Source organism: Neovison vison, chromosome 7, assembly GCF_020171115.1.
Source record: "Neovison vison isolate M4711 chromosome 7, ASM_NN_V1, whole genome shotgun sequence".
NCBI lineage: Eukaryota > Metazoa > Chordata > Mammalia > Carnivora > Mustelidae > Neogale > Neogale vison.
The window spans coordinates 27220823-27357367 of record NC_058097.1 but is presented as its reverse complement, the minus strand read 5'-3'; the positions used below and the strand labels follow the sequence as shown (position 1 = coordinate 27357367).

The following is a 136545-nucleotide window of genomic DNA, read 5'->3' as shown; positions in this document are numbered from 1 at the left end:
CTTTTCAATTACTTGTCAACATTCCGAAAACTTTCAGTTATGTAAAATACATTTAACTTTGCCAATAATTTTAGATAATACTGGATTCTTCCCCAAAAGACTATCATAAAACTATGCTTTAAAACATTAAAAAAAAAAAAACAACTTAATCCAAGAGGACATAAAACTGAACTATGTAGCCTGTGATTGCGTGTTTCAAATCCTGGAAGTTAAACGTGTGAAGAATTTGAAGACCAGGTTCAGGACCCAGGTCTGCTCCGAGGCAGGTGGCTTCAACGTCCTACCTATGTTTAATGAAACCACCAGGAGCAAAGTGACAAACAGGAAGAGCTCCGGGAGAGACACAAGAGAGATCTCTTTTTCCGAGGAAGCCCTCTAACGGTGACTGGCCAGTGCGTAAGGTCCTCCTCTTCTCTAAGGACCAAATCCACAGGCTTTGGCATCACCTCATTCACTTGCCCAAGGAATTCAAACCCTAACTCAAAAGCCTGCTGCTCAGCCCCCGTGTCTGGGGTGGGGGGCCGTGAACTCCAGAGCCGGGGACGGACACGCAGCGGCGCTCATGAGCTGCTGGAACCCCAGCGTTACGGGTAAGAAAGCCAGCTTTGCGTCAGGGCTCAGCAGGCTGTCCCAGATGGACTGAAACACGGCAGGCTTCCACCTCCCACTCTAGCACCCTGGCCTTTCCTCTCCTCCGCTCCACCCAGCAAACCAAGAGTCACTTCAAGATGCCCTGCCGCCCTGGGGCTCCGGGAGCCTGGGGCTGTGGCCTTAGGGTGCCTCCCCACCGAGAGCAGCGGTCTGACCATCGAAAGTACCCAGCGGTGAAGTCGGGTACTTCCGTGGGCCGCCCACTGCCCACGGCTCTTCGGGAGCCCAGCCCCCGCCCTGCCTGCCAGAGCTGGAGCTCAGGACACCAGCGGGCACGATCCAGGAATCGGAGCTGCTGGCTGCGGGGGGCCTGGCCGCCCTCTTCCTCTCGGTCATCCCACCCACCCCCCTCAGAAGCCCAGTCAACGCCAGAAGGGATCAAGCCTCGAATTAAAATGCGCAGTGTTTCTAAAGGGAAGAGAAATGTCACATAGAAAGTATTACAAAAAAGGATTAAGTTTGTCAGCTGTCCAAACACTATTAAGACCACATGCTTTATACAGCGGCAGCGGGGCCGAGCCCCTCCTCGGACAGCGGGCAGAACCGGGGCCAGGCCCGGGCGGTGGCGCTGCTGGAGGCGACGGGGGTAGGGGTGGCAGCCGAGCGCTAGGAGATCTGCTGCTTCTGGAGCCTCCGTTCGGCGGCCGCGGCCAGCATCCTCCGACGCAGGGTCACAGGGTCGGAGGTCGTGCCTTCTGACGACAGGCAGCTCTCGGAGGCTGAGTCGACTTCAGAACTTCTGTTCAGGAAACGCCTACAAAAGCCAAAGGACTTGCGTGAGATGGGATGGAAGCTCTGGAACATGGACTTGTGAAACGCACAGGCCGTGTCTTTGTCTGTAATTCCCCCATTTCCCAGACAGCGCCGTGAGGCAGTCACTCGGCAGCAGCCCGTGAAGAAGACACCTGTCCCCAGACGGGAGAAGCTCTGTGCCACAGGGACGAGGCCCGCCCAGGGCTCTTCAGCCCTTCCTGCTGCACAGACCACCCGTAGGGCCACCAGAGCGGCCAGGAGGGCGGGCCTGGGAGTGGACACCACTCTCTGGGCCTGTTTTTTCAGCTCTACTTCTAGCCCGTAAGTGCAATGACAGTGCTCCCTCCGAGAGGGCAGTGAATCTGACTCATCAGCACAAAGGGCTTAGGTCACACAAGCACACATGTGCTCCAAAAAAAGAGTGGCCGAAGCTGTCCACGGGAGACGACCAGCCACTGGAGGTTACCAGTTAGGCCCAGACTCTTCGGTTTTCCAAGATGTTTGGAATCAGAATGTTTCTAATGGTTTTTCAATGTTGGCCCTCTGTTTAAAAAGGCACAGTGGGGGCCTGATACAAGGGCCTTTGGGCCACCAGGTTGTGACCGGAGATTTAGATGAGCGAGAGCCGGAGATCAACTCACTTGCGAGCCTGCTGCAGGAGGTCATCCTTCCGCTGGACCAGCATGCGCTGCCTCTCGTCCGCAGACTTGGAGAAGCGGCTCCCCCGGGCCTCAAAGTCTTCCCCCTCGCTGGGCTCCACCTCCACCTCGCTGAAATCCAAGGCCTCCTCCAGCCGAGGACCGAGGTCTAGCGGCACACGCTCAGTCTGGGCACAGAGGAAGCGAGGGACCACTGTGACCCCAGGCCACCCTCCTAAGAGCAGATTCCCCACCTAACCCAAGTGCCCCAGTGTTCTTCTGGACCCACGGGGAGGCACGCTGCCAACTGGGGAACCAGCAGCATATGCAGAATGGCCGACAGGGGCTCCTGAAGGACCAGCTGCTATACAGGCTTGGGCCCCACTAGGAACAGCACCTGACTCAAGCTAAATGTTGGGAATTAGTGAAATTGTTGTACAGGATTATCAGTATGGAAAAACAGAGGCACCTTGAAATTGTACTGTCAGAAAGTAATAAAGTTAACTCTCAGTCTGCATTCTGGGAAGGTTCTGTTCAGCTCTACAAGTCACTCTCACACTTACACAAGTATTATTGCATTTACTACACAAATTTTATACCTTCACTGGACTCTGAAAACAGAGTCAGGCAGATTAAAAGGGATAAATTCTAAGGATCTTTTTTTAAACAGCTATAAATCACACGATTCCTTGTGTAACAGGATAACAGCTCGGTTTGGGCTCAAGTTCTGAACATGAAGACAACGCCCAGGCTCCCCCCCAACACTTGGGCTGTGCTCCTGCCACTAGACTGACCCAAGCAGCCCAGGGTCAGCCCAGCACCCAGCCCTAGGCGACAAGAGTTGAGGTGGAAGAGGCTGAGAGACTGGCCTATTTGTAAGACTTCCTCTGTGTGGCACTCATCTGTCATGCACGGTCACCCTTCCCTGCTTTCAGCCTAGTAAGTGAGGGGACTTTAAGAAAGCCATATGTCCAGACCAACACTCCCTACAGTTTGGGGCCCTGGGAACTGGTGGTGACTAACACACCTGCGGAATCTCGAGACCAAGAAACTTGCTTGTGGCAGATTAAAAATGTCTCTGAGGGGAGCAAGTTCAAATTGCATTGACCCTAAGGCCCTGTTGTGTGTGTCCTGGGAGATGGCTGTGGGTACTGCAGAAGGGGACCAGCCTGAGGTTGTTGAAACAGACTTTGCCCACAGGACCACGTGGAGGGTGGTACGGGCTCCACAGAGGTCGGGGCGCGATCCCAGAGAGCCGGCCCAGGCTGGGGTTTCCGGTGCTAGATGGGGCAGGGGGTCTGTAACAACTGTGAAAGATATATACACACACACACACACACACACACACACACACAGGGGTCATGTGGCCAGACCCAACCCGCCCTTCTCTACACACACACACAGACAGACAGACACAGACACACACACTACACACACAAACACTGGGGTCACGTGGCCAGACCCAACCCGCCCTCCTCTTGAGCCTGACTCCGGAGGAGCTAGAAAGAGCAGCTGGTGAGTGGAGGAGGAGATGAAGGAAGGAAACAGACGCCCACCCCCAGCCCTGCAGCTTCCGAGCCAGCCTGAGCTCAGGCAGGGGAGAGCCTCTGCATTCAGTACCGGCACAGTTCATGCCGCGCCTGGGCTACGTCGAGGTCTTTGCTAAGAGACCGTTATCCGAGGACTTCTTACTTCTTGAGAATGACTGAAACCACTACATACCATGTTCCTTGTGAAATAAGTCATTTTCCTTCACTGTGCAAGAAAAAATTCAGACACTTTCATGTTAACTGTAAAAACAGAGGTGGGGAGCTGGGACAGAAAATGAGAGTGCTCTCCTCCCAAGGGGCCCCCAGCCAGCCCAGCACTCAGATCTAGGCGGGACCAGCTGCCTAAAAACCTACAAATGCAAACCTGAATCCCTTCTTCAAAAGCCAGGCGCCATTTTACAAATGCTGCCCAATCCAAACATGGATTTGTGTTTGAAAAATTTAACTCAGCAGTGGATTTTGAAAAAGTCTTAGTCTTATGGTTTCCAATTTGCAGGGAAAAGCATGCAAAGTGAAAACAGCTTCCAAGTCAGATATTAGAACAGCTGCTTCAAGAAGCACCCCAAGAGACACTGGAGGATGAGGCGACTCCAGGGTCGGACCCGAGCCCCGTGAGTGGGAAGCCTCACATCGCAGACACACAATGACCGGGTGGTTTGGGAGTTTTCCCAGTCTATTGAAGTTTCTGGAAAAGCGTGATCACCGATTAGGCAAAATGGAAGTAGAGATGAAGGGTGTAAGCCAGAGCCCAAAGGGCTGAAAGTGTGCAGAGAGGCGCGCCTCTGCCCTGGAAACCAGACAGAGGAGCTGCCTGCGGACAGGGCAGCCACCCGAGTCCCCCAATTGCGCATCTAGGCAGAGCTAGCTCCCAGGACAACCATGCACCTCCCACCTCCACACCACGCAGAGGGTCTCGTTTGCTTGAAGTACATGGAAGCACCTGGAAATGCTGAGATGGGCAAGTGAGGTGTGCGGGAGAAGACCTCAACAGTCTCCGTCTGGGTTCAGATGTCCAATCCCCCTATGTCCTGCCTATACCCAGCTTTCCTCTGCCCCTCCTAGTGCTCAAGCTCAAGGCGGCAGAGCTGGCCTGGGGATAGCATGACTCTCTTCTCCTCCAGGTCCTGAGGATAATGCCCAGGGAGCGGGCTGCAGGCCCCGGATAGAAATGCAGGTCATGCTGAGGACACCGATCAGTTTGTTAACCTGAAATCCTGGGATGCTGTGGCACAGGGCCTTCTCTGCCACCCCGGCCCAAGGCTTCATGAACATGAGAGGCAGGACTGAAGACCACTGCCAGGCACGGGAATGCACACTCTCTCTCCCCAGGGTGCAGGCCTTACCTGCACAGAAGCTTCTCCCTCCTCCTGGTCTCCATTTGGCCTATCCACAGGACTGTTCAATGCCGGCCTGATGCCATCTGAGCGCTGTAAGGCAAACAGCAGCACAGACAGTCTGGAGCTGCTCGGGGCTTACGGAACAGGGCCAGGGAGAACCCGGGGTACGGAGAGAGCTTGGGTCCCCAGCACTGTCTGGGCTTTGACAAAGTCTGCGGCAGCAATGAAGCTGCCACTGACAGCAAAAATAAGGCAAGGGAGCCCGAGGCCTGTGCTCCAGATATCACCTGGCTCCCATTCCGTCTTCCCTCAGGAACAGTGACCACACAACGGGAACACACCAACAGCAGGTAACACTGACTGAGCACTTGCGGAAACCCGACAGGACCATCTCATTGATCTTAACACCCTGTGAAGCAGGGTGTTGTTCCTCTCATTTGCAGCCAGTCTGAGATCCTGGCCGAGGCCACAGATGCACTGGAGCCCTGTCCAACTCCCTGGAAGGTTCTGCCACCTCAGTGCCGGCTGGCCAGGCTTCGTATCACTGCTAAGAACTTGCTCTGCCTGCACAAGGTCACTGTGCACCCCACCCCCTCAAGTGGCCCGCAGCCAGCAGTTGATGGGAAGTAACATCCAAACGGCCCCACTCCCCACCCTCCGGAGGCCTCCTGTGGGATCAAGCTCTAGTCATCCGGGACACTAAGCTGCTCTAACAAGCCCTTACTGGCTGCCTCCCCCCACCCCCACCCACCTCATTGCCCCACCTGCTGCCTGTGTCCTAGAACCTTCCCAAATGACCCACTGGCACTAGAACCCTTGTCCCAGGGTCTACTGCTGGATAATCCAAAGTCAACAGCCAGGTCAAACAGGGAAGGACCGATAAGCCACGTCTAACATCAGCCCATTTGACTCCAAACTCCAGGCTTGTTCTCTCTCAAAAGATTCTCAAGTTTTAGGATTTTGTTAACAGATTTCCATATATTCTTATGCACAAAGTTGAATGATTTCTTGTTAAATGACTCCCTGGTCATGTACTGATCCCCTGGGCCTGCCAGGGAGCTTGCTTCAGAACGTTAATACTTCGGTCAAATCACTGTGTCTTACATCTGAAACTAATACAACATTGTCCACCACCCTTCAATAATAAAATTTAAGTAAAGAAATAAGTAAAACGTTACTACCCCTTGTACTCAAAGAGGTTATATAATGGGCCAGGAAATCTGTCCTTGTTAAAGCAGCATCACAGAGCTGTCACACCTGATGGAAAAATCACACCAATGTGCCCAGCCAACCAGGGACGGAGGGCATTGCCTCCTACAGCCAGGGGCAGCCAACAGCAGCCTGCAGGCCAAATTCTCCCCTCCACCTATTTTTGTAAATGTTTCCTAGAAACCAGTCAGGCACCCACACTCACATACTGCCCATGGCTGCTACCATGGCAGAGCGGAGACATTACAACAGGGACCCGGCGCACGAAGCCTACAATATTTCTATCTGCCCTTTACGAAAAAGGGTGCCAATCCATCCGAGAGGAACCGATGCCATGACGACCTACAGGGCCAGGCAAAGTGGGCAGACTTGCGGTGTCCACCTGTACAAAACACTTTCCCCAATACATTTGTCTTTGTCTTCCTCCGAGCCCCTGGGGTGGGTCTGTCCTCAGTTAAGATGTGCAAAGTTAGGAAATTCATCAATCATGATTGATACTCAATTAAGGAACTAAAAAGTTAATCTACAGGATTAAATCTTTGTGAAGACAGAATCTATTTTGCACTAACCTGTGTGGGAAAAGGGACTTGAATCCGTCCTTCTAAAATGTTGTCTGTGGTTATTTCCACCGAGCGGGTCAGCTGGAGGTCCTGCAGCACGAGATGGTATGGAACCTGGGGAAACATTTCTTGAATCTGATGGGCCTGGAGGAACACAAACACAGCGGCCATGAGACATTCACTCTTGAGAGTTACTGCTCGGGGCTGTGGTGTACAGCGAGCTCTGCACACTGAACCTGGCATCTGGCCTTGAACACACGAGCAAGAGGCCTCTCTATTCTGCACGTCCCGTCAACCTCACTGCTTCTGGCGTTTTTCCAGGATGCCAAACAGGTAACATGGGACAGCATCACTTTCAAGATAAAAAGAACACGGAAATCCAGCTGGATCCCAAAACAGGCAACTTGAATATTCCAGTTTTAAAGTGTTCATTTTAAAGGTCAGTGTAACTGGGGTTGGGGGAAAAAAAAAAAAAAAAAGCATCCTCCTTAAAGAACCCCACCAATAAGGAACAAACTTCTGATACACGGCCACATGGACAAAATTCAAATGCCTTAGGGTAAGTGAAAGCGCCTGACTCATAAGGCTATTACTACAGAATTCCATTTCTATAGCATTCTAGAATAGGCAAAATCAAACGGACACAAGACAGATAGGTGGTTGCCAGAGGCTGGGGGTGGGGAGAGAAAGTGATGACAAAGGGGCATGATGTCATCTGGGGCAGGGGAGATGGAACCATTCTCTGTCTTGAGGATGATGACAGCCACACAATTGTAGGAGTTACAAGATCCACAGAATCAGATACTACAAAAGGTCAATCTACCATACATAAATTATACTACAACCGGGAAAAAGAACATTAAAAAGAATGTAAACTTGGAACATGAGAGCTGTAGGTTTCAGACCGCAGTTAAGAAACATCAGCAAGTCCACGCTGGGCTGAGTGGCAGTCGGGGTGGAGGGAAGACAGCACAGGTCTCCGGCCCACCACCACCCACGCTCACATCAAACGGGTCCAGACTTTGTTTTTTTCATGTATGTGTATTTGTTTTATAATGCTTATATTCATGGTTTTGTTTGTGGAAAAGCCCAACAATCGGGCACCTGGGTGGCTCAGTGGGTTAAGCCGCTGCCTTCAGCTCAGGTCATGATCTCAGGGTCCTGGGATCGAGTCCCGCATCGGGCTCTCTGCTCGGCAGGGAGCCTGCTTCCTCCTCTCTCTTTCTCTCTCTGCCTGCCTCTATGCCTGCTTGTGATCTCTCTCTGTCAAATAAATAAATAAAAATCTTTAAAAAAAAAAAAAAAAAAAGCCCAACAATCAAAAGGAAAAAAAAGCAGGAATAATGGGATTGCTTTAGAGGCACAAGGAAGTCTGCTTACAGGGGCACGGCGTTCTAGCTAGTAGAGGGGAAGGCATCCAACATCAGGGCCTCGAAAGCCAAGATCAGGGTGCTTAGTGTCTCGCTGGGGCACAAGGACAAGACAAGCAGAGTCCTGCCGCAGGCCCTATGTCCCCCACACACCTGAAACCCTGAAGGGTTTACAGGAATGAGAGCTGAGCATTTTTTCCTCCAGGTTGAATCAAAGCTAAATGGAGAGGAGTCCATAAAAACCTCGACAATCAGATAACATTCTTCTCTAAAACAGCTTTCCCTTCATTTCCCAAATAAAAACATGCCCGAGATTCATTTTACTAGACCAAAGCTCTTCTTCCAGAAAATCCAGTGAGTTCAATATTGGATCTTTATAAAAAATGTATGGGGCCAGTACACTTGGGGTGCTAAAAATAGGCTATTCCAATCCATCATGGAGCTGGAAGAAGAACAGCCAGAGCCTCTCTGAGAAGTCTAAACACCCCAGCCTAGCCTTAGAGGTTCACGTGCCCAGGATTCTGATTTTCTTAGGGAGCAAGTGAGGTGATCCACCTGCAGAGCTCCGACAGCTGCCGGGGCCCGAAGTCCACTCGAAGAGCCAGACACGAGCCAGCGGGAGGCCGCACCAGGCTGCCACACTGCAGACCACGTGCGCCCGTTATGACGTCACGCACGCACTGCTGATGTGGCTGAGCAAAGGAGTACTGGTGAGCCTTAAAAACAAAAGAAGTTCTGGCCCCTGCTACAACGTGGATGAACCGTGGCAAGTAAAACAGGCCAGCCACGAAATGACAAACATGATCCCACAGCTGTTCCTGGGACAGGGGCTTGGGTGCACGTGACTTCACTGGCTCCTTCTCCACAGCTTCTGAAACCTGTGTATAAATGGCCTGTTCAAAAACCTTAAAAAAAAAAACTTAGAAAACCAAAACTTCCCTGATGCCATAATCCTCTCAAGCCACCACCTCTATGCCACTGCTTCTCCAGCTCCCACGCGTTTCCAGTCCGCTACGAGTATCCAAGCCCACAGGCCTCGGAGACCACCTGCTCCTCAGCGAGGGCCAGACTCTGCCGTGGCATCTCCGCTGGGACGGCTCCTGCCCAGCCTGAGGGGCTGCCGAGGACCCGGCCCCAGTCCTGCTCCCACGTGGCTCGGTGCACGGCCCCCCACCTGCCCCACGGCGGCACTGAAACCCACTGCGATGGCTTCCGCCCTCCGCTCCCCTCACCTGCCACCCCTCCACCCAAAGCACGGTACCGTCGAGGCCTGTCAGTTCATCTCCTGACAAGTGTCGTCACGCGACCCACCGACAGCCTGGTCCAACCACCACCCTCTCACCTGCACTGCTGCTGCATCCCACCTGGGCTCACGGCTTCCCCTCGGCACCCCAGAATCCAGTTTCCCAGAAGCAAATCATTCTGTTAAATGTCCGTCCGTTGGGGGAGGAAAGAGGCCTTGAATAACCTTCTAATACTTCCAAGATAAAACCTAAAGTGGAGGGGTACCTGGGTGCTCAGGTAGTGAAGCCTCTGCCTTCGGCTCAGGTCATGATCTCAGGGTCCCGGGATTGAGTATCCACATCAGGCTCCCTGCTCAGTGAGGAGCCTGCTTTTCCCTCTGCCTCTACCCCTCTCCCCCACTTATGCACACTCTCTCTAATAAATAAAATCTTTAAAAAAAAAATTTAAACCGGACTGTGGCCTACTAAGCCCTGCCTGGCCTGGATCTGCAAGTTCAGTTCTCGCCACAGTCCTGGTCCCCGACTTGCTAGGTTCCAGCCACCTCTCTGCCCGCAGTGCTTTCTCAGCTCCCAGCATCCACACCCATGGTTTCTACTGCCTGTTTCCCAAATGCCTCCTTCTCATCCTTCAGTTTCAGTTGAGGTATTGCCCCTGGGAGAGAAGTCCTTGGCTGCCTCCCCCTAACACAGCCGTCACGGCCCCTACCCTGCCACATCGCCGGCCTGACTCCCTGCAGGGCCTCACCGCATTGGCAGTGAGCTCCCTTGTTTCTGTGTGTAATCAGGCGTCCGGGCTAGACTCTTTGCCCCTGGGAGCGGGGCCCACAGCCGCCTTGTTATCCGGCAGGGGCTGTGCAACTGTTTACAGGGACAGGAACAGGCTTCCAGGACAGCTTTGTCGAATAAAGTCGTGAAGAGAAAAAGACATGAATGAACAATGAACCAGGGACACTCTGAAGCACTGACCAGGCTTACCAAGGGCAGCCGGAGGCCCTATCTCAGCAGGACCGGGGTAGGGAGCATTTTCAGACTCCTGCATTTACTATCAATTGCAATGATGAACATATTGCTCTAACTCTACAGAACAAAAATACACACCACATGATAAAGCTTTAGAAAAACACAAAGAATATCTGGAGACTACTCTTGAGCCAGCAGCATGCGTGCCTTCAGATCTCAAAGTATACTCGTGTACCTCCACAGACATGTGTGTGCTTATGTATTTGGGGAAAGAAGGAGGCAAGGGGTCAGGAAAACACATTTTGTAGGCCCAATACAGCTTTTAATAAAAGACCCATCATTCTCTCTAGTCACTGAATCTCCAAATACTTCTGGCTAAAATCCAGGAGAGCCCCCAGATTGGCCTAGAGCATGACGAAGTGAGTGTGGCAGGGCTCAGAAAAGGATAAATTATCTGCCACGCAATGGAACTGAAAGCTGGTTTAGGGGCACCTGGGTGGCTCTGTGGGTTAAAGCCTCTGCCTTCGGCTCAGGTCATGATCCAGGGTCCTGGGATTGAGCCCCGCATTGGGCTCTCTGCTCAATGGGGAGCCTGCTTCCTCCTCTCTCCCTCTCTCTGCCTGCCTCTCTGCCTACTTGTGATCTCTGTCAAATAAATAAAATCTTAAAAAAAAAAAAAAAAAAAAAAGAAGAAGAAGAAGAAAGAAAAGAAAATGAAAGCCGGTTTCCAAAGCAGTTCCAAGTCTGAAAACACAGGAATTTAAGTGGTCCCAGTGAATACAGAAGATGCCCCTGAGAATCCTGCTACTCCGCCAAGGGGAGCCTGCGCACCTCGCACACCGTCAACCCCTCTTCAGTGGGTCACCATCCTGGCGTGCTCAGGGCCCCTTACCATTGCGTTCAGCTGTGAGTTGCTGGCCTGCGTAATGCCTAGAATGTTGGTGGTATGCATCACCTCGACGGAAAAACTCGGCAGCCAACTGGCGATCCGGGACCCTAAGACAAACGAGAAGCCAGCACAAATTAGAGATGCCTTTCCCTGTGTTGTCTACTTTGGTGTCGGCCACTCCGGGCCACCAGATGGTTCCACTGAGGCCTTACTACAGGCCAGGCCTTTTGCTCCGAGCGTCCCCTGTGGATGAGCTCATGTCTAAAGCCCCACATGGTACACATGGTACCGTCATCTGCTGGGATCCCCATTTTACTTAGTGGGATCCCAGTGCCCATGGCATTTTGCCCCCACAGCACTCAGAAGTTAGATAACTTGCCCAAGTTCATACAATTTAATTATGGGGGTCAGGATTTGGAATCAGTCAGGTTCCAGAACACTTCACCACCAGGCTCTCCCGCTTTCCCGTGGCTCTTGGTCCACACGTCAATCTGCTCATGGCCTGGCAAATAAGGGAGCTTTTTCAAGGTTCTACAATCGCTACAAAGAGGGGTTTGTGCTCTTCTCTTTCACACTATACACATTTACTACTTATGTGGACATGTCACTTTCACAACGACGTTCAAGAAGTATTTTCTATTTAATCATCTGATTTGAAGATCCTGATTTTCTGATATAATTCAAAATTCTTTTCAGAGTGTCCCACAGGCTTGTGGACTCAAAGTAAGAAGAAGTCTGCTGCTTCTGCCATTTCCCTAAGAAAAGGGGATCCAAAGATAAAACACCACCAGGGAGCCGGGGTGGCTCAGTCGGTTGGGCATCTGACTCTGAGTTTCGGCTCAGGTCATGACCTCTGGGTCGTGAGACTGGGCCCCGTGTTGGGCTCTGTGCTCCACACAGCGTCTGCCCAAGATTCTCTTCTTCTCTCTCCTACTGCTCCCCCACTCACTCTCTCTCAAGTAAAAATCTTTACAATAACAACAAAACACCACGAAGTATTGGCTGTGAAGCAACTTGCTGTCAAAGCCACACATTTAGGGGTTATTTCTGTCTCTTTCCCAAAGAGGCACTAAGGCCTGGAATATAAAACAGGCTAAATGGGTCTCAAGGCCTTGCCCAACAAAAAACTGGGTAATTATTTCATGTACTTACCAGAGAGAAACAAAGCTGACTTTTCTGTTTTGACTAAGTTTTTAGTAATAATTCGTAAAGTAACAGACTACACAGCCGGGCCCCATGTGTACGATCTGCCCGCGCCGTTCCGAGGTCACACCCGATAGAGGCCTTAACTGAGCCAACAAAGCAGCCGCCTCTAAGCCCTCGAGCGGCCTCGGCCCAGCCAGCCGAGTGGCCTCACCTCCTGCTCTCAGAGACCAGACTCTGCTCTCCTTGATCCTCCTCTCTGAGGTCTCCCCAACACACCATGGCTCCCGCCACGCCCCACCCTTGGAAACTCAAATCCCAGTTCTGAACAGCACAGCTCCCAACAAAATTCCAGGAACATCGGTTTCACGGTAACAAATAGGAACTCACAGAACTCAGTGGTATCAAAAATGGAGGAGAATCCACAACAGCTTATCGCAACGTGGATTAAGGGAAGATGGTCAACCAGCCCGATGTGGAGCCCATGGCTTCAGAATTTTAAATGTAGTTTTTACTACAACTCCTTTCAACACTGCCAAGAGGTAGAACACCCATATTTTATGGGTGAGGAAAAGCTTCTGGCTCAGACTCCACTTCTGGTCCTCACTGCAAAGGCTGCCCCGCGATCCTGCATTATACGCTCACACACTGCACTGACGCAACCAATCATTAGCACCGGTAAACCAGTAAACTGATTAAGCGCGTGCCTCACAGGCATGACTGAGTCAGTACTCGGACCACCTCCTCCTCCCCACCCCCACCCACACATTTGCAGAAAATCCAGCAAATGCCTGGCACAGAGTAACTCCCCAAGGCTATCCGCACCCACTGAACACTTTCAATTAAGAGGGAAATATTTCTAGTAAATTGGCCTACGCAGGGCAATTTATAATTAAAACAGCATCCTCTTAGGGGAGAAAGCCCCTCGGGTACAGCTTTAGAGGTTGAAACTAACCATCAAAGTGGAAGAAGTGATTGTGTTGGTTTAGGCGAGGTCGGCCTTCGGCGGCTGCCACAGGCACCAAATTCTCATCCAAGTTGTCTCCTTGCTGGTCCTCCCGGACCCGGTTACTGTCGGCAATATTGAGAGACATTCTGCATGTTGGGCAGGAGGTGTCTTGTTCTAGCCAGGAACGAAGGCAGGAGCTACCAAAAAGTCCAGAATAAGATACTCTTAGCATATTTTGTGAGAATTCACCAGAAGCACTCTGAATGTAGCAAATGTGTTGCGATTTTTTGCTTCTATTTACCGATAGTGAGATTTAAATATAGAGAAATGTTTGCTGACATTACCTTTTCACTGATATACTTCTAAGCATGTTCTGCTGTGAACATTAATTCGTCAACATACATGGTCACCCGGTCACCACCGGCTCCTGGTCATGACCCTTCACAAATAAGACCCCATCACATGGCCGCCATCTTCCTTTCCAACTCCATTCAACTATTTCAGAATCCATGTGGCTGAATCACCCTGGCCTCCTGTGAATCTGAATCTTCTACAGAATTTGATCAGTGCTCTCAACTCTACTTCAGCTACCCACGAACATGGTCATAACCTTGGCTTTCTCTTCAAACTCTTGACTTCAAACACCTCACTCTAACCAAAGCTCCTCTCCCTCCAGCTTACCCTGGGCCCCTTATCTGCTGAAAGCACCCTCCCACAATGACACCACTTTCTTATTAAGTATCACAACCCCTCATGCCCTCACTCTCCTCTTTACCTCGCTTACCTCCAACCACTCCTGTACCCCCACCACCTCAGCTTCTCCAACCTTCTACTATTTGTACTCTGCTTTCCCAACGAGGCTGGACACTTCTTTCGCCCTCTCTCTCAGGAAATGACAATGTCCTAACTATGCTAGAGCCAATAACTATTTGGGCTGTCCATTAATGGGAAGTGAACTAACAAAACCAAGGTTGGATGAAATATCTCTAAGGTTCCTTCCTATTTTATAATCATACATTAACTTTCTTCTAAGATTTCAAGAAGGCTTCCCATCCCATAACATGTTATCTTTTCTCTAAGAATTCAAGGAGGGACTGAATAAAAAAGTGCTCACCTCCTCTGTGTCTTTTTTTTTTTTTAAGATTTTATTTATTTATTTGACAGAGAGAGATCACAAGTACACAGAGAGGCAGGCAGAGAGAGGGGGAAACAGGCTCCCTGCTGAGCAGAGAGCCCGATGCGGGACTCAATCCCAGGACCCTGAGATCATGACCTGAGCTGAAGGCAGCGGCTTAACCCACTGAGCCACCCAGGCGCCCTCCTCTGTGTCTTCTTAGTATCTGGAGACATGGGCACATATCACGTTAGGAAGGAGAGCCTCACCCCAAAGCAATGACCCCCAAAACCTCTGGCAACCTGTCAGTACTTAGGTATCAAAATCGTCGCCAAGGCCAGGATGGAGCTACTTCTTACCATCTGTGCACCAGAGGAGTTTATAACAATAATGTGACCAAAACACGAGTGTCTACAGCCAATTCTATCACATTTGAATAAAGTTCCCGTTTGTGACCATTTAGTCAAATAAATGATTATATTTTTTAAAAGCTCACTTCCCTTCCTCATAAGGGAAGTCGATGATTAATTAATTAATTAAAGTCTGTTTCCCTAATAAACACCCTTAAATCACACCACCAGTAAAATTAGCTTTGTGTGGGACTACAGAAGTATGTTAAGATCCTAGGCACCCTCCAATAATGCTACACTGTGACACACTTTCCATCAGCAAACCTAATTTTATTTTGTATTCTGCAAAACCTTCCCACATCAAATATAATAGCCTGAAAATTTCAAGGTGAGAACCACCAGATACAGTGACCTTAGAAATCAAATGCTAGAGTTCCCCAGCCAAAGAAACCAAACCTCAGAGAAAAACGGGTATTTTTCTCTGTGACTATACTCATACCCTATTGAAAGAGTATTTCTCCCCTTTCTAAGTATGACACTTCAATGTAATAAAATAGTCACTGGATTCTGAAATCTTCTAAAGACATCTTCTATGAAAACAAATTATCTAGCTACACAATCTCCTGGCATCTAGACATTTAGTTTTATCATAAATTAAAATGCATTTACCCTTAATTACTGGAGTGTTAAGTCCTGACAGCCAGCTTTTCTCTTTGCAGTACAAGTGCCTGCATTTTTCGATAGCCAAGGCACTCACCTCTAAGATGACTCTCTCAGATAAACACACTGCCAGCCACAGGACTAAATGAGGAGCCAGCAGCCCCCTTAGTTTGTTTCAGAGATCTTGGTTGATTTCGGTAACTGACCAAGTAAGGTAGTTACTAAACTATATTTTCTCTTCCTGTGCTTTAAACTCCTATTCTTACATTTTAAACATTTTTTTAAAGATTTATTTATTTTAGAGAGAGGGAATGGGTGAGTGGGGGGGTGGAGAGCAAAGGGAGATGGAGAGAAGCAGCCTCCCTGCTGAGCTCAGCGCCCCGACACAGGGCTCGATCCCACAACTCTGAGAACAGGACCCAAGCAAAATCCCAAGTCAGATGCTTAACTGACTGAGCCACCCAAGTGCCCTCTATTCTTATGTTTTATTTATTTTATTTTTTTTGAAGATTTTTATTTATTTATTTGACAGAGAGATCACAAGTAGGCAGAGAGAGAGGCAGAGAGAGAAGGGGGAGCAGGCTCCCCGCTGAGCAGAGAGTCTGATGCAGGACTCGATCCCAGGACCCCGAGATCATGATCTGAGCCAAAGGCAGAGGCTTTAACCTACTGAATCACCCAGGCACCCCTATTCTTACGTTTTAAATTCACCAACAGTGAGCCCACAAAACCCTGGGCTTCCATCCTCCAACCTAATAAAAGCAGAACCCGAGGCCCATGCTTTCATCCTACTGATAACCTCACTGTGCAGCCCCAGGTGTTCCATGTGCTGTCCAAGACCTGGGATGTAGAAACCCTTTTTCCCCAAACTTTCTTGATGGTTATTGCTAATGGTATCTTGCAGTCTGCAAATAATAAGAACTACAAGGGCCAGTGCAGCTCCAATACTGATTACTGATAAGCTGAGACCCGCACAAGACAACTATCATCCCACAATCCTGTTCCCATTTTATTAACCAAAGCTTCAGTATAAGGCAAACCAAGACGTCCTATTCATGTTTGAAAACATTCTCCTGAAAGAAGTCAGTCACAAAAGGTAGGATTCCTTTTATATGAACTGTCCGGAACAGGCAAATTCATAGGCAGAAAGCAGATTAGTGGTTGCCTGGTGATGGAGGAGGAGGAAATGGGGACTCATGAGTGTGCGGGGTCATGCTGTGATGATGAAATTGTTTCGAAACTACCAAGAAGTGGTAGCCGCACAACACTGAATGCCCTAAATGCCACTGAACTGTAGACTTTAAGACGGTTCATTGTTAGGTGAATTTTGCCTTCATCAAAGAAGGAAATTGTAAACTTAATCTAATCATGTACTTTATTTGGAGAAATGCTGCGTGAATTCTCTGGTCTTCCAACCTCAACCAGCGCTATATGTGCAGCTACCCAACTGCACAGCCAGGAGAATCCCTGATTTCTCTTCTAGACCTCATTCCCAGAGCCAATTCAGCACCATGCACCATGCGCCTCCATTCCTCCGATCTGCCCATGTCTCCCTAAGCTCCTTCCAGCACGTAGCCCAAGCTACTCTCAACACACGCCTGAATCACTGCAGCCCTTATTAACCAGTCCTCCTGATCTTCTCAAGCTGCAAATCTGATCCCCAACGCCTCCTATGGCCCTTCAATGACTTCTCACTTTTTCCACCGGCCCTCAAGCCCCTGCAGGTCTAGCTCCTGCCTGCTTCAGCAAACGCCACTCCCTTCGTAGGTTCTAAGTCCTGGTTACACCAGTTCTCTTCCAGTTCCTTCCACACACCCCATTCCCTCCTGTTAGAAAATCACTCCCCTTTTGCTGACTCAACTCCCACTCATCACCCGGAGTCACTCCTCCAGGCTTGAGTCAGATTCCTTTGCTGCAAGTTCTCAGGAACCACGTTCCTTTCCTTTGGAGTACTTAGCTCCATTTATACGTACATGTTCAGAAATGTGCCTGGCTGATTTCTGTTCCTCTCCTCCATTAAGCTACAAGCAGCAGGAAAGCAAAGACCGTATCTGCGGTTTCTGTTTTAGCCCCAGACCCCAACAGAACACCCAATATAAAAGAAATTTAATCAACATATGTGTTCTCCATAAATGGACCCACAACTATATGGTCAACTAATCTTCGACAAAGCAGGAAAAGAATATCCAGTGGAAAAGAAGACAGTCTCTTCAACAAACGGTGTTGGGAAAACTGGACAGCAATATACAAAAGAATGAAACTGGACCACTTTCTTACACCATACACAAAAATAAATCCAAAAATGGATGAAAGACGGAAATGTAAGACAGGAAACCATCAAAATCCTAGAGAACAGAGACAGCAGCCTCTTTCACCTCGGCTATAGTAACTTCTTCCTGAAACATCACTGGAGGCAAGGGAAACAAAAGCAAAAATGAACCACTGGGCCTTCATCAAGATACAGTGCTTCTGCACAGCTAAGGAAATAATAACGAAACTAAAAGGCAGCCTATGCGGGTGCCTGGGTGGCTCAGTGGGTTAAGCCTCTGCCTTAGGCTCAGGTCATGATCTCAGGGTCCTGGGATTGAGCCCCACATCAGGCTCTCTGCTCAGCGGGGAACCTGCTTCCCCCTCTCTTTCTGCCTGCCTCTCTCCCTACTTGTGATCTCTCTCTCTCTGTCAAATAAATAAATAAAACTTTAATAAAAAAAATTTTTTTTTAAATAAAAGGCAGCCAACAGAATGGGAGAAGATATTTGTAAATGACGTATCTGATAAAGGGTTAGTACCAAAGTCTATTAAGAACTTATCAAACTCAACACCTAAAAAAAAAGTAACCCAGTTAAGAAATGGGCAGAAGATATGAACCGACATTTTTCCAAAGAAGACATCCAGATGGCTAAAACACACATGAAAAGATTCTCAACATCACTCACCATCAGAGAAATGAATATCAAAACCACACTGAGATACCACCCGATAACCTGTGAGAATGGCTAAAATTAACAACACAAGGAACAACAGATGGTGGCGAGGATGTGGAGGAAGGGGCAACCCTCTTGCACTGTCGGTGGGAACACAAACTGGTGCAGCCACTCCGGAGCGCAGTTTGGAAGTTCTTCAAAAAGTTCAAAACAGAACTATTATACAATCCAGTAACTGAATTACTACCCAAAGGATACAAAAACACAGATCTGAAGGGGCACATGCGGCCCAATGTTTACAGCGGCACTATCAACAAGAGCCCAGACTATGGAGTGAGCCCAAATGTCTATCGGCTGATGAACGGATAAAGAAGATGTGGTATATATATGTAATGGAATATACTCAGCCATCCAAAATGAAATCTTGCCATTTGCAATGATGTGGATGGAACTATTACACTAAGTGAAATAAGTCAGAGAAAGAGAAATACCATATGATCTCACTCATGTGGAGCTTGAGAAAGAAAACATGAACATATGGGAGGGGGGAAAAGAAAAAAAGGAGAGAGAAACGAACCATAAGAGACTCTTAACAACAGAAAACAAACTGAGGGCTGATGGAGGAAGGCAGCGGGCGGGGGGGGGGGACATTAAGGAGGGCACTTGTGATGAGCACTGGGTGTTGTATGTAAGTGATGAGTAACTGAATTCTACTCCTGAAACCAATATGGCACTGTCTATTAACTAAAATTTAAATTGAAAAGAAATTTTAAAAATTAACATTAAAATAAAATATACGTGTTTAGCTACTGATGCTCAAGCTTCAAAGCCCTTCTAATATTAAGAAAAGGAGAAGAAAATTGTAGAAGAAAAACAATTGGGGAATATAAAATGAGAAGAGGAAGATTAAAGATATAAAGATGAAAATTTTCTCAATGTGCAAAAATGATCACAGATGCAAAAGACCAAAAAAAGCTCAGAGGTATCTCATCATCAAAAAAACATCCAATCCAGGGTGCCTGGGTGGCTCAGTTAGTTAAGCATCTGACTTCAGCTCAGGTCATGATCTGAGGGTCCTAGAATCAAGTGTCTGTTTCTCCCTCTCCTTCTGCCCCTCCCCCTGCTCATGCTCTCTCTCTCAAATTAAAAAAAAAAAATCTTAAAAAAAAAAATTTCTGAAAATGCTGTTTTGGTCTCCCTGATAACATCATCAGTTTTTCTGGACTGTTCAGCGGCCCTGGTCCAATCCCCAACTCAACCCACCTCCCTGGCATGTTGCTTTTCTGTTGCTTTTGTGCATGTGCAAAACAGAAAATTATAGTGTCTTGTCCCAGTGAGTGCATAAACTGTTTGAAAGCAAGGATTCCCCCCATCCCCTTCTTATCTTGCAGGCATATCTGTACTACTTCAGGATTTAACTTGACAAGGAATATGAAGACAGCAGACCCAGAAATGAAGATGGCAGGTTGTGAGTGGGGAACGGTCCTGCCATATAGAGAAGAGGCTGAGGGATTTGGAGGAGGACAGCCCAAAGCTTCCCACAGTACTCCCTGCCAGCCCTACAGCCGGACTGAGGTATTATCCCCCATCCCTTGCTAGGAGTGGTCTGCAGCATGGGCCCAAAAAGCACTCTCACGCCCTGGACAGAACACCAGTCCCTACTTGTGGAAAAGATGTCCACAGGGCAGTTTCCTCGCGGCCTGCATGGAGTCCCAGCAGATGGCACAGTCGTCATTGTTGACAGCCAGCTCCTCGGGAGTTGCAACTGCAAACCTATAAAAGAGACGCAACCAGCAGACCCCTCTGTCAATTCCCCACACGTACACTGGGTGCCCCGTCGCAAACTTTGCCCTCTGACAGCAGTTACAAAGGAAACTGGTTCAAACATTTCCAACCACCAGAAACATTACACCTGCTCTCTCTTCGTAGCCCATCAAAGAGTTAGAAATGTATACACAGAAACGAACTCTGTCTTAACAACAGCTGTTAGTTCCTTCAACGTAACACATTAGCTAAAAATGACTTGAGGGAACATTTTTGGGCGAACCAGAGGAGTTAAGACCCATCCCTGGAGAGCCAAACTGTTCCCCCAGACACTTAAAGGGTACCCATTCATCTCACAGCAGCAGGTTGGCAAGAAAGTCCCTCCTTTGGCGGGCTTAAGAGTGTGTATGTGTGTAAACATGCATGGGGAAGGAATAAGTGAGACCTACTTCATAAAACAGATCACAGAAGCCCAAGAAAGCTTCCACTTAAGGACAATGATGATAAAAATAATGGCATAATAAGAACTATCTACAATTTATTGAGCAGCTGTTACATACCCACCCTGTTCTAAGCATGTAACCTGCATTACCCCACTGACTCCTCCCAGCAGTTCCAGGACAAAGGCTCTGCTATCATCCCTAGAGCGGAAGCAACTGAGGCACAGAGATCTCACTAAGGTGCCACCAAATCACAAAGTAAAGCCTCATGTAGGATTCACACCAGGATTCACACCAGGCAGTCCATCTCCAGAGCTTCCACTTATCCTCTTTGCCCTGCTGTTAACAGCGAACAAGAGTGGCTCTCGGGTCACTGGGATCGGTTATTATGGAAGGTCTACAATGAGTCCATTTGGGCAACGCCAGCGTGTGCTCGCTCACCTGGCCTCCATGTTGCCAACCACACGCAAGTAGTTCTTGTGCCGGCGGATTCGACGCTGCACTTCGTGGAACAGGTAACGCAGCTGCATGAAGATGACCAGGCTGGCCATGGATAACCAGATGTTGCCAAATAACTTCACAGGAAGGAGGAAAAATCAAACACACAACAAAAATGAATGGAGGGCCACTGGGTGGCTCAGTGGGTTAAGCCTCTGCCTTCGGCCCAGGTCATGATCTCAGGGTCCTGGGATCGAGCCCCAAGTCAGGCTCTCTGCTCAGCTGTGAGCCTTCTTCCTCCCCTCTCCCTGCCTGCCTCTCTGCCTACTTGTGATCTCTCTCTGTCAAATAAATAAAATCTTAAAAAAAAAAAATGAATGGAAACTTGCTAGTGACAAAGGTGAGGTAGGCAACAGAAGCTCTCATCGGTGGTAAGGGCGAGCTGGAATGAGATTTCACCAAGCAAGTGCAAGTATTTCATCTCACTGCCATGACCAATGTACACACTCTTCGGCCTCGACACTCCAACACCACCTATATTTTCTCAGGAATTAATCAGAAATTTAAAAACTTTTTATACACAAAAATATCCGTCCATGCAATTATAAAAAAGAAAACCAGGAAATGAGCAAAATGCCCCGTAGGGAAACAGTCCAGTTGCAAATTCATATAATGTAACAGTATATAGTCATTAGTTATATTTATTATAAAATGAAGTTATATATTAATATTACACTATATTTATGTATAACATTTTTAAAAGATTGATTATATGGGAAAATATCCAAGTGAAAAAAGCCAGATAAAACTATCTTAAAAAGCTAGCATGTGACAAAAAATTACGTAAAGATGTGAAAATAGCAAACAACTGAATACAATCTAAATATCCACTATGAGGGTTGGTTAATTAAATCATCATATATCTATATAATGGAATTCTTATCCTGAAGGCATTATAACGGTTCAGAACTGTGGCTAACACAGGACAATACAGATAACACATCAGCTTAAAAAAAAAAAAAAAGGCAAAACTAAACTGTATGTCGAAAATACAATCTCAATTTATGACTGTATGTATTTGAATATAAAAAGCAGCAATAAATACAATAAAATGTTGTTATCCCTGGGCATTTAGGAGAGCTTTTTAAACAAAAGCTAATTTTTTTTTTAGGATTTTACTTATTTGACAGAGACAGATCACAAGTAGGCAGAGAGGCAGGCAAAGAGAGAGAGGGGGAAGCAGGCTCCCCGCTGAGCAGAGAGCCCGACTCGGGGATCGATCCCAGGACCCTGAGATCATGACCTGGGCTGAAGGCAGAGGCTTAATCCACTACCCCCTACAAAATAATGGCTACGTATCAGCAGGCACAGAAACTAGGCGGGGCATACGGAATCCCCTTAATTTCATGGTAGAAGAATGACCAGTGTATGGGTCAGCGGAGTTCACAGAGTGTCGGAGGACAACAAACTCCTCCTCAAGTTGGGCTCCAGCCGAAGCACACACCATTATTCTACACCCAGCCGCAAAAAGACAGAGGGACACAGCTGCGTCTGTTTTGAGAGATTTTACGCAGCTTACCCATAAACGTTTCATTTCTCATGGACTAACCAGGATTCCTGATTCTAAAACACTTAGCTCTCTGTTCGAGCTCCTTCTGCAGAAGCTTACCAACATGTGAATATGGTGCATGAGGTCCAGGGACAAGAGAGTGAGCTCCATGACAAAATCTGTGTAATAGACATAGGTTCCTTTTCCTTCCCACGTCCCTTCATGGTTGAGGTCCCAGAGGTGAATTACATAGCTGCAGTGAACAGAGAAAAATCATTCTAGCAATTTACTATTACAGCTTAATCTGGATTAAACATGATGCACTACAGTCACATTTTTATGGATTTTATATATGTGACACTTAAAACCGACTTTATGAGTAGACCTAATCGCCTCCCTCCCAAATTTCTACTCACCGTAAAATCACATGAGCAGTCCTCACTGTCACGAGAAGAGACTATAAAGAAAGATGCAGTTCTTCTTTAGTAAAATTTGGAATTGCTCAGGCCAAACTTAACTTTTACAAAAAGATAAAAGGCAAGCATTTCTCAGTTCAACTAAAACACAGGTTATTCAAGAGGGGGGGACGGTGGTAGGGGGACGGTGGTGGGGGGACGGGATGAATGCATTCAGAAGGTACAAACTTCCAGTCACAAGATAAATCAGGACTGAGGATGTCACATCCAACGTAATGACTAGAGTTAACACTGCTGTGGCACACCTGAAAGCTGTGGAGAGGGCAGATCCTGCAAGTTCTCATCACAAGAAAACCCCTTTCTTTCTTTTTCTGTATCTCTACTGAGATGGATGGATGTTAAGGAAGCTTACTGTGATAATCACTTCACAATCTATGTCAGTTATTCGTTAGGCTGTATACCTTAAACTTACACAATGCCGTGTGTCAACTGTATCACAACAAAACTGAAAGCAAAAAAGGAAGGTTGTTCAAGCTTACCAACTATTTTTGATCTGCTTCAAATTTCCATGGGATGGTTTCATGACCTAGAAACCAACTTTCATTGAGCCTTTTTCTATTAACATTGACTGATCACACCTGACCATCTCCTGGGGCTGCCTTCTACAATCTTGAGGTTCATTCTAGTAGTTTGATGATCACTTCTATTTTATACAGCAGAAAGTCCCCATCATTGATTATCTCAAAGGGTGTTTGAATACTTGGTGATCCCATACCCAAAGTATAGCTCAGGTCCCCCAATCCAAGACCTGCTCTCTACATAATGGTTTGTCCACCCCCCTTGCCCACACAAAAGCAAAAAGAATGAAGAATAAACTAAGACCTTCATGGTATTTTGTACTATAGAAATTGATATTTTAAAAAACTCCTCTTAAAATACCAGACTAGAACTATTACATTGTTTGAGAATTGAAAATCCCAATTTATAAACGGAAAATATTTTACATAGAGAAACACTATAAATATAAAAATATGATTATGCTTAAAATATATAATCTGGGGCGCCTGGGTGGCTCAGTGGGTTAAGCTGCTGCCTTTGGCTCATGTCATGATCTCAGGGTCCTGGGAACGAGTCCCGCATCGGGCTCTCTGATCAGCAGAGAGCCTGCTTCCTCCTCTCTCTCTCTGCCTGCCTCTCTGCCTACTTGTGATCTCTGTCAAATAAATAAATTAAATATTTAAAAAAATAATAATAAAATAAAATATATAATCTGTAACATTATTATCTTAAAACAATCAACAGTAATGAGCTAAAATTAAAATATGTATGTAGTATGATCCAATAGGCCTAATTTAAGTATCTTTATTTATACCTTTTCCAAAATTTGGCTTAATATTAATAAAAGTAAAAAGCAGGAAAGCCAGACTATCATGCAAATGGTGATTTATTATAAAATATATCTAAAGCACACTAATAAAAAAAATCCGTGCAAAAAAATTTTTAAGATTTTTTCAAAAGAGATATACAGACAGTAATCAGTTTGAACTGCAAATGTCTTACTAAGTACTTAAATGTTCCTTTCCTAATTTTACTTACACTACTACAACTTATTCTGAAATCAATGCTATTAGGCAAAATTTCAAAAAAAAAATTAAATTTTAAAAAATAACCTCTTATCCCCAACGTGGGGCTCAAACTCACGACCCCCAGATCAAGAGTCACACACTCAACTGACCCAGCCAGGCACCCCAATAAATTTTAATCCTCTTCTAATAAATTCCCAAATAGTAGTTCAAATTTCATGTTTTGATATTAACTAATTAACTTTAATAATCTATTATCTTTTTCACTTAAGAGTAGCAATTATGGTAAAGATAAAAAATATTTTGCCTTTGGCTGGAGGAAAAAAGCAAAGATAGCAATTGAATATAAGGACATACAAAAATTTTTATTTCTATTGAATGAAAATTAGTATTTTCAGAAAGGTTTAAAAAGAAAATTTTAAATACACATGAATATCTCGGATTAGTCTTCCAAAATAAAGACTAGAACTTACATATTTATATTATCCTATACAATCTTAATTTATACCTATCTAAAAAACCCAATTTTTGGATTGTGCCATTGTTCAATCTGAACCTTAAATAATTCACTGTACCCTCTAACCAGTTTCCCCATTTATGAACAGGAATAATCAAATGAGTCAAAACACATCAGATACTAAGAGCAACCCTCAGCGTATAGTAAGCACTACACAAATGTTGGCAAAAATAATTACCTTTACCATGTTGCAGCAAGGATTACAGGAAATCATACATGTTCCCCTTCAATACCAGTACCCAAAAGCAAGGAATTCAAAATATGCTTGTTAAAACAAAAGACCGACTCTCTCTCAGTCACCGCATGCGTGAATTGCAAATCTATAGGAGCATGATCAGAACGAAAGCCCGCGTCCACATCTCACCTCCGCTGCCATGAAAGCCAGTGTGTGCATCCCATGGGTGTAGCCTGTGACACAACAGACGACTGCTAATCCACAGCAAGAAAGCAGCATTGCGATCAACAGAGACAGAACTCGCCCGTGGCTACTCATGGGTGTGGTGGGAGAAAATGAAAGCTGAAATGTACAAAACAGGACAAGGAAGTTCATTCTTCTTCACGGCAGTGTTAAGCTTCCCTAAGAAACTCGAGGTTAGTCTTGGTGTCTGTGCTCAGGAACCCGGGCTTAGCGGCACTGCCCAATGCCAAGCACAGACCAGCACCCCACCGCCGGATGGTTAAGACTGTCCAAGCAGGGACGCCTGGGTGGCGCAGTTGGTTGGACGACTGCCTCTGGCTCAGGGCGTGATCCTGGAGTCCCGGGATCGAGTCCCACATCAGGCTCCCAGCTCCATGGGGAGTCTGCTTCGCTCTCTGACCTTCTCCTCGCTCATTCTCTCTCTCACTGTCTCTCTCTCTCAAATAAATAAAATAAAATCTTTAAAAAAAAAAAAAAAAAAAAAAGACTGTCCAAGCAACCTAAACACGAGCACGAGCTAATTACTTAGAGATCTTTATCACTTATTTTACAGACTATGAACAACATACACCATATTTTCATCTCAAATTCTCAAGGATCCTCCGCCTACCAGTGGGATGATAAGCCTCTCTCCAAGCAATTTTCCAAACGTATGCAGTTCTCTCAACACTCAACAGCACTCCAGACCGCACCATGTTCTGTTGTTTCTTTCTCAATCCTGCTCTCCCCCTCCTCCGGAAAATTCACTTGGAGCGTATTCCTACCGTGTTTAGGGCTGGGACAGAGGAAATGTCATCCAGGTGCGGAGCGCCCCCTATCACAATGTCCCGATGACAGTATACAAGGAGAGGCAAGGGCAGGGGCGGGGGGGGGGGGGGCAGAGGCCCAAGGGCTGGGAAGTCTGAGCTGGATGGTGGAAGTAACAAACCCCTTTAGGGAGGTTGGACAAGTATCAAACCCGTTAGGGAGGTTGGACACTAGTGCTCTTGACCCCTAGATGGCTTTTGGACTGAGATGAACTCACACAGAGGTGCAGGGACCTCCTGTCCCCGAGGACCAGGTGAAACAAGGAGTAAATGAGGCCCCGGAGCGGTGTAACTGAGCGGTGTCTGGGGGCACTGAAGAGCGAGATGTCACACACACCCCCCCCCCAACAACTCTGATCTGAAGCGGAGACGCAGATCTCATACCCAGACAGAGAAGGATTCACTTCTCTCAGGACCCAGGGAGGCAAGAGGGCTAATTCAGCCCTTGCCCACGGAAACAATGTAAAACAATCTAAGCTAGTCCAAAAGAAGGCTCCAAGAATCAGAGGGGGAAAAATGGAAGGAGACTGGAACAGAAAGTACCTGGAAGACAGCAGCTTTTATTCCGTTTATACACTAAGCTTTCCTCGTGCTGTGATGGAACAGTTTGTGAGAGTGAACTGACCCCACTAGGGCTGTAACACAGTCTGCTAGTGCGGGGGTGGAGGGGGGACCTCAGGAGGAGACACTGATCCTGCATTCTTTGGCTGCTGCAGGAAATGCCTCAAGAAACAGGCGGTGGCTACCTGATCTAGGAGCCTTGCCCTGGAGACCTACCCAGTACGTGCCCGTTATGGCTCCTTCATCTTACACAACTCAAACCTGGCAAACGTGTGACTAAGCAAGCAAAGAGCTCTGGCTGAAAACTCACATATTCAAATCGGTCCTTGCAGAGCTGTACCATCAGATGTAGAAATACAAGTCCAGCAAACCAGAGGCACCACATGACCACCTCTTCCACCGTCTGCACATTCAGCACACCAAAAATGAAAATGAACTTGTAGAAAATAAAATTCCAGAACTTGTCTTTGAGGTGCTGAAAAGACAAATATTTATAAAGGTTAGTACTATTTCATCTAACCTATTTAAGAGATGTTAACACGATAAAAACTGGCTGCCCTGGAGAAAATATATCCTATATTCAGCTTTCTAACATTTGTTCACAAGACAGCAGAAGGTAAAAAAAAATAAAAAATAAACTCTCCAAAGAATAAAGGTAAGGCCCCTAGAAAGTCATGTGTAGACTCTGGGTTATAACCCTCGGTCAGTTATAAAGTTTTAGCCATCAAAAGGAGAGTGACATTCGTCTAGTACCCTGCATATTAAGAATAATACAAATACTGCCAACACAAAATTTTTAAAATGGTGAAAATTACAAGTATCATTTTTAATACTTCTCTTTGGATTCATAAACAATAGAAAAGATTAGGCTTGTTCTTTTTAAACATCCTTCAGATTAACAAATACCATATGTTCATTCACCAGTCTATACTTGGTAAGAAAAGTCAAACAAAAATGATGCCTTAGCATTTTTACGCATTTCTCTTTTCTTCTTCGTAATGTGCAGAACCTTAATTTTGCACACTGCTTTATTTCACTTCTCATATTGTGAGAACCTGACCAGTTGTCAGTGAATAATCCATGAATATACCATTTTAGTGGTTATAGATGGACAATGCATTTGTTTTCGGAAAATGTTGTAATGAATACCTTGGCCAGAGTTTCTATTTCTTCAGCATTATGGAATCAAAGGTTATGAATGTTTTTACGGTTTCTAATAAGTACCACCCACCTGGTTTCCAAATAAGTTGGATAAATGTATTCTCCCAGGGGTGGAGGAAGAGTACTCTGTCTATATGGAGCACATCGGTTTTTAAAATCAAGGTCAAGGAGGGGAGTCTAGCCCCTAAAACACACTACTGAGCCATCTGTGGGAAGGGTGGGAACTGAGCAAAGAGGTAAGAATGAAACAGGACTCCTAAGTACATTCTCAGAAATTGTTCTGAACCGTAAGAGATGTCTCACAAATTCAAACAAAACAGAAAAAAAAAACCAAAACTGAATAGAAACAGAAATAACTGAACCTAAATGTGTAACAAATGAAGGACTACTGAAAGATAAGATTATTATTTTGGGCACTTCTACACATTATACTGACTGTACATCGTTTGCACACAGAACAAAGGGAGCTAAGAACCTTTGGTGAACGCCTGCCTCCAGATCTAGGACAGGTGAAGTACAAGATGAAGGCAGGACATCTTGTGCTTAGGTTTTGAACCTTCAGCCCACCATGTATTTGCTATGCGACTGGCGATGAGTCACTTAACGTTCCCGTGCTTCGGTCTCCCCACCTACAAGGTGGGCCTCCTGAGCCTGGTGTACCCTCCCAGAACCACTGGGGAGACCGACTAGGCTCCTATACATACGGTGCTGGGACATGCACCATAGCAGGCATGACGTGCCCGAAAAAAGAAAATTCCTTGCTCTAAACCTCCATGGAAGAGTCTCTTTTTTTATCCCGCTTTCGGCACTCATTGTCTCTGCCTCCAGCGAGACTTTATTTCTTGAACTTCCCTGAATCACCCACAGAGCAAACCCATGTCAATTCTGCAGAGTTCTAGCTCAAACTAGTGTTTGATAAATGCCGCCGGATGACATGCATCAGAAAAAAAGTCATCATGGTGGCGAGCACAGCAGAATGTCTAGAGAGCTGTGAATCACCGTGGTGGAGAGCTGAAGCGAAGGTATCGCTGTGTCTCAGCGATACTCAAATAACAAGCTTTAAATAAATAAGTAAGATAAAGATGTGATCTGGACCGAAAAACTCGCAAAGTAGAATCACAGATGTGCCCGTTACCTCTAGAGATGGTAAAAATCTCTGCAATGCTCCAGGGTAATATGTTCTGAAAATTTTGAGCGGATACTTACAATTTCAGGAAAATGAAACCAGTAGATGGAGGCCCACTGATGCCAGATCAGTCCACCCGCGAGGAGATGGCTTGCCTAGCCTGACCAATGTCTGGCCTGCAAGCCAGAAGATTTTCTTCACAAAGAAAGAAGCATCAAAAGGGGCTTTTGATTCCTACCCCAAAAACGACCTCCCATGGATGCTACACCTGGGAGACATGTGGAATTGGTATTTTGGAGAAAGTGCTGAATATTCACCAGCGAAAACTCTCTGGGAGAACAAACAGTCCTGCTCGTAACAGTCCTGCATCCAAGGGCTCAAGTGCACACTAACCTCGGTTAAACTCAGAACTAGGACCTCAGCTGATCTGGTAACAGGGGGCCTGGGTAGAAAGGGTAGGTAAGGAGCGAGGCCAATAGAAGTTCAAGGTAGCAGGTCCCTGTGTCTCATCGCTGAGATAAGAAAAAGTGAAATCTAGTTCTGTTTGTATGTTGTCGTTTTAAGGCCAGTTCTAAATTCTTATTTGTAGACACACCATTCTACATTCTACGCTAAAATCCTTGGGTGCCTGCCAGTCTGTACAGCATGTTTGTGGCACCTTCATTAAAAGCATGTCCTGCTCATATACATGTACCTTCTGGGAGTAATGTCCCAATGTCAGACTATGCCACCTGAAACAGAACAAGTCACCTAATCTTCTGCTTGTGGAAGGATGAATCTTAATTTACTTGTCCAAAGGGAGAAATTTAAATCTCTCAGTAATTCCTTTGGAAAAGAACCTATATTCTAAAGAGGGATGTTCATTATTATTCAAACTAAAACTAAAACAAACGTCTGCTTCCTTAAAAACTGCACTCATGAGAGTCATGGGGAAAAGAGCTACAAGCAGCAAGCAGGACTGGGACAACTTGGCTACACTGAACATGAACTGTGGATTCCAGAAAGCATTTTATCAATGCTAAATTTCCTGATTTTGAGCATTGTGCTACGGTTACCTAAGAAAATGTCCTTGCTCTTGGGAAATACATACTGAAGTATTTGGAGGGACAGGGGTATGATGTCCACAATTTATTCTCAAATGGGTCAGAAAAAATACGTATAATATAAAGAAAAGACAAATGTGAAAGCACATGGGACAGAATGCTGACAACGGCGAATCTGGGTAAGGGGCGCACGGACGCTCTTCAGAGTAGTCGCGCAATCCTTCTGTAAGTTTAAAATTATATCAAACACAAAGTAAAAAAAAAAAAAATCTGGTCACTAGAATCCATCCTAAGGTTAGACTTACCTGCCTCTCACTCACTCGAAGAGGGCCAAACACGATACACTGGATTAGCTTAGCCACCAACATCAAAACACAGCATGCGGTATTCACTAGAACCTGTATACAAACCAAAGAAAGAAAGTTTATTTCCTCCTGTTGAAAAATTATTCCTAATAATTTTGTATTAGGAATTCAACAATCACTTCTAAGGACTGGACCTCCACAGTTTCCTGCCATTACAAGATAAGGAATATTTGAAGGCACACACTTTTATGAGTGGTGGTGGCAGAGACGAGGAGTGGGAAGGAGAGGCACCGGCTCACCAGTTAATCACAGAGCCCTGACCCAGTATGTACCATCCAGCGGGCCACCTTCCCCTTCAGCCTTGACTGCACTGTACAAAAGGTGCAGAACTGTATGTACCTTGTAAGCCATAGGTATCTCTTAGGTGTATCATTTCCTACATTAAGATTTTGGGAGCCTTGAAGAAAGCTCTTCTAGAAGTTGAGGTTATCATGAACTAAAACCCAGCACCCAAACATCCTACTCTGCCCTGCCAAACAAATAGCAGATGAGCAGGAGAGTGCTGATGGTCCCCAAAATGCCACAAGACCCTGTACATATATAGGGATATGTGTATATACACATATGTACTACAATGGGACAATCTACCAGCCAAAAGATAAATGTTCTCGGTGCTCAGTGCTGGCCTTCAAGGAACGGATCCGGGGCATCAGAGGGGAATGGAACTGAGGAACCAGGAAGAAGGAAGAAGCAAACTGGCAGGGCTGTCTGAGAACCGGAAGGCCACCAGGAGCCACTACTACAAAACCAAGGCCTTCTTCAATAGGAGATGGGAAATCTTCTCTTTCCTTAGATAATTAAGAGATGGATATCCCCACACTTAAACAACAAATCTAATGCTCACAAAATGAAAGAGTGGGCTGCCCTTGACCAAGAAGCTAGTGGGACACATCTTACCACTGATACTCAAATGGTTTTTTAAAACTCTGCATGACCCCAAAAGCCAAAAGGACTTTGATAAAGACAGTAAACATGACTTGTATTGAGAACACATGGAAATGAACCCCAACTCAATGTAAAGACTGCTTCAAGTTTTGATTCACTAACTTTACAGGAAGATGGCCATAATCTTCTTCCCGGGTCCTTCCTCCCTCTATTTTTAAAAGAAGCAAATGATACTGTGGAAGGGGAAAAAAAAAAAAAGACCAAAAAAGTAATATAAGGAAACAAGTTCCTTCAGATCTAGGTCTTCAGGTCCCTCTCAGGACCTCGCATCATCCACCCCTTCGGGAGAACACACACAATGGCAGCCCCGATTCCTTACAAAAAGATTAAATTACGTTTAGTCCTATTCTGCCTAATGGGACAAGGAAATACGTGATATAGTCTTAAAGAATTAAAAAAAAAATAGTTTGGCTGAAACTGCTCTGGTCATTAATTAAACCTGCAAATAATCAGGAAAAATCCAAATCAGTTACCCAAAACATCCTATATCCCTAATTTGTGACTCCCTGGTTGAACAGCCCTATACAAAACCGCCCAAAAAACAGCTTAGAAAACTCATTTTTAAGGAGATGAAATAGATGTGCAGGTTTCTTTTCATTGTGTTCGAAACCAGCCAATGGGAACTTTAGTCATGCTAATTAAGAAAAACTTCATCAAACAAAACTACAACCACAATCCTTCATGTCACATCTCCTATCTGAGCAGTTTTAGGTATTTTTTGTTTGTTTGTTTTGTTTTGTTTTGCTTTTTTGGTTTTTTTAAAGTAAACTCTACCCCCAACGTGGGGCTGGACGTCACGACCCTAGATCAAGAGTTGCATGTTCTATCGACTCAGCCTGCCAGGTGCCCCTGAACGGAATTTTTTAAGTCAGCCAAACATCCCCTGGTCTAATTACAACACAGTTTAAAAAAAGAATTCTTGCTGGTTTTGCATGTAGTAGCATAGGAAATAAAGAAAGTCCGCACATTGAGAATTACTTGTTCAAGGCATGTGGGAGGTTAAGAGAAGTGGGGGAGCTCTAGACCCTGCAAAGAGCTTTTAGAATCTACAGGACACAGACCTTGATAAGCATCTAAGAACACACCTCGCAGGCTCCAGCGACAGCAATCAATGCCAGGAGAAGAAAGTAAACTTGGGTGGCTTAAACATTGCTCTATCCAAAAGCACATTCTCATATATCTTGGATTACAAAACAAAAAGTAGAGTATTATTTACTATTTCTCAGTTACATTTCTTAAAGTTCAAAAATACAGACTTCATATGAAAGCTAGAGCTACACAGAATTGGAACCAAAATTGCAACTAAAAATGATTTTAAGATGATGAACAAAGTGTTTTTAAAAACACCTTAACGATTATTAATAGCTATTCTATGTCTATTTATAGAAAAATGACTTAATATATGATAAATTCTCACCTTTAAAACTGATTAAAGCCTTGAAAAATTACAAATATGGAAATAACATAATTGTAGCATTCCTCACTTAAAAGCAAATCCCATCAACTACACTTCAGCGTAGTGTACAGGCAAAAAATTGCCTGTACAAAAAAAATCTTAAAAATGGGGGCCGCGTGGGTGGCTCAGTCAGTTAAACATCTGCCTTCATGAAGCTCAGGTCAGGATCCAAGGATCCTGGGACAGCGCCGGGCATCAGGCTCCCTGCTCAGCAGGAAGCCTGCTTCTCCCACTCCCTCTGCCTGCCGCTCCCTCTGCTTCTGCTCTGTCAAAAAATTTAAAAAATCTTTAGAAAAAAAATTTTTTATCACGGTCCTACGTGTGAACGTTTGCTAAATTTCACACTGTATGAAACCATTTGTTCCTGGACTTCCGAATAGGACAGAAAGCGAAATAAATGGATAAGTGGTGTTTTCTACCTGAAATATTTCATTCTAAAAAATTAACTAAATAAATACATCAAAGCAAATCCCAACCAGTAATATTCTTACAGAAACCACACGTTAGCCCAGATATAAATCCACCTTCTCACCTCCAATAATCAAAACGAGGCTCACCTCTAGCACACCTAGTCTGAACCACACATTATCCACATAGACCACACCAAAAGTGCTAACTTCGCTTTATCTGTTCTATGCAACTAGCTAGTTTTTCCTTGCAGGCAGAACCCAGACTGAACGTGAAGATGAGGGGTTCATCACCGGAGCCCTGTTCACCAAGAGCAGAAAAATGGAGAACAATTAAATGTCCATCAGAGAGGCAAGTTCAATAAACTGCCAGCCAGCCATTCGGTGGAATACAATGAAGCCAGGATAACTAACTCAGCAGCTCTCTACTAGCATTGTATGGAACCTTCAAGATAACTCGTTCACTGTTAAAAAGCAAGGTGTAGAAATGCCATTACCATGCTACCCTGTATGTAAAAGAGAAAGCATATGCATATGTACACACAGATTCATCTGTATCATCATAGATGGGAACAGTGTCAAGGACTTGACCAACCTGGATGTTTCTTGGTCTTCTACTTCTACTAATTACAAGAAAGTGGTACTGGGGGTGGGGCGCCTGGGTGGCTCAGTCGGTGAAGCGTCTGCCTTTAGTTCAGGTCATGATGCTGGGGTCCTGGGATGGAGACCTGCATTGGCCCCCTGCTCAGCAGCGGAGCCTCCTTCTCTCTCTCCCTCTGCCCCTGTTTGTGTGTGTGCTCTCTCGCTCTCTCGCTTGTTCGCTCTGTCTCTCAAATAAATAAATAAAATCTTAAAAAAAAAAAAAGAAAGAAAGAAAAAAGGTGGTAATGGCCACTTTTGGCAAAGAGAAGCAGAAGACATACTTTTCACTGTACCTCACTGAGACTTCTGCACCATGACCATGCATTATTTAATTTTTTAAATTAATTTTTCTTTCTTTCTTTTTTTTAGATTTTATTTATTTGGCAGAAAGAGAGATCACAAGTAGGCAGAGAGGCAGGCACAGGGAGAGGGGGAAGCAGAGAGCCTGATGTGGGGCTCGATCCCAGGACCTTGAGATCATGACCTGAGCCGAAGGCAGAGGCTTAGCCCACTGGGCCACCCAGGCACCCCTTTAATTAATTCTTCTAAAGTTTGGAGTCTATTAAACTTTCTGACCAGTTCTGAAGTTCCACATTTATTTTTCTCACCATCGTGGGAGACGGGTAACTAGCAATCCAAACTGGGTGGCCTCAGTGATCTTGTTACATGGTGTTCCTACTGTACTAAAATGCTTCAGAAGTTTCTCTTATCTGTGCCAATGTAAAAACCTTAAATACTATTTTTAAAATCTCAGGAAACATCTTTCTTTTGTGTTAGCCTACAAAAAGAAAAAAAAAAAGTTTTGTTTGTTCTGAGCAGCCTATAACAAAAAACATCAGATAGTACTGACCCCAAGGAACTCCTACTTAATCAGGCTTAAAGTAATTCCCTTTAAGTCCCCATAAGAAAATTTCCCTCCCAGAATGGGTCTACTGTGCTACTTGGGAACAACAGAAACTAAATTATAAGACAGTTTGGCTTGAAAGGAAAAGAGAATAGAGTAGATAACTCTCTGAAACAGCTTAGCCACGTTTTTCAGTGTGTAACCCTAGAGGTATTTTTGGTCCTGTAACACGCTGGCCACCAATGGGGTGTGATTTATGAGCTTGTAATGAAAGCTGGTTAAAGTACCAGGAACTCTCTCAAGAACAGAATCAATATGGTTATTTCTTAGTCTCCTACTTAACACCAGCACTAACCACCACCTCCCCCACACACCATTGTCTCTTCCCTGGAAGAACAACTAGAACACCTTATCTCTCTGCAGGCTCCCTGTGACAAGTATAAAATGACATAATGGGGCACTTGGGGGTGCTCTCGGTTGAGCGACCAACTCTTAGTTTCAGCTCTAGAAATGATCTCAGGGTTGTGAGACTGAGCCCTGGTCAGGCTCCATGCTCAGAGAGCTTAGACTCTCTTTCCCTCTCCCTCTGCTGCACCACCCCTCCCTCCCAGCATTCATGCTCTCTCTCTCAAATAAATGAATAAATCTTAAAAAAATAAATAAATAAACACAATAAAATGCAAAAATGCATACTCCTCCTTATTACATTGATGACAGTGTTCCTCTTTTCACAATATCAGGGATCCTTCCTATATTTTTCAGTTGTTTATCTAGGCTTATATCCTCTTATTCAGAAGTGTTCCCTTTTTCCTTAGCAGCCCAACTTTTTTTTTTTTAATTTTTAAAAATTTTTTTAAGATTTATTTGACAGACAGAGATCACAAGTAGGCAGAGAGGAAGGCAGACAGACAGAGAGGAGAAAGCAGGCTCCCCGCAGAGCGGAGAGCCTGATGTGGGACTTGATCCCGGGACTCTGGGATCATGACCTGAGCCGAAGACAGAGGCTTTAACCCACTGAGCCACCCAGTTGCCCCTGCCCCAACATTTCTAAAGCTAATATTTTTCTCTAAACTTCACTGGAATAGTCAACTCATAAAGACTCAAACCTAGTACATTACTTTTAATCCCGAAGTTTCATAATTACATGAAGATGGGCTCTTTAAAACAGGAGTCAGCAACGTTTTCTCTAATGGGCTATCAGATAATAAATGTTTTAGGCTTAACAGGCCACACTCACCATCAAATAATCTTCCCCTTAAAAGAAAAATTGAAAAATAAAAAAACCATCATTAGCTAAATGGACTGTACAAAACAGGCCAGGCCAAACAGGCCACCAGTTTGCCCACCCCTGCTCTAAATGGTCAGTTGTTCACTTTCCTCCATTTTCGTCCCCCGCCCCCGAGATGTGTATTTAAATTACTTGATTTGCATATAACTATGTCAGAACCTTAATACTTATATTCTCATTTCTCCATTTTACCATGTCCTGATCTTACAATTTTAGAAGCAAATCTGAAAAAAAGGAAAATAAAAAAAAACAAGAAAGGAGACAGTAATGAAAATAATATGAATAAAGGAGTAGAAAAGCCAAACACTCCTGTACAATTCAAAACAATACGGAATAGAGGGGCACCTGGGTGGCTCAGTGGGTTAAGCCTCTGCCTTCAGCTCAGGTCATGATCTCGGGGTCCTGGGATTGAGCCCCGAATCGGGCTCTCTGCTAGGCAGGGAGCCTGCTTCCTCCTCTCTCTCTCTCTCTCTCTCTCTGCTTGCCTCTCTGCCTACTTGTGATCTCTTTTTGTCAAACAAATAAAATCTTAAAAAAAAAAAAACATACAATACAGAATGGATCAAGAGGTACTTTAACCAAAGGGTCACCTGAAAACTGTAAAATAAAATTAGGTAAAAAACCTAATCTCGAATGAAACTTTAGAATGAAAGTTCTAGAAAGACATGAAGAAACAAGTGATCACATCAAACCTTGGCATTTGCTAGTGTGAGAACACTGGAGGCTCCCCTTGAACCTATTCTCAACACCCACACGGGGGGTGGGGGGCGCAACTGGAGAGACCTCTTTGGGGGAGGTCTTAAATCACAACATCTCCTGGCCTCTTGCCACCCTCACCACTGCTGCCACAGGTCACCCTGGAGAAAACTGTTTCATCATGACAGCCCCTCTCTCCTTCCCTTCTCACTTTAACCCTATGGCCCACAAAATAATGTCCATACTCCTTAGAAGGGCTGGCAAGGTTTACATAATCTGACCCTCACCCCACATCCTATGCTCCCTAATCCAGTTCTCAACCATTAGTAAAAAAATCACCTGGGGGCTCCTGGGTGGCTCAGTGGGTTAAGCCTCTGCCTTCGGCTCAGGTCATGATCTCAGGGTCCTGGGATCAAGTCCCGTATTGGGCTCTCTGCTTGGCAGGGAGCCTGCTTCCTCCTCTCTCTCTCTGCCTGCCTCTCTGCCTACTTGTGATCTCGCTCTGTCAAATAAATAAATAAAATCTTAAAAAAAAAAAAATTACCTGGGACATTTATCAAAATGAAGACTCCAAGGCTCTGCCTTTCCCCTTGAAGTGATCCCTGGATACTATCTGAGAAACTACATTTTTCAAGTACCAGGTTGCCATTTTGAGAAATATACCCCACTCTTAATCATAGGACTCAAGGGAGTTGTAATTTAAGAGCCCAGTTTATGAGCCGTTCAGCACAGGCCCTGTACTACCTTTCATATACCATCTGAGCTTCATACTTTGTTTTCTCTCCTTAAAATACACCATGCAGCTTGCTGAGATCCTTCTTCCCTCCCAAGGCTGGGTTCAAATATCATCTTCCAAGCATACTTCCCCTAGGCATCATTTTCTCTTTCCTCCAGACGCTGCCATATTTTTTTTATGGATCTATTAGGACTTACCGAATTTTGCTTTATTTGTCTATGGACTGTTTCGAGCGTGAGGGAAAGGGTTCACAGCTATGCCCTCCAGATTGCCCCAAATGGTACCTCTGAAAGGTTCTGAATTGAGTTTGTTAATCAAAACCTCCTGTTGGGCACCTGGCTGGTTCGGTGGCTTAAAGCCTCTGCCTTTGGCTCGGATCATGATCTCAGGGGCCTAAGATCAAGCCCGGCATCAGGCTCTCTGCTCAGCAGGGAGCCTGCTTCCCTCCCCTCCACCTCTGCCTGCCTCTGCCTACTTGTGATCTCTGTCTGTCAAATAAATAAATAAAATTTAAAAAAGAAAACCCTCCTGAGATGCTATCAGACATGTATTAATTTAAATTGTGCTCTACAAAGATAAGTTTTAGAGATTCCAGTATACCAAACAACAGCTAGGAGGATTGCAAACTGGCAGAAAGATCAGTTTTTGATTTGTCTTGCTTGGTTTTTAAAAAACTGAATCTGAATGTCTTTGGGCAGGGTGCCAAAGGGATCCATTCTGACCAATGTCCCACCAGATATCACTCGATCATGCTCTCTGTCAGCCTAAGGAAGCAGGCTTTGGAGACGGTGGCTCCTGCTCAGCTACTAGAGCAGAAACTACGCCATGGGCGAAGAGGAAAGCTTCCAGAGCACAGGTGGAGGGTCTGAGAAACCCAAGGCAGGCCAGCATGAAAGCTGGAAAACCAGCAGGAAAACAATTAAGATTAACTGAAAAAGGAAAACAACCATCAACAGATCAGGAAGAAAAGAGAAACCTGCTTTAGGTAAGACCTCTAATGAAAAGGCTGTGGGGGGGGGATGGAAATTTTCTCAAAATAAATAATTTTCATAGGATAATCAACAGGCTTTATGCAGTGTTTTATGAAGAGGTGTTAACCTGGAATTTGAACACGAGTTTGGTAAGAACAAAAACAAAAAACTCTTAGGGGGAAAAAAAGACACTAAATAACACTAGTAGTTCTATAGTAGTTCCAACTCAAAGGCTTATTTAGGTCTCGTACTTATGTATCAAAGAATACATTATAATCTAAACATTTGGCAGAAACATTCTTCACATCACTTTAAGTTGTTTACCTCCTAACTCAAATGAAAAAATAGATTGGAAATTAAGACAAAAGAGAGGTGACATGAGTTCTTTCTCTTCTCCCTTCTTTCCTACTGTTTACACAGTACCAAAGTCAAGTACACAGCAGTGAAAGAATAAAACTTCACCCCTCACTGTCTTCTAATAATCTCTTCATCAGAAGGACCAGAAGACTTAATCCACAGCCCACCGAGTTCATAAATCCCACAGCTTCCTGATGAAACACAGTGGGATTAATTAGAACAAATGAGTTGTGTATCATTCTCTATCCTTGGAATATTAATCTTAGTCATTTACAGCCTACTCTTAACCCCAAATGGGAACTGTAGGAGAAGACAAGCCCCAAGACACCCTAGTTAGCCCAAGTGACAGACCTAAATCCTGGAGCAACTTTTCTGATCATTCTGTGTCTGCGTGTGCACGCACGTGTGCATGTACACGCCTGGCATTCAAGGCCAAGGTGGAAGCAAAGTTCTTCCAAAATACCGTTGATCTGCCCAGCTTGAAATTATCTGTCCTAACAAGCGAAACCAGCCTGTATGCCTTGTAGATGCTGCTTATCTTGCACTGGCAGACAAACCGAAAACGCTGTTTTAAAATGGATCACTAAAAGGAGAAACTCCTGAGTGAAAACGATGGGCCAGCTCTCGACTGCGAATGTTTTACTGCCTTCAGACATCAAAGGAAACTGTCATGAATCACCAGGTAAAGGCAGCAGGGAAAAGCACGGGTTGTATGTGTGTTTGACCCAAACAGGACAACCATATACTTAAGGGCAGAAAGAAAAGAAAAGTTAGGGGAGAGAGCCAGTCTCCTCACACAAATGTCCCAACACACCCAGATGCGTAAAATTCTCCTTTGGCCAACACAAGATTCATCTCTGCCCCCTCCTCTTCACTGGCAGCCCATTACTAACATTCCCGTGCGGACCGAGCCGGAAAAGCCTTTCAACTTCCCTCCACAATTCCGTGAACCGCCGGGGTAACCGACTCCCGGAGGTCCTCGAGTTTCCCTCCCGGGGTCCCTCGGGCACCCAACCCCCCCCCCACCCCCTCGACTCTTCCCCTCCCCGGGCCCGGCCGCGTGCCCTCCGCGCCTCGGGGAGCCCCTTCCTCAAGCCACCCCCGCTGTCGGCCCAGCTGCTCTCTCGGCGTCCCCCGGGCCACCCCGGCCCCTCAGCCTTCTGTCCGTCCGCAAGCTCCCCGGCGGACCCCGCCCCCCCAGGTCCCGCAGCCGCCGGCCCCGGGGAGGCGACCCCGGCCCAGCCACGCCCCCCGCACATAATGGGTGACATGGCGGCCCCCGCCTCCCGCCAGCTCCCCCGCGGCGGCCGGGGCAGCCTCGCTCACCCACACGAACAGGCTGTCCGAGAGCAAGTACTGGGCCACGTCGCGGGCCCGGGGGCCGCCGGCACTAGGCCGGGCAGGCACGTCCGGCTCCGTCTGCACCGGGGCCGTTGGCGGCTCCGGATCCCCGGGCCCGGCCTCGGGCTGGCTGAGGGCGCGGTAGGCGCTGACGATGGTGCCGAGCAGGGCCAGGCCGCTGAGGCCCGTGTAGGTGCGGAGGCTGGGCCAGGGGAATCGCTCCAGGAAGAGCAGCGGCATGGCGGCAGCGGCGGCCTCCAGGCCCCAGGCCTCCCCGCGCTGCGGCCAGGCTCCCGCGGCGGCCTCGCGAACGGCGCCCTCGGGCTCTGGCGTCGCCGCCGCCGCCGCCGCCGCCGCCGCCGCGCCGGGCCGGGCCGGGCCGCTCCTGGCCGCTCGCGCCGCTCCGCCCCGCGCCGCTCCCGCTGCTGCCCCTGCCGGCGCGGAAGAGCCTCGGCGGGCTCGGGGCGGGCCGCCGCCCCCAGCGGGGAGCGGGCGGGACGGGCGCGGGGGCGCGGCCTCCGTCTCCCGCCCCCAGCAGTCGCGCCGCCGCCTGGCGGGCGAAGGCCCCGGCCGCAGGCTCTGGGACCCGGCACCTAGCATGACCGTCGGCGGACAGCCCAGATCCGCGGGGCCCGCGGGCGCACAGGGCGCCGGGCGGGTCGAGCAAAAGCGTCACTCGGACCCGACGGCGCTGGCGGGCGGTTGAGCCCAGGCAGCGTGGCGATGCCCGCAGGGAGCGGGGACCCGGACACTGGACCCTTGGTTTCCTTAACCCGCCCCCATCGCAGTTTAACCAAGTTAGTGCCCCTGAGCACCCCGTGGGGCCTAGCAGCTTCCCAGGTGGTCCAAAGACATGCTGCTTAGGGAGTAATTAATAGAGACTTGACCCTCCGATAAAGAATATTAATCAACAGTCTTTTTTCTCGCCACTAGGGTTATCTTAAGTTTCTGTTGTTTACTAGTAGCCTCGAGCAGAGTCTAAAATAGACTTAATTTAACAGTAAATGAGTATGTGTTCTTCCATACACCAGGTAGGTATATGAAACAGTGCAGCTTCTTTGGAAAGTTCCTCAAAAAGTTAAAGACACGGGTAACCATCTGACCCAGCGTTCCACTCTCTGGCATATATCCAAGAAAAATGAAAACAGAACTCTACACGAAATTTGTACACAAATGTTGGTAACAGCATTATTCATAATAGTCAAGGGTGGAAACAAGCTAATGGCCCTCACGTGACAGATGGCTAAGTAAGGTGTAATGGATACAATGGACTGCATGGAGATGAGTCAGTACTGACACATGCTCCCACAGAGGAACCTTGAACATGCTAAGTGAAAGCAGCCAGACACAAAAGGCTGCACATTATGGTTCCCTTTACATGAAATATCCAGAATGGGCAAATAGATATATGGACCTAGAAAGCAAAATAATGGTGCTTGTGGGGGCGGGGATAAGATAGAGCAGGGATGAGGGAACTGGAGGATAAAGGCAAAATATGGATTTTTTTTTTTTAATTGTGCTGTTGGCTCTGAAAACTCTGAATGTACTAAAAATCATTTCAATGTACACTTCAATAAAGATGTGACCCAAAAAAAGTGCTACCAAAAAATTGTTTTGAGCTTAGGGGTCTTATTCCTCATTGTTTCTCCAAGGCCTAGAATTGTGCCTGCTCCAGAGTAGGTACTCAGTATTTGTTGAATCTTAAAAAATTTTCAAAAGAACTAAACCATTTTTTAGTCTCTTTCACGTCTGATATTCTAGTTCTAAAAGTCTATTGATGGGGCACCTGGGTGGCTCAGTGAGTTAAGCCTCTGTCTTTGGCTCGGGTCAGGATCCCAGGGTCCTGGGATTGAGCCCCGCATCTGGCTCTCTGCTCTGCCGGGAGCCTGCTTCCTCCTCTCTCTTGGCCTGCCTCTCTGCCTACTTGTGATCTCTGTCAAATAAATAAAATCTTTTAAAAAAATAATAAAAGCCTATTAATTAGAAAACAAAGATCTTTCAAAGTTACTACCATCCACTTTGGAATTGTTAGAAACATCCTATTCAAGGGCCTGTGATCGAACAATTTGGCTGGCGGGGATGGGGGTGGCATGCAGGGAAGCGTTACTTATACATAAACTTTAAGAATGCTCCACAACCAGCATGGAGCCCAACAAGGGGTTAGAACTCACAACCCGGAGACTGAGGCCTGAGCTGAGATCAAGAGTTGGATGCTTAACTAAGCCACCCACGCACCCCTCTGAAGGTTTTGTTTTTGTTTTTGTTTTTTTAGCATGGTCAGATCCCACCTTCTAAAATCAGTGTTTCTGGTTCTTTGCACTGTATCCATGAGAGGACCCGGGGAGGAAGCAAGACACAGGAATGAATACTTGTTAAGTATACGGATTATGTTTCTCAGTTGAGTCCTAAGGCCTAGTGTGGCAGGAAGGCAACCACACCAGACCTTAAGGGGTTGGTCCAGCTTAGACAAGAGAAATATCTGTAGAGCACGGCAGAAGCTAGAGCTCTCTGCACTCCCACCCTCATTTCAGACTACCATTTATGCTTTCAGGATTCCTTGGAGACTTTGAGTTGGCCCCACAGTCTCCCAATAATGACTGAGAAACTGAATTTTCTGCCTCCTTACAGAATGGTGGCTCTGATTTGGCTTGATGTAAAGGAAATATTTTATCAATTCAGATAAAACGGCTTGTGTAGATTAAGAGTCACACCTAATTACTATACTGCTATTCACTTTTTAAATACCCGAAATCCTTTCATATTCATGATTTCATTTGATTTTCACTATTCTTTGAGAAAGGCGGAGATTAGTTTGTTGAAGATTCTCAACATCCTAGAAACTGAAACTACCTTATCTAAACAATAACCTTAAGTGTACTCCCACAGGACTCTGGTGTTTCATTAGCTGGACCAGTGTGTTCCATTACTCAATCTAGCAGAGGGGGAAACAATAACCAACTCAAGTTGTAGGGGGAAAGTCAGTTAATGGGTATACTTCAATTTTTAGCTTTTCTTTAATAATTTTTCATGGCTTTTGGGTTCCTGCAATATACAAGCAGTAAAATTTTCAGAGAAACTTTACAATAACTTTATCAGGTTTGGTTCAACTTTTGTTCTGATATAAAACCTTGAGACTGTGATCTTATGACACGGGTGTTCTCATCTTTTGGGTACACTGTTTCTATTTAAGAGGCTGAAATTATATTACACAGTATTACATAAGCAGCAAGCACAGTGTCAAAGAACATGACTTCCAGGCAAATCTGAGGGGAGGAAAAAAACTAAAGGAACCAACACGGAGATTTATAGATGAGGAAACTGAGTCCCCCAATGATACAACACAGTAAAATTGTGTGGCAACTACTAATCCCAGTCTTTGGGTTCCAAATCCAGTGACCGCTTCACAATGCAGGAAACTAGATCTGCCTAAGATGACAGCTAACATACAATGGGGGCGTGCCAGAGAGGGCAACATCAGTGTCCCAGTTCTTCAGACCCTTGTTATTCTGTCAAGTTGTCTCTTACCTAATGGCCCCTGGCCAACAACACTGAAAAAGAACTGAGCAGGATTTCTAATGGCACACTAAGGTTAGTAGCCACACACAAATCAGAGAATGTCATTCTGTTTTATTTTTTTTTAATTGAAATGAACAATAAAATAAAATTTTAAAAGAACAGTGACCATTTTAGTCAAACTTTTACTTTACAAATATAAAAATATAACCAAAACTTCAGTTTCCTTTATACATTTTCTGTAAGTGTAATGCCATAAAAATTCTCAAAGCCAAACCATAAATGATGCTAGTACACTATGATGTAAACACAATAACCGAAAGTTTTAAGTTTTTAAATGCGCTGATCTTTCCCTCAACAGAGAACATTGTATGTCCCCAATTCTTCTCCAGTCCTATGGTACAACCCATCACTAAGATATAAATTACACCTGAACTGGCTTAAGACTCACTTAGGTTGTAGTCAGTTTTTTTTTCTTTCCTTCACAAAGCTTGATAAATACGAGCTAATATTAAAATGTGTCTTGTGGCTCAAGTCAAATTACAGTATTGTGTTTTTCATCACATCTGAACAACAAAGGCAAACTACTTGAAATGAGTCTAGTTTAACCCAAAGAATAAATGATGCAAAACAAGTGGAATAATTATAGGAAATCAAACCCTTGCTAAGGAAGCAGACTTGTAGTACCGTCAAAAACCACTAAGACGTCTCTGGCGAAGCAACATAAAAACTGCACGCCCTCTGAAGCAGTCTTAGTGAACAGCACATACTGTCCGAACGCTATGAACCAGTAAAAACAATAAGTCTGAGGAACTCTGAGGTGGAAAGCTACTCCAAGCATTTCATCTCAAGTGTATGAGCAAGTACTTAAAAAATAAAGTCATTAAAAACCTGAGACCTTAAGAGTCATATCATTTAAGAAAGGAAATTTAAGTTGCTTGCTTGCTGGCATGTTGAATTTAGAGGACCTCTACCTCTCACTTTAGTTCAGCATGGAAGAAAACAGACTGGTAATTTGACAATGTTTTTATATGCCAATAAATGCTAATGTAATGGAACCCGTAATAAAATAAAATAAAATAACTGAACCTTGTAAGCTAAGGCAGTGATAAAAAATAAGAAATCTCCCTGATCTGCTGTTAAAAGTATAAATTCATAAACAGTTATCATAATGCCATTTTAAGTATCATCTGCTTATTAAAAAATCATAATAGTCTTCATCATTTAGGAAAAAACAAATTTCACTTTTCTTCAAAGGGATGTCAATTCTAAATATGACTGAAAACATATGAGTAAAACTTCTACTCACCAACCTACTAAATATTTTCTATGGCATTTAGTAGATTTATAGAGAATATGCACTACTTAGATTACTCAGGGAAAATAACATGACATATATTGTACTTATACAATGCAAAAGAGGACTCTTATTACTAAACAAACCTGGAATACAGGAAGCATTCAAAAATACAAATCAGTCCATCAAGAGCTCATTTAAAAATTATTCAGTATTTAATATACAGAGAATTGGAATGCACAATTTAAGACTTAGTTTTTAAAGTATGTTAAGAATTTACACAAAAAGAGCTTAATGGTAAACATTCCCTTGTACCTTCTTCTAATGTTGTAGAATATATCATATTTAAATTTTCCTAGTTCTACTATTTCCATCAGGAGATCTAAAACATGAGAGTATTAAGATACAACTGCAGCTGACCAATTCAAAGACAGTTTAAAAATTTTGTGTTTGTGTGTTGCCAATTTTACATTCAAAACTAGATCTTTTTATATTCTAAGTTAGTAACCAAGCCAGCTTAAATCAAAGGTTTTTCTCACCTAGGCCCCAACATATAGATGACTGACTCAAGCACTTATACTGTGAAGTAGTGATCAGGAAATAATTTCTAGGTCAAAGCTTATGTTACAAAGGACATGGGTAGCCTCAAATCAGATCTCTTCAAATAATACAGCATTTTATAATAACACCAAGAAAAAGTCCACCACTTTCCACCTTCCCCAAGTGGCAAGCACTAGCACATCTGAAATGTGGTTACTACAGCCTTTCTCTTGGATGCCAGAAGCAACCACAGAAGGTGGGCTGGATCAAGCTGTTTTCATCTCTGCCTTCCCCAATTTTGATAAGGCTCAGCTAGTCAGTGAACTCACCAGTAAAATTATGGTAAGTTACAAATGTGCTGATATAAATCACAGGGGTAGAACTATTAGTGCCTGAGGGAAGAGGACTCTACACAGTATCGGTCGCTTTTTCAAAGGAATTCATGAATTATTTCTGGTCCTGTTGCTCACCTACTACTAAGCATGAGCACGACCACAGTCACTACTTGACACAACCTTGTAAAGGCTTCATGGGACCTCAGCTAAATAAACTAGAATTTTTATTGATACAGTTGTTCTTGGTCTGATTTTCTCAAGTCTAAATAGGGAAGAATTTATAATATACCTTTCAACTCACCCAAAATTCAGGAGAAAAGGCCTGTGATTGGTTATCATAAAGATGTAACAACTAATCAAAAGTTCACTCTATCTCTTATAAACTACAGCAATCTCTCTTCTTTAAGTAGCTGCATCTTACAAGATGTCCTGTTCATTAAGCCTGCAGTCGTCACACTTGTTGTAAGGCATGCACAACATACTTGGACCATTAAGCAATGACACAGCCTGCACACTCCTTTGCCCTAAGAATCGTTTTTTATTCCCCAAAACCTGTTCCTAATTTAGCAGTTGTTATTTTAAGGAACTTTAAACTGGTATTTTTCCCGTAGGCTGACAAAATCTATCCCCTATCCTGTCTTTAGATTTCAGTAGATTCAAGTTACCCCAAAATATTTTTGACAAGGCTTGTCATTGCTAAAAACAAATTTTCATTTCTATAGATATGAACGGAAATAACTTTGTAATCCAAGAGTCAAAACCTAACAGACCCATTTTTAAAAACTTCCTTCACAGATCACCATTTTACCACGGCCCTAAGAATAACTAAAACACATAATTTCACAACAACACAAATAATACACCCATTATACGAAGGGAAAAAGTCTCAGTCAGCTCTCAATAGGTCTCTTTTTATACCAATTCCCATGAGTTTCCCTAATCTAGCCAATTTTAATGGCTTCCCATATGTTCAAGGTCTGTTGCTTGTGAACAAAGGTCTGAATATATCAGTATGAAATGTACCAGTTAGTAACATACTGGGAGTACAACTCAAAGTGTATTATTTGGTTCAGGAATTACACCTCAGGACTCCATCAAGCAATCTAGTTCCCAAAAGTAACAGAAGTTCCTCATCACAAAAATCTAGAACATAGTCTTGGAATATATTCCCCAAAATGGTATCAGAACAAGGGTCCCACATACTCAACTAACCTAAACCTGCCATTGTCTCAACATCACCACCCTAGGAGCAGGGGAAAAAAACAGTCCTCACCTGTAAGAATTTTACAAGTTTAATATGAAAATTAAAAAAAGAAAAAAAAAATACAAATAGAAAGAAGTTCATATTCTTTAATGTTGTACAAAAAAGTATGAGTAGAACCAAAAGTAAATTAAACATTATCACATTTGTTTACACCACCATCTAGTTCTTCATATTAACTTTACTATTCAAACAACAGAAAGTAGGCAGCAATTTAGGGATTGGGAAAGAGATAAAACCCAAAAAAAAAAACTTTTCTACCATATTTATTCTACACTGCGTATAGCTGTGCTCACAGAGACGGCTTCTTTTACTTCTCCACTGTGCAGGAATTCAGTTGTATATAAAATTGAACCTGAATTTTAGAAAGAACAATATCTTTATTAAAAACAGCATTATTTACAAAGTTTTTTTTATCTTAGATGATAAAGAAATTTGGACATTTCTACCCTCCCTTGACATTTTTGGCATTTCTACACCAATACATCCTTTTATCTGACCTATCTCATCTTACACATTAAATAATAGTGTTGCTAAATCCTCACAACTAAAAAAAAAGAAAAATTTAAGAGTGTACATTTGATTAATTATCCACTAAAAAGTTCCTTGAGAGAAGGAAAACTTTTTAACTTATTGTATTATGCCACTCAGCACAGTTCCTGATACCGGACAAGCAGTGTTCAAATAAATGAATTATATGACTCTTTTTCGTATCTCACACTTCAACTTTAACTCAACAGCAGACCAAAGAAGAGATGCAAAAGATAAAAGTTTGACTAGTATAACAAAATGGGAAGAACCAATTTCATACTCAATAAGGTTTCAGAGAAGGCCAAAATCACTATTAGAACTGTTTTTGAACTAATATTTATTAAGCATTTACCAGGCGCCTGGCACTGTTGTAAGCACTTTACATGCATTTTTTCACTTGCTCCTCATAATTCTATGAAGTGGGGACTACAACCCTGATTTACAGGTGAAGAAATAAGCAAATAGGTATAATCATTTGTCCAAGGTCATGCTGCCAGGAAGTTATTAAAGGTGGAATTCAAATCCAAACACTGCCCACAGATATCTATATATTCTTAGCCACTACATTGCCCTGTGTTCTATCTATAGAAGACTCTAAGAACGTCAACCAGTACAAGTCAATTTTTTTAAAAACACCTTTCTTATACCTGTCTCTACCAAAAACAAACTAAACAAGAAAACTAAACTCCATGTATGTAAAAATTCAGGAATTAATCCCTCATATCCCAGTCGACCTAAATACAGCACATTTCAAAGAAAGAGAACATCTTACACAAAGATGTAATTCTCCACATTTTCATACAGGTAATTCCTCTCAATTTTATTATACTGTGCTGACTGCCATTTTATCATCTCCTCTTTGAATGAAGACTTCAAACTTAACAGTAACAAAAATATCAGATGTGGAGAAGAACATCCACCCAAATACCAGAATGTCCTGCTGCAACTTGGGAGTCTGGGGATACTTTTAGTCAGTCATACTTAATCTGTGGCTTGTGCATGAGCCAAGAAACCATCTACAGTCTTAGTTTCCTTAAAGACCAAAATTCTTAACTATCCTTTGTCAAACAGCTCAGAATATCTTAAATCTGGCAATTTAGATGAACCAGCCACAAAATGTTCAACTTTCCATACCTGCTCAGAAGCTGAGGGAGACTAGAAATAATGGGTCCATATCCTGGTGCATTGTCATACAATTCAAACAATGGTGCAGCTACAAGCTTGTAATTTTTAGGGACTGCAAACAAAGCTAAAATAAAACAAAATAAAATAAAATAAAACAAAACAGTATACATTTTCTATAAATTCTTAGACAGTCACTGCTTACAATTCATTTATAAAGTAATCACCCATTTTGTATTTGAGAAACTCCTGAGGAAAAAGGTAATTCCCCTTAACACATTTTGGTTGTTATCTTTTTTTTCTTTTTTTAAAGGTTTTACTTACTCATTTGACAGAATGAGAGGGGGAGGGAGAGAGAGAGAGAGAGAGCACAAGCAGGGGGAGTGGCAGGCAGAGGGAGAGGAAGAACCAGGCGCCCTGCTGAGCAAGAAGCCTGATGCAGGGCTCAATCTCAGGCTGGGATCATGACCAAGCCGAAGGCAGACGCTTAATCAACTGAGCCACCCAAGCACTCCATTTTGGTTGTATCTTTCAAGAAAAGTTCATAGTCAGTGTTATTAATAAGCACAAGGACATTATAAGTGCTGGCCCTGGAAACAAAGGGAGAAGAGCCGAGCCTTCGGGTTTATAATTTATTTTGAATTCCATTTTAAGACTATGATAAGAAATATTTGTTAAAATGTACAACAGGCCTAAAGGTGGCATTTAAAAAATTAATTCCTCTGTCTCCTAAAAGTTTCAGTTTATCACAATGAGAATATCAGTACCAAAAGCTAAAGAGTTATTTTAAAACCCTACTATCAGGTATTTAGGCTCTCATTAAGTTTACTCTTCCCCCTCTAGCATGACTGGCACATCTATGTGAAGAACTAGTTAATTCTGGGGCACCTGGGTGGCTTAGTCAGTTAACTGTCTGACTCTTGATTTCAGCTCAGGCTGCTGTGATCAGTGTGGAGTCCACCTGAGAGTCTCTTTCTTTTCTTTTTTTTTTTTTTTTTTTTAAGATTTTATTTATTTATTTGTCAGAGAGAGAGGAAGAGAGCGAGCACAGGCAGACAGAGAGGCAGGCAGAGGCAGAGGGAGAAGCAGGCTCCCTGCTGAGCAAGGAGCCCGATGTGGGACTCGATCCCAGGACGCTGGGATCATGACCTGAGCCGAAGGCAGCTGCTTAACCCACTGAGCCACCCAGGCGTCCCTGAGAGTCTCTTTCTCTCTCTCTGCTGCTCCTCCTGCTTATGCTCACACTCACGCTCTCTCAAATAAATAAGTAAGATCTTTAAAAAATAAACAAAATAAAATCTTTTTTAAAAAAGTGGTTAATTCTGTATATACATAGTATATGTTTTTATTTTCATAATAAATTCAAAGTTCAAGGAACTTGGAGAAAACTCAGAAGTATTCTTGAAATTACTCTACACAAGTTTTCAGATGTTTGCATTCAAAAGCAGAATAACTTACCTTTCTCTTGAAGTTGAACCAAAAACAACTTCTTATGTTCCTTAGGTTTTGTAATATGTGCAGGAATATACGGGTACTAAAATCACAAAAGAGAATAATTTGTATTTGCCAAGACCTTCCTCACACCTCCGTGCCTTTATTTATCGACTTCTTCCATTTCAGACGTTAAGATCAAGTTATCAACCCTGAGACCAAGTTCCTCACAATCCCAACACAATTTTAACATGTATGCTGTTTTCATTTCTTTCTCTCTCTGTTTCTTTCCCAATACAGCATAAACTGCTGGAAGAAAGAGAACTCTTTCTAGTCTTCCCTTTACCAGAACCTGGTACCTAACAGATGTTCTAAAAGATAAATGCTTGATAAATACAACTTAACGAGTAGTAAACCATTTAGCCATTCAATCAATTTTAGGTATAGTCACAGGATTTGGAGCTTGAGGAACTTACAACCCAAAGAAGTTTACTATATTAGAAGTCTAAATATGCCCTTTGAAGTATCTGACAAGACAGTGCTCCAACAACAATCACACACACACACACACACACACACACCCCGACACACACTTTAAGAACACCAGCCTGGAAAACTTGTGTGTTATTACTGAGCTTCTAGTTTGATCAAAGAATGTTCAGAAACCAAAAGTCTCAGTGGAGTCCTGTCAGCTAGAAAGAGTAAAGTTGCTTGTGAAAATGGAGAAATTATTCTGGAGAACTTAAGGGATTCTAAAGAGATTTAGCGAGGGGAGGTTAGGACCTCAGTCAGAGGTACAGAACTCACCTACATCTCCCCACATACATTCAGAAGAATCTACTCTGGCTTTGGGAGTTGTATTTTGAGGGCAGGGGAATTGGAAAAAAAATAGATATAAGGGGAGAGTAGGATAAAACAGAGGATGCCGAAAGGAGGAAACATCACCCACATTTTATATAAGAACTTACACTGAAAAAAGCTGCAAGTCTTTCCCAAGACTACACAACTATGATACCAGGATTCAACCTCATCTAGTCAACCCTTATCTGACGATAAAAGCCTGTTATTTCCCACTATTCCACCCCACTCAACATCCCAGTATTCGAGTTAGAATAATGATACACCAAAGCCATCCCTAAGGTATGATAAATGAAGACAACTGTTCCAGGCTTTGGAGGTGCCCTACATGGTCATGAAAACCAGGCACGCTGGCAATGACAGACAGAGCAGTGAGAAGTAGTCTGAACAGCACAGGCTACAGGAAACCTGTGGTTCGCATACAACAAAAGCTCCTAAACCATGACCAAACCAAAGTGACTGGCATTACCCCATTTTCTTCTACTTGGGGCTGTAAGTTCCTCTTCTTTTAATACTTTCTTCTCCAGGGGTGCCTGGGTGGCTCAGTGGGTTAAAGCCTCTGCCTCTGGCTTAGGTCATGATCCCAGAGTCCTGGGATCGAGCCCCACATCAGGCTCTCTGCTCAGCAGAGCCTGCTTCCCCCTCTCTCTGCCTGCCCCTCTGCCTACTTGTGATCTCTGTCAAATAAATAAATAAAATCTTTAAAAGAAAAAAAAAAAAAACCTTTCTTCTTGAGTCTTCATCTTGGAGTTTAAGCCAACTGCACTTTATACAAAAAGATAGGGAGATGGTGTTGTGCTCTTTTCCCACCGACACCTATCCACTACTCCAAGTGTATGAAATGAACACACAACACTTAACACTGCATCTCATGCTAGCAGAGCCAACCCCACAGGGTTCCATCCATGAAGGCAACTATCCTAGGACTTCAGTAGGGGAGATAAATGAGGGTATTCAGAGAGAAGCCTGAAAAACTTTTGTGTTATTACTGGGCTTCCAGTCTGATCAAAGAAGGCTTAGAAACCAAAAAAATGTTAACAATTATCATTTTATGTACCTTCGGACCAGGAACCTCACTATTTTCAAATGAAATTATACTTTCTTAAAGCCGAGGCAATTTTCAGGTGCTGAGAACTAGCGCCAGCTCCCACAGCACCTGCTCTTCCTATCCCTCAGCTATACCAGAGAGTCGGAAGGAAGAAGAGGACATAATCATCTTTTGCTTGGCTGGTATTTTATATAATTCTTAGCCTGGAACATGCTGTCATGCAAAGAAGAGATCTAAGTCATAAAGCCTTGTTAACGGGATTCAGGATCAGAGTCTCCCATCAGTTAAAGGTAAGAAAATTTCAGCTCAGTACCATTATCAATCATTACAATGGATTAGAACACAAGGAATATATTTAAACCATGATGTCATAGGACACTTTAAAAGGTCACTGAACCAGATGCTTTTTGGTCCCGAATTACCTCATTACCACCCCGTCAGATCTCGTCCCACCTCAGATTTCAGGGCAGCTGTGTTGGAAATTGCCAGAAAGCTCCCAGCTTACTGCCACTGTCTCACTCTCTGCTTTTCAGCCTCAAAGAGTTTCTAAAGCCCCAGAAAATCTCACAATCTGTGCTCTGACTCAACATGAAAGTGCAAGGGAGTTAATACAACCCTCATCCATTGGGGTAGGAGTCTCCAGCCTTCCATTCTTCTAATGAACAATTTTAAGGTACATTGCATATGGTTCCTCACAGTCCTTAGCAGGATCGGTCCAGCTGCCCATAGCTGTAATTCCCCCATCAGTCTCATCAGTCTATTGTTTTCTGGGATCATTTACCAAACAATCTATCTGCACCCAAGTCTCTGTCTTGTTCTTTCTTGTGAATAAAGTCTTTGAAGGATACTAATAAATTAACTCATTCTTCTGAAAAGAAGCATCTATTCTTTCCTACATAAATTATACCTCAGGGTAACCAAATAGTTGATGAGAGAAGTTTCCCTTAATAAAAGGATCACAAACGGGGCGCCTGGGTGGCTCACTGGATTAAAGCCTCTGCCTCCCGCTCAGGTCATGATCCCAGGGTCCTGGATCAAGCCCCACATTGGGCTCTCTGCTCAGCGGGGAGCCTGCTTCCTCCTCTCTCTCTGCCTGCCTCTCTGCCTACTTGTGATCTCTCTGTCAAATAAGTAAATTAGTTAAATCTTTTTTAAAAAATAAATTAAAAAAATAAAAGGACGACAACCCTAATGAATTAATAAGCCCAAAAAACTATTATCAACGAGCGGCTAACATTACAAAAAGACATAACCAGACATGACAAAACTTCTGATGGAAGTGCATCGTACTGTCTGTGAGGGCCATCCCCCAAGATGACCCCCAGCGACCTGTTTCCTGCACACTTTCGTGTAGTCCCCTCCCACAAAGTACTATGTTGGCTTTTGTGACCAGTAGCATACAGCAGAACTGACAGTTCGTCACTGTCAAGATTAGGTTATACAGACTACAGCTTTCTTGCTCTCTGTCACTTTCTCCACCTCGGATCTCAAGCTCTAGGGGAAGCCAGCTCCCTCACTGGGAGTTACCCTATGGAGACACTCTCCTGGTAACAGAGAGTACGTTCAGGTCAACACCCAACAAGGAACTGAAGCCTTCAGTCCAACAGCGCAAGAAGAAAGGCCTGCTAACAAACACATGCGTGAACCTGGGATCAGATCCTTCAGCCCTAGTCCAGCCTTGAGGTGACACAATCCCAGTTGACAGCCTGACCATAACCTCTTGAGAAACCATGAGCAAGAACCACCCAGCTAGGCAGCTCCCAGATGTCTGACCTTGAGAAATGAAGAGAACTAATGTCTGCTGTCTTAAACTGCTAAGTTTAGGGGTAATTTATTATGCAGAAATTAAACAATACACCAGCTCTGGTGAGCCTTATATTTCCCCCACCAGTCAAATCCAGTTTCTTGATCTACCAGTTTATAGGACAGAAGCAAAAGAACTACACGTTCAATGACAACAGGCAGATGCAATCAGCAATGGAAACACAAAGGACTTTAAAAAGCTTGTTTTTATTAATAAATTATGAGAGGGGGAAAAAGAGAACCAGGAAAGTGACCAGCCAAAAGAGACTTAAGAGACTATCCTAATTTAAACAAATTAGAAAACAAAATACAAGCTTGAAACTAGTCAGAGATACAAATACTTAATGATATTATGGAGTAATTCTTACTCTTAGTGTGAGAATGTATACTGTGTTGTTTTTAAAGAGACCCTTACATTGTAGAGACATTTATTGAAATATTTACATTTGACATAATTACCTAGGACTTGTTCCAAAATAATCAAAGTTGAGGGAGGGGAAAAGAGTGCCAGGTGAAATGAAGTCTGACCATGAGCTGTTAACTGTTGAAGGTGGAAGACAGGTAATGGGATTTATGGACTTTTATTATTCCTACTTTTGTATATGTGAAATTTTTCTTTCAAAGAAAAAAATGCTTGGTTTTTAAAAATTTTTATCTACATTAATGAGAGAGAAAGTCAAATTCTGCTATACTCTTTTCCAAAGGCTGGAATTAATGTAGTTTTCTACTTCCCTAAATGCCCAGCAAATAGAAAAGAACACTGACCTGAGGAGGTTCAAAATTTGGTCTCCACCAGTTACCAATGCAGTCATCAATGACCCAGTCTTGCAGGACACCATCTTGACGACCCAGTATCTGTCAAAAAGAAATAATACAACCAGTAATACCTACCCATGAAAATACTTCTTTTGTAAAGATGTAAATTTCCTCTTTATAATTTCTTATCTACTATTATCTATGTCATTTGGCCCAAGACATAACTATTAGTTCCAAAATGGCAATCCAGCAACAACGTAACTATATAGGACCAACTAATCTATTGTTATGCCCTGGCCACACAAGAAAAACCAAAGGTGACCAATTTCTCACATAACCCAATGCCATACATACAATAGTTTTACTAGAATCAACTGTAGCTTGTGTAAATCACCACCTAACTAAATTATAGAAAAAAACCTTTCATTTTTATAAATCTGGGTGGCAGAATATTAAACTTAAGTCATTTTAATTAAAATTATACTCTATATGTTTTAATTGGTCAAACATGGTTCTACAAGGTCTACAATGAGAAAGAGCAGTTCCCTGTCCCACTTCCCCATTTCCATTGGCTACAACTTTCAACTCTTAGCGTTTTTCCCCCATACTCGCCTCTACTCTTCACAAGCATTCACCTTGTTTTTAAAGAAACGATTTTCCAGAGGGTTGCTAGAGGGGAGGTGAGCAGGGCGGACCGGTGTGTGGGCTAGATGGGAGATGGGTATTAAGGACAATTGTGATGAGCACTGGGGTATTATACATAAGTGATGAATCACTAAATTCTACCCCTAAAACTATAAACACTGTATGTTAATTAACTAGAATTTAAATAAAAAGCTGAGACAAAAAATCAAACTGTTTTAGTTTCACATTTATAGAAAAAAAATGCAAATATGGTACAAACTTCCTATGTATCCCACAGCCAGTTTCCCCTATTAACATCTTATACTAGCACATTTGTCATAACTAATGAACCAATACTTTTACTTTACTAACTGAAAGGTTAGTTTTTAACTCATGTCCTTTCCAGTCCCAGAATTTCCTTCTTTTGTAAAGATATAAATTTCCTCTTCCTCTTACATTACATTTAATTGTAATTTCTCCTATAGACTAACAGTTTCTCAGTTTCTTTGTTTTTGATGATCTTCATAGTTTTGAGGAATACTAATGAAGTATTTAATACCATGCCTCTCAGACAGGGATTATGGATTTTGGGGAGTTTAGAGAGGAAGACCACCAAGCTAAAGTACCATTCTCATTACATCATGTCAAGAGCATATTACACAGACACGACTTTTACTATGTTAACCTTGATCACCTGGGCTGAGGTACTGTTTATCAGGTTTATCCACTACAGTTATACTTTCCATGCATGCTTTTTGGTCATTTCTTGATTACTTTACATTTTTATAAACTTAAAGAAAAAAAGCAATTAACACCCTCCTACTGTGAGTGAGAATTCAGATCTTTAAACTATATCCTCCATTCATACTTTCTCTTCTACCATCCTCCCATAATCAGTATTTGGTTAAGACTGCAGTCGGGGGGGGCACCTGGGTGGCTCAGTGGGTTAAAGCCTCTGCCTTCTGCTCAGGTCATGATCCCAGGGTCCTGGGATCAAGCCCCGCATTGGGCTCTCTGCTCAGCAGGGACTCTGCTTCCCCCTTTCTCTCTACCCGCCTCGCTGCCTACTTGTAATCTGTCTGTCAAATAAATAAATAAATAAAATCTTTTAAAAAAAGGAGACTGCATTCAGTATTTAAATTACTATGACTAGGTGACTCGACACATCAGCGTTGAGTAAACTATAATTGCATTTCTTACACAACTATCCTTTTCTTTCAGAGTTAATAACTGTTCCATACACATATCATTCACTATCACTACTTCATGTCCACATTCTCCCAAGAACTTAAATTTCTTCTCAATTCAAATGTCAATTATTCTGTCAATTTCATGTTTTTTCCCCCAAGCAACACTTTCTATCATCCTCCTCTGCTCTGTAGTGCTCTCAACCCTGCCTCACAACGCAAGTCCTAGGGCTTCCCTCTGCCTATGTTGTTAGATCCTCTCTACATTCTGAATCCTGTATCTTCTTAGTTTTTCCTTTCATTTTGGTAGTCAACACCCTCTAGCAGCTTCCTGAGAAAAGTTACAAGATCTGTATTTCTGGAAATTCTGTATGTTTGGAAATAGTTTTACCTGCACACTGGATTTATGGTTTGATTATACAGACAATTCTACAGCAGAAATCATGCTCTCTCAGAATTATGAAGGCATGTTACAAGGGCTTTTAACTTCCAGTATTATTTCTAGGAAGTCAATACCTTTTTTGATGATGCTTTGTCTTTAACTCATGTCTCCCCTCCACTTCCCAACTTTGGAAGCTTTTAAGATCTTCTCTTTATCCATACTGATTGAAACTTTCATGATACGCCTTTGCATGGATCTTTTAACGTTCATTATAAAGGGCAGGACAGTAGGTCTTTCTGATCTGAAAACTCATGTTCCTTAAGTTTGGGAATTACTGCTTTGATATTCTTCCTCTGCTCTATTTGTCTATAATCTACTTTGGTCCTTCTAGGATGACCCACTAATTTTATCTTTTCTCACCTCTGTTTTACCTCCTACTTTCATCCTACTTTCTAGATTTCCTCTAGATTGTTTTTCATCCTACTTTCTAGATTTCCTCAATTCAATCTTTTAACCCTATAGTGAATGTTTTGTTTCTGCTAACATTTTTTTTGAATACTCATGAGTTCTTTCTTATTGGTTCAATAGTTTTTATGGCCCAGGGTTCCAAAGATGAGCTATCTCCTCTCATCCCATCTAGAATAATAATTTTATTGATTGCTAAATTGTGTTCTGTTGAGTTCCATTTGCTTCTTTTGTTTTTTTTTTAAAGATTTTATTTATTTATTTGACGAGAGAGAGAGATTACAAGTAGGCAGAGGAGCAAGCAGAGAGAGAGGAGGAAGCAGGCTCCCCGCCGAGCAGAGAGCCCGACACAGGGCTCGATCCCAGGACCCTGGGATCATGACCTGAGCGGAAGGCAGAGGCTTTAACCCACTGAGTCATCCAGGTGCCCCTCATTTGCTTCTTTTGATCTCTTTCTTGTTAAGAAACTTTCTCCAAAAGCCTGGCTCACAAGTAAGGTAAAATACTAAGGTGCTTAGCTGTCACCCTGAGTGGCAGGGCCACACTATTCTTTGGGAAGATTCCCAAATATCATCATCTGGAGGCATTTTTTTGGACTGGTCACTTTCTCCAGAAACAAAATCTCCAACCTTCAGCCTGAAGTATATAAGCCTAATCGTCATAATTCTATCAACGTAGTAGAAATCTGTAAGTCTCACTATTCAGGATATAAACTCTCATTTATTCTCATCTATTCTATTTTTTCATTGCTTAGTGTTTTCTGAGTCAATCTCTACTAACAATCCAGTTTCCAGTCCATGCATGCTCCCACTTTTAGGGGCACCTGGCACTTCCAATTCCTCAGCCTGTGTGGTGCTATGGAGTGCAAAGTCCTGAACTACCCCCTGCTGGGCAGAGGTTTCTGCTAAGTTAGATGTGATATGCCCATCTGCTTTTCTAGCTTCTAAAAATTCTTTTTTGCAATTGTCTCATCTTAAACTCCTTCAATTCTACTGAATTTCTATCTTTTAAAAGACCTTTTACTTCCTTCTTCGTGGGATTTCTGAGAAGGAGCTGAGTTAAGCAAATAGGTGCAATCAACCATGTAAATGGAAGTGCAAGCAAAGCACAATATTTAAAAGGTATAATGTACTTAAAAAAACACTGGAAAGATAAACCAATAGGTCAAAGTAGTACAACTACAGGTGATTTTAGTTTTGTTTCTCCTGCTTTTCTGTACTTGCCAAGATTTTTGCACATAATGCATATTAGTTTTATAATTAAAGAGGGAAGGACTGCCTGCTAAAAAAAAAAAAAGAAAAATAATAATAAAAACAATCTGTAACTTCAAAACCTGGAGCATCTATGCATTTGGCCTCAAGTCTCTAGAGACAGACATTAGAGTGACTTTTAAAAGGTAGCACAATGTGGGTAAAGCTTAAAAGATATGTCAAAAATGAAAATAGCTTTATAACAGGAATCACTCTTGTCAAAAACCCTATAGCGGCCTACACCGCAACAAAACTAACTGTATTCCATCTCCAGCTCCATGACAAACTACCTGCAAACATCAAGGAAGTTACTTGAACCCTCTGTGCCCAGTTTCCCTTTTGGTAAAATGGGATTAATAACATTACTTCTCCCTAGGGCTGTTGTGACAGCTGAAGGAACTACTGCATGTAAAGCACTCAGAACAATGCCTAGCACAGTAAGTACTCAATAAAATGTTGGCTTTTATTAACCCTTACTGTTACATCAGCACTTCAATGGAAAGTAAACATAGTACTAACACTCTGTTGTTTAAGATTTAGTGAAAACTATTCAAAATAACAAAAATAAAAAAGATAAAAAGTCTATTTATCCATTCAGTTGATGGTATTCAGATGGGCAAGGATAAAACCGCCAAAGTGGTTAAATGGAGAAATACCTCTGTCATTAAGCGTTTTAGTCCTTCAACTTCATCTTCTCCTGGGTTAAGTTCACCACCAGGTCTGTATAAAGGTTAAGAATTTCAGCTTTCAACTTAAAACAATTTTAGGATAATAGGAAGAACACAATAATAATAATTTCTATCATATAACTGAATAACTCATATTTAAGTGTCACAGAAGGCAATTAGAGAAAACAAATGTCAAAGGGGGGGGAAGAATGTGCTAGAAAATTGAACTCCTCCTTTTAATTCACCAGACTAACATTGCACAAACCCTAGTTTTAAACAAAGTATGTAACATAATAAACAAATTCTAGCCACCAGTCTATCCCACTCTCTTCTCTCTGGAAGGCAATCTGGTCATAATGGATTCTAGAAATGCCCAAAGAGGCAACGGACCACATTTTTTCGGTCTGAAAAATGAGACATTCTTCAAGAATTCCAAACTAAGGATTTGAGACCTCTCTTTTTGGTACAATCTGGTCAAATGGTTGTGCACTGAATGTATAATACGGAGATATTTATGAGTTTAAGTGATAAAACTAAACAGTTACCTATAAAAATGCAAGTCATTTTAAGAATCAGAAACACCATTCATCCTAAGAAAGAAAGAATTGTTCTTAGTAATGATACAATGACATCTAGAAATTGAACTTCGACTAATCTGCTTCATGAAGCTTCTATCAAGCTCAGTTCTTAACAATATACAGAAATATGCAGATTGCCAGTTAAGGAATAAATGAGCATTACACTGAAAAATGAAATGATTTTCTCTTTCTAAACACTCCATTAACAGCAGTGCTTATGTAACTAAATGACTAACGTCAAAAATGGTTTCCAAAACTGTATAAAACAGCAATCCTATTAAAAGTTGTCTGGCTGCTAACTTCCAATGACACTTACAATTTGAAGAAAGTTGTTCCCAGCTGTAGCAGTAACACATGTGGTAGCCGGTGCTCATGTACAATCAGAACCCCTTCTACAGTCCTTCTCATTCCAATTTTATCAAATTCCTCCCTCATGCGCTGAAATCTGGCTGCAACAGAGCTGTCCTTCTCATAGAGGGGCTCTTTTGTACCAAAAGTATAATTGGTAAGAGGGTACCTGTGATCCAAAAACAAATATCTAACATGAGAACAGAGGACCATAATTTACCAGGACAGATACCAAACACACACAAAGAAACTATGGGGGGAAAAAGTTTGGAAAACACCAGGTTTTGTCCAAAGTTATGCAAGTTAATGTGACAGCAGAGATCAGAATCCAGCTCTTTGGAATGGATGGACAGCTTCCATTACATCAAGTTGCTACACCACACTTGAACTTTCAAGTATATATAACACCACCCCTTAAGGCCCTCAAATGCTTAGAGAAGTGGCTATCTGGAAATCCTCTGGTTTTAGATCACAGCTGTTAGACTAACACTGTCAACCTGGCTAATGCCCCCTTGGGATCTTCTACTAATCTAACTAGAAATTCTATTAATTATGGGTGCTAAAGACTAATATCTCTTTTTCTACAAAGTGAGCCACCACCTTCCATCAACTCTTCAGTTATTTTTCTCCCAGTCAACTATCCTCAGACTTTTCTGGTACCACAACCCTTTCCTCTTCAGGTGAACTTTTCCGTCCCCTCTAAATAAACCCTGACTTTCTGCTTGTATTCTATCCAATAGCCTTACTCTTCCCTTCTAGTAATTCAAATCCTTTGCCAACCATATCTATTCTGAATATTCTCTCCTCTAGCAAGAATTCCAAATATAGCTCATATTAAGATAATTTTCATCTTGCCTAGTAAATATCAAATTTTTCCTTAAAGATAGTTAAAAATCCCCTATTTATATTTAATCAAACATACCACCTTGTAACCCCCCCAATCATTACCCTTACAGTAAAGAACCCTCTGATTATAAGTCTTTGAGTAAGAATGCTTTGACCACACCTGCCTATTCCGTATCAAAATGACTTAACATTGAGCAGCTGGGTGGCTCAGTGGGTTAAAGCCTCTGCCTTCAGCTCAGGTCATGATCTCAGGGTCCTGGGATCCAGCCCCACATTGGGCTCTCTGCTCTGCCAGGAGCCTGCTTCCTCCTCTCTCTCTCTTCCCCTTCCTATCTGCCTACTTGTGATCTCTGTCAAATAAATAAATAAAATCTTTTAAAAAAATGACTTAACATTAAAAGCCAACAACTATATAATTAATCCACTTAGCTATTCTTGAAAGGTAAACAAATCAAGGTTGTCAAAACTTAACACTGAAGCCAAATTCTAGGCATGAATGAAGCAGCTTTAAGGAATTCAAGGACTTCCCCAGTAGACCCAAGGCTGAATCTAACATCATTGCTTGTCACAACAATTTCACCCGGTACTATGTGCCAGGCAATTTTTTATATGTATTAACATTTAGTATTCACAACTTGAATTAGAAAGAATTAAGGATAGCCGTACATATCTAAACTGTCAAGTCTAGCTCTCATATCAATAAAGAGATGCCATCTAAATGAAATTAAGAATTTTCATGTATGAAATCATAGTGCCAGCCCAGACATGCGTTTTATTCCCATCACACTGTGAACTTTGCAAAGCAGGGACTACATCTTACTTCCTCACCACTATACACCCACGGTTATGCCCAGTGCCTGGTACAAAGTAGACTTTCACATAGTACATCCTAAAAAAAAGTATAGTAGGGGAGAAAGGACTTGTTTTCAAGTTAGATTATAACTTACCCAGGTGAACTGAGTTCACAAGTGTTTTGTTTTGGTTTTCTGTATACCTTATTTATCCAGGAGAGGAAACATTCTGTAAATTCATCAATTCATAACTTTAATGGAGTAAAAATAAAAACACTTCACCATGTTAATTCTACATAGTAACTTGATGCAAACTGATCCAGTAATGAAGTTAAATCAAGAAAAAACCACAAGCCCTACTCCTAATTACCAACATAATCCAGAAGCTGTGCTTTCACATTTTTAAAAAGAACATTTGCCTTTTCGGCTTCACGGGTATCTTATGAAGATGTTTTAAAGAGGGGATATGAAATTAAACTATTATGTTGATGTAACAGCTAGAGATATTAACTTGTATATACACATCAATCTAGCTAGACTTCATAAACCCAGTATTTTTATTGTCTAAATTTCCATGCCAGCACCAATTTTTTTTTGCCAAATTGTTTTGCCAAGTAAAACAATAATAGCAATCATCTCTTCAATTTCAAATCATTTTTGAAGGGAAAAAGTTCCTTTATTTGAAAGTAAAATAGAGAAACACCTAAAGTTTCTCATGGAAACGCCAGTATCAGTAAATCCTTGCACTTTTTTTTTTTTTTAAGATTTTGTTTATTTATTTATTTATCTGACAGAACTCACAAGCAGTGGGAGTAGTAGGCAGAGAGAGGAGAAGCCGGCTCCCCACTGGGCAGGGAGCCTAATGCTGGGCTAGATCCCAGGACTCTGGGATAAGCAGAAGGCAGATGCCTAATTGACTGAGCCACCCAGGCGCCCCAGTCCTTGCACTTTACTTAAACATTGACCAGAAACCGGCCACTTTCCTTCATTAGGGTCAGCACCACGGTGGCTCACAAGCTCTCAGAAACAAAAAAACAGAGAGAGAGAGAATACCAAAAATTTTCTTGAGCCAGACAGAGCTCCAATGCCAATTACCTGCCACTGCGAGATTAACTTTTGAGAGTGACATCGAAATGCAACAGCTTGAAGGGTTCAAAGAGAAAAGTGTTGAAAATAAAAACGCAGCCTAAAATGGGTTCTCTGGGGCTACACGCTGGTTCCCTCCACGGTCTGAATGAAAGCCTAACCTTAACAGTAGGCACCCTCCCAAGTTGCGGCCCCCTGGCTGCTGTCGCTGCGGAGAGAAGACAGGTGAATGCAGAAGGTTAGCCAGATGGCCCCGAGCACATGAATAAAATGTGGTGTATTCTGGAGCTCAAGTATCAATTAAGCCGTTAAGGGAGGGGGGGGAAACAAAACCTAAACCTACGCATTATATAGCTAGCTCTCCAAACCTCACTGCTACAGAAAAAAGAAAACTGCGCACACGATACATTATACCGTTCACATCAAAGAAGAACCCACAAAAGCAATACCACATACGTGACGTGAAAACATAAACACTGGATAAGAAAAATGAACACCATGTTCTGCAATGGTTTCCTCTTGGAGACGTGGGGAAGGGAGGAGTTCAAAAGCAAACTTGGGATTTTCCTATTATGACTGAATCCAGGGGCATGGGAGCAAGCCTTCTCTCCAGGAAAAGAAAACCCTCTCAAGTAGGGCTCTAACTCTGTGGCGCTCGAGAACCACGAAGGGCCCCGTAGGAGCTAGAAAGGCGCGCATTCGCCAGCGGGAGTGCAGGTGATGGGGAGACGTGAAGCCCACCGAGGGCCGGGGACGCGCCGGAAGAAGACTGAGAGCCTCTGGGAGCGCTCACGAGGTAAGGGGGTGCCCGAGAATACAGCGCGCGAAGGCCAGGCCGCACTTACAGGTTGATGGTGCGCTCCAGGGTGAGGGGCTTAGTCTGCTGGATGTACTTGTTGCCGAACTGGTTGACTCCCCGGGGCCAGCCAGTTTGTGAGCGATTAGGCGGAACCACGGACATACTGGCGAGCTCGAATACTTGCGGAGAATGGAAGTGGGGCAGGCAAGGAGACTTTCCCTTGCCGGTAGCGGTTATTTGCGTCCCCCTCAGCAGACGCCACCCGCCATTAACATGAGAGCGCAAGAGGAGGGGAAAGCACGCCGGAAGTGCATCCGGAGCCTCTGGCGGCAGGAAGTAGAGAGGCGGAGGCCAGCCTACCACTAGGCCAATCTCTGATGAGACTGCCGCAATATCTAGAGCTTCCATTGGTAAACCAGAAATGGGCTCCGCCTTCTTTAACCTTGGTACTTCCTATTGGTCGGCGCTGGGGAACACGGGAGTGGAGGCATTTGGGGAATTGTAGTCAGCCTAGGAGAGTAGCTGCATAATCAGTGCGGCGTGGGTCTGTAGCTTAAAAGAAGATGAATGGGAAACGGCCAGCTGAGCCTGTTCCCGGCCGGACCGGGAAAAAGGGAAAGAAGGAGGTGATAGCGGAGTTTTCGGACGCTGTCACGCAAGAAACCTTGAAAAAGCAGGTGTCTGAGGCCTGGAGCCGCAGGACGCCGTTCCGTCACGGTAACCGGGTGCTGTGAGCGGGGAGCAGGGTCTGGCTGGGGGCCTCTGAAAGTCCTGCCACTCGAACCGAGCCCCCCCGGCAGCGGGGCCACAAGGGAAGAGGCCCCTGGAGACGGTGTGACTTTGGCCACCTCGGACTCTCCGGCTGCCCTCCATTATTCCAACTTCGGCTTGGATTTAGAAATCTGAGAAGAGGAAAAAATGTAGGCCCCAGAGTTGGGAAGCAGAGGGGCATGCAAGTTTGTAGTTCCTCCGAGGGCAGTGACCGGCTCTCCCAAAATCGTGTAGCCAGAGCATGTATTACGAGCTGTCAGATAGCTGGCACCCGAGCTTACTCGTTTTTACACGCTCATAGGTCGACTACGTGACCCGAGGGAAGTAAACGAGTGTTGAGCAAGGGAAGGAACCCACCTTAAACGATTCCTGCCACAGCTTCAGATATCGCTTTAGAGGATGAGAATTCCGCTTCATGCATCATGCTTTCCCTCCTCGAGTTTGCCATGATTTTGGTTTCAGTTGTTAGGTGCTTTGAAGGGGTGAGTCCTGGGTGTCTGGAGGTACATAGAAAGTGATCGCTTAGTGTGGAAAGGGCAAGCTCTGTACCCGCAGGGACTTGTTGATATCCTCAGCTGTAGGATGGAAAGAGCGATAATGTCTACCACAGGGTTGCGGAGGAGATGAAGTGACATCACGTATGTAACACCACTGTATTTGGCACGGACTATATGGCGGTGTTGGTGGTGGTGACTATTAATATTAGGGGGTTACCTAATCTTTAGAGTATCAGAGGCAGTAGCTAAAATTTTGAGACCGAAATCAAGGCATTGAAGAGTTATGCTTGAACTGATTTGAAAAGAAAGTGTACGTTGGGGGCCCCTGGGCGGCTCAGTGGGTTAAGCCTCTGCCTTCGGCTCAGGTCATGATCCTAGGGTCCTGGGATCGAGCCCCACATTGGGCTCTCTGCTCAGCCCGGAGCCTACTTCCTCCTTTCTCTCTGCCTGCCTCTCTGCCTACTTGTGATCTCTGTCTGTCAAATAAATAAATAATCTGGGGGAAAAAAAGATATTAAAAAAAAAAAAAAAGGAAAGAAAGAAAGTGTGAGTTGTAACTTCCTCCAACGGTAACTTGGGGAAAGAAAAGGCAGGGTTGAAAAAAACTTGTCAGCCAGTATTGCTATTTTCTTTTTTTTAGGGGTTGAAGCTCTGAGGGAGAGGAGAGACAGATTTTTAAGCAGGCTCCTAGCCTAGTATGGAGCCCACTACAGGGCTCTATCTCACAACCGTGAGATCATGACCTGAGCCAAAATCAAGAGTTGGATGCCTAGCCGACTGAGCCACCAAGGTGCTCCTCTATTCTCATTTTTTATTTGCTCCTCTCACTTTAAGCTGGGGGGAAATGAATAAAGAATCTAAAATATATTCAGTTCAGTGGCTAATCCCTGAACTAAAAAACAAACAGACAAACAAACGAACAAAAAAACACAGGAACCTTAATTTAGTGACACCACCTGTACTCCTAAGGACTAGAATTTTAAGCAGAATATATTTAAAAAGTAATATTGAATGGGTAAAAAAAGGTGGGGGAGAGCTTATAATTCTTCCCCCAAGTCTTTAGGTACTAGATTTCTGAAAATGTGTGAGCATTCCCTTTTGTATTCCCTGTGCCATGCTATTTGGGTCAAAAATACAAAGCAGGGGGCACCTGGGTGGCTCAGTGGGTTAAGCCTCTGCCTTCACCTCAGGTCATGGTCTCAGAGTCCTGGGATCGAGCCCCACATCGGGCTCTCTGCTCAGCGGGGAGCCTGCTTCCTCCTCTCTCTCTGCTTGCCCTTCTGCCTACCTGTAATCTCTCTCTCTCGTCAAATAAATAAATAAAATCTTTAAAAAAAATACAAAAGGGGAAAAAGCTATAAGTAATGTTTTCCTTCCAACAGAGGCCATTGTCATGGACATGGATCCCTTTCTTCACTGCGTGATCCCAAACTTCATCCAAAGCCAAAACTTCTTGGAAGGGCTTCAGAAGGAGCTTTTGAACTTGGACTTCCATGAAAAGTATAACGATTTATATAAGTTCCAGCAGGTATTTTTGTCCCTTTCACATTCACTCTTCCACCTCAGAAATGCATTATCTACAGAATCATTTGTTACCTTTAGACTAGAGATTTTAGATTGGCTTTGCCTTGAAAGGTTCTTGCCTTGACATGGCTAAAAGCATTCATTCTTTCACATAAGCTTACTGAATATTAACAGTGTGTTAGGTGCTATAATTATTGCATGGGAACCTCTGACAGAAGGCTGTCAGTTCCTGCCAGTTCCTGCCCTGTAAGGCTTCTAAATTTAAACTAAGAGAGGTGCTAGTGATGGGGACAGATAGTCAGGAAATACAACAAGCCAGTAAGTTAAGCACATTATAAACAAAAGGGATTAAGTACATTTTGGGGATTGGTATGCTGAAGAGAGCTGTATGTTGGAAAATAATACCCATTTACATTTTTGAGTTCATGCCTTTAGGTAGCTTTATATACTGTAGTACACTGTGCATCGCAATCTGACTATGGGAAGTGAGATCTGTTCTTTTTTTGGTGGACAGTTTAATTTGGCAGGAAAGACCATATCAAAATCAAGGCCAGTTTTTCTACTCTCAGAAGACAGGGCTCAGTCTGGTTGTAGAAATATAGGTCATTGGCTTCCCCAGTTTGAGGGTAATATATTTTTAGTACATGGTATATATCACGCTTGTAAATCCTTCCTAAAATCTCAAGGATATCAGCCCTTAAAAACCACAGAATAAAATAAAAATGAAAAAGATGAGGATTATTTTGTTTTCTTTGCATTTCTTTCTAAAGAGAAACCAAACGGTTTAGAAACTGTTTGGTTTCTCTTTATCTGTGATGAGGGAGTAAATAACGTGATTTCCCTCTCGTGCCTTTATTCTTTTGCACTAGAGCTGATTGTGTCCTCCCATCCGTCAATCTTTGGGCTTTAACACATATAATTAACCAAGTTAAAAACACATTTGATATGACTCTTACTAGGTGAGGAAATCTGATGAAAGTTAAACTTTTATCCTAGTAAAGTTTTATATACATTAAAAGCCACAGCTGTCTGCCTTTGTAATTATATCAACTTCAATAAGACTATGTTATCCTGTTGATTTAGGGCTGTATATGTCTCTGATTACTAAAACAGAGAAACCAACCTGGTTTTTACTTGATGCAGTCTGGTAGATGAAAATACTTCTAACTGATATCAATGAGTGGCAAAATAATAAAAAGGAGCGTGGGTAATGAGGAGGGGGGAAAAAGATGACTTTAGATCATATGGATATTTGGTAAAATTCTACTTTGCTGTTGGGACTGAACTTCTTCATCCTAAAACAGTAGATTTAAAACCTATATTTAGTCTCCTATCCCTTCAAACTTTGCTTATATCTGCTTTTTTTGCTTGTGTTATGAATTGCCTTAATAATGGGATCTGTGACATCTTACAACCTCGGGGCATCTGGGTGGATTAAAGCCTCTACCTTTGGCTCAGGTCATGATCTCCGGGTCCTGGGGTCAAGCCCCACATCAGGCTCTCTGCTCACTGGGAAGCCTGCTTCCCCCGCTCTCTCTGCCTGCCTCTCTGCCTACTTGTAATCTCTCTCTCTCTCTCTGTCAAATAAATAAATAAAATCTTTAAAAATAATAATAATAATAATGGGGTGTATGACATCTTACAACCTTCCCAAGCAAATGTGTCAGTAAGAGTTTCCTGATATTCTGGGTATTTTAAAGTAAGTGTTACCGAGTGCATGCTTTATGCCATACTAAGTACTCATAACAGTCCTACGAAGGAAGTACCTTACTATTCCTGTTGTACAGATGAGGGGAATACATTGGTTTTTTTCCTTATCTTCTGGATCATTCCTTGTGACATGTAAAAGAAAGCTCTTCCTAAGAAAAAAATGCTTTTGACCTGACTTTGCCTTTCACCTCATTCCTCTGCTCTTCTTAACAGTAGAATTCCATGTAAGTTGTCTGTGCTTTCTCAAAGTATTTCTCAAATACTACTCTCATTCTCTGTTAAGCCCACTTTACATCAGGCTTTTACCTGCTACTCCACCGAAACTACACTTGTCAAGGTCACTCACAACTTCCACATTAATAAATACAGGATTCATTTCACTTGACCTTCCAGCCGCATTTGAGCTACTATGTTACTCCTTTCTCTGGGAGACATTTTCTTTACTTTCAGTATACCATGTTCTCTCGGTCTTCCTTCTACCTGGTAAGCGCTTGGTTTCCTCTGGTAAGTCTTCCTTTTGTACCTGACTTCTTACTGATGGAGTACTTTAGGGCTTTGCCCTTAGGCCACTTCCAGGCAGATTTCCAGGGACTCCCAAAGCTTTGCCTCTATTCTTGGATATCTGTTAAGTGTCTCACACTTAAGCCCTGTTCTTCTCCCCCTAAATCTTCTCCACCTGCAAAGTTACCCATCCAGTGAATGGCAACTCTACCTTTCCAAGTGGCCCAGGCTAAAAACTTTCTGTTCCTCTCTCACCTCATACCTAGTTTGTCAGGAAATTCTGCAGGTTCTCTCCACAAAACATATCTGGAAAAAAATACTTCTTTCCACTTGCACTACTAACAACCAGTCCAAAGCATCTTATCCTCTCATCAGAATTATTCTATTAGTTTATTAGCCAGTCTCATTGCTTCCACTCTTGCCCACTTATACAATCACAGCCATTGTGTTCTTTTCAAATAACAGTGGACCCAAGAGAATTGAAAATATGTGCACATAAAAACAAGTACACCAATGGCCATAGAAGATTATTCATAATATCTAAAAAAGTGGAAAGAACCCAAATGTCTATCACCTGATGAATGGACAGATGAGTGTGGTCTAGCCACACAATGGAATATTACTCAGCCAGGAATAAGAATGGCAGAGCAATGCTTCTGTGTCATGGAGGAGCCCTGAGAATGTATTAAGAGAAACTAGACACGCAAGGCCACGTGTTGTAGGATTCCACTTATATGTAATGTCCTGAGTAGGCAAATCCATATAGAGAGTCAGAAAGTAGATTAGTGGTTGCCAGGACCTTGGGGGAGAAGAATATATACAGAGATTGCCTAATGGCTCTAGGGTTTCCTTTTGGGGTGGGGATGGTACGTGTTCTGGAATCAGATGGTGGTGGTCCACACAACATCATGAGTATATTAAATCCACTGAATTAAGCACTCAGATGATTAAAATGGTAAATTTTATCTCAATTTTTAAAAACGTAAATGGAAATCTATTACTCCCTTGCTTAAAGCCTCCAAAGGTTCTTCATTTCTCTGACAGAAAGCCAAAATACTTAGAAGAGCTCTAAGGTGTCCCATTGCCTCTTGGGCCTCACCTCCTACTGCTGACTGCTGTCCCCCCCACTCTCTATGCTCCAGCCACAATCTCTTTGGATTTCTTCATGCTCAGGACCTTGAATCCTCTTTTTCTTTTTAATTAATTAATTTAATTTTTAGAGAGAGAGTGTTGGGGGGTGGGAGGAGCAGAGGGAGAGGAAGAGAGAATCTCAAGTAGCTTCCGTGCTGAGCAGGTAGCCTGACATGGGGCTTGATCTCACAACCCTGAGATCACAACCTGACTGAAATCAATAGTTGGACACTTAACTGACTGAGCCACCCAGGCGCTCCAGGACCTTGAATCCTCTTTGCCTAGATATTCCCTTGGCATGTTTCCTAACCTTCTTAGAGCTTGGCTTCACTCAGTGAAATCTAGTCTGGCCACCATGTTTGTGCTTGCAGACCTTTTCCCAAACTTCAGCACACCTAGTCCCTCATATCCTGCTGTTTTTCCCTGTGCCTTTGTCACCTTCTTTCTTACCAACTTTCAGCTTTTTATGTTTGTTGTCTCGCTCAAAAAGAAAATAAACACTTCTGTCAATGACTATTTAAGTATTTGCATGAATAAGGTCCAGAGGGATTAAGTAACTTGCCTGGGTCACGGAGCTGCCACATGGAGGGGCCACAGGTCAAACCCAGGCATCTTGTCGTTGTCCAGGCTCTTTACCACAATCCTCTACTACTAGGATACGCACTGAACTGCATTCCTATGTGTTTCTAATATATAAATGAAATACCTTTTTCTTTTTTCTTTTTCTATGATCAAGTCTGATGATTTGAAGAAGAGAAGGGAGCCTCACATCTGTGCTTTAAGGTAAATAACTAATCATATTTCTTGGGTGTGGAAAATGTTACATCATGTAGCGTTAGGTCATTATCCCATTTTGTAGAGGAGAAAACAGACTGAGAAATTACATAACTTTTTCAAGGCTTCCTAGATGAAAACCGAGGGAACTAAGCTACAAACTCAAGTCAATCTGATTCCAGCGCCCACCTTCTCAGTGATAAAATGTTCAGCTTTGTCAGCAATCAAGGAAACACTGCTGAAACCGTTTTTCACATGTTAGGTTGGCATATATTCAAAACAAAACCCCCCAGTGCTGACAGAATTATAGATCCCTTTCTTAGGTGATGGTTTTGAAAAATGTATCAAAACTCTTCAAATTATGCTTACCTTTTTATAGTGTCATTCCACTTATAAGAATTTACCCTGAGGGCACCTGGATGGCTCAGTGGGTTAAGCCGCTGCCTTTGGCTCAGGTCATGTTCTCCAGGTCCTGGGATCAAGCCCCACATCAGGCTCTCTGCTCAGCAGGGAGCCTGCTTCCCTCTCTCTCTCTCTCTGCCTGCCTCTCTGTCTACCTGTTAGCTCTGTCTGTCAAATAAATAAATAAAATCTTAAAAAAAAAAAAAGAATTTACCCTGAGAAAATAATTAAGGATGTGATCAAAAAATTCCTCGCAAGATTGCATGTCGTAATGTTTAGAATAGTAAAAAAAAAAAAAAAAAAATTTTAAGATTTATTCATTTTAGAGAAAGAGAGTGCACGCTCTAATGCTAGTTGGGAGAGGGGAAGGGAGAGAGGGAGAAAGAATCTTCCAAGTAGACTCCCTACTGAGTGTGGAACCTGATGCAGGCTTGATCTATCCTAAGACCCTGAGATCATGACCTGAGCTGAAATCAAGAGGCGGACACACCCAGTGAGCCACTTGGGTGCCCCAAAATAATGAAAAATGATATACAAATTAAATGGCCACTCATTGAGATATATATAAGTAATGATACAAGCATGAGCAGAAAACTCTACAACCATTGAATATGACATGTGTGAATTTTAAATTTTTTTTTTTTAAGATTTTATTTATTTATCGGGGGCGGGGGAGCGAGCACCGGCAGACAGAATGGCAGGCAGAAGCAGAGGGAGAAGCAGGCTCCCTGCTGAGCAAGGAGCCCGATGTGGGACTCGATCCCAGGACACTGGGATCATGACCTGAGCCGAAGGCAGCTGCTCAACCAACTGAGCCACCCAGGCGTCCCGACATGTGTGAATTTTAATACATGAGAATGGTTAAGTTAAACCCAATTTCACCAATTCTAAGATACATTTTCTTTTTTCACATTTTAGCACTGCAGAGATCCAATGTCTCACAAATTACTGTTGTGTCCTATTTTAATTGACAACATTTTTTTAAGTGATAGCAAAATAATGATTCTTCTTACAGAGAAAGCATATTAGAGTTGATGCAGTACACTTGTCAAGAGAAAAGATGGGAGCATGTTGGTGGCTTAGTTGGTTAAGCGTCTGCCTTTGGCTCAGGTCATGATCCCAAGGTGCTGGGACTGAGCCCCACGTCAGGGTCTCTGCTCAGCAGAGAGCCTGCTTCTCCCTCTCCTTCTGTCTGCCACTTCTGCTTGTGCTCTCTCTGTGTGTCAAGTAAATAAAACCCTTAAAAAAAAAAAAGACACTAAAACTGCACGCACAATGTGAATGATTTTTTTTAAGATTTTATTTATTTATTTGACAGGCAGAGACACAATGAGAGAGGGAACACAATCAGGGGGAGTGGGAAAGAGAGAAGCAGGCTTTCCACTGAGCGGGGAGCCTGTTGCAGGGCTCAATCCCAGGCTCGATCCCAGGACCCTGGGATCATGACCTGAGCCAAAGGCGGACACTTAATGACTGAGCCACCCAGATGCCCCAATGTGAATGATTTTTTTAAAAAGAGGTATATTTGGCTATCTGTGTACAAAAGAAAAGACAGAAGAATGGAATGTTTAAATCTGGCTTGTAGGATTTCAGGTGTTTTTTTAACAGTTTCTTTTTACTTATAGAGGGCTTTTCCCTCCCTGGTTTTACTACAAGAAGCACGATGTTACTTTGTAATAACTGTTTTTCATTTATACAGAAGTCATTTTTTTTTCTCATTCTCTTTCATCCTCTGGGACATTTTGATATATGATGGCAGCCTGCAAGGATTATTATTTCTTCCCAATTCTGAAGTGTTGCTTGTGTGTGAACTGCATCTCTAATATTTCATATTTATTTTGAACTTTTGTTGTTGTTCCAAAGAGAGATGATTGCGCTAGAAGGCATTATCTCTTTAGTTCACAGCATGCCTCTGGTAAGCCTTTCCTGTAGGACTGAAGTTCCATTCCCACAGGAATGGATCCTGTGACCCACAGGATCACAGCCGGCTGAAGTGAGAGACGGGATTCCTTGGAAGAGAAAAGTGATGTTTATACTCTTTGATTTCTCCTAAATTCAATCAACAAATGAGAATAATGACAGAAAATAATCCTGTCCTTGTGACACTTTCACAGAGTGACTAAAGGAGGAGCTTTTTATGGAATACATTTGAGGAAGCCAATGTTACCAGTAAAAGAGGGATTTAAGGCTTTGATAATAGTTGCTTAAAGAATCAAGACTTTGCAGAAATGTTCGCCGCCCACATCTCAAGCCTGGTTCAGCATTTTGCTCTGCTGGCACAATGGATATAGTCTGCAGCTCTGTTTTTAAGTTACATGGGCATTTCCGGTTGGCCCAACCTCGCACAGTATTTTATAGAACTTTTTGGTTTGGTAATGTATAGAATAGAAAAGAGACTTGGTATTAAAATCTTAGGAGATCAGCCTGGAAACTTGACATTTAATTATGAACAGCACAGCTGCATTTTCAGTTGTGTACATCTGGACCAAGATGGTCCAAAAAATATTGTCTGTGTGTGCAACATATGAACTGATGTAAGTCCTTTCAAAATGTTCTCAACTCATCAAGATTCACATAATTTCAAAGTCAGTTGGCTGAGTGAATTATAAATGGGGTTAAAGAGATTTCTCTACAGAGAGCCTTGTTAGCTGGTGAATGGAAATGTTCGGCATCTCTTACTAGTACCATGCTAGCATCAGAACTTCTATGAAAGGTTTTCTGATCCTACACAGTTAGCAAGGTACCATCATTGCAGCTTGAAGTTTTTAATCAGCAACAGTGTCACCCAAGTGGTCATTAAACAGTATTGAGTGCCACAGAATGTGTCTAAAACTCCCGGAAAGAACATCAGTGTGCTGAATTATGACGGACGGCAGAGTACTACCGTGATGGGGCATGCTATCAACCAAAGAAGAAGAAAGTGAAACGGAATAGCAGAGCAAAACTATATTATAGTAGATGGCTTTGTATTTCTTTCTCTTTATTTCAGGTCCAAGTCCTAAACTGTGCAAGTTGAAAGTAAAGAAGCTACGACAGCGTCCAGGAAAAAGTAGCTGTGGCCGAGATCCAAACGCTGTGGCTAACAAGTTACCTTTGTTGACATTTCTAGGAAAGTTCTGTTTGAAGATTTCCGGACTTGGCTTGCTGACATTTCCAAGATTGACCTGGAATCAACTATTGACATGTCCTGTGCTAAATATGAATTCTCTGGTAAGAAAGATAAAGGCCTTGATGTCTGGAGGACTTACAGGATTTAGTTACATAGTATTGATGAGATACCATCAGTGTGCCAGATTCCTAGACTTGGACACGCCCCCCCATAGCATTAGGACCTTCTTTTTTTTTTTTTTTTTTTTTTTTTAAGAGTTTATTTATTTGACAGAGAAAGAGAACACAAGCAGGGGGAGTGGGAGAAGGGAGAGGGAGAAGCAGTCCTCCCGCTGAGCAGGGAGCCTGAAGTGGGGCTCGATCCTAGGATCCTGGGATCATGACCCAAGCCAAAGGCAGACGCTTAACAACTGAGCCACCCAGGGACCCCGCATTAGGACCTACTTAATAGATTTGACCTGGCTCGAATACCAAAACGCCTACCTTATAAGGCAGTTTTCCCCTCGGTGGAAATATGAAGAAAGCTGTTGACCACATTTTCAGAAAAATGCTGACAAGGCACACACCAGCCAACTCGGTATGGAGCATCAGGAAACTCAGATACGGTATTGTCAATGCCACTCTTGGGCTTCCTAGGGAGCAAGTATCCCTCAGTGCCTTTTTCTTTTCTTTTTTTTTTTCCCCTTGTTCTTTTAAAGGTAAGAAAGGGCTATATTTTTAAAGAAAAGATCTTCAAACAATATAGAAGGATACAGTATAAACCCTGACAGGCCCTGCACCTTCTCCTTGTCCCCCTTTCCCTTCAGAGGTTTCCATTGTCACCTGTTCCCTTTATGAGCATAGAAATGTCTTTTTGAAAGCATGTTTGCTTTTTCACCTGAAAGGGAAAGTGTTTTGATTTGTTTTACTAGGTAAAAATTTTTTTTTAAATTTTTATTTATTTATTTGACAGACAAAGATCACAAGTAGGCAGAGAGGCAGGCAGAGAGAGAGAAGGGGGGAAACAGGCTCTCCGCTAAGCAGAGAGCCCGATGCAGGGCTCGATTCCAGGACCCCGGGATCATGACCCAAGCCAAAGGCAGAGGCTTTAACTCACTGAGCCACCCAGACACCCCTGTTTTACTAAGCGGAATTTTGATGTGGGTTTATTCTCATACAGTATAAAGTCTAATGGGAGAAGTATACATTGGTAACCACTTTTTTTTTTTTAAGATTTTATTTATTTATTTGACAGAGAGAGATCACAAGTAGGCAGAGAGGCAGGCAGAGAGAGAGGGGGAAGCAGGCTCCATGCTGAGCAGAGAGCCCGATGTGGGGCTCGATCCCAGGACCCTGAGACCATGACCTGAGCTGAAGGCAGAGGTTTAAACCACTGAGCCACCCAGGCGCCCCTGGTAACCATTTTTGAGGCTGAGTGATACACAAGACAAGTCCTGTCCTACATCCTTTTTAAAAAACTTTTTTCTTTCTAAGTGAATATCATTTCAAACTTACAGGAACGTGGCAAGCATTGTACAAATAGTTTTTTCCCATTTTACTTGAGAGTAGTTTGCTGGCCTGCACCAGGCCCCCCATGTGCTTCAGTGATTCCTACAACAAGGACATTCTCCTAGGTGATGGCAGTAAACCACCAAAATCAGGAAATTAAGATCGATACATTATTCCCATCTAACCCGCAGGCTCCATTCAAGTTCCACTGTTTGGTCCTTGATTGCAAACGGATCCTCTCCGGGCTTGCAGAGCTGTCGTGCCTGATTTGGTCTCCCTCAGTCTAGAACAGTTCTTCAGTCTTGCCTGGACTTTCATGATCTAAATGCTTCCAAAGGCTTACAGAGGACTCCTTTTGTAAATCTGCCCTCAATTTGGATCTGTCTGATGCCTCCTCGTGATTAGATTCAAGCCTTGCCTTTTGGGTGGAAATGTTACAGAATCATTTATGTGGGGTTTTTTGCTGCATCTTATCAAGGGGTATGTGGTTTCTATGTGTCATAGGCTAGTGATACTAACTTTGATTATTTAATTAAGGTGGTAACTGATGTCAGGTTTTCCTACTATAAACTTGTTCTTTTTGTTTCTGTAAGTGAATCAGAATTTTGTGGGGAGATACTTAAGGATTATATAAATATCCCATTTCTTCTCCAACTTTGATTCACTTATTTTAGCACCCTCTGGCATTTCTTGCAAAATTATTACTGTGCAGGTTGCCAAATGGTGGTTTTTTAAAAATAATAAAATCATTCCCTTTACATTTATTGGTTGTCATTCTGTAAAGGAAACCTTCCTCTCTTCCCATTTATTCATATATTTATTTACATCAGTGTGGATTTATGGGTCACTATGTAATGGGCTATATTCAGTTGCTCTATCAAAGTGAGGCTCATCTTGTCCCTGATTTGATCAAGGGGAGCCCCTTTAAACTGATTTCTGTGTCCTTTTGATGGGTCCCCATCATTCATTATATATCTTACTTCCTAGCAGAACAAGATTTTCCAGGCTCGTCTTATGTGTCCCTTGCTCTAGACCCAGAGTTAGCCATTCTTCCAAAGAACCCTGATTGCTTTTAGAGACAAATGATGCTTAGAAATCAAGATCTGGACTCTAAGTGTTTCTGCTGTTGGGGGTGTCACCGCTCCTAGGCCTTTCAGTAGAGAAGAGGTAGCAAATATACAGATGTGCATATGCACACATGCATTTACTTGTGTGTGTCAGTGTCTAGAAATATGTAGGGTCTAATTAAATATCTACATGCATAGGAAACTCAATTCACATTGATTCCTACAGTTGCAACTCAACACCATAGGATTATCCCAGATTTCTCCATTTCTGTATTTGTAATTTCCTTCGTCAGCAGTGAAAACCATGGCTTCTGTCACCTTCAGGATATTTCTTTATCGAAACAATCCCTCCATGTGTGAACGATCAGAGTTCACCGTAACAAACCCTCCTTCTCCTGCCCTGCAGGGATGCCTCCCTTGCTTAGTCCCACCTAACAGCTTTTAGAAGCTCTAGCTCAAAAAATTAACAGAAACTGCTACCAAGGGATCTACGTACAGTGATGTTCATTTGTTCACTGAAACATTTTGCTTAATAGATGAGAAATGGAAACAATAAGTAGAAAATTAATTAAAGGAGAAAGAAGGTAATTCATAGTCCATATAATAGCATAACTATAGGCCATTAAAACCATGACAGGTGTGTGTAGTGATGAGAACAGACACTGGGCAGGCAATAAAAAGGCCACAAAACAACCACTATAGGATACCCATTTTTTTTTAAAAAAGCAAACATATATAGGAAAAATACTGGAAGAACATTAGCAAAAATATTGATAGTGATTATCTCCGGGGTCTGTGCATATGTGTGCTCGTCAGTGCTTTTAGAGTTCTCCATCTTCCCAGTTTTATGTCTCCGATTATAAAACAGGAGAAATAAGTGTCATTTTACAGCTGGAGGAGCTCACATTGCGGGTGGATATCAGATGGACCAATATTAAAATGCAGGATCAGGGGCACCTGGGTGGCTCAGTGGGTTAAAGCCTCTGCCTTCGGCTCAGGTTATGATCCCAGTGTCCTGGGATGGAGCCCCGCATCGGGCTCTTTGCTCAGCGGAGAGCTTGCTTCCTCCTCTCTCTCTCTCTGCCTGCTTCTCTGCCAACTTGTGATCTCTGTCTGTCAAATAAAAAAAATCTTTAGGAAAAAAAAAATGCAGGATCAGAGTATAGGCTGCTCCTTGTTGGCTCGGGGACATTAAAGCATGTGTTGCACGATTGCAGATGCCCTCCTCTGCCACGACGATGAGCTGGAAGGGCGCCGGATCGCCTTCATTCTTTACCTGGTTCCTCCCTGGGACAGGAGCTTGGGGGGCACCCTGGACCTGTATGACGTTGATGGTAAGACAAGCACATGTGCATCAGCACCAGTAGCTACTTCTGAGCTCTTAACACACAGTGTGTGTCCTCCTCTGAGTAGGGCGAGCAGATACCAGCCCTGACAGCTGCCTCTCTACATTGGAGTCATTACTCCAGAGGTGGAGTCCATTATGAGCATGAGGACTAGTCAGACCCTACTCCTGCGTACTAACCTGGAAAGGGGGAACATGTAGAAAGCTGCCTGGGGCCATCAGTCTGCCAGGGCCAGTCTGTCTGACAGGAAGTCAGGGTTTCCTAATGACTGACACCAGATGTTGACTCTCGAAAACTTTCCAAACTTATCCTAGCCCTCAGTGATAACAGATGGCTTAGCACGAACGGTGGTCAGCTAGCAGAACTGAATGAAACAGACAGAAGGGGGTGGCGTTCTGCAATCTGCATGGTACATCTAGTTACCCTTAGAAATCTGAGAATTGTCAAAGTGAAACAAGGTGGCCTGAAAGTGGTTGCTGATAAGGAAACCGCATTCTGTTGTCTTCTCTCCTGGTGCAGAACACTTTCAGCCGAAGCAGATCGTCAAGTCTCTTATCCCTTCATGGAACACACTGGTTTTCTTTGAAGTGTCTCCAGTATCCTTTCACCAGGTAACGATTATAAACCACAAATACACAGAGTACTAAGGATCATGCTCTTTAGTCCCCTATTATCGAAATGTGACCACTTCCTGTTGGACTTCCGTGGTCAGGTTGTGTGCGCATCTGGCCTGACGGATCCGGAAGTGAACATATCCTGGCTGGCAATCGTCCCCCTCAGCGGGTATGTTCATGTGCTGCTGGTCTTGTCCTTTCAGGTGTCTGAAGTCCTATCTGAAGAAAAGTCGCGTTTGTCTATAAGTGGCTGGTTCCATGGTCCTTCACTGACCCGGCCTCCCAACTACTTTGAACCTCTCATACCCCGGAGCCCTCACATCCCACAAGATGTAAGGATAAATGCCTGTTGTCGGGATTCTTATCTTAGAAGCTTTACCATATGGTTTGTTTTCCTGGTAATGAAATTGGACTTGGAGTTTCTTTGGCTTTTCTTGGGTAAACTTTTGAGAGTGTCTTTTTCTCAGGCAGTTTTCCATCGCTTTTATGTGTAATAAGGAGAAGATTATAAAGTGAGGCTCTGCATATATTTTACTAGCACGAAGTGACGTAAAAACAAAAGCAATAGGAATTGTTAATTCACGTTTTGCATCTGCTGCTTCTTTGTAAGCATGAAATTTTGTATGATTGGATCAACCCTACTTATCTGGACATGGATTACCAAGTTCAAATTCAAGAAGAGTTTGAAGAAAGGTCTGAAATTCTCCTAAAGGAGTTCCTTAAGGTAAGCCAGCACGTTCTGACCAGTGTATCTTGGGGATATCAGTAGCAGGCCCCAACAAAATCTTACTGTTATAACTTGTGCTTTTGTTTTTCTTGCTTCTTGGGTGGGTAAACAGGCCTCTCTAAAGGAGTTATTGTTTAGTTCCTGGTTAAAATGTTTATATCATCTTGTTGATAAAATATACAAGTGATGCTAGTAGCTAACATTGATATCAGTTGTGTGCTTAGTGGGTTAAGAGTCTCTTGGGTATTCCCCAGTTTTCTGGAATCTTAATGGTACACACACACACACACACACACACACACTTGGGTGTTCCCCAGTTTTCTGGAATCTTAATGGTACACACACACACACACACACACTTGGGTGTTCCCCAGTTTTCTGGAATCTTAAATGGTACACACACACACACACACATATATACACACAGTTTTCTGGAATCTTAATGGTGCATGCATACACACACACACACACACACACACACTTGGGTATTCCCCAGTTTTCTGGAATCTTAAGTGGTACACACACACACACACACACAGAGTTTTCTGGAATCTTAATGGTACACACACACACGCACTTGAGTGTTCCCCAGTTTTCTGGAATCTTAATGGTACACACACACACACACACACACACACACACACTTGGGTGTTCCCCAGTTTTCTGGAATCTTTTTTTTTTTTAAAGATTTTATTTATTTATTTGACAGAGAGAGATCACAAGTAGGCAGAGAGGCAGGCAGAGAGAGAGGAGGAAGCAGGCTCCCTGCTGAGCAGAGAGCCCGATGCGGGACTCGATCCCAGGACCCTGAGATCATGACCTGAGCCGAAGGCAGCGGCTTAACCCACTGAGCCACCCAGGCGCCCAGTTTTCTGGAATCTTAATGGTACACATGCACACACACACACACACACACACACACACACGCATGCATGCATGCTTCAACACTGAGAGGGAGTTGTATGTAGCTTTCTTCCTATTCATTTGGTGAATATGGTTTCCTGTCAGTTTACTATTGCATTTAGTGAAAGATAGATTATTAACTGAGAACACTTATTAAAGAATGTTTGACAGTGATACACAGCACATTTCAGTGGAGAGGGAACTACATCAGGAGTCAGAAGACTTCATGTTCATGTCCTGGCTCTGTGGTTTTACTAACCTGAGGAAATCACTGAATCCCCCAGAGCTTATAGCTCTTCATCAGTTAAACTGGGGTAAGACATGCCTTGTTCATCTTGAAGAGTTGTTGTGAGGGCCAAAAGAGATCATAGACACTGGTGTGGTGCCTCACAGTTGACTCTGGATCCCATGGAAGCACAGACCCAGAGCTGTTCCTCCACAAGAAAAAAAGGTTGAGACACCCCCACATGCTACCTACATCTCTCTCTCTCTCTCCCCCTCCCCATCTCCCTCCCTCTCGGAATTTTTTTTTTTTTTTTCTTGACAGTGAGAGCAAGCACAGCAGGGGGAACAGCAGGGAGAGGGAGAAGCAGGCTCCCCGAACAGGAAGCCCAATGCAGGGCTCAATGCCCCAGGACCCTGGGATCATGACCTGAGCAGAAGGCAGATGCTTAATAACTGACCCAGACCAAGTGTCCCTCCCTCTCAGAATTTTAAAGCTGACATTAGCATATTAAGGAGATTGAGAAGTATTTATTTTAGTATATAAACTTATTTGAACCTATTTTATTCAGCTTACCTAAGCCAGGCTTTGGGATCCTCTTTCCTGTTTTATAGCTGATAGGACTGTTGTTTTTGTTTTTGTTTTTGTTTTAAGATTTTATTTATTTATTTGACAGACAGAGATCACAAGTAGGCAGAGAGGCAGGCAGAGAGAGGGGGAAGCAGGGTCCCCGCCGAGCAGAAAGCCTGATGCAGGGCTCGATCCCAGAACCCTGAGATCATGACCCGAGCCGAAGGCAGAGGCTTAACCCACTGAGCCACCCAGGCATCCCAAAGACTGCTGTTTTAAGAACACTCCTTGGGAAGCCACATTGAACAAGCATATAGAATGCCTCTTGTGGAGCAGATTTCAATAGATTAATCATGTAGAGCTTTTTGCTCTACACATGGCTTTCTCTATTTAGAAAGCTGATTACATAAAGGTGAAACCTACAGAGAGTTCTAGTGTGATGACATTGACTGTTAAGCAATTTCATTCTTTTTCCCCACATCTTATGAATTGAAGAGACTGTATTATGACCTTCATTTTATAAATGCGGAGTCTGAGAGGTTTAGTGATTTCACATGAGATACATAACCACTAAAGGAAATAAACCAGATCGACACTCAGGTCTCTTGACTAAAGCATACTTTGGATTTATCCAGTGGCTTTGTTCTGGCTGCACTGTTGCAGGCCTGGGGGACCATGGGCGATAGGAGTGAACATCCTTTGGACCTTTTAGGAATTAGCCAACATGATTCTACGGAGTGGCCCCACCCGCAAGGCCAGTGTGGGATCATAGAGAGACTCACTAACTGCTTCTTTCTTTGCTCATTTTCCAGCCTGAGAAATTTGCAGAGGTCTGCGAGGCTTTGGAGAAAGGAGACGTGAAATGGAACAGCCGAGGTCCCCCTAACAAAAGGTAGAACTGAGACATTTGCTTTTGTGTTCAGCATCTGCCTATTTGTCTGCAAGGTTCACTTCCAATAATAGGACATTTGCCAGCAATAGGACATTGGCCCTGATGATGTTTCATTCCCAGGGACATCCAGTAGCAGGCCCTGGTAGAACCTCACTGTTCTAACAACCTGTGCTTTAGCAGGCCGTGCCAGGACTAGGGAGCAGGGTACAAAATTAACGAGCAGCTTTTATTCCATGAGTAATTGTACAGGTGTAGCTTTGTTGACCAGCTTGGCCTCACTGCTTTCCAGGTTTTATGAGAAAGCCGAGGAGAGCAAGCTTCCCGACATTCTGAAGGACTGCATGGAATTATTCCGCTCCGAGGCTCTGTTCTTGCTGCTCTCCAACTTCACAGGCCTGAAACTTCACTTCCTGGCCCCTTCAGATGAAGATGAGGTGGAGAACCAAAAAGAGGGAGAAGGAGCCTCTGCCACTGATAACACTGAAGAAGGGACAAGCCATAGCTCCCCTGAGCCAGAGAACCATCGGACGGCCTTCCGCAACAACAGCCAGCAGAGCAAGGAACAGCCAGACCCAGACTCGGAGGAAAACGAAGCAAAGCAAGGTAAGCCATTGCTCTGAGTCGTCCTTATTTACCATGAAGCATTCACTCTTCCGTCATCGATTCATCCCGCAACTATTGCTCGAGCATCTGTGATCTGCTGGGCCTATTTTGGGAGCTAGAGGATGGAACAAACAAGGTCTCCGCTCTCCCAGAGTTTATGTGGGAGAGGATGGAGATTAAACGTGTACGCCAACCCCGAGAAAACGTAAAATAATGAAAGGGGTTTTCAGAAAATCTGAATAAGGATGTGTGCTGAAGAAGGACCAAGTGGCCTCTTAGGTGACCGGGCAACCGGAGAAACCAGTCTCGGGAGCTGCCATCCATGCTCAGACCTGAGTACCAAAAAGGATCTGTGGGAAGAATATTCTAGGTAGGAGAGGCAGCTCAGACATTTTATTAGGCTAACAGTATATATGAACAGTAGACAGAAATAGGACTGGCTTTGCCCCAAACTACTCTAAGACATAAGAACATCAAAGAGAGGCAGGTGAACACAGCTTATTTCTGCCAAGGACCAATAATAGCCTAAACTTGCTTATAAAAACGTGCTTGAATTTGGCAGATAGGTAGAAGGAAATTATTAAAAGTAGAGAAAGTCTAAGGGCGCCTGGGTGGCTCAGACGGAAGAACGTGCAACTCTTGATCTCAGGGTCATGAATTTGAGCCCAACATTGGGTGTGGAGATTAATAAAAGAAAAAAAAAATAGGCTTAAAAAAAAAAAAAGTAGAGGAAGTCTTTACAGACAAGATCAAACAGAGAAAATAGGACATTTAAGAGGTAAGGCTTCTGTGGGAATTTTGGCACCTGTAGAGAAGCGGCTATCAACTGAGCATATACAGTTTGGCACCTACTAAATCAGACGAGAAAATCTGCTGCCCGATTCCTCTCAGTTGTACTCTCCCTGCTTCCACTGTGACATCTGGAGAAGACCCCTGCCCTGCTGCAGTTAGAAGAGCAAAGACAAGAGAGATGGATGCCCAAGGACACAAAGCCAACAGTGTGACACAAGAACCACATAACACAAATTCTGTGGCCTCCCAGACTGACTGACCTGTCGCTTTGGTCACCACAGATTTAGAACAACCAGAGCCAGGTGGCTTTTTCTGTGCTAGTCACTACACAGGATAGCCTTTCTTTAAGATAAAGTTAGCTTTCCTTGATAATTGATACTGACATCTATACCTGGGCCCTAAAAGGAATCAGGTGAAGATCAGTGGTGCCTCACAGGCTTTTTTAAAAAGTATCTCTTGGGGCTTCTGGGTGGTTCATTTGGCTAAGCTCCTTCTTTTGGCTCAAGTCATGATCCCAGGGTCTTGGGATCAATCCCTGCATCAGGCTCCCTGCTCAGTTGTCAGCCTGCTTTTCCCTCTCCCCCTGCTTGTGCTCTCTCACTCTCTGTCAAATAAATAAAACCTTAAAAAAAAAAAAAGAGAGAGAGAAAGAAAGAAAGAAAAAGTATCTATTAACCTCTATTCCTTTTTGGTTTCATTTTCATGGGAACCTGGAACTTGGAAAAAATCTGTTCAGGCAGCCTAAGGATGCTTTATTCTATTACTGGGCCACCACTGTATGCAAGGCCCTGGGCCAAAGCAGCTGGGAATACAGAGGTAAATGTAAAAAGTAGCTGTTTGTAAAGTTCATCATCTTAAAGAAAAGGGCGGGGGGACAAAGCCATAAAGGAGCAGACTTTTCCTATTTTATTAAAGTTAAGCTGGCATAAACTCAACTTTAGGATGTTAAATGTAACCCACATGGTGCCAACAAAGAACATAGCTGTAGGGTATACATAGAGGAAACTGAGAAAGGCATTTAAACATTTCAATACCAAAAATCAACTAAACACAAAAGACTGTAATGTAGGAAATGAGAGATGAAAAAAGCTACAAGGCATTTAGAAAACAAATAGCAAAATGAAAGAATCAAGCCCCTCTTTCCTAGTAATTACATTAAACGCAAATGACAATCAAAAGACAGAGATTGGCAGAATAGACAGGAACACAGGATTCAACTATCTGCTGTCTACAAGAGACTCACTTGAGATCCAGAGATGCAAATAGATTGAAAATAAAAGGATGGAGATAAAAAGATGTTCCATGCAAACAGTAACCAGAAGAGAGCAGGAGTGGCTCTACTAATATCAAACAAAATAGACTTTGTATTTATTTATTTACTATTATTTTGTAAAGTAAAGCTCCACATCTGACATGGGGCTCAAACTCTTCATGGCCCTGAAATCAAGAGTTGCTTGCTGGGGCGCCTGGGTGCCTCAGTGGGTTAAGCCTCTGCCTTTGGCTCAGGTCATGATCTCAGGGTCCTGGGATGGAGCCCCACATCAGGCTCTCTGCTCCCCAGGGAGCCTGCTTCCCCATCTCTCTCTGCCTGCCTCTCTGCCTACTTGTGATCTTGCTCTCTCTGTCAAACAAATAAATAAAATCTTTAAAAAAAAAAAAAGAGTTGCATGCTGTCCCACCTGAGCCAGCCAGGCATCCAAAAAAAATAGACCTTAACTCAGAAAAGAAGAGACAAAGAAGGACGTACTATTATTTTTAAAAGTTCAGTACAGCAGGAAGATACAATAATTTACAAATCTTTATGTACTTGATGACAGACTGAAAATATATGAAGCAAAAACTGACAGAATTGGAGGGAGAAATGGGATAGTTCTCCAGTCGCAGCTGGGAGAAGTCAGCTCCTCAGAGGACTTAACCTAATAAACCAGCTACACGTAACAAGCATAATACAGAGCAATATACCCCCCAGCAGTGGCATATACATTCTCAAGTGAACATGGGACATTTTCCAGGAAAGACCACAAATTTAGTCTCAGTAGATTTTAGAAGATAGGTATCAGTAGCGTATGTGACTCTTTTTTCTTTTTTTTTTTTTTTTTTAGATTTTATTTGTTTATTTGACAGACAGAGATCACAAGCAGACAGAGAAGCAGGCAGAGAGAGAGAGGGAAGCAGGCTCCCTGCCGAACAGAGAGCCCGATGCGGGACTCGATCCCAGGACCCTGAGATCATGACCTGAGCCGAAGGCAGCAGCTTAACCCACTGAGCCACCCAGGCGGCCCCGTATGTGACTCTTGATCTCTGGTTTTATCGCTTCTCGGCCTTTTGGCAAAGATCAAGTGTGATCTCTGGTTTTAAGTTCAAGCCCCACGTTGGATGTAGCAATTACTTAAAAATAAAATCTTGGGGCACCTGGGTGGTTCAGTGGGTTAAAGCCTCTGCCTTTGGCTCGGGTCATGACCCCAGGGTCTTGGGATCGAGCCCCGAGTCGGGCTTTCTGCTCAGCAGGGAGCCTGCTTCCCTTTCTCTCTCTCTCTGCCTGCCTGTCTGCCTACCTGTGGTCTGTCAAATAAATAAATAAAACCTTTAAATTAAAAAAAAAATGAAGTTAGTATCATTATAAATAAATAAATAAAAATAAAATCTTTAGGGACACCTAGTTAGCTCAGTCGAGTGGCTGCCTTCATCTCAGGTCATGATCCCAGGGTCCTGGGATCAAGTTCCGCATCCGGCTCCTTGCTCAGCAGGGAGCCTGCTTCTCTCTCTGCCTCTGCCTGGCACTCTGCCTGCTGGTGAACTCACTCTCTCTCACTCTCTCTCTGACAAATAAATAAAATCTAAAAAATAAAAAAAAAATCTTTAGGAAAATAAAAAATAAATAAATAAAAAATTAAAGATAGAAACATAGATAGATCATACAAAGTAGCTTCTCTAACCACAACAGGATGCAGTTAAAAAGAAACGATCAAGCTTGATCTCCATGGAAAGACATGGAGGAACCTTAGGTACGTATTGCTGAGTGAAAGCAGCTGGTCTGAAAAGGCTACTTCCTGTATGATTCCAACTCTATGACATTCTGGAAAAGGCAGAACTAAGGAGAGAGTAAAATCAGTGGTTGGAAGAAATTGGGAGGGAGGGAGGGATGAATTAGGTGGAGCACAGGGGTTTTTTAGGGCATTAAAACTATTCTGTATGATACGGTGATGACGGACTCAACCCTACGCAGTGATCAAGATCCATAGAATGTACAGCACAAGAAGTGGACCCTAATGTCAACTATGGACTCTAGTCAATAATAAAGTATCAGTATTGTTTTGCCAGTTGTAACAAGTGAATCACACCAAGATAAAACATGAGTAATAGGAGATGCCAGCAGGTGGTGAGGGGGAATCTATTTAAAATTAAAAATTTATTCATGTTATAATTTTTATTTTGGCAGCTAAATGTATATTCCATCTAAAATTTCTTGTAAAGAAAGAAATAGAATGTCAAGTCCCCATGCCTGCCCTCCCCCGAAATGGTACACAATACATTTCTGACAGTCACTGTCAGTAAGGCTGGTTTCGTGGAACAGTAGGTCAGAGGGCTTATGGGAATAGTTTCCCTTTAGTGCTGGATCATTCTACTTATTTTTCCCTCCCAAACTAGCAGTTGTATCAAAGTTGCTTCTTTTCTTTTTTTTTTTTTAAAGATTTTATTTATTTATTTGACAGACAGAGATCACAAGTAGGCAGAGAGGCAGGCAGAGAGAGAGGGGAAGAACCAGGCTCCCTGCGGAGCAGAGAGCCCGATGTAGGGCTCGATCCCAGGACCCTGGGATCATGACCTGAGCCAAAGGCAGAGGCTTTAACCCACTGAGCCACCCAGGTGCCCCAAAGTTGCTTATTTTCTTAAGCAGGCTCCACACCCAGCATGGAACCCAACACGTGGCTTGAACTCTTGACCCTGAGATCGACACCTGAGCTGAGATCAAGAGTCAGACACTGAACTGACTGAGTCACCCAGGTGCCCCTGTATCAAAGTTACTTTGATTTTTTTCTGGCCTTCTGTTGTTTCTTCTTAGACTCAAGTGTTCCTACATGCCAGGGGGAACTGAGGCGTTGGAAGACCGGTCACTACACTTTGATCCATGACAACAGCAAGACGGAATTTGCCCTGGACTTACTTCTCTACTGTGGCTGTGAAGGTAAGAGGCAGGAAGGACAGCAGTGAACTGTTCCCTTGAGAAGGGTAGTCCCCTGGTGACCCCCTCCAGCCAACCAATTCAGAAGTGACGTGCCTTGGCCAGGATCACAGATGACAGAAGCTCCCTGTTGGAGGGGATCTTGGGGGTCATGAACTTCAGTCTCCCAACCCAGAGGATTTATGTCTGTGACTAAGGTATGGGGGGATATGGACCAAACCATAATTTCCCTCCATGTAACCCCCTTATCTACCTCTTCTATATAATTGTCCTTCCAGGTGCATTTTATATTCAATTCTTAGTTTTCAGTTCTTAATGCAGATTGAATAGAAATTCAAGCTCATAAGTCTTAGAGTTGGTTACTACCGAGCTCTCAGATCCCTCAGCTGTAAGCAGCATGGGATCAGCAATGGAAGCAGAGGACGTAGTCTTGGAGTCAGAGCTTTCTGAATGCCGTTTGTTTTCCCTTTGTAAGGCTGGGAGCCAGAATATGGTGGATTTACCTCCTACATTGCCAAAGGCGAAGATGAAGAGGTAAGTTGCGTCTGACAGCAGACTGCCCTTTTTAGTTCTTGAGGAAGCTTTCATTCTACAGAGACCCAATTTTTATGACCTTTAGCCAATGTTTTTAGCCAGTTAATCCATAATGGTCTGCCTGGCCGTGGTTCTAATTTCTAATAGAAAGTACTCAGCAAGGAATAAAGATGCCAAAGGATAATCAGGAAGCATTTCTCCTACCCTACTGAGAAATTGCATGTAAGCTAAGAGTTACCTAGTGCATTCCCAAGTAATCTTTCAATATAGTAAGAAATAAATGCACTGGGTAAAAATCTTTCTGGGTATGATTTGGAATGGGGCTCATTGGAAAATGCCTTGACAGCCAGAGGAATAGCTCCACCTAGTAAAGGACCTTTTGAAAGATCCCCTATCACCAGTCTAAGTACATGATGTGAAAACCATCTGTTCAGTGGTGAATCATTGAGGAAAAGAGTTGAGAAGAAGTTCTGTGTTCTGATGTCATTGTATTTGCTTATTTCAGCTGCTAACAGTGAATCCAGAAAACAACTCTTTGGCACTGGTCTACAGAGACAGAGAGACTCTGAAATTCGTCAAGCATATTAACCACCGAAGCCTCGAACAAAAGAAGGACTTCCCTGATAGAACCGGTTTCTGGGACTTTTCATTTGTCTATTATGAATGACAGGGCTGGGAAGAGCTAGAGGAAAGAGACCCTTCTTCAGAACTGGGAGGCACGCAGGAGCCACCAGGTGACCTGTGTGACGGTATCCTTAAAATCTGTGGGTGGTAGGACTCATCATCACTGTCCTCAATCTAGACCTTGAGCTTGGAGCCAGGTACCTCTCTCTTGATTAAAAAAAAGGCTTTGTCTTTTTTTTTTTTTTTAACATTCATTTTTTTCCTTTCCCATATGACCTTCCTTAGTGATTTTTTTACAAGTTTTTGTGTGTGGTAAAATATACACGACATAAAGTGTACCATTTTAACCATTTTTAAATGTACACTTCAGTGACATTCAGTACATTCACATGGTTGTGTGCCCATCACCACCATCCACCTTCAGAACCTTCCCATCTTCCCAGACTGAAGCTCTGTCCCCATGAAGAGTAGCACCCCCGTCACCTCGCCCCACTGGCCCCTGACAGCCCCCATTCTACTTTCCATCTGTCTGTAGAAGTGGAACAATACAATATTCGTCCTCTTGTGACTGGCTTATTTCACCAAGCATAAAGTCTTCAAGGTTCATCCATGTTTCCAGTGTTTTTTTTTTTAAACACTCAAGGCTGATTCTGCCCTTCCTAATCACACTGATTTAGAACATTACAGAAACTTTTAGCCTCTTCTTGCTAGGCTCATACTTCCTCCCACTGCCTATGGCTTTGTTTCACTGACTCTCCTAGGACAGTGTAGACTTAGAGGATGGTGTTCCTGCCTTGGGAAATGTGGGCCTGGCTCAAGGCAAACGCCCCGCACCTCCCCAGGAGACTTCTGGTTGGTAGAGGAGAGGGCTACTTGGGCCCTGTGTAGTGGTTCCTGGAGTCGGGACTCCTGTAGAACTAAGAGATTCTGGCCTCGAGTGTGTCTTTCCTTTTCCTAAAAACTCCAGGATCAGCTATAAAATTTGCTGCCTTTTTTTCTTTAAAAGAACAAATGCTAAAGGCCCCACCAAAATGCCAAGAGGATGTGCACTTTGTTACACTCTTTTCCCCTGGACTGTCGAGATGATGTGAGAAGTACCACCTGTACACGTGGGTGTGCCAAATGGGCATCAGGGTCACTGCATCTTTAGCTGAAAGATGCTATTCTCATTCCATTCCTGTCTTCTCATTTCGTCTCTTCTTTTTACATGTATTACTAGCTATTACCGTAGCTTTTATTAATCAAGAGAAAAAGCATTAGGCTTTTATCTTTGTTAAACTCGTAACACTGAGTACTGACTACTGACTCTATTCTAAAGTTGACCTTAAATGAAAGAATATGTTTCACTTTCTTTTAGGTTGATGATTTCAAAATCTGTTTAATTTCACACCCCAATCAGTAAAAAATGTTTTAGCATTTATACCCATTATATGGATATCTATCTAGAAATTTTTCACATGCACTAATATTCAGTATTGTTACAAAACACTACTTTTTTCTGGGTGAGATGAAAAAGAAGCACCTAGAACTAGTTGTAATGGCGTCTCCCCATGCCCACACAGTACTGGCCCAGTGTACATGCATAGTATTTGAAGACCACAAAATTTTCACCATGATGTAATAACACTCACGGATTACAACTACTTTGTAATCAGTCACTTAACATTTCAAAGCTTGCCTTTTCTTTTCAGTTGTTACAGACTGAAAAAGGGTCATCCTACAATATGACTCTCATTCACTTGCTTTCTGATATGTTTTCATGAACGGGAGAGAGAAGGGTGAGGTTCTAGTGAACCCATGAGTGGCATAACTGGAAGCAGAAGACCGAGGAGAAAGTGCCAGCGGGTGAAACTGTCACAGGTGCCAAGCTGGGAAAATAGAGGCTCACGGCTCTAGGTGATAAGTACAAGGCAAGCCCACTTTTCCTGTTCTGGAGCACTTAGTCTAAATCTTAGCATACCACACAAGCATTAAAATGTACTTATTAGTTTCTCCTAATCTCAATGTGTTTATGATCTGTCAACACGGCAGAACCTTCTATACACTATGGAAAAGGATGGTGGTGCCTGAAGGGAGAGCGAGTCCCTGAGAGCCAGACTCTGATGTTTCTGTCCATTACATCATCTACAGCAGCACCTCTTAGAGGACCGGGTAGCTCGCAGGTCACTTTCCTGCACTGAAGACACTCAGTGACTGAGAAGCTGTTTTTCCCTAGTACTTCATTCTTCACCTGGATTTTTAGGGCTTAAGCCACTGTCACCAACTATTTAGTGGCAAAAGAGGAATTAAAATATGGGTGTCCTTTACATACTTGTAATTCTTAACAGTGAACCTCTAATTCTTATAATTCCTTTTAGTAAAGGAAGATTTTTTTCCCCCCAGAGAACAGCTTTGTATTTTTTCAGATTATATAAATAACACAGGTTCATTGTGAAGAATTAAAACGTGGAAAAATATAAAGGCAAGGTTATCTGGAATCCCAGCATCCCGTGACAGCCACCGTGGTGCTCTGTAATGAACTGAGACAGAGAATGTGCCTTCCAGTGGCTGTTTCGCCACTTCCTACAGCTGCATAAGGTCGACCCTCCCCCAGAACAAATCCCTTTTATAAATGTTCATAATGATGGAAATTAAGAACATTTTCGTAAAGTTATTTTGAGAGTATATTAGCATTTCTATTAAGAGGAGGAAAAATAAAATGTTTAAGGAAGAAATCTATTAAATAATCTAACTTCTGTCCCCCATTTTAAAGATCTGGAACATGAAGTCTAGGAAAGAGGCTGGCTTTGAACCTGGTTTTGAACCTGGCTTTTCTACTGCTCATCGACTGGCTCCGAAACTCCACTGAATGTGGTTGGTTTCTTTCCCGCAGAATACCGAAGGAAAAAAATCCCTGCTTGGGCTACCTCTCCTAGACCAGTATTTCGTCAGCCAAAAGCTTTAGCTGTCGTCTCTCTTCGGTACCAGTGGAGTATTTCCTTATATGCCACTGACACTGAGTGAGAAAATGCAAGCCCCATTACAAGGGTCCTTGGGACACCAGCTCTCCAGCCCTTATGAACTGAACATTTCTGCAAAAAAAACACGATTTCCTTCTCTGATTGATACAAAATCAGTCCACACAGACAGTTCTGAAAACTACTTGGGAGTCGTCCATGTGGCATCATTTTAGGAAAAGCAGATTTCTGTACCATACAAATAAAAAGATGAGTCAGGAGCTACAGCATCTAGTGTGGGCAGGGGCCAGATGGGAAAGAGGCAAAATGCAAAACACCAAACTGCAAACGGGTGTCTTACTGTACTTCAGTTTCAAAGTGAAAGCAGAGATAATTTGGTTCTGTGATCACAGGCCTCACACTGGCAGATTTGTAACTGCTAATTATAAACTGAAACATAAATAATGTTGGAAGTCGTTCTTGTAAAGCACTTCTAGGGTTGCATAATTGTTGTACAGTCCCTAGTTCTTTGATTTCTGAAGCTCCTGATGGGCTGGCTGAGGACAGCCTATTCCATGGGGAGCCGCAGGTGCTTTTCTGTGCCCAGGCCACTGGCTCTGCACCGCTGGGAGAAGAAAGCCGATTGAGGTAACAGCCTCTGTTCTCAGTAGAGGATGAACATTGATCTAAACACAGAACGTAATAACAATTAAGGAATAGCCACGGGAGGGGAAGATCTCCGGAGGAGAGATCATTTGAACCAGGCCTAGATGTGTGTGGCTGGGCAGACCTGGGGGAAGTAACAGAAACCATACTCTTTCCAAGACACTGAGTACCTGAATCTGGCAGGGGACAGGGAGGCTTTTTTAAAGGGATGCTTGAAAAATGACTCCAAAGCTTCCTACCAGATACCAGGATCCTCAAGATCAGCTTTCCAAGGAGTGTTTCCAAGGCAGTGTTCACTTAAAGCCCCAACAAAACGCAGCAACAGAATAGAACTGAAGCTGTGACTTCTGAGAAGGCCTCAGATTCTATCAGGATAGAAAAACAGGGCAACCAAACAGAAGCACGGATAACTAGAGTTTTCTCCTCCCTCAGCTAAACTAAGAGGAAAAGAGGTGGTAGAAGGTTTTATGAACATTTTTGTCTCATCCAGTCTTTCCGACCAAACAGCAGAAAGGGCTACAGCTAATTGGTTTCAAACCCACATACGGTGACTCACCAAGCTGTGAGATCCTATAGAAAACACTGCCTCTCTGAGCTCAGTGACAAATATCAAGAGGATCAAATTAATGTGAAAATCACCTATTTGTAACCTATAAATCAGGACTACATAAAGATATATTCTGTTACAGGTCAACCCCTTCAAGATTTAACTGTATTTTTAGTTCTAAGAAAGAAGATTTGGGCTCAAAAACAGTAAAATGACCTTTGATGAGATTGTTCTATTAGGGTCTGTAAAACTGAAAAGTGCCATACAATTTAAAATAGCATTAATTAGCGACTTTAATCTCAACTCATATAGGTTAGACTATGGTTAAAACAGAAAAAGTTTCGTGGGTACCTGGGTGGCTCAAGTCAGTTAAGCGGCTGCCTTAGGCTCAGGTCATGATCCCAGGGTCCTAGGATCCAGTCCCAAGTTGGTCTCCCTGCTCAGTGCTGGAGGGGAGGGGGCGCTGCTTCTCCCTCTCCCATTCCCCCTGCCTGTGCTCTCATGCCCTGTCTCCATCAAATAAATCTTTTAAATTAATTAATTAATTTTAAAAAAGAGAAAGACTCAAGAGTGGGACTCGAGTTTTGCCAGTAGCTCTGACTCTGGCAAGTAATTAATCCCTGTGCCTCAGTTTACTCATCTTCAAGGCACAGAGAGAAGATGCTTTACTACTTCAGGGATTATGGAAAATAATACAGTGTATGTGGGTGTCTTTTGAGCTTACAGGCTGACAATGCTAAACACCGGTATTCTAGAGCATAGCCTCAAAAATTAGGATTCCACAAAGCTCACATTTCAGAAACAGAAGAGGTCATCCTAAATGCCTAAATGGAAGAAACCTGTAAGATTAATTAACCACAGGGGGATGGCCTGTCTTCCCCATTACTTAGGAATGTTGTTAAGAAGTGAAAACTGGCACTTGAATGTTTTAGTCATTAAACCGTCCTAGAATCTACCTGAAAGCAAAATTTTCACTCTTAGGGAAGGAGCGTCTGGCTGTTGGCACAGATAGCAGCTTTCTCTTCCTCGCCGGCACACAGCTGGTGATACTTCCCGGCCTCCCTGTGGTGAGGGGTGGCCATGTTAGCTGATGGAACACAAGAAGAAATGATAATGTGCTATGTCCAGACCACAGCTTTGAGAAAAGCTTTCCCTGTTCTACTGGCTTGGACTTAAATCGCAGCAAGGCCTTCTCACGTCGGGTTCCTGGAGCCATCAGGTCGTCATCATATATAATGAACGTGAAAATAGTCACCCAAATCCATCTTCTGAAATTTCTTTCTATAGAGAACTCTGAGAAAGGCTGCCCTAGAGGATGACACGGCTGCATGATCACAGGAAGCTGGGTCCCTGAATAACTACAGAGGCATCCTGATGTAAATGAGAAATAAATGGGTAATTATGAATTTTGAGATCTATTAGTTTCAGTAGCTAAAATTACCTCCAACACTTAAAAAAAAATCTTAAAAAAAATAAAAAATAAAAAAAAAAAAAAAGGGGCACCTGGGTGGCTCAGTGGGTTGGGCTGCTGCCTTTGGCTCGGGTCGTGATCTCAGGGTCCTGGGATCGAGTCCCGCATCGGGCTTTCTGCTCAGCAGGGAGCCTGCTTCCCTCTCTCTCTCTACCTGCCTCTCCATCTACTTGTGATTTCTCTCTGTCAAATAAATAAATAAAATCTTAAAAAAAAATAAAAATTAAAAAAATAAAAAATAAAATTACCTCCAACAGACCACCTTCAACTGATTCTCCCTTAAATGAAGATGAGTTGTTTACACCCACCCGTCCATGATAAAAAGGCACACAACTCCAATACCCATGCCTGTGTTTTCCTCTACATCATACAAATGGTTTCTGCAATTCTAGGACGGTGGTGTCTTTACAGTTAACATAGAGTGCAACTCCTAAATTTTTTTTTTTTGCAACTCCTAAGTTTTAATGAAAAAAACTTTTATTACAAATTCAATTACAATTCCAAGGAAGAATATGTATCAACATCAATTTTACAAACATACCCAAAAAATTGGACTTTGAAGCCCTAACAATTTAAAATTATTCCCTTCCTCTATACAAACCTGTGATTACTGAGTAACAGTAACTGATTCTAAAAAGAGAAAGGGATGTGCTTTTCAGATGAAGTCTGCCATTTGTACCACTCACCAAGACTGTTGCCATTCTTAGCACCTGGGTTCACCAGGATGTGATCCAAGCAAACTAGCCTCGATTTTTTAGGGAAAAACCCTTTTTAGGAACTACGTGTTCTTTCCTAAGAAGAAGCTGTTCCCACCCGCATGATTCTGAACAGCGTGTTGACATTGTTGCTTCGAATCGCATCCCGACAAGCAGTGATCACCTGGTTCTTTGGTTTTCCAACTGTGTGGGATGAAACAGGAAGTCAGTACAATACAAAAAATGATTAAAAGTTAAATTATAAATCAGAGGCCAGTTTTAAAACAGCATAAAACTAGGGTGGAAAAGAGATCTATGGTGGGCAACTTTAATTTATCTTACCACTCCTTGAAAAAGAAAACTCTGCGAGGGAATTTATCACAAACCAAACCTAGGGACCATCTCAAACCTAGAAACAAAGTCAGTTTTATAGAAGAGGATCAAATCATATATTCACCTAGCAAAAATATTTTTCTTTTTTTCTAACGATTTCAATTAATCTCTTCACCCAACATGGGGCTCAAATTTGTGACCCTGAGATCAAGAGTTGCATGACCTTCAGACTGAGCCAGCCAGGCACCCAAGCAAAGATTATTTTTCTAAAAGGAGGTAAAAAATGGGGCACCTTGGAGGCTCAGTGGGTTAAAGCTTCTGCCTTTGGCTCAGGACATGATCCCTGGGTCCTGGGATCGAGCCCCACATTGGGCTCTCTGCTCAGCAGGAAGCCTGCTTCTTTCTCTCTCTGCCTGCCTTTCTGCCTACTTGTGATCTCTGTCCATAAAATAAATAATCAAAATCTTTTTTAAAAATAAATAAATAAATAAAAGGAGGGCAAAGAATTGACCCAAACAGCAGGTTTCAGGTATAACTGCTTCTTCTGATTTATTCTTGTTCTTTTTCTATAATTTAAGTTGGGTACTCAGCTCATTAATTTTCAGTTTCCCTTTTAAAAAAGTATATTTAAGGCTCTCCCTTCCACTATATTTCATTAGGTCTTTCTTGGAAGGTGCAGCAAGATCTAAGAAAAGGGGCTGAAAGTTTTCTTTCCCTCTGAAGTCTGCAGACTGGCGAAAGCCAAAGTGCAGCCAAGCTGGGTGTGAAAGGTACGCTGCTGTTGGCCTCACTATGAATTCTAGAAGCTACCGCTAGCTCTAAGGGTTCTCACCTCCAATTACAAACTACTTCCGGTGCTACAAAAAGGGACTTACCCCGCAGACGACCTGCTCTTTGAATGGCCTGATTTACTGCTTTGAGGTTCCCCAGGAGCTCTGTGTGGTTATTACAGCGAATTTTGTATCCATTTAGCAAGTCTTTATTGAGGTCGTACAGTTCCATGTAGCGGTTCTTCATGGTTTTCCTGTGTAAATCAACAGGAGTGTATTACCATCACTGTATTTCAATATAGCAGGCTGAGATGAAAACAGTTGCAAACTTCTTACATAGGGAAGACAACACCAAATTTTTAACTTTGAAAGGTTTGCTTTGAAACATTGAGAAGTTTCAAAATATTCCATTTCTTCCAGATAAATGGAAAACAAGTGGCCTTTCTTGGTTATTGATCCATGGAACTGAGAAGTATTAAGTACCCACTGTGCTGGGAGGGGGATAAGGAAAAGCAGGCAAGGCAAGAAGATAGCTTCAAAGTTTCTGGTTAATATTCACTGGGCAAAAGTGACCTTATTCTTAACTAATAAATTCAGCTTCTAATTTTATTAGGGTTTTAAAAAACAAAGGCATGAAATGAAAATCACACTGAGACATTACTACACAACAATGAAAATGACTAAAATAAAATAAACTGATAAAGGCAAATGCTGGCAAGGATGTAGACAGAGCAACTGGAACTCTCCCGCCCTGCTGATGGGCATGCAAAACGGTACAGCTACTTTGTAAAATGACTGCACGGTTTCTTTCAAAGTTAAATATACACTTACTATGCAACCCAGAAATCCCATTACAAGTGTTTACCCAAAATAAGTGAAAACATGTCTGCAAAAAACACGCAAATGTTTATCGCAGCTTTATTCGCAATCACTGGAGTTTGGAAACAACCCAATGTCAATCGGTGAGTAGATAAACAAAGTATGGTATATCCGTTCAGTGGAACAGTACTGTAGCCAGCAATAAAAAGGAACCAATTACTGACACAGGCAACAACATAGATGAATCTCAAAGGCATGAGAGTAAACAGAAGAAGCCAGCTCAAAAGACATATACTATATGATTCCATTTATATGACATTTTGGAAAAGGCAAAACTACTGGGAGAGAAATCAGATCAGTGGGTGCCAAGGACAGGAGGTGAGGGGGCTTGGAGTACTGATGCAGAGAGGCACAAGGGTGATGGAAATAGTCTACATCTTAACTGTGGCAGCAGTAACACGGTTTATATGTTTCTAAAATTTATTGAACTATATACCCTGAATCTTCTGCATGTATATAATAGATTATATATCAACTAAGTTGGCTTTAAAAAATAAAAACAGGGGCGCCTGGGTGGCTCAGCAGGTTAAAGCCTCTGCCTTCAGCTCAGGTCATAATCCCAGGGTCCTGAGACTGAGCCCCGCATTGGGCTCTCGCTCAGCGGGGAGCCTACCTCCCCTCTCTCTCTGCCTGCCTCTCTGCCTACTTGTGATCTCTGTCAAATAAATAAAATCTTTTAAAAAAATAAAAAATAAAAGCATACATCTGAATCTCTAAATGATATATAAATAATTCAGGGGAAAAAAAAGGGATTTAGAGGTTGGTGGTCACTTTCCTACAGTTTAGCAATCAAATGCCTAAACACCAGCTCTCTGACTGAAAAAAGGGAAAAAAGGGAAAAAAAAAAAAAAGGAAAAAAGCCAGAAAGAGCATAGGAAAGGGGCCCTGGAGATAAAGTTGGCCAGAAAAAGCAAAAACCTCATATACCTCGAAGATGATAATAATAGGAAGAAAATGAATTGCAAAGTGAGAGGCAAAACAGTCTCAATTTACAAAGGATACAAATTCATATCTGGAAAAACTTAACTATAACGTATTTAGTAAATAAGTGGTTATATTGATTATATTGGTTAACCAATATATGGTTATATTGATTATAAAATCAATATGCAAAATTCAGCAGTGTTCATACATTCAAAAAAAAAAAAAAAGAAAAACCAGAAGATGTAACATGGAAGAAAAATCCTATTTATAACTGCAAAAATAAAATACTTGGGTTATTCTATTACCTCAGAGTGTAAGTTTAATTAATGACCAATATGACTATGTAAAAACTCCAAAAAGCTGGTACATGGCAAAAGCAAAAATTAATTTTAAAAAATCTAAACAAAGGATAGATATGAATGAAAAACTGCAAAAAATCTGCATCTCATATCATAATTAATATACCAATATAAACACACAAAATAATTAAGTCATTCATATACAAAAAGAAAATACAAATGGCCCTTAAAAAATGAAAAAAATCCTCAACATTGCTCACAATAAAACAAATGAAAACCAGAATGAGACCACTTCTTACCCACTGCGTTGACAAATATCTAAGAGTGTGCCAACATACTCCACTGGCAAGGCTGAAGAGAAACAGGCACTCTCTGATGAGAATGCAAAATGGTATCACACCTATGGATGAGAATTTGGCAATATCTTGCAAAATTCTGTATGCAAGCTATCATTTACTCTGGCAATTCCATCTCAGGAATGTTCCCAAAGATATCTCGGCAAAAATATGAAAAAATTACTTAAGAAAGCTATGGGCTGCGGCACTACCTATAACGGCAAAAGAGCAACCCAAGTGTAGGGAACTGGCTGGAAAAGCATGCAGAGAATGCGTACTGTATGGCTGTAAAAAACAAACAAACAAAAAAAAAACGAGAAGTATTGCGTGACGTGACTGCAATATTTTAAAGTATAAAAAAGCCAGGCAGAGAAGAGTAATGTGCTATGATGTATCTAGCGAGGGAGGAGACGTGAATGTGTATATACGTGTTTGTATGTGCATAATCAAAACTTGATTGGTTATGTATAGTGAGAGGGAGGAAACAGGATGAAAGTGACAGGAATTATAAGTTAGACTTTTCTGTACATTGTTTTTTAGTGCTGACTTTGGAACCACATAAGAGTTTTAATAAATGTGTAATAAAATTAAACCAAAAAGGAAAAAAATGTCAGTTCCCTCAAGACCAAAAGCAAAATGAACCAAATGAAGCTAAATATATATATCAGATTTGTGGTAAAACCAAAAAGAGGGGAATTATTTCAAACACAATAATTTGATTAAAAATTCCCACTGGAATATACTCTAAAGACAACAAAAAAAAAAAAAAAAAGAGAGAGAGAGAAAAAAAGCTTTTACTGTTGTCAGCAGTCATACTGTTTATGGTAATATTGGTATTATTCTAGCAAATACTCATGTGGATACTGGTTAGAGCCATGATTTCCAATGTCAGAAAGAAAAGATACAGCTACAAAATCAAAGCTACGAATCTGAATTCATAAATTTGAAATGGAAATAATATTAACTCACAATACAGGCTCTCATTAAAAATATACATACATTTCCTGACTATATCCATTGAAAAGTCCTAAAAATAGTAACCAAGCTAGTGGCAATGAGCACCTCTAATGTGCAGACTATGATCTCCAAATACTATTTCCCACTAAAAAGAACCAAGGCTCCTTAGAGAAATGGCTGATTCCTGATTCAGAACGATGTGCCAGATAAGCCTAAAACATCTTGTACAAGAAAACAAGGACCTAACAGATATATTCGCTATGTCCAAAGGTAGCTGTAGCTACCTGAAAAGGCTCCTACTGGCCAAAGACAGCACAATTTAGCCATCATACAGAAAAAGTGAAATGGAATGAAGCACATTAAATATGTTAAAATACATGAGTCTATAAGGATTTAAAAAATCTCACTGGTAAACATGGAAGATGCTAGAGAATTAACTCATTATTTTATTATTATTATTGATATATATATTTTTTATTTAATGTGGGGCTTGAACCCTGAGACCAAAACCTGAGCTCAGGGGCCCCTGCATGGCTCTGTTAAGTGTCTGCCTTCAGTTCAGGTCACCCTCCCAGGGTTCTGGAATCAAGCCCCACATTGGGCTACCTGCTCAGTGGGAGTCTGCCTCTCCGTCTCCCTCTACCCCTCTCCTCGGCTCATGCTCTCTCTCTCTCTCCCTCTCCCTCTCTCTCAAATAAATAAATAAAATCTTTAAAACAAAAACAGAACCCTGAGCTCAGATTAAGCGCTGGATGTTCAACCGACTGGGCCACCCAGGCACCCTCCAACTCATCATTTTAAAACTGATAAATAGGGGCGCCTGGGTGGCTCAGTGGGTTAAGCCGCTGCCTTCAGCTCAGGTCATGATCTCGGGGTCCTGGGATCGAGCCCCGCATCGGGCTCCTTGCTCAGCGGGGAGCCTGCTTCTCTCTCTGCCTCTGCCTGCTTGTGATCTCTGTCTCTCTCTCTCTCTGTCAAATAAATAAATAAAACCTTTAAAAATAAATAAATAAAATAAATAAAAAAAATAAAACTGATAAATAATCTGTCTTTCCTTAAAAACTCATCATTTTAAAACTGATAAATAATCTGTCTTTCCTTAAAAACAATACCTCAGGGAACCAAATAATCATTACCTCATAAGGGAATGTTATGCTTTATATAAGTATTTCAACTAAAAAATGAAGACTCCAAAAGAAATAATGGATCTGGGCAATGGCCATCAAGGACTGATAACAGAAAGACACAACCAGGCATTACATACTCCCTCACACAAGTACATAGCACTGCTTAAGAAGTATTCTTGCCAAAAAATTGCACTTGAATCTGATCAGGCCTCTACAGCAACCTACCACTCTAAGAGAAATACAGGGGACAAAAGAATACTACTAAACATTACCACAAGGATACAATTAGCAAAATCCAAAATAGGACACCACAGGAGGAGGAGAGGATTGGGAAAAATGTGGATTACAAGAAACTTAATCTTTGGTCTTTGCTTGAAAAAAAAAAAAAAAAACTTAAAACACACTCACGTGAGACAACTGAGGAAATTAAACACTGAAATAGGTTATTTTGTGGTATTAAGAAATTTTTTTCGGGGTGCCTGAGTGGTCAGTCAGTTAAGTGTCTGCCTTTGGCTCAAGTCATGATCTCAGGGTCCTGGGATCGAGCCCTGCATCAGGCTCCCTGCTCAGCAGGGAGTCTGCTTCTCCCTCTCCCTCTGCCTGCCACTCTGCCTACTTGTGCTCTGTCAAATAAATAAATAAAATAAATAAAATCTAGAAAAAAAATTCTTTTCCCAAGTGTGATAATGTGGTTATTTGTTTTTTAAAGACTCACTATCTAGAATATTTGTGGCTGAAAGGATACTATGGAATTTGCTTCTAAATCGCCCATACCTGGGAGAGGAAGAAGGTGAGAGCATCGAGGAGACCAGACGGGCTGGTAGATGATGATACTGAAGCCAGGTGGTGGGTATATAGGAAATCACTGTATTACTTAATCTGCTTTTGTAGGTGTTTAACATTTTCAACAATATGACTATTTCAAAAATCACTTATTTCTGAGCTTCACCGTTTTAACATATGTCAATAATTTAGGCCTTTCAGGAAAAAGGTAGCAGCCCGGGCAAGCTCTTGCCTGGGATCTGGGCACAGAAACTCCATCTATCACTGGTTACTGATTTTACTGTCTCCACCTCAGTCACTCTGAGAGCCAAGAAAAATTCTGCAAGAAGCTACAGCTGCACATCTTTAACTGTTTTTACTGTAAAATGTAATACACATTCGGAAAAGTTGACAGAACGGATGTTTGTAAACCAGGCCCAGAAACGGGACACCGCCGCAGTTCCCAGCAGGCTCTCTGTGAACACAGTCCCTCCTGCCCTAAGAGAGAATAGTGTCTTAGATGACAATCTCTTTCCTGTACTTCCTTATACACTCTTCATCTAGGTATGCCTCCCATATGATACACTTTAGTGCTGTGCTTCCCAGCTATATAAAAGGAAGCATTTTGTACACATTCTTCTGAGTCTTGCTTCTTTCCGTCCCCCTTATGCCTGTAAGATTTGTCCGTGTTGTCACATGTCACTGAGACAGGCATACTCTCATTGCAGGTCATAACCCATTGTGCAATTATACCACAGTTTACCATTATATTGTTGATGCTAGTTTAGTCTGTTTCCACTTTGGGATTCTTAGGAACATTCTTGTATAAATTCCCTGGTTTATATGTTGACACAAGTTTCTCTAGATTATAAACCCGGAGTAGAATTGCTGAGTCATAGGGAATGCCCATTTCCAACTTCAATGACAATGCCAAGTTATTCTCCAAAGTCATTGTACCAATTTACACCCCTCCCGGTAGCATTTGAGGGTTGCTATTCCATATTATGGACATTTTTAACTTCGCACCTGGCCTGGTAAATACTCACATGTCCCTCATCAGACGAGCATCTTCAGCTCGGACCAGCAAACTTCGGATCAGGTTGGAATTATCAGCCATCTCAGCACTGAGCTTCTGATGCACCGAGTGATATTCATCCACCTAAAAACCATGAACATGCAGGAATTAAAAAGACCTCACAGACTTGTTGAAACTAGTCAGACTGAGAAGACATTCTCTGCCATATAGAGGCCCTTCTCTTTTCCCTACGCACCTGTACCATCTCGACTGTCCCCCATTGTCTCACCTCCTCATCAATGAAATTAAGTTGTCTATGCTGCCTCCAACATGCAAGATGGCATTCCATCTGGATCTTTCCATGTCTTAACACAGGGAGCCCTAGCCACACACATAATGTTTTAGAGATCTGGGGTAAGAATATCGTGATAATTTTGGGCCAGTCATGACCCTTATTTTTCTTTTCTTTTCTTTTTTTTTTAAAGATTTTATTTATTTATTTGACAGAGAGAGATCACAAGGAGGCAGAGAGGCAGGCAGAGAGAGAGAGAGGAGGAAGCAGGCTCCCCGCTGAGCAGAGAGCCCGATGCGGGACTCGATCCCAGGACCCTGGGATCCTGACCTGAGCGGAAGGCAGCGGCTTAACCCACTGAGCCACCCAGGCGCCCCATGACCCTTATTTTTCTTTTTCCTTTTGAATCAGGGTTGTTGGAAAGCACTGAACCAACAGAGCAATGTAACTACAAGAGAAGAGTGAAGGGCCAGCAAAGGAAAAGGTGATTATGACATATTTTTTAAAAAGTATCCCCTGAAACCAAACAAAGAAAGCAGAGTGGTCTAGAGCTCAATCATTCACTTTTTTGAAAGAAATCCTTTAACTAGTGAACCCTCTAAAACTAGGTGAAGTTCAACAGTTTTCAAGAGTTCTTTAAAACATGACTGTTATTACAACATACACACAGTTGGGGTATCGTTCCTCTCCTAAGAGAAACATTTCAAATATTATGACACTACCGCATTCTCACAAATGCATCCATTGGGTGCCCTCACCTTAACTAGCACCTTTCGTAATTCCTCAAAGTAGACAGGGAAATCTGCTTCTACTTGAAGGTCTTCAATAGCAAAAAATGAGGCCATTGACTGGATGATATCACCAGCCAAGTCAATATCATCAGTATTTATAGTGATCTATCCAGGGAGAAAAAAAGAGACAAGCTTAGTATCCTCAGAAGCTAAAGACAAACCCAGCTGAAACAGTACCAGAATTTCCCCCATGTTCAACATATTTACTGAACCTAAATTTACATGTGGTGGTAAATAAGACAGGGGTTAGCCCTGGAGGAAATTGCAGACCACATGCACCACACTTCCAGCAACAGGCTAAAAGATGAATCGTCCAGCCTTGTAAACTTAACAACAAAATCACTCAAACACTGAAAATGTTTTTGTTCACCTCTGTATCCCCATTCCTTCTTCCCAACTTACACAAGGAAGCGCTGAAAGGAAGGATGGAGGAAAACAGAATACCACTGTTCTAGGTTACACTTCAGTGTCTAAATAATTAACAATAACAGACAACATTGAAACACATGGTTTTAAGACCTTGAGATTGGTGCTACCCACCTTACCTTGCACTGAATAGAGAACAGTCCATAAGAAATCTATGACCGTGACAGTAAACCTTACCTCTCCACTAAGTTTTATCTTTATATACAGTTGGCCACCATTCCGTAAGGATGTGAAACACACTTGAAATGGAGCATTTTGAATGTTAGTGTCTTCTGGTAACAGAAAGTTCTGGCTGAGCCATATAACAACCTTAAAAATGAATAGGATGAAATGAACTTCCATTTTTATTATTTTTTTAAAGATTTTATTTATTTAGTTGAAAGACAAAGATCACAAGTAGGCAGAGAGGCAGGCGGGGTGGGGGGCGGAAGCAGGCTCCCTGCTGAGCAGAGAGCCCAATACGGGGCTCGATCCCCGGACCCTGAGATCATGACCTGAGCCAAAGGCAAAGGCTTAACTGATTAAGTCACCCAGGCACCCCCGAACTTCCACTTTTAAAGGACAGTCATTCTTAAGAATTATCTTTCTTCCTAGATTTATTGCTTAAAAAAAAAAAAAAAAGCATTGGGCGCCTGGGTGGCTCAGTGGATTAAGTCGCTGCCTTCGGCTCAGGTCATGATCTCAGGGTCCTGGGATCGAGTCCCGCATCGGGCTCTCTGCTCAGCAGGGAGCCTGCTTCCTCCTCTCTCTCTCTGCCTGCCTCTCTGCCTACTTGTGATCTCTCTCTGTCAAAAAAATAAATAAATAAATCTAAAAGGAAAAAAAAGCATCATAATTCACACCCCCTCCTACCCACTCTGTACATGATCTCTTAAGTAACATTCATAATGTCTGGCCCCACAGATGCATGGCTTTAGAGCATTTTCAGTGTGGACATAATCTCATATGGAATGTAGAAACACTTTGGGTAAATGATAAGTCTGTTTATACAGTAACTCTTCTGTGGTTATATCCTGGACAATGTAGTCTGCTTGAAAGTACTCCATTCCATTCCTTTCAACAAAAGTTAAAATAAAGTATGCGTGCAAACGCATGAGAGACAGACACAAAGATACACCCGCACGATAAATATAAAGTAAGTTTTAATATTCGTAACAATAACAGTACTTACACAGGCAACAGCACAGGGTCCACATAAGAATCTACGTGAGAATCTACGTGACTACAAAGTCTCCCTGAGATTTCTGAAGTTGAGCCAAGGTTTAAGGCCACTAATACTAGTCTTTGACCCTGTATAAGGTACTGTGACACCAAGTTTGTAATCTGCAGGGGCCGCCCGGAGGTGGAATCCTCCCCGCTTACACATAAGGGCACTGAAGCCAGGACTGCTGAGGGCTGACAGCACTAAGGAAATCACAAAGAATCTAATTAGTTAAGGTAGCATCTGAACCCAAAATGTTCCCAGTGCCAACTCCCACTCTCTTTCCATTCTGAAGCAGGTTCCTCCTGGAATGCTGGGTCAGGACAAGTATGCCAAGACCATGACAAAAGAAAAAGAGGAATTAGAAGCTGGTAAGAATTTACGTGTAACTAAGGATTGCACAAGTAAATAAGGTATGTGTTTTTCGAAAGTGAGAGAAGATATTTCAGCCATATTTTCATCATGGGCTATAAGCCAACACCAAACTACCTACCTCTTTTATGTCATAATTACTGCTACCAAGTAACTTATTCATGTCATTTCCCCCTTTTATGAAAGAGCATCCAAAAGATGCTAAAGTGCAAAGATATTGAAAGAGAAAAGCCTGACACTCACCCTCTGTGCCCGTTCTGCAATGACAAAGTTGACGTAGCTGAGTGGCTCTCTGGTAGGGTCGGGGCTGGTCAGCGCATACATGGAGAAGCGGGGGAGCTGTCTTGTCAGTTCAAATACATGAAACTGGGTGCTGTGGTCAACAGAGGGAACACAAGAAGAGAAATGGGTTGTGTGGAATATTCTTTCAAAATGCAAGGCCCAGAAAATAACTATGAAGTCACTACTGGGTCATCAAGTTGGTTTTACAGGCTTTGCAGAAGGGAAAAACCCAAAAAACTTGACAGTTAAGCCCTACTACAGTAATGGGGTTTGGGATCAGCGAGAACGTGAGTCTTATACATACACAAAAATGTGCACCGAGGGTTTAAAATGCCCCTTTTTTGTTTTTGAAAGATTTCGAATTAGGGAGGTAAAGGTCATGGGAAATCTTGCCTGGGTGCATAGAACCATCAAATGGCTCCTTTGGCTCCCCCAAATCCATGCCACAATAGAATATCCACCCATCTGCTTTCCTCGAAGCACTGGCTAGAAATGAATGGTGACTTGCAAAAGGTCACCTGCTTCTGTAACCCACGAAGGTTTTCAAGTGCAGATCCACAGGGACATCCTTGGGAGGCGTAATGGGGATGCGGATGGAGCTGGAAAGGTTGTGAATGCTGGGGTGTACCACGTGGCTTTCACCTAGAAAAATTCCCTCAGCAAAAATCAGTACTGCTCGGATGATGGTGTCTGCAGAGAAGAAAGACAAGGGCAATTCAAGAACCACTCCAAGACGGCACAAGTGTCCAGAGACGCCAACCACACATACATATCTTCTTACCATTAGAGGTGGAGATACACAATTCTGCGTGAGCGGCCTGGGTCTCGTGCCCCAGACTGACCGAGAGGGCAGTGTGCAGCTTTGTATTGGCTGGGATGATGCCCCGAGGCCCATCAGCCTCGCTCTGCGGACTGCTCAATTCAGCCTGCAAAACATGCCCCCACTTCCAACTCAGCCATCAAAGCAGTGAATTAACGTCAATCTTAAATAACAAGGTTATTCGGCTCCAAAAGGCTGACTCCCGATCATCTGATATTAATCTGATTCTTTAGAATTCAGAGGACTCACCTTGCTATCATTCCCTTTCTCTACCCAGCCTCTTCCCAACGGAAAACGCCCTGTCCCTTTCTGTGGTTACAGTCCATTGTCACCATGCCTTTTATAGTTTTGGGGTGGTTCTTTTAAAATAGCAAAATTAATTCACTTAATAATACATTCAAATACAAATACCCAGGACAAGACAATTAAAGTCCCATCTCGAAGCTTATCCTCCAGCCAGCTTGATACCTACATACATACACACACACACACACACACACACACACACACAGGTTTTGTGGTTGTCAACTTCTATGTTATTTGTTCTTGAAAAAGTAAGAGACACTCTATACACACTGTCCTTGTGTTTTTTCACTCCGTAAAGCCAGAGATATTCTTCCATATCAGTCCAACTGCATACACGTCATTCTCCAGAGCTGCTTAATATCCCCCGGGACACTTCTTACTACTAATCAACATTCCAGTTGGTTGGAAAACTGTTTACTGCAACAAACAGTGCTACCATAAATGTCTTTGGACATGTGTGCAAATACTTCTGTAGTTCAGCTGCATGGAAGTGGGATTTCCAGATTAAAGGATACGTGCCCTCTCCCCGCTGACCCTGACAAAAAGGCTGAAACCATCCCTGCTTCTGCAGCAAGCAGGAGGGGTCCTGCCATTCAGACACCGACACTCCGTCTTCCTTCACATTTGCCAGTCCCACCTCGCCGGTCTCCCATTTCCCGAGGAAAATGTCCATCTCCATGAGGACCTACCTTGGCATTTTCCTCATAGTTGCGGAGTTCCAGCAACAGATTCTGTTTTTTCTGGCTCAGCTCTCGGATCAGGTCCTGCTCTACGCTGGTGTCCATGAGGTTCCCTCTCATCTCCGCTGTGCCTGGCAGGTAGCCCCGGACTGAACAAAAAGAAAAGCCCCTCACCACGTTGAAAAAAAACCCAGCGTAGCCAGTTCTACTGTTAAATCCATCAACTGTCAGTTTTTAAAAGCCAAATCCCTAAGTTCTCATCCCCCCACAACAAGGTGACTGTATTCGGATGAGAGAATATCCATACAAACACTTCATAGTGGAACCCAATCAAATTGAAAATCTGATTTTTCAAGGATTTTTGCCATCCCAATTTACTTTCCCCGTCCACGGCACAGCAGATGAGCTGTGTGTGACCGTCCATCCGGTAATCTCCCTCCAGCACACCAGCAATTGCAGAAGAAAAGTTGTCTTTAAAGATGACCTCCCCAGTTCGGTCACTTCGAGCATCAACCTAAAAATAAAGTAAGAACTTGAAAAGTAGCTTGTTTTTTAAAAACACACACACAAAATTTTAAGGTCAAAAGCAGCTTTAAAGGTCAGCTAGTCTGACCATGGACCCTCCTGGCTTCTCAGGAGATACCTATGACCCCTGGGGCTAAAGGGACCATGAAGGGCCACAACCGGTTGTATTTCCTTCTTTTTAAATAAAAACTGTTTTACATACTAGCCTTTACATAATGTCATTTGGAGAAATGGGTTGCCGGTTCATATACAGAGAACAGGGCAAGTCCAAGCTGTCTGGGATTCCAGACAACATCAGGCATGTTTAGGGTGGTATGGCCGTAGGCTGAGTTCAGATTCCAGCTCTGCCACTTACTATCTATGGGATCTTGGGAAAGTCTCTTATCCACTCTGTGCTTGGTCTCATCATCTGGGGGTCAAGAACAAGAACCTGAGGAAAATAACTATACCAACACTCCACAGGGTTGGAATGAGGCCTAAAGAAATTAACACATTAAAGCACTTACAACAGAGCCTGCCACATAGACATAAACAGGAAATGTGAGTTCTATACAAAAACGTTACCTTTATCATAAATGCACACAAATTATATTTACACCTAAAATTTTTAAAACACCAAACACCAAGCTAGTTCACCCTTCCATCACATAACCTTTTATGATAACCCTGTTTAAGAGGCTCTTCCATGTAAAAACTATTAAGATACCCAAAGAGCCCTCCCATCCTCCCTGAGTCTCCTCTTCCCGAGAAAGGCAAATAAATGATCAGAAATAAATGCAACTGAAAAACAACAATGAAGGATCACCACTTAAAATGATGGCTTTTTTTTCAAGCAAGAACAAGTGTCATCAATAAAAGGGTAGCTACAGAAAAGCGTAGAGCAATCATTTCAATAGCCAGTGCCATTCACCCTTTTTGTCTGTTCATGAACATCCTTCTGGGCAAAACTTCACAACAACAACAAAAGTAAAGTCACTTAGGTCATAGCCTACTACTAGTTCCTACCTCCTGTCTGGAGAATGTCACATTCTAAGTATCCATGCTCCTCATAACAACAACATGTAAGCCTGATAATTATCCATGTTCAAGTTTGTGAAGTAATGCAGGGTTTGTATTTATGAAAGCCCTTAGTACATTAACATAACTCTCAGGTCGCGTGGCTGGCTCCCCAGTGGAGCATGCAATTCTTGACCTCATGGTCCCGAGTTTGAGCCCCAGGATGAGTGTAGAGATGACTTAAAAATAATCACCCTTTAACTCAGACTAAGCTTACTTCTGCATATACATAATATTTTACAAATAAGAGAGTTCATTTACTAAGAAACAAGCCTAAAAATTAATAGTTCTCTCGATATTCTGCTCTTTGCCTTATCCAACATGGAGCTTTTGCCCTGGAGCAGAGAATGGTCCTCCAACTCAACAAATGACCTACTAAAGGCAAAGTTCATCAGTTGCTTGCACTCATTTAGTGTTTCTGCACCTGTATTCACATGCTGGATCTGTGTATTTCCCTTTTGCATGCTATTTCTGTTAAGTGTAGATATCGGTTTTTCTACTTATATAATGAACTGTGTGAATTTTCTTATCTTTTTTTAATGTTCTGGAACAGATTATATAATAGAAATTCCTTAAAATTTTGAAAGCATTTAACCCTAAAAACTTCTAGGTCCAGAGTCATATTTGAAGGTAACTTTTTTTTTTTTTTTTAAGATTTTATTTATTTATTTGAGAGAGACAGTGAGAGAGAGCATGAGCGAGGAGAAGGTCAGAGAGCGAAGCAGACTCCCCATGGAGCTGGGAGCCTGATGTGGGACTCGATCCCGGGACTCCAGGATCACGCCCTGAGCCGAAGGCAGTCGTCCAACCAACTGCGCCACCCAGGCGTCCCTGAAGGTAACTTTTTTTTTAAGGTAACTTTCGATAACTTCTCAAGTCTAGTGGTTTCTAATTCTTGACTCAATCACAGTAATTTGTATTTATAATTTATATTGCCCCAGAATATGGTCCATTTTATAATTCTCACATTTCTTACTGAGGAACACAGTCTTCCTTTATAATTTTTTTATCTTTTTTTTTTTAAAGATTTATTTGAGAGAGAAGGAGACTATGCACACAGTGGGAGGGGCAGAGGAGAGGGAGAGAGAGAATCTCAACCAGACTCCTCACTGAGCACAGAACCTGGACAGGGGGCTCGATCCCATGACCCTGAGATGAAGACATGAGCCAAAATCAAGAGTCAGATGCTTAACCAACTGAGCCATCCTGGCACCCCAGTCTTCTCTTATCATTTTTAATGCCCATGCCAAAGACAAAACCAGGTAAAGGAACAGGAACAAACACAACAGTTCTACAGAACCTGTTCTTCACACAACACACAACAAAAGGAAGGTTACAAGGTACTGGTCAAAAGCAAAGAAAAAAAACAAAGAAGAAAAGGCAGGAATTAGCTGATCTCCTTCAGGCAATCCAGCACTGTCACACAAGAAAGCCAGGGCAAATGGTACCCATGGAGACCTGGCAGCAACTTAGACAGCTTCTAACAAGACAATCTTCACTTGCCAGAAGTCTGCAGAAAATTCTGATTTGAACTTAAAAAAGGAAAGAAAGCAAAAAGATTTTATTTTGAATTTTATAGCTGGGAAAACAATATGATAACATGATTCTTCCCATTAACTCTAAGTTTTCAGTCCGTCAGTTTTAAAGACTTACTAGAGAAGAGCTACACAAACAGTTCGTTATTTGCTTATTAAAATTCCTTTTTTTACAGTCCTACGCCTACGATCAATCTGATTAAACTGATTCTCATTCCTTCAAGGAAGAGATTTAGAAATATCTTCCCAAAGATTTCTCTCAAATTGGGCTCTTAAAATCAAAAGGACACTCACTCACTCGTAGTGCTGACATTACAGCGGGAAGAAAACAAGGTGCGAAGATTATGAAGTTAACTTTGAAAGTACAGCCAAGGAAGACAAGTTTATCTTCTCATGTTACTGGTTCTGAGTCATGCATCCAGTGTATCTCAAACAACTAGTCCTCTGAATCACACCTGAACTCTGTATTTGAACTTACCTTCCCATTGGACCAACCAGTTATCAGTTCACACACTCCATCAGAATTAAGGTCGAAAGCATGAATGCTCATGGCATGATTTTTAGACTAAAAAAGAATTTCAATAATTAGTCCAGAAGTCTTTCAATAAGTATAAAATCCCTGAATAATGAAGGCTGAATTATACTAACTTTAATTCTCCAGTATCGAGCTGTTTTGTCATAAACTCCAACTGTGCCATTGGAAAGGGCATAACCAAATCGACTGCCATACATAGGGCAAAGAGAGGTGATTATCTGCAAGAAATAACACAACATCTTCCCATTAAGCTCAATTTGATGCAAAGTATGGCTTTATAAAATTGCAAGCCTTGCTACCAAGTGTGTGTTAAAATTAGATTTAAATCTGTTCAAGGGGAATGTACTCCTCTTCTCTATGATCCATGTCATCTATTTCAAGAGTTGGGTAATCAGAATTAAATGAACTCACAAAGTTTGCTGTTTGAGATCAAACTTATGCGGCAACTTGAGGCAAATTATTTAAAAAAAATAAAATTGAGTGATTAAGGATGAAATAAAGTGAGTATATAAGAAACAGAAAATGTACAACAGACACAGTTATAAATACTAACTCAAAAAATGTTTTAATACCCTACAGTCTAAATTTTAAAGACCTGTAAAACCCAGAACTGAATCTTTTATCTACATGCTTCCTTTCTATGACATAATTTATTGCTTGTTAAAGATGTTTTTTAGAAGGAAACATAATTCTTTGAAAAGTACAAACGTAAGCACATGGAATTGTGTATGTAACAATACACAAAATGTGTATACCATACAGAAATATTTATAGGACTGTCTGAGGATTTAACACCTTTAAGAGGATGAAATTTTAGATACTGAACAAAATTATCCTTTAAAGTTAAGACCAGAGCTTAATGATATCTATGTTCCTGCAGATCTACTTTCTAATTCTGACATGAATACAAGAGATATTAAGAAATAAATTGTATAAAGCAGAGAATAGTTATATAATTTCCTCTACACCTACAGCTTTTCTACAAAACCACCCACTTCACTTAACTCTGAATGCAAAGTGCTGTGTAGGATTCCAGAATTATTTAGCTCAAGGCATTCTTTTGGCAATAGTCAGTACTGTTCAACTGCCAAATGAATTAAAATTTTGCTGATCTGCAAAATGACATTTGAGCTAGGAGCAAAATCAAACCAAAATGAGAGGAAAATGGCCCTGAAATGAACAATTTTGTAAAGTTCAGATTTTCATAAACTTAGCCCCAAATTCTGTAGGTCCCTTAAGTCCTTCGTTAATTAGTTCTCTAATTAACTAGTTTCTCTCTTTTGTTGGACCAGGGACCAGAGGACCAACAGTCAGCTCAAGTCCCTACTTCTATTTCATGGTCTCCTGTCCTTTTCTAGGATTTAGGAAAAAGATGTTCCAAAGAATGCAGCCTCCTCACATCTAGTATTGACAATAAACAGAAATCCAACAAAACCTGAATAATTTCGACCAAACTGGAAAAGATTTACTACCAATTTGAATGAAAGAAAAACGATAATGCAGGACACAGCACCTACAGACCGGTGATAAGCAAGCTGGCATTTTTTTGAAGGGGAAGGAGGAAGTAGCAAACCCCTTTAAAAACCTAATGAAAGCTAAGGACACTCTCCAAAAAAAAATCATGTTAAGCACAGACACTTAAACAGAACCCCTCAGCCTTCATTAGGACCATTAATTTTCTCTACCTACAACTATCAGTTTATAATTATAAAATGTATATTTTATAATTGTATAAAAATGTATAAAATGCATAAAAAGCATAGTAGTAAAAATGTATAAAAATATAAAAATATATAAATGTGACTGTATAAAAAGCATAGTAGAACTAAGTAAAAATCTATGATCCTCGCTATAGGATAAAGGTCAATTAGCTAAATCAAGGGTGACACTTTGTATATCAATATGCAAGTTTTGCTTTTTGGTCTTTTTTTGTAGTTAGTGGAACAGAAGCCTGACTCCTAGACAGCTTCTTTAAGTGGCAAAAAGCAACGACAAGTGGCTAGGACGGTTTCTGAGGCCAGTGCCCTCAAGATTTCTGATCCAAACTCTCGGACACCACCTGACTACACTTTGCAGGATCCCAGCATTCTGAGGGCTCAGACTCCCTTCTGTTGTGTTTGCTGCCCTTTTAGAATGTTCACGAGCCACTGGTTCTTTATCCTCTTCTCCTTTCTTCCTTCAGAATATCCTAATTCAGTTTTCTGTTTCCATTTTGCCCAATCCTGGAGAACCAGCAGCAAATACATATCCTAAGAATGCCAAAACTACAATGGGTAAGGGCAATCGGTAGGAAAATAAAGCTTGAACTTCATTTAGGTTCTACTATATGAGTAATTCCAATCACGGAGAATCCAGCCAAGTTCTCTAACATCTGATTTTAAGTTCACCGTCAGAAATGTGCCCAAGAAGTACTTAATTTGAATGAAGAAGAAAAGTTATAAAAATCTTGTTTGGGTACTTCATTTAATCTATTTAATACATATGATGAGGAGGCAGACAAGGAAAAGTTCAAATCCTGACCACACAACTTCACAGCCATGATGGTGTGTGAGTAATTTATTTTATTTTTTATTTATTTGTGTGTGTGTGTGTGTGTGTGTGTGTGAGTAATTTAACAAAGAAACAACACCAGAGGCATCTGGGTGGTTCAGTCAGTTAAACGTCTGCCTTCAGCTCCGGTCATGATCCCAGGTTATGGTCCTGGGAGCCCCACGTTAGGCTCCCAGCTCCCTTCTCCCTCTCCCTCTTTTCTCTCTCTCTCTCTCAAATAAATGAATAAATTAAATATTTTTTAAAAAAAGAAAGAAACTTAACACCAGTTTCCTCATCGGTAAAGAGGAATAATAGTAATATCTTCCTAATAGGGCTGTTTTTTTTTTTTTAAAGATTTTATTTATTTATTTGACAGAAATCACAAGTAGATGGAGAGGCAGGCAGAGAGAGAGAGAGGGAAGCAGGCTCCCTGCTGAGCAGAGAGCCCGATGCGGGACTCGATCCCAGGACCCTGAGATCATGACCTGAGCCGAAGGCAGCGGCTTAACCCACTGAGCCACCCAGGCGCCCCCTAATAGGGCTGTTATAGGAGTAAATGAGTTAGTTTATGTAAAGCACTTAGAACAGTATCTGGCATCTATTAAGTGCACCATAAATGGTTACTATTATTAGTGTTATTATTATTATCAATATGCATTAACTCATTAAAAGAAAGGCCTTTATGTATTCCACAATTTTTCTCTATTTAATCAGTCTGTTCAAAATATATCTTTTTTCCCCTGTTCCCAACACCTCCTCCCAACTCTCAGAATGTATCTTGATACAGGATTTTTAAGTGCATCCTTCTCTGTAATGTGCAATTCTGTTTAACCCCCACAGTTTTTACCCCAAAACTGTCTGGATTGTAGGAAGAGGTCCCAGAATTCTCATCTGATGTGACTTTTCATGGTGCTGATCAGTCTTGCCCAAGGTTACCATGACTCTGATGTGACACTCCTTACCTCTGTTTCTGTCATTTCTGCCACAATCTCATCTTCTTTAAAAACTCGGATATCAAAATCCTCTGACCCGACGAGAAGCTGAAAGGGAAAAGAATCATGCATAGTTAGTGCAACAAGTGAACACAGCAGAATTTCCGTAAATAAAACAAAAAAACTGCACAACACTTTTTACACTGCTACTGCTACCTGAGAGTTTCAATCTCCTGAGAATCTGGTACTCAGGAAGGTTTTCCCATTGGGAAAGTCCCCAGGTTCAGTTAGTGAAGAAAAAGTGGCCATTACAGATTTTATCTGCACATCGGGATGCACATTGTGCCAGAACATGTCCTTCCACCAAGAAGGTGAAAACACGCCCTGGCTCGGTGCCCTTCTCTGCCTGCAGACAGAAGCCCCGTCTCAAATGCCGGAGACCAGTAGCCACGGGCAAGAGACAGGTAAGTCAATGCCTGACACAGCACTTGGTGGTCCGCTCAAGAAACTGACTCCTAGAGGAACCATCAGAGTAATTTCAAAGGCTAAGAGCCCATTTCTCTCAAACTTTTAGATTCATGAAAATGTTAGCCACAATTGAAAACGACTTATTAATACGGTCTCAAAGCATCAGAAGTGAGTTGTAAGATTGTGAATATGGCTGTGGTCGCATCAACTGTTCTGCCCCCTCTCTCTGTCCTGTGTCTTTGAAACATCATGGCCTTGATCTTTGTATTAGATTAACACAAGTGATGTATTGTTCAAAAGAGGAGAAAAATAAATGAGGCCAGTTAGCTTGTCATTTAGGCAAGAGAGCACCAAAATCAACCAAGAGAAGCTAAAGCTTCTCTTAACACTAATGTCATTGTCATAGGAAAATTATTCTGCTGAACACACAAGATAAGTATCTACTCCTCCACACACCTCTTTCTTACCATCACCGTCAAAGTCACATAAGGCCAAGGAATGAACATTATCTCCAGTAACCTGAAAATAAAACCAAAGCTCATTAATATGCCATCTTTTTTTCACTTAATCCAAATACATTAGCTACATGAAGAGGATTATACAAACCATCAATGGGTATTATTCAAATTACAAATCTTCTTTTTTTAATGTACAGAATTATAAATAAGATTATATTTCATTTTTCTTATTCATTATAGTCAATGGTAAAAAACAAACAAAGCATAAAGAGCATTAAAAGTAAAAATGCTTAAGAGGATTAAGAGAATGTTTTGTTCTTCATACCGTCCAAAAGAGATCATTTCCTTCATGATCAAAACCCTGCAGAGCACAATTTCCACCAATAATGGCAAGAGGGGGGGAAATGTCTCCCAGTGTTCCTAGCACAATTGCATTGGCCCCATCTGCAACCTGAGGAGGACAAAAAAAGACATAAAAATCTCAGATTCAGTGATGCACAGGCACAGAGGAAGGAACATATATCCTTATTTTTATTTGGATATTCAAATCTCTCTGTCATCATTTGTGAGAAGCCACACGGTCTCCTGAGAGGCAGGACAGAGCCATGCACTGAGGACAGTCACTGTGGCTTATGTACACTTCTACGAGGATGAGCAGAGATCCAGGATTGACTTGGGCTGCTGGCCTCTCACTAATCTGCCACCAATAAACTGCTACAGAATCTGAGGCTCTCTAGAACTGTTCTAGAGGCCAAATGCTTGACAGAATCAAACTTATGCTTTTAAAACACCCAAGTTTTTACAACCCGTATTAACCATGTCGGATGGAAATCTTTTTAATACTTATTACCTAGTTCTCTTGCTACCACTCTTTTTAATTGTAAAGTTCCTGAGAAGTACAAAGAATAATAAAATACCTACATCCCCACCATCTAGAATTAATGTATATTCTAGACTTCTTGAATAAAGCATATAAGCATAATTTAATTTATTTTTTAAAAATTCAAGGATATCTTTGGAAATACAAATTGTTTATTATACATGAAAATAGCCCTTATTTATATAATCTGCATATAGGAAAACTATAAAAAAAAGATTGGCCATAAAGGAGAGAAAAATTCATTAGAAATTAAAACTGCTAAATGGCCAATCAAAAGATAAAAAAGGTAATACAATAAAAATAAAAATAAAAAAGTAAACAATAAACTGGAAGAATGCCTATAATATCTAATGTAATATTAATTATATTCTTTTGTAAATAAAATAGAAGAGGTAATAGAAAGCAAATAAATAAGAAAAGGATAAATACCCAAATCAAAAAAAGAACAAGAAATTCACAAGAAATACATATCACCATTGAACATGAAAATCTTTATTCTCACAATGTATTATTTTTAATTTTCAGATTTGAAAGATGAAAAATAATATTATCCACTGTTGGCCAGGGTGTGATAAAACAGGCACTCTCATAGTCTGTGGGGAGGTGGGTAATAGACTCTGTAGAGAACAATTTAGCAATACTTATCAAAAATCTCATTTTAAAAAGGCATTTATGGGGTGCCTTGGTGGCTCAGTTGGTTAAGTAACTGCCTTCAGCTCAGGTCATGATCCCACAGTCCCAGGATCAAGTCCCACATCAGGCTCCCAGCTCCATGAGGAGTCTGCTTCTGCCTCTGACATTCTCCCCTCTCATGCTCTCTCCCATTGTCGCTCTCAAATAAATAAGTAAAATCTTTAAAAATAAAAATTAAAAATTAAAAAGGCCTTTATGCAATCTGAAGAGAAACCAGAGTAAAAAAGCCTTTACCTCAGCAGTTGCAGAGGTGCATTCTTAAGGTCATTAATTATGTGTCAACTTGGCTAGTCAATGGTACCCAGATATTGAATCAAGTATTATTCTAGGGCACCTGGGTGGCTCAGTGGGTTGAGCCGCTGCCTTCGGCTCAGGTCATGATCTCAGGGTCCTGGGATCAAGTCCCGTGTCGGGCTCTCTGCTCAGCAGGGAGCCTGCTTCCCTCTCTCTCTCTCTGCCTGCCTCTCTGTCTACTGTGATCTCTCTCTATCAAATAAGTAAATAAAATCTTTTAAAAAAAAGTATTATTCTAGTAGGAGTTTCTATGAAGGTTTCTTTTTAATGAGATTAACATTTAAATCAGCAGACTCTGAGCAAAGCAGATTGCCCTTGACAATACAGGTGGGCTGCACCCAATCAGTTGAAGGCTTTAATAGAAAAAAAGACTGACCTCCCTGGAGGAAGGATTCTGCCACCAGACTGTCCTTGGACTCCAGTTTCAACATCATCTCTTCCCTGGGTGATGCCTAATCTGCAAATTTTGGACTTGCCAGCCTCCACAACTGGGTGAGCCAATTCCTTAAAATAAACCATGCAATCTCTCTCTCTTCCTATATGTACATATACACATCCTACACTCAATTTCAGTCTTCCACAAAAATACATGAGGAATATCTTTGTGATCCTGAAATAGACAAAGACTTCTCAGGACGGAAAGAGCACTACTAAAGAAAAAACCAAACAGCTAGACCTTCCAACAAAATCAGAAACTTTTGCTCATCAAAAGACACCTACTTATTGGAATGAGCCACGTACTGGGAGAAGATATTTGTTATATATATTGTTATTTACTGTATATATTGTAAATGTTTATATATGTGTGTGTGTGTGTATGAATTTGTATCCAATATACCCCAAAAAAATCTACAAATTAATAATACACTCAAAGTATCAATAAAAAAACAGGCAAAAGACCTATTTATTAGACACTTTACAAAAGAATTCAAATAAGTGGGAACTAAGCACAATAAAAGGTGTGTTTTTTCTTTACAAAACAACTGGATTGTATCTTTTAAGTGGGTGAATTATATGGCATGTGAATTAGATCTTAATATATGTTAACATAAGTTGTAGAGGAAAAGGCTACATGTATATAGTATGATCCCATTTTATAAAAAAATTCACTTAGTAAAATCAGTTTAAGAGTTGTGTTACTTCTAGATGGAGAAATTATAAGTTCTTTTTTTTTTGCTTCCCTATCTTTTCCACAATAAAAACGAATAACTTGGGTAAAAAGCTGCAGTAGCCTGTAGATGGCAGAGCACAGTATGTGCTTTTCCTATAAACTACTATACTACACTTAAATGCAAAGCTACCAGGAGGTCTGATCACTGACTTCCTGACTCCTGGCTGAGCTCTCACTACATCCTGACAGGTGGTGTAGCACAGATGTGCCTCATGGGGGACAAGCTGGAGTGGCAACCGTGGTTACCAACCATGAGGAAACAAGGAAACAAGGTAGTGTCAGGCAGAATGCAGATGGAAATGGAAAAATCTCTGAGTTCTTTACATTAAGAGAGCCATACAATATGCAAACCAAAATACCATCTCTCACCGTCTCATCTCTTTCAAGTGTAAAATACCAATGGCCATTCATGAGTAATGGGAATGTTACAGTTATGAAGGGGTATACTTACCTCTCTGTAGAACAAGTCTGAATTATTGTAGACATCATAAGCCAGAAGATTAGTCTGTGTCCCCACTAAAAGAGCATCATACCCAAGTTCTGGGTTCAGTGCTCCTGCAGTCAGGCAGCTGACTGCCTGGTTAATGTTGAGAAGTGAAACATCAGATTCCAGGGGGCTCTGGAAGACCCTGGAGGCACTGAAATGCTGGCTCCGGGTATGAGGATTGTGAATAAAAACCTAAAACAGAAACAATTAATTACATCCCTTTAAGATACCAAAAAAGGGGGGTGCCTGGGTGGCTCAGCGGGTTAAAGCCTCTGCCTTCAGCTCAGGTCATGATCCCAGAGTTCTGGGATCGAGCCCTGTGTCGGGCTCTCTGCTCAGCAGGGAGCCTACTTCCTGCTCTCTCTCTCTCTCTCTGCCTGCCTCTCCGCCTACTTGTGATTTCTGTCAAATAAATAAATAAAATCTTAAAAAAAAAAAAAAAAGATACCAAAAAAGGGGCGCCTGGGTGGCTCAGTGGGTTGAAGCCTGAGCCTTTGGCTCAGGTCGTGGTCCCGGGGTCCTGGGATCAGGCCCCACATGGCTCTCTGCTCAGCAGGGAGCCTGCTTCCCCCTCTCTCTGCCTACCTCTCTGCCTACTTGTGATCTCTGTCTGTCAGATAAATGAGTAAAATCTTAAAAAAAAAAAAAGTTTAAGATACCAAAAAAGTAAAATTAACATACATGTTCTAAGAGACCCAGGGTATTAATAGCCTCCTCCTGGTCAACCTGTGGGAAAGTGCTACCAGATACAATGTGATTGCTTCACACAAAGATGATCACATAACATACTTCCTATAGTATCTGTCATCCAAGCACCTAATACATTCACTTCCTAACCCTTAAAATTGGTTTCAGGGGTGCCTGGCTGGCTCATTTGAAAGAGCATGTGACTCTTGTTCTTGGGGTTTTAAATTCAAGCCCCGTGTTGGGTATAGAGATTACTTAAATAAGTAAAACTTACAAAAAAAAAAAACAAAAACCTGGTTGTTTTAAGGGTTAAAACTGATAGTTTCAGGGGCACCTGGGTGGCTCAGTGGTTTAAAGCCTCTGCCTTCCACTGAGGTCGTGATCCCAGGGTTCTGGGATCGAGCCCCTCAGCAGGGAGCCTGCTTCCCTTCCTTTCCCTCTGCCTGCCTCTCTGCCTACTTGTGATCTCTGTCTGTCAAATAAATAAATAAAATCTTTAAAAAAAAAAAAACAATAGTTTTAAAGCCTGGTTGTTCATAGATCTGTTTTACAAAATTAAACTGAGTCGGGCACCTGGGTGGCTCAGTGGGTTAAGCCGCTGCCTTCGGCTCAGGTCATGATCTCAGGGTCCTGGGATCGAGTCCCGCATCGGGCTCTCTGCTCAGCAGGGAGCCTGCTTCCTCCTCTCTCTCTCTGCCTGCCTCTCTGCCTCCTTGTGATCTCTGTCTGTCAAATAAATAAATAAAATCTTTAAAAAAAAAAATTAAACTGAGTCATGCGGTCAAACTTTTTCAAGGTTTCATGGTCTGTACTAGTAATACAGAATTAAAAATTAGTCCAAAGTTAATTAACTTAGCAGTTTCAACTTTCATAGATATAATCACCCCAAGAAGGGTCACTGTTAGTGGGGTAAGAGGATGTTAGATATTAAAATGGCTTGTGGTCATCCAAAAGGGCACAGTACAAAACAGCCATGTGGCATATCTGTAATATTAATAATTCATTAGGGAAATCTTCCCTGTCTAAAATATGCAAAGTAAAAAAGGGTAGGAAACACTGTACTAGAGATCTCTTAAACCTTTTAAAATTCACTCATTTTTAGGGGCGCCTGGGTGGCTCAGTGGTTAAGCCTCTGCCTTCAGCTCAGGGTCATGATCCCAGGGTCCTGGGATGGAGCCCCACATCGGACTCTCTGCTCGGCAGGGAGACTGCTTCCTCCCCCCGTCTCTCTGCCTGCCTCTCTGCCTACTTGTGATCTCTGTCTGTTAAATAAATAAATAAAATCTTTAAAAATATTTTTCACTGATTTTTAAATATGTATTTCATCCCTTCAATAGAAATCCAAAGATTAATTTTATTATTATCAAACAAGACAGCCTGCTCAACAACAAATAATTTTCAAAGGAATTGATCAGAAATATACAGAAAAGGTACATAGCTATGGAATATCGTGTTGATGTCCTCATTTGTGTAATACCTTACAACTGGCTTTTATAAACATTACTGCATTATTGATCCTCACAACAAGCCCTGGTTTACAGATGAGGTCAGAAGGGTAAAAGCCGTTTCCCAAGGTCTGATGACTGGTAAGTGACAGGGCTAAGACCTGATGCCTGGCATCTGGTTCCAGAACCTACGCTCCAGCCACCATGTCTTACTTCCTTTTAGAACAGTTTGGAACAAAAGAATTCTTTCAGAGTCTTCCAGTAATTAGACAGGCTGAGGGAGAACAGGAGCGGAAATCACTTATGGACTTCATGTTCACTGCAGTTGGAACAGAGTTTGGAGTTTGTGGCCAAGAGCAGAAAGACTCCCAGGAGCAGACTTCTCCCTAATTCCCCTCCTGCTGTTCGAGTCTCCAGGAGACCTACTTGTCTCTCGGGCATGGAAAAAGTCAAGCTCAATCACACAGCAAATGGATCGCTCCCCATGTCTTCAGCCAAAGGACTGGCTGAAGTTCATGGAACATCTGTTCTAGCTGAGGGGATGCTGCTGACAGTAGAAATTCAACGGCTCCCCTCAGCCCCATGGTAAGAGGAAAAATGTCCCCAGAGGAAAACAAAATGTTCATCTTGCAAAAAACTCCTTTTTAAAATATTGCTCAAACAAAACAAAAATAAAATCCTTGCTCAGGCTCAGAGACCAGATCCCAGTAACTCAGAGTCATGTTCCCAACATAATCTCATTTATAATAACAAAATCCTGGTTCTAGAGATGTGGGCTCCAGTGGTCAAGCAGGGCATTAGCCTTACCTGGAATGTTTGTTATTATTGTCTTGTTGTTGCTTAATTACTTTTAAAAGAGAGTATATTCCTGTATTATTTGGATCATAAAATGTCACCGTTTTTTTAAAGTCTCAATATAAAATATCAGGTCCTAACTTTTGAGACTTGTTTAAAGTTCTAAACAAAATATCCAATTACACAGGTCACACAGGACTTTTTTTTTCTTTCTCTCCTCTCTCTCTCTCTATTTTTTTTAACTGCAGAAACAGACCTAGACTCCAGGGTCCCTGCCTTCCACTCTCAGTCACATTCTAATGAAAGGGCTTCCCTAGACACCTGGGCCTGACCTTCCTGCTTCTCCATTTACACTCACCTCCCTGCTTCTCTGCTGCAGTACCAGTCAGAGTTATGCCTTATCTTAAAATATTAATCAAACCCCACCACCCGAAAACAATGGTCTTTACACAGCCTACCTGCCCTATATGACCCGGCCCCTGACTACCTCACTGCTTCCTTCATTCCATTCCAGCCCCACAACCTCGTGTTCCTAGAACACACCAAGCATATTTCCACCTCAAGGCCTTTGCACTTGCTGATCCCTCTGCTGGGAAGGCACCTACCCCACAGACCTGCAGGGCTCTGTCTTCCCTTTCTTCAAATCTCTGATCTACAGTTATCTTATCAGAGGCCTATGGAGCACCCTATCTAAAATAGCAATCTCCCTCATTCCCATCCCCTCACTATTTTACCCCTAGGGAGACATTATCTGTGTGTTATTTATATGTAAATATAAATACATTTTAACACATAAATAAAATATATAAATATAAAATATTTAATTTTTTTCTCCCCCTGGTGTCTAGCTCCCCCTTTCAAACATAAACCCCAAATGAGTGAGACTTGCCAATTTCATCCTTGCAACTATGAAGCTAAGAACGGTGCTTAGTAGTAAGCCCTTATCAAATAAGGGGCAGAATCAATATCCACAGCACATTTTCAGCCCACTTATTTAGCTGCTATGCGCCCACGAAACCAATATGATTTTTTTTTTTTTGCATTTGCAGTACTTCTTAACAATAACTAACATTATCACATGCCAGGCCCTATGCCAGGGCATTCTTCTTCATTACAGTACCTAATGAAAAGGAATCATTACTTCCTACTTATGTATCCCAAGGCATATCATCTAACATACAGCATAGGTGGAAATGACTTGAAAACTATAAAACATTATATAAATGTTAGCTTATTAAATTTACACTGGGTCAAGAACAGGTGCCTTACCTTTCATTTCCACCACTTTCTAGTTGCATGACCTCGTGCATTACTTTGAACCTCTCTGAATCCCTATTCTAGTCAGTGAAGTGGGAGTCACAACAACAAAATAACTACTAACAATGAATGACTTACATGCCTACATTTCCCACACCCCAAGCGCTTTACATGTATTAACTTACTTAGTCCTCTTAACAATCCTATGTGGTAGATACTATTATTAAGTACTTTGCCCAAGGTCATGAAATTAGTAGGTACTGGAGCTAGGATCACACCTTTGCTATGCTGCTGCCCTTGGCATTGTAGCAGGATGCCGAGATAATTCGTGTAATGAAGCTCTGTACCTGTTAAATGCTATTACGCTTGGTGTCACTGTATTCCACGAATTTTGGTCATGCCTCCATCAGTAGAGTGCCTTGATATGCCTTGTCTGCTGGGTTTTAAGCTTTGCGAAACAGGGATTTCAGCTTTATCTCTGAACCCCCAACATCTAGCCCAAAAGAGGTGTTCAGTAAGTCTCCTGAATGTTAAATGGCCATTTCATTTCTGTGACTTCCACACCTTGGACAGCATCCAGCACACAGTAAGCACCCAACAAGTACTTAGTGAATAAATTACAGGAAAAAAACGTAAATGTACATGGATAAAGATCAAGTGCAATTTGAATCATTGAATTTTGGGGTCTTTGTATGTTTTTCCGTAAAGTTGTTTGGTTCGAGAGGCAATATAAAATAGTGGAAGGAGCTCCCGAGTGACGGAGAGAGAGAGAGGAGGCCCTGGCTCCACTACCGCTCTTAATCCTAACAAAACGCCTTCACACCTGGGGACTTTTCTTCCCTAAGCTCCCTATCTGCACAGGGGCTCCAACACTCTCCGAGTCTAAGTGCCTGTAGACAAGTAAAGTTAACTCCTCGGAAAAGGCCTTCAGGCAAGACCCCATTATTTTTCGTTATTCTGCGCTGGCCTGGGAGCTAGAGACTGCGAGCCGGTTGCCGGGCAACCGTGGCTGGGGGCGGGGTCGCAGGATGAAGGGCGGGTTCGCAGGGGCGCGGCCGGCGGAGATCCTGGGGACTCGAGGGACCCAGACTCCGTGCGGTGGGAGCGGTTACCTTGCCCGCTTGGGTGGCGGCTGCCAGGCACGGGTGAGTCCCGTCGTAGCGCCCTATGGCCACCATGCGGGGGCTGATTTTGTGGCGCAGTTTCAGGGTGAACACGGGCAGCAGCATGATGGCGGCGGCTCAGGGGAAGAGGGCCGGCGGCCCTAGGCTTGCGCTGCGGAGCCGGCCTCACCCGCCGCGGTGCGGGGCTCCGGGACCGGAGTAGCTCGTCTCCAGCTGCTTTAAGCCTGGCGCGAAACAGCGCGGGATCCGGATGGCCCCCACCAAGACCTCCCGCTCTTTCTGCGGCTGCGCAGGCCCACCTCGCCTCTTCTGCGGCTGCGCAGGCTCCGCCCGGGTCCGTCTGCTGCTGTGTGGTGGGGCGTCGCGCGGAGCTGAGGAATAGGTAGTTTCTCTTCTCGCTGCTGTAAGTTTACCTCATTCCAGTTCACTGTACGAACGTGTCTGAGCGGTTACACCCGCGGGACTTCTCCCGGCACCACAACCAAGCTGCACGCCTGCGGGTTCCACACACAAGTACCCCACGCTCCCAAAGGGCCTTAGTTCAGGAAAGGTGTCTTGAATGCCTTCTCTCCCAATTGATTTAGCTATTAGTGGGGGCAAACCACTGTAGTTACCTGCGCTAGGTATACCCATCCTTTCCAAATAAATAAAAATCGTGCTTTAGACTCTCATATTTAAGTAGTCCAGCCTCCCTTGTAAAATTCCCTATATATTTTTAAATGAAAATATACAACATAGAAAAGTCACAAAACCTCCCGACATTCATTCAAATATACTATGTGTTAGATCCTGTTCTAGAGGATAGAGGTTTAGCCGTCAACGTACTAGCTTACTGCTCTACTGGAGCTCTCCTGGCACTGACTAGTCAGCAGAGACCAGCACAAAACCTGAAATACATGTAGTAGGTCATTTAATGATGAGAACCATAAAACAAAAGGGGGGAAAGAGGGATAGAGATCCCAAGTGATATTTAGGTAAGGAAAGTGAGGGAGCCATCCTGGAGGAAGAGTGTTTCAGCAGGCGCAAAGGCCCTGAGCACTCCCTTTGGCTGCCTTCTAGAAACAGACATTTAGAAGTGAGGGATGAGGGAGACCTGGGTGGCTCAGTTGGTTAAGCAGCTTGCCTTCGGCTGGGGTCATGATCCCAGTGCCCTGGGTTCAAGTCGTACATCTGGCTCCTTGCTCACAGGGAGCCTGCTTCTCTCTCTGCCTCTGCCTGCCATGCTGCCTGCTTGTGCTCTCTCTCTCTGAGAAATAAATAAAATATTTTTTTAAAAAAAAGTGAGGGATGAGATGAGTAGGAACCAACAGAGGAGACTGAGAAGGAGCAGCCATTGAGGAAGTAGGACCAGGACAATATAGTGTTCTGGAAGCCGAGGGAAGACGGAGAGAAGAAAAACAACTGTGTCAGATGCTGAAAGATGAGTTCTAGAATATTCTTGTTACTTAGATTCTGCAATTACAGCTGTACAAATGAGCGTCTTTCCTAAAGCCTACTGTTGCATCTGTGAGCTGGTGTATCCTCCTTGGGAGATCATGTCAAAAGACTGAATTTGAAGGCCTTGATGAAATGTAAGACCTGAGACAATGGCCCTCTGCAGTCATGGCCCTCCTTGACTCTGAGTTCCCCCAGGCCCTTTCTGCCCCACCACCTCCTCTGTCACCCATCAAGACATCACAGTTCGTAGCAGTTCCCCAACCAGCCTCAGAGTAGAAATTGCCTTGGCTTGTCCCCCTGTCCTCATCCATCAGACCTTAATTTGCTCTGTAAAGTATCCTTCCCCTCTGCCCCATAATCTACCTCCACAAAGTTGTCAGCAAACTGAATCCACTTTGCTAATATCTAATCTTTCCCATGAACAGCTTGAAGGAAATGGATCTCTAACAGAGAACACTTTAGGCAGTAAGTTTTCAGACAGTCTCCATATGCCAGGCTGTGTTCAAGGACCTATGAAAACAGCGGTGGACGAGAAAGATGTAATCGGTGTCCCTGTGGAGTTTACAACCTGGAGGAGGTAAGGAGCAACAAACATTACACGTGAAAGCCAATAAGATTGTTTTGTCTGGTCATAGACTGATGTGCTGGATGGGGGAAAGGCTCTCAGAAGAAATTTGAACTAAGATCTTGATGACAAGAAAGCAGCAGCCATTAGAAGATGTGGGGGAATGGCTTTCCAGACAGAGGCAACAATAAAGGGAAAGGCCCTGGTTGGGTATGTTCCAAGATCAGAAAGAAGATATCATGGCTGGAACCTAGTGAGTGAGAAAGAGGTCACATCACCTCAGGCTGTGAGCCACACCAAGGAGCTTGCGTTTTACTCTTTAGCAGGCAAACAAGTCCATGTCTTACTGGATTTCCATGTAACGCTGGCCTTGGCCTCCATCCACCCAGCGAAGCCTTACTCACTTTATGGACTGCCTTGGTGGCCTTCACCTTTATAGTTTCTCTTCCTCACAGGACATTACAATCAGCAGCAGCATCACTAACATTTCATTTTCTATGTGCCACCATTTCTAAGTAATTCATGGGGATCCGCTCACTTAATTCTACAATAAACCTGTGAGGCAGGTGCTACTGTTAGCCCATTCTACAGATGACAAAACTTTTCCTCTGTCAGCTCCTCCCTTCGTAATTCTTCATCGGTGCCCCAGTTTCAACCAAAGAAAGTTCAAGCACTTTGACAGCTTATAGAGATCAAATTCTGACCACTACTGGCCTCTGCAAGCCTCCTTTTCTGCCACCCCTTGCCTCAAACCTGATCCCTTCTTAGATGCTGTCTCTAGCTTCCCCACCTTTGCTCACATTGGCCCTCTGCCTAGAATGTCCTTCCCTTTCATGGGTCCCCTGTAAATCACATCATTTGCCATATTGGAGCCATTCGAGTCTTTGGATCACAATCCTAGTTAGGATCAGCAAGGATCCCCAAAAGGGTAGATAATCCCCATCCTCCTTGACAAACACTGATCAGAACAGAGGACCTGGGAAGACTGTCCTCCAAGGAAAAACAGCCAGGAGAGACTGGCCCAGAAATGACTCTCCCTCTACCAACAGTCCCAGTGTTCTCTACCTCCCCCTTCTGACACCCTCCCCCACCCCACAAAGAATCACTGGTTCTTCAGAGGGGACAATTGCCATCTTCACATGAGTGAGACCTGGAGTTCCTGAGGACCCAGGACTTGTGGGGAGTTGCTGGTGGGCTCTAGGTTGACAGCACTACCTAGTGGGTAAGCCCACAAGTCTTGAAGTATGAAGAAGACCTGAGTTCAGATTTCTCCTCCATCAGTGAGGCTCAGGCCTATCATTGAATGCTATGCTAATGCTCATATGTACTGAGTGCCTTCTCTGTGCCAGGCACTTGACATACACACACTCACTTGCTTAATCCTCACAGCCACCCTCTGAGGCAGATTCTCTCATCATCCCCATTTTACAAGAATGGAAACTGAGTCACGGGAGGTTGGATCATCCCAGCCCAAGGTCACACAGCTGGTAAGTGGCAGAGCCAGGATGGCACACCCAGGTGGTCTGGCTCCAGGCCTTGAGCTATGAACCACAGCACGTATCATAGTGTCTCCCGCAGTGAACTTCCTGAGCTCCAGCATCCTCTTCTAGAAAAGAGAAGTATCTGGAGTACTACTTCTGGGGAGTGTTGTGATAATTATACAAATTAATATGAGTAAAACAATGCCCTGCCTTAATAAGGGCTCCCATAAACGGTTATTATGATTATTAATGATTATTATGAGTTTTTTATGATTTCCCCCTTGGTCAGAAGGCTGCCTTTGACTTGTTAGGGTCGTTATTGTAATAAGTTTGGTGTCTTTTTTTTTCTTTTTTTATCCTCTCTCTCTCTCTCTCTTTTTTTTTTTTTTTTTTTTAGCAAGTACCATTGTTTCCAGTTCTGTCTCAGCCCCCCACCCCCCAGGAGAAAACTCACCTAGCTGGACAAGGTCTGGTGGGAACTAGGTGAGACCAGGGTTGGAAAGCTCACTTCCCTGGGCCACACCTGCCCCGCCCCCACCCTCCACATGCTCACCTTGCTATGTGAGGCAGCCCCACTAGAGGGTGTGCAGGTGTAAAGAACGGAGGTTAGTGCACCTCAGGACTCTGGATTACAGGCCTGGAGGCAGGCCTCATGAGAGGGCCCCTCTGGACAGAAGGTCTCCAACTGTCAGTCAAGGGGTTGACTTCTGGAGAGAGGACTGGGACAGGGGGCCACCTAGAAGAGGACTTTTGACTTTTCTTTTGTGTGCTGTGGTGTTTGCTGTTTTCACGGCAAGGTTGTACTTTTATAATAAACACACACACACTTTTGCTTTATTAACATATAATGTATTATTTGCTTCAGGGGTACAGGTCTGTGAATCATCAGTCTTACACAATTCACAGCACTCACCATAGCACATACCCTCCCCAGTGTTCATCACCCAACCACCCTATCCCTCCCTGGCTACCCCCTGGCAACCCTCGGTTTATTTCCTGAGATTGAGAATCTCTTATGGTTTGTCTCCCTCTGGATCCCACCTTGTTTCATTTTTTCCCTCCCTAGCCCCCATGACCCCCACCCTGCCTCTCAAATTCCTCAAATCAGAGAGATCATATGATAATTGTCTTTCTCTGATTGACTTATTTCACTAAGCATAATACCCTATAGTTCCATCCACATCGTTGCAAATGGCAAGATTTTATTTTCTTCGATGGCTGCATAGTATTCCATTGTATGTATATACCACATCTTCTTTATCCTTTCATCTGTTGATGGACATCCAGGTTCTTTCCATAGTTTGGCTATTGTGGACATTGCTGCTATAAATATTCGGGTGCACATGCCCCATCGGATCACTACATTTGTATCTTTAGGGTAAATACCCAGTAGTGCGATTGTTGGGTCATAGGGTAGCTCCATTTTCAACTTTTTGAGGAACCTTCCTGCTGTTTTCCAGAGTGGATGCACCAGATTGCATTCCCACCAGCAGTATAGGAGGGTTCCCCTTTCTCCACATCCTCTCCAACGTCTATAGTTTCCTGACTTGTTAATTCTAGCCATTCTGACTGGTATGAGATGGTATCTTACTGTCGTTTTGATTTGTATTTCCCTGATACCGAGTAATGTTGAGCACCTTTTCATTGTCTTTTGGCTGTTTGGATCTCTTCTTTGCAGAAATGTCTGTTCCTGTCTTCTGCCCATTTCTTGACTGGATTATTTGTTCTTTGGATGTTGAGCTTGATAAGGTCTTTATAGATTTTGGATACTAGCCCTTCATCTGATATGTCATTTGAAAATATCTTCTCCCATTCTGTCAGTTGTCTTTTGGTTTTGTTGAGTGTTTCCTTTGCTGTGCAAAAGCTTTTGATCTTGATGAAGCCCCAATAGTTGATTTTTGCCCTTGCTTCCTTCCCTTGCCTTTGGCGATATTTCTAGGAAGAAGTTGCTGCAGCTGAGGTGGAAGAGGTTGCTGCCTGTGTTCTCCTCAAGGATTTGGATGGATTCCTGTCTCACATTGAGGTCTTTCATTCACTCTGAGTCTATTTTTGTGTGTGGTGTAAGGAAATGGTACAGTTTCATTCTTCTGCAAGTGGCTGTCTAATTTTCCCAACACCACTAGTTGAAGAGACTTTTTTCCCGTTGGACATTCTTTCCTGCTTGTCGAAGATGAGTTGACCATAGAGTTGAGGGTCCATTTCTGGACTCTCTGTTCTGTCCCATTGACCTATGTGTCTGTTTTTGTGCCAGTACCGTACTGTCTTGATGATTACAGCTGTGTAAGGGAGCTTAAAGTCTCGAATTATGATGCCACCAACTTTGGTTTTCTTTTTTAACATTCCTCTGGGTATTCTGGGTCTTTTTTGGTTCCATATAAATTTTAGGATTATTTGTTCCATTTCTTTGAAAAAAAATTGATGGTATTTTGATAGGGATTGCATTAAATCACACACACACACACACACACTTTAAAATAAATCAGTGTGACGGGCGCCTGGGTGGCTCAGTTATTTGGTCATCTGCTTTCTGCTCAGGTCATGATCTCAGGGTCCTGGGATCAAGCCCTAGGTCAGGCTTCCTGCTCAGCAAGAGGTTCTGTTTCTCCCTCTCCGTCTTCCCCTCCTCTTTCCCCAACTTGTGCTCACATTCTCTCTCTCAAATAAATAAATAAAATTTTCTAAAAATATAAAATAAAATAAAGTAGTGTGCAAGTGGAGGATGTCTGTGAATTTCAGAGATCCAGACCCACAGCCCTTCCCCATACCATTGCCCAGAAACTGCCTATAAAGGACCCCAGTCTTGAATTTCCCCCAGATTAAGGGGAGTGGCTATGAGGATCTCTCTCCAGCTCCCAGAGGGGCAGGGGTCAGAGACCACTGGAGCAGAGCAGGCATCACAGGGTCCAGCTCTGTAAGAACACTCCAAGAGCAGCCTTTCCAGGGGTCCCCTCCTTCAACCCTTAATCACCTGACCCCATCAGCTGACCCTGGGATGGGTCTGCCGCGGTCCGTAGGGGTGAGGCTGTCTGTCTGGGTGTGCTGTTAGCCTATTTCACACATGTGAGTGGTGAGAAAGTGAAGAATCATAGTCCAGGCCACTTACTTAGCAGCATGTCCCATATAAAAAAGAGCAGAAACTGCTCCTTCTGGAAGGTAGACAGGAGAAAATGTACCAACTACTACTACCCATAATTTATAGTAGAAGCTAACACTTGTTGAGCGCCTACTAGGTACCAGACTGCTAAATTCCTTACTTGTATTATTATGTCTCTTAATCCTCACAGTAATGCTATGAGATAGGTAATATTATCCCCATTTTACAGATGCAGAAACTAATTTCAACTCCAATTATGTTCTGCACTGCCCCCCACCACCCACGCATGTCACCAAACTGGTAGGAAACCTGGTAAACACCATCTCAACCAGGTAATCAAGATGGATAATGAGGTAAAGTCACATTGTCATGCAAAAGCATTTCACCTCTGTTGTACTTTCCCCTAAAACCTGAAAGCCCTATCTGCTCACGAGAAAACAAGAGATAAACCCAAAATGAAAGATAATCTACAAAATACCTGGCCATACGCCTCAAAACTGCCCAGATGATGAAAAGCAAAGAAAAACTAAGAAATTGTCATGGAACGGACAAGATTTGATCTTGGAGGAGAAAAAGAACATCAGTGAGAAAACTGGGGGAGTCTGACTAGAGTTTATAATTTGGGTGATAATACTGTACCAATGTCAATGAAAGGCTTTTGACAGATGTCCTATGATTATGTAAGTTGGTACCGTGGCAGGGGGGACTGGATGAAGAGTCTGCAGGAAGTCTCGCATAGTGCTGGGGATCAGGATGGTCCTGGGAGGTAGGATAAGGGACATAAGGGAACTTTTTGGGGTGAAAAGAATGTTACATATTTTGATGGTGGTGGTAGTTACATAGATGTATATATCTCTCAAAACTAAAAAACTCATCAAACTGTACATTTTAAATAATTTTGTTGTATGTAAATTATGCCTCCAAGAAGTAGGTTTTTTGTTTTGTTTTGTTTTGTTTAAGTTTTTATTTAAATTCCAGTTAGTTGACATCCAGCGTCATATTAGTTTCAGGTACATAATATAGTGATTGAACACTTCTGTACAACACCCAGAGCGCATCACAAGTGCCCTCCTTAATCCTCGTCACCTGTTCAACCCAACCTCCCACCCACCTCCCCTCTGGTAACCATCAGTTTGTTCGCTATAGTTAAGAATCTGTTTCTCGGTTTGCCTCTCTTTTTTCCCTTTGTTCATGTGTTTTGTTTCTTAAATTCTTAAAATACAAATACATCACATGGTATTTGTGTTTCTCTGACTTATTTCACTCAGCATAATACACTCTAACTTCCTCCATGTTATTGCAAAGAGCAAGATTTCATTCTTTTTATGGGTGAGTAATATTCCATTGTGTAAACACCACCTCTTCTTTATCCATTCATCAATTGATGGATGCTTGGTCTATTTCCATAATTTAGTTATTGTAGATAATGCTGCTGTAAAGATCAGGGCACATGTACCCTGTTGAATTAGTATTTTTGTATTCTTTGGGTAAACACCTAGTAGTGCAATTGCTGGATTATAGGGTAGTTCTATTTTTAACTTTTTGATGAACCTCCATACTCTTTTCTAGAGTGGCTGCATCAATTTAAATTCCACCATCTTTTTATGTGTCTGTTGGCCATCTGCACATCTTCTTTGGAGAAACGTCTGGTCGTGTCTTCTGCCCTTTTTGCTTTTTTTGGGGGGGGGTGCTGGGTGCCCATTTTTAATTGGATTATTTGGTTTTGGGGTATTGAGTTTGAAAAGTTCTTTATGTATTTTCCATACTAACTCTTTATCAGATATGTCATTTGCAAATATCTTCTCCCATTCAATAGGTCACCTTTTAGTTTTGTCAATTGTTCCCTTTGCTGTGCAGAAGCTTTCTAATCCCAATAGTTTATTTTTGCTTTTGTTTCCCTTGCCTCAGGAGACATATCTAGAAGGAAGTTGCTATGGCCAATGTCAAAAAGGTAACTGCCTCTGTTCTCCTCTAGGATTTTTATGGGTTCAGGTCTCACATTTAGGTCTTAATCAATTTTGAATTTGTTTTTGTGTATGGTGTAAGAAGTTGGTCCAGTTTCATTCTTTTGCATATTGCTGTCCAGTTTTCCCAACACCATTTGTTGAAGACACTATCTTTATCCCATTGTATTCTTTCCTGTAACATTATAAGAAGGCAGGTGTACAAAACAGTACCATCCTTTCTTCCAAAGGTCTAGAATGGAAAATGCCAAAGCTTCTTCTCAATATGCTCTTCTCTCTGAACCCCAGACTGGCCTAGCTTAGCCTTCCAAGAGTGGAGGCATTGCCCAAGGAAAAGATGCCTGGAAGCTCTACCTTAATCCACAAGTTTCATTGGGACTTCTTGGGCTCACCTGAGACCAGAAGTAGGTTTTTTTAATTGTTTAAATATAAATTTAATTTAAAATTTTAAAAAATTTTACATCAATTTTTAAGTCACTCCCATACATAAAATCCTTCAATGGCTTCCCATTACACAGTAAATAAAATCCAAAATCTTAACTTGGCCTATAGAGCTCTGGTGTCTGTGAACCAGCACAGTACACCAAATGTGACCTTGCCTCAGGACCTTTGCACCTGGAGCTCCCTCCACCTGGAATCCTCTGCCCCCCAGATCTTGTCAAGTCTGGCTCCCACAAATCAGTTAGGTCTCAAATCAATACCTCTCTCCTCCAAGAGGCCTACCCCACCACCCAGCTCTCTCTCTCCCTAGCTGCTTGATTTTCTTCAAAGTGTTTATCTCTTTCTGAGAATATCTTATTTACTTATTTCTTTACTTGTTTTTTTGTCTGGCTCTCCACGCACAAATGCAAGCTTTGCAAGGGTCTTGGCCACTTCAGATAGGGAAACCCAATAACTAGCAACTTCACCCCCAGCCCCACCTAAAGAGAAAGAGAGAAGGGTAGATAGAAGTCAGGCAGGAGAAAGCAGAAGTATGACTTTATCCCCTGTAAGAACTGATCATGGGGAATGTGACTTCTCTTTGCCAAAAAAAGGAACTTCCTCACTCTGAATGCCTGAATCAGAGAGATTTGTCCATCCCTGGAGAACCACAGGGCAAGTCCTGGGTCAGGCCCCTTTAATCACACATCAAGGAGTAAAGCAGACCAGCTCTGTAGAGGAGGCTGAGATGCTAGCCCAGGAATAAGAGGGGCGAAAGACTTGGGGACTGTCATACAACATTCTCGCTCTCTCACGAGAAACATCCCAGCCTAACATCATCCAAGCACCTTCACCGGTTTCTGGCACATAGTGGGAGCTCTGCAAATATCTGGTGAATGAATGATAGTCTAATTCAAATAAATCAATATCACATTGTATATACCTACTACACCACCTTAGAGTCTTTTCTACCTGGAATGCTCCGCCCCCTTCCCCCCCAGATCTTGTCCAGCCTGGTTCCCATGTGTCAGTCAGATGTCAGCTCAGTGGCCCCCTCTTCAGAGAGGCATACCCTGAGCCCCCAGGCAGTCACTCCCTCATTTCCCTGCTTTGTGTCTCCCCACTGACACATTCTAAAGAGATTGTATGGTTTTGTACTAATAAGCATGAGAAGGGGTGCATCTTTTTTTCTTGTTTTGCACCATGACACACACAAGACCATGCCTGAGATTCTGGACTTGATTCTGAATATGATTCTGGATGAGCCGGAGATTCCCAAAGAGAAGGGAAGCTATGGGGAATTGATCACCATTTGCACACAAATGAGGACCAACCAGGGCTTCATTTTTTATTTTAAATAAACAGCAATAAAGCAATGCTGTGCATCACACCTTCAGTTATATAAAGACCTACTCAGTAAGTTACTTTTCAAGACTCTTTAGGAAAATAAAAGATTCGGTCCAGCAGGATTCCAATATAATAGCCTTGCCAAACAATTTACTCAAAGAAACACATTTCAGCTAATTTTTGTTGATGTTCTTTCCAACATTCTCTGGCTTGAAGGATAAGCTTTGGATTCTGAAATACCTATATAACTGACATAAATTGTGTTGTTGTTTTTTAATCTACAAATCTACTCATGACTGATGAATAACTCCTTCTGCTTTCATCAACGTCTGCCAAGCCCATGGTGGTAAATGGTACCCATCAGAAGGCATGAGTAGAGGTGTGCTGACAGTGACAAGCCAGTCCTACCAGGGCAACGAGGACTGGGAACCTTCAAATGATTTTGAAATTAGAGAAGGCCAAGGCACCCAAGAGGTAACCCAAGAGGTAAGCCCAGCACCCAAGGAAAGGAGGAACCAGCTCTTGGCCCAGCCGGCCCCCAGGGTGCAGATCAAAGCTGATAGCTGGAATCTGTTCCAGTTTCCAAGGAGTGTGCTCTTTATAGTCCCCTGGAGCCATACCTGGGTGTGGGCAGCATCAGACGCTGGCTGAGGCTTGACTCAGCTTTAGTAATTACCCATTTGGGTAGGAAGCCAACGGCTGGGGCACCTGTTCTGGAAGGCTGAGTTTTTCTATCTTGGTATAAATTCTTGTAGCTGAAAGTACTGCGCAGCTTTGCAGATCTAAGCCCCGTATCTTCAGGGGGCAGAGCAGGCTAAAGAAGTTCCAAATCCCATGTCTGTGACCATGGCGTTTCCCAGTAGGAAAGGGGAGAGATCACCAGCTTCAGCTTCTTTTTTTTTTTTTTTAAAGATTTTATTTATTTATTTGACAGAGAGAGATCACAAGCAGGCAGAGAGGCAGGCAGAGAGAGAGGAGGAAGCAGGCTCCCTGCTGAGCAGAGAGCCCGATGCGGGCCTCGATCCCAGGACCCTGAGATCATGACCTGAGCCGAAGGCAGCGGCTTAACCCACTGAGCCACCCAGGCGCCCCCCAGCTTCAGCTTCTGACCATGAAGCCTGTTTGAACAATTCCTGTGACTGGGATGCCTACAATTCACACGATTCTCAGAAATCTCTTATTTTATTTTATATTATTTACATAAATCTGTTTATTGAATATATATATGATATACATATATAAATCATATATAGAGACTTACGTAAATAATCTCTTACTCACGACACTGTGCTGAGCCACATCAGTCTCTCTGTGGAAATAGGCAGGTTGACTTCATCACTCGTCCTGTGTTGGCTCTTTGGGTATCTGAAGACGTATCCTCATCCTTTCATGGCTTCTTTGTGCTGAACACCCCCAGATGGACCCTTCAAGTCTTCCTTGGAGTGTATGGGCACACCTTACCATGACTTCTTGCTCGAGAAGACGGCAGATGGGATATCTTTTAAATGCCCCCTCCTGCCCAGCCCACACACACAAGTCCTTCCCCTCACCTGCCGAATTCTCCAGAAGCAACACCAGGAAACAAAGATCAGGGCTTTTTTTTTTTTTTTTTCTTTTTAAGAATAGGCAGAAGAGAACTGGCTAAGATGCTAAGGCTTGATGGGTCCCTGCAAGACACAGAGGCACGTTCTCAACCAGGATGTGAGAAACTGAACCAAGGGACCATTTACAGAGGTATGGGCAGGACTAGAGAAACCCACACAGGGTCAGGAGGCAGCAGGGGAAGCTGTGACCACCTGGCAT

The 136545-nt window shown here is 42.8% G+C and overlaps 4 protein-coding genes and 1 long non-coding RNA gene across 6 annotated transcripts; 2 read left to right on the top strand and 3 right to left on the bottom strand.

Annotated features, from left to right (window-relative positions):
- Nucleotides 1-1033: 1033 nt before the first annotated feature.
- AMFR (autocrine motility factor receptor) lies at nt 1034-40516 on the bottom strand. The gene is made up of 14 exons (XM_044256113.1): nt 40157-40516; nt 30429-30521; nt 27104-27268; nt 25373-25525; nt 22909-22949; nt 22613-22745; nt 20947-21080; nt 19964-20074; nt 13260-13450; nt 11165-11268; nt 6708-6842; nt 4936-5019; nt 2046-2230; nt 1034-1405 (listed from the first exon to the last, which is right to left on the bottom strand). The coding sequence occupies exons 1-14, from the start codon at nt 40409-40411 to the stop codon at nt 1258-1260; spliced, it is 1932 nt and encodes a 643-aa protein (XP_044112048.1). The 5' UTR covers nt 40412-40516; the 3' UTR covers nt 1034-1257.
- A 3262-nt stretch (nt 40517-43778) lies between these two features.
- Nucleotides 43779-63976, bottom strand: NUDT21 (nudix hydrolase 21). The gene is made up of 7 exons (XM_044256112.1): nt 63737-63976; nt 60137-60337; nt 59231-59294; nt 54676-54765; nt 50229-50304; nt 48783-48897; nt 43779-47472 (listed from the first exon to the last, which is right to left on the bottom strand). The coding sequence occupies exons 1-7, from the start codon at nt 63850-63852 to the stop codon at nt 47451-47453; spliced, it is 684 nt and encodes a 227-aa protein (XP_044112047.1). The 5' UTR covers nt 63853-63976; the 3' UTR covers nt 43779-47450.
- OGFOD1 (2-oxoglutarate and iron dependent oxygenase domain containing 1) lies at nt 63644-88904 on the top strand. 2 transcript variants are annotated; one of them, XM_044256111.1, is made up of 13 exons: nt 63644-63687; nt 66341-66486; nt 70561-70607; nt 74110-74210; nt 77881-77997; nt 78529-78620; nt 78827-78955; nt 79234-79347; nt 81859-81938; nt 82228-82541; nt 87397-87519; nt 87992-88050; nt 88556-88904. In XM_044256111.1, exons 2-13 carry the CDS (start codon nt 66352-66354, stop codon nt 88715-88717), a joined length of 1473 nt encoding a protein of 490 aa, XP_044112046.1. In that variant the 5' UTR covers nt 63644-63687; nt 66341-66351; the 3' UTR covers nt 88718-88904. The 2 variants fall into 2 exon arrangements, with proteins under 2 accessions (XP_044112046.1, XP_044112045.1); XM_044256110.1 differs by lacking the exon at nt 63644-63687 and adding an exon at nt 64190-64407.
- Nucleotides 88905-94729: 5825 nt separating this feature from the next.
- Nucleotides 94730-124691, bottom strand: BBS2 (Bardet-Biedl syndrome 2). Its single transcript, XM_044256109.1, has 17 exons — nt 124423-124691; nt 119091-119318; nt 115927-116052; nt 115600-115662; nt 114706-114783; nt 111325-111429; nt 111155-111241; nt 107939-108074; nt 107570-107709; nt 106536-106680; nt 106273-106444; nt 105716-105845; nt 104077-104208; nt 103441-103578; nt 102422-102534; nt 96198-96346; nt 94730-95193 (listed from the first exon to the last, which is right to left on the bottom strand). Exons 1-17 carry the CDS (start codon nt 124537-124539, stop codon nt 95087-95089), a joined length of 2166 nt encoding a protein of 721 aa, XP_044112044.1. The 5' UTR covers nt 124540-124691; the 3' UTR covers nt 94730-95086.
- Nucleotides 124692-124788: 97 nt separating this feature from the next.
- Nucleotides 124789-127918, top strand: LOC122913785. Its single transcript, XR_006385739.1, has 3 exons — nt 124789-124837; nt 126297-126448; nt 127826-127918. It is a non-coding gene; the product is annotated as an uncharacterized LOC122913785 (long non-coding RNA).
- The last annotated feature ends 8627 nt before the right edge of the window (nt 127919-136545 follow it).

Bases quoted from the DNA above. Each gene is read 5' to 3' on its own strand.
- AMFR (XM_044256113.1), bottom strand. From the start codon at position 40,411: ATGCCGCTGCTCTTCCTGGAGCGATTCCCCTGGCCCAGCCTCCGCACC. The intron at 30,522-40,156 runs GTGAGCGAGGCT...GTTTGTATACAG, and splicing joins CGGACAGCCTGTTCGTGTGG to GTTCTAGTGAATACCGCATG. The intron at 27,269-30,428 runs GTAAGTCTAACC...TTGTCTTTTCAG, and splicing joins TTCGAGTGAGTGAGAGGCAG to CACCTCAAAGACAAGTTCTG.
- NUDT21 (XM_044256112.1), bottom strand. From the start codon at position 63,852: ATGTCCGTGGTTCCGCCTAATCGCTCACAAACTGGCTGGCCCCGGGGA. The intron at 60,338-63,736 runs GTAAGTGCGGCC...TTTGGATCACAG, and splicing joins CTGGAGCGCACCATCAACCT to GTACCCTCTTACCAATTATA. The intron at 54,766-59,230 runs GTATTTCTCCAT...TCTTTTTGACAG, and splicing joins TAAAACGCTTAATGACAGAG to ATACTGGGTCGTCAAGATGG.
- OGFOD1 (XM_044256110.1), top strand. From the start codon at position 64,254: ATGAATGGGAAACGGCCAGCTGAGCCTGTTCCCGGCCGGACCGGGAAA. The intron at 77,998-78,528 runs GTAAGACAAGCA...CTCCTGGTGCAG, and splicing joins GGACCTGTATGACGTTGATG to AACACTTTCAGCCGAAGCAG. The intron at 87,520-87,991 runs GTAAGAGGCAGG...TCCCTTTGTAAG, and splicing joins TCTCTACTGTGGCTGTGAAG to GCTGGGAGCCAGAATATGGT.
- BBS2 (XM_044256109.1), bottom strand. From the start codon at position 124,539: ATGCTGCTGCCCGTGTTCACCCTGAAACTGCGCCACAAAATCAGCCCC. The intron at 107,710-107,938 runs GTAAATTGGGAT...CTTTTTGTTCAG, and splicing joins CTGTGCCGTGGACGGGGAAA to TCCGGGGCTACCTGCCAGGC. The intron at 104,209-105,715 runs GTGAGTGTCAGG...TTCATTTTTAAG, and splicing joins TTGCAGAACGGGCACAGAGG to GTTGTTATATGGCTCAGCCA.